At 40.9% G+C, this 108,448-nt stretch overlaps 9 protein-coding genes, 1 non-coding gene and 1 pseudogene across 14 annotated transcripts; 6 read left to right on the top strand and 5 right to left on the bottom strand.

The window, feature by feature from the left end:
- The first annotated feature begins 14,449 nt into the window (after positions 1-14,449).
- On the top strand, positions 14,450-15,592 carry LOC115687969 (peroxidase P7-like). Its single transcript, XM_030613684.2, has 3 exons — positions 14,450-14,662; positions 14,747-14,938; positions 15,044-15,592. Exons 1-3 carry the CDS (start codon positions 14,450-14,452, stop codon positions 15,590-15,592), a joined length of 954 nt encoding a protein of 317 aa, XP_030469544.2.
- A 23,259-nt stretch (positions 15,593-38,851) lies between these two features.
- LOC115692433 (G-type lectin S-receptor-like serine/threonine-protein kinase SD2-5) lies at positions 38,852-41,157 on the bottom strand (annotated as a pseudogene).
- A 2,960-nt stretch (positions 41,158-44,117) lies between these two features.
- LOC115692429 (uncharacterized) lies at positions 44,118-47,677 on the top strand. Its single transcript, XM_030619269.2, has 5 exons — positions 44,118-44,430; positions 44,530-44,768; positions 46,333-46,445; positions 46,988-47,128; positions 47,211-47,677. The coding sequence occupies exons 1-5, from the start codon at positions 44,154-44,156 to the stop codon at positions 47,458-47,460; spliced, it is 1,020 nt and encodes a 339-aa protein (XP_030475129.1). The 5' UTR covers positions 44,118-44,153; the 3' UTR covers positions 47,461-47,677.
- A 509-nt stretch (positions 47,678-48,186) lies between these two features.
- Positions 48,187-50,935, top strand: LOC115692415 (ubiquitin-60S ribosomal protein L40). The gene is made up of 5 exons (XM_030619254.2): positions 48,187-48,374; positions 48,525-48,611; positions 48,701-48,803; positions 50,627-50,693; positions 50,787-50,935. The coding sequence occupies exons 1-5, from the start codon at positions 48,272-48,274 to the stop codon at positions 50,811-50,813; spliced, it is 387 nt and encodes a 128-aa protein (XP_030475114.1). The 5' UTR covers positions 48,187-48,271; the 3' UTR covers positions 50,814-50,935.
- Positions 49,492-49,582, top strand: LOC115692436 (small nucleolar RNA snoR109). The gene has a single exon (XR_004007111.1). It is a non-coding gene; the product is annotated as a small nucleolar RNA snoR109 (small nucleolar RNA).
- Positions 50,936-54,279: 3,344 nt separating the features above from the next.
- LOC115692412 (kinesin-like protein KIN-5C) lies at positions 54,280-62,198 on the bottom strand. Its single transcript, XM_030619251.2, has 23 exons — positions 62,031-62,198; positions 61,725-61,854; positions 60,796-60,954; positions 60,346-60,695; positions 60,120-60,258; positions 59,929-60,026; positions 59,685-59,841; positions 58,964-59,033; positions 58,766-58,842; positions 58,454-58,507; positions 58,289-58,369; positions 58,100-58,211; positions 57,935-58,021; positions 57,666-57,841; positions 57,358-57,519; positions 57,117-57,224; positions 56,833-56,991; positions 56,668-56,751; positions 56,373-56,578; positions 56,193-56,294; positions 55,987-56,096; positions 55,398-55,549; positions 54,280-54,860 (listed from the first exon to the last, which is right to left on the bottom strand). The coding sequence occupies exons 1-23, from the start codon at positions 62,087-62,089 to the stop codon at positions 54,663-54,665; spliced, it is 3,030 nt and encodes a 1,009-aa protein (XP_030475111.2). The 5' UTR covers positions 62,090-62,198; the 3' UTR covers positions 54,280-54,662.
- Positions 62,199-68,613: 6,415 nt separating this feature from the next.
- On the bottom strand, positions 68,614-69,479 carry LOC115692414 (auxin-responsive protein SAUR50-like). The gene has a single exon (XM_030619253.2). The coding sequence runs from the start codon at positions 69,215-69,217 to the stop codon at positions 68,810-68,812; it is 408 nt and encodes a 135-aa protein (XP_030475113.2). The 5' UTR covers positions 69,218-69,479; the 3' UTR covers positions 68,614-68,809.
- Positions 69,480-80,831: 11,352 nt separating this feature from the next.
- LOC115692413 (aspartate--tRNA ligase 2, cytoplasmic-like) lies at positions 80,832-85,549 on the bottom strand. Its single transcript, XM_030619252.2, has 9 exons — positions 84,888-85,549; positions 84,683-84,796; positions 83,899-84,189; positions 83,718-83,828; positions 83,566-83,619; positions 82,239-82,318; positions 82,013-82,128; positions 81,415-81,529; positions 80,832-81,227 (listed from the first exon to the last, which is right to left on the bottom strand). Exons 1-9 carry the CDS (start codon positions 85,494-85,496, stop codon positions 81,101-81,103), a joined length of 1,617 nt encoding a protein of 538 aa, XP_030475112.1. The 5' UTR covers positions 85,497-85,549; the 3' UTR covers positions 80,832-81,100.
- A 1,931-nt stretch (positions 85,550-87,480) lies between these two features.
- LOC115692434 (replication protein A 14 kDa subunit B-like) lies at positions 87,481-90,313 on the top strand. Its single transcript, XM_030619272.2, has 3 exons — positions 87,481-87,601; positions 88,562-88,831; positions 89,887-90,313. The coding sequence occupies exons 2-3, from the start codon at positions 88,576-88,578 to the stop codon at positions 89,949-89,951; spliced, it is 321 nt and encodes a 106-aa protein (XP_030475132.1). The 5' UTR covers positions 87,481-87,601; positions 88,562-88,575; the 3' UTR covers positions 89,952-90,313.
- Positions 87,484-96,934, top strand: LOC115692435 (replication protein A 14 kDa subunit B-like). 5 transcript variants are annotated; one of them, XM_056315456.1, is made up of 3 exons: positions 87,484-87,601; positions 95,208-95,477; positions 96,538-96,934. In XM_056315456.1, exons 2-3 carry the CDS (start codon positions 95,222-95,224, stop codon positions 96,600-96,602), a joined length of 321 nt encoding a protein of 106 aa, XP_056171431.1. In that variant the 5' UTR covers positions 87,484-87,601; positions 95,208-95,221; the 3' UTR covers positions 96,603-96,934. The 5 variants fall into 5 exon arrangements, with proteins under 5 accessions (XP_056171431.1, XP_030475133.1, XP_056171430.1 ...); XM_030619273.2 differs by lacking the exon at positions 87,484-87,601 and adding an exon at positions 94,115-94,250; XM_056315455.1 differs by lacking the exon at positions 87,484-87,601 and adding an exon at positions 94,120-94,250 and having other exon boundaries at positions 95,214-95,477.
- A 3,599-nt stretch (positions 96,935-100,533) lies between these two features.
- Positions 100,534-101,745, bottom strand: LOC130139063 (zinc finger BED domain-containing protein RICESLEEPER 2-like). Its single transcript, XM_056315287.1, has one exon. The coding sequence runs from the start codon at positions 101,743-101,745 to the stop codon at positions 100,534-100,536; it is 1,212 nt and encodes a 403-aa protein (XP_056171262.1).
- Between the last annotated feature and the right edge of the window lie 6,703 nt (positions 101,746-108,448).

Raw genomic sequence — 108,448 nt, 5'->3', positions numbered from 1 at the left:
CAGTTACGGAAATACGCCATGTGAATCTCGTTGGGGGAAATGTTCAAGGGTCTTTGGGATGTCTTTGGAGATAGCCTGGACGTCGAGTGCTCTTTGAGTCTTCGAGGATATTTTACCTGTCAGAGACGATTAGAGCAAATATGCATCCATTCATCAAGGATATAGACAAATTAGGCTATTCCAGAATGCGAATTTCAAAACTTATTGGAGCTGTAGATAACTCAGTTAAAGCTCATGCATGATGATTTTGCCATGTTTGCATCCCCAAATATCCACCGAGGGTAATTATCAATTGAGATAATTTTCACTTGCAATGTGGACTTCTCAAGGTGCTGAACGAGGGACCTTAAGTTAGAAAGGACTTTCCACTCGTTCTCATTGAAAAGGGTTATTTGTCTCAACCATTAATGCGGGAACATCGAAAACACTCAATCTGACCGTTGTCACATTAACAAAGGTCTGAATTTTCTCGCAAGTAGTACGATCTTACCAGTCTAAGAGGTCTTTATCAGGACCGTAATGCAGGCTTGGTCAATGGCTTAATAAATGAGACTGTCCGAGTAAAGGTCATGAAAGAAAATACTCCGTAATCATCTTCGGATTTACAAGTCAAAAATCCTACAAAATGAGATAGAAGTAGTCTTGCTCGCACTTCCTTGAGCGATGTTTATAAACATTTGAAACTCTACGTTAATCTAGGTGCCCTAGTTGGAAGAGACTTCATGAGGGACGTAAAGTAGGCTCGGTTCATAGGTTGAGAAACGAAAGGATCGTTGGGCTCAAAAATGCGTGCATAAGGGGTGAGAGTTGGTGATTATCTTGGCATTGTCACCAGTTCTGCATGGGCCCTTGAAAAGGGGCTGTTCCTATATCTTGTTTTTTTTGTCGTCATTTCTGCTTGAAAAAAATGTTTGTTTGAACTCTCGCTTTTATGAGGTTGTAAATCCATATGTTGTAAATAAATAATGTTTTGAGGGCATGAGGTAGTATTCCAAATCGGCCTGTTGATGATATCCAGCCATGTAAAGGAAAGTGTTCTGAGACCCGGCTTCCTCATGCTTCCTTGTTTCAAACTTTTCAATAAAAAACAAATGTTTTATCATTTTTCAAAAGGACCAAAGAAAGGATTAGGGTAGAAAGACGTGCATGCTCATAGCCCTATCTGTTTTTCTAACTCGCTCACTTCGTGTCTCAGAACATACTCCCCTTTGATTTGTTATTACGAGGGGGCATTTGGAAATGACACGTCAAGTTCTAATGATGATGACAAACTGAGGAGCACATCAGACCTTGGTAGTAATAGCAGACCGACTAATCCGATAAGGGCAATTCAGGCGAAGATCATCCAGCCTTTAAGATGAAATGTGGGACAAATCTCATTACTACTCACGTGAGATATCAATCCCAAAGAGTCAGAGGGAGTGCTAAGCATTCCTTCACTCCATGATGAGCAGACCATCATTTCACAAAAAAGTCAGGGGAAACCAAAAAGAAATTACCCCTTTTGAAAGAAAAAAGGTATGTCTTATTCCTTAACAAATTTTGAAAATGACATACCATTTCTTTTCGTTTACAGGTGACAAATTGAGGAGCACGCTAAACTCCGACGTGCTAGCGAGCTTGATGGAGCACAAATGTTGAGACCTCAACGATGGAATACTAAAAGGATATATCTCGTTTCATGTCTTAGCCCAAATCCATGCAAACAACTAATATGTTTCTTCCTTAATGTGCAGAAAGCGCTTAATTAGGAGAGTAGACTAGGGAGCATGGAATTCTCCCAGTCCATCAAAAGGGAGTATTTTGCTCCTAAAGTTCATCCACTTTAGCATAGAAATAACAAATGGACTTGCATCGATTCCCTCCGCCAGTCTAGAATGACAAAGTCTTGGTGTCCAACAAGTTTTGAATTCGATGGTTAAAAGTGTAGCACCCATTAGTTGAATGTCCTACCTCGCCCATGTGGTATTCACACTTTTTAGACAAATCGTAGTTTGAAAAGCTCTCAGGATTAGGTCGCTTTGGTTCAGTGGAGAGCAGTCCCTTCTTCCGAAGTATTGCCAGCATTCGAGATGGTGGTTCAGGGAGTGGAGTTGTGACATTCCGAATTTCGGCCCATAGTTGGGATTTATAAAACGTGTAATTCGTCAGTGTGCTTATAGTAAAATCTCGCTCGGGAACTGATCACTCTCGGTTATTGTTTTAAAATTGAGATTTCGCTAGAATTGCGCTCGATCGAATTTGGCCGTTATTTAGACCCCGAACTTGACAGTCGATTTTCGGGAGTTTCAGGACGAAATAAATTGGACGGTGTCAATATTATCGTAGCCAGCGTTGAGATTGTCAGGAATAATGGAAAAAGGGGAGTTTTTGACCGGGTGCGAATTTGGACTAGTAGACCTCTCTCGATATAGTTTGATTTAATTAATTCGGCCTTTGTCCCTTTTTATATGCGAGGCTTATTTTGGACCGGTAGATCGCTTTCGATTTTGAATTTGGGTCATCGGATCGCATTTAATATTTGATTGAAGTTAAATTTTTTTATTATTTTCTCTCTCTCTCTCTCTCTCTCTCTCTCTCCCGGTCACCTCCCCGCGCACGTCTATCCCTTCTCCCCTGTGTCGGACCCATCCCTTCTCCTTCTCTCTCTCTTCCTTTTTCTTTTTCTTCTTCCTTCTTTCTTCTTCTTCTTCTTCCTCCTCCTTCGCCGCTCGATCGTTTCGCTCTGCTCGCACCGGCCGACGCCGACCGGAAGCTCGCCCTCCCGGCCCCGTCGCCATCGTTGCTGTCGCCCGACCGAAGCCGTGCCGCCGGCTCGCCGCCCGCGATCGCTCGCTCGTCCGGCCTTGTCCGCTTGTCGCCGCGCCTGTCCCACGCCGCGCACGCGAGCAAGCAGCTGCCGCTGCGTCCGCCGTGGTCCGGCGTTGCCCGCCCGTCCGCGGCTCGTCCTCCGTCGCCCGGCCACCCGAGACGCCGCCGTGCCACCTCCGGCCACCGCGCGACCCCCTCTCCCTCGTTTCTCTCTTCCCGACGCCTTCCCCGCCTCGGCTCCTGGCTTCGCGCCGCCGCGTGCCGTCGTTCCGGCCGCCGCCGCTGGGCCTCCGCCACCTGGGTCTCTCCTTCACCCACCTCCGCCGACCCGCCGCTTCCCCCTTGGCCGCCACCACCTTTCTTCCTCTGCTTTTTCTTCCTCCCCCGACGCCTCCCCGTTTTTGGGCTCTCCCGACGCCGCCTCGACCACGCCGCGCGCCCTGCGTACCGACCGCCGTCGCTGCCCGTCTACACCACCTAGCCCCGGCGGCCCCCGCCTCACCCAGCCCGAGAGTGCCCCGAGCCGTGGCCGAGCCCGCGCCCTTGCTCGTACGGTTCGGCCCGAGGGGGGGAGGGCGTCACTTTGTTCATTTCGAGGTATTGTTCATCCGGGGCCCGTCACATTGTTCATTCCGGGGAGTCTTGTTCATCCGCCCCGTCACACTGTTCATTCCGGGGTACTGCTCATCCGGCCCGTTATCGTTCATTCCGAGCCTTCGTTCATCCGAGGCCCGTTATCTTTGTTCATTCCGAATATTGTTCATCGTGGGCCCTTCTATCGTTCATTCAAGACTGTTCATCCGGCCCGTTTTTGAGCCCGTGCGGGTTTTTCCCGAGCCAAATTGAAGTAAATGACTTCCTAAACCCTACCTAGTACTTTGGGTATTTTATGACTTGTCTTGGGTTTAGAACGGTTAGAGCGTGATTTAATTTAATTATATTATGATATAATTGTGCTAATTGGATTGGATAAAATGATGTGCATGATTTGGGTGATCGTACGTGGCCGACTTGAACGTCGGGTTTGTGGATTGACGTGGTGAGTTGTGAATATGGATGGTTTAATGCAATTGGCGTGAAATTGATTGAATTGAATGGCGTGTGCATGCCTGTCGATTATAAGCCCGGAATGATCGGAGGGCTACGGACTTGGGACGTGTTGACGGCGGTCCGTGTGAAGGCATGAATGGCCGGTGTGCCAAATGGATGCGGGCTTGAGACGTGTTGACGGTGGCCCGTTAGAGGTGTGTTGGACCGGGACGTATTTACGTCGGTCATTGGAAATTGAGCCCGGATTGATCGGAGGGCTACGGACTTGGGACGTGTTGACGGCGGTCCGTGTGAAAGCATGAATGGCCGGTGTGCCAAGTGGGCCTGAGGCGCAGTGGCGCGGGCAGTGAGAATGGACCTGAGGCGCAGTGGCGCGGGTCGTGAGAAAGATGTTCGGCCACGCATGCGAATTGAGTGTGATTGAATTGGCTGGTTGAACGTGTGATTGAATTGGCTGGTTGAAGTAGTTGGATTGATTGAGTGCAAGTGTGGTTGGTGTTTGAGCGATTGTGATGTGTTATTTAATTACTATTATTGCATTATCATGTGACGACTAACGTGCAGAGTTTACATGGGCTTGATGGCAAGGTAAGTATAATGATGCGAATTCTATATGTTATGGGGTAGATTGCATATATGACTTGTCTGGGTACGCATTGGCCTACGTGGGGTATAGGGGGTTGCTTATTGAGACTCGTTCTCACGGTTATTATATAACCATTTCAGATCCGCGACCATGAGTGATTGGAGACGCTGCAAGGGTATCTCGGGGATCAAGGACGGGTCAAGTTGCCCCATATTTTTGTGTGCCCCTCTTTTGTATAGTGAAGTAGGATATCCAAACCACTACTCCGTTTTGATGTTGTGTATTTGGAATTATTGTTTGATGCTATCCCTTCGTCATATTTTATTGTTCGGGTTGTTTTATTTCGCTTCCGCTTGCGTAGTTCGTTTGGGTCGGCGATGCGTCCTGGGACGTCGCGTTCAATACGACCGTGGAAGGGGTGCCGCGAGCCCGTTGGGGTTCGGGGCGTGACAGTTCAGGGAGTGGAGTGAACTGCCTCCTATTGTTTCGCTTTTGTTGGGGGTGCGAAGTTGAAACGGTTATACCGAGTTGCATTGTCCGTGTTGCATGAACTTTGGGCGCATGGTGCTTAATTCCATAGGATTAGGGGACTCGTGAACATTGTTAGATATGACGTCTTTACCCTTCGGGTTGACACTGGAGGGCTCTACTTAAATCATCACCCCTGGTCTTGGATGAAGAAGCGGAGTCATGGTGAGTTGGTCCAAGCAAACTGACAGATGTTCCACTTGTTTTGAGAGTTGTCAAAGAAAGGTGAAAACTTTCTTCATCTCATCCTCTATGTCCGCCACTTGGGTTGTCATATCCTCATCAGCCATTTTTACTTGGCGAATGGGTATAATTCGTATATGTTCAAGAAGTGGCAGCTGGTGAGTATAAGACCTCATAAGGGATCGGTCTATGACTTATTCTAATCCGGTATTTTCATATCTTGTTTAGTCAAATACTTTCCCTTTGTTGCAAAAATAAAAGATGCAAATTTTTTTTCTTTTACATTATTTTTTTTACAACGGCGACCTTGGGGTTCGAACCCTGGTCGCTCCGGATTGCTCATTCCCCGGGTACACCCGGCCGAGGCGCTAGTAGTGTTAATGGGGTGCGTTCTTTTTTATTTATACACAATTTTCTCCATTTTTTTAAGTGACAAGAAATCACATGGGAAAACAATGATTTTAACATGCTTATAAAGATAATGGCATGAATTAGAAGTAAATATTCATAAAAAGTTTTAGCGATTATTTCTTTCGAAACAACCATGGTATTAAATTCACAAATGACCTAGACTAATCATGGACTGATCGGGATATTTGAAAAAGAATAAGTAAATTGCAAAGTAGAGGAATAGAAAACTTACTTTACCGAAAACCATGGCAATCACAGGAACATACACATGGAACATGAGGTTCAATTTCTGTCTAGACGGCTTTAGCAAAGTGAAGCTAAAAGGATGTCTGACCGTTGCAGTCTCGCATTGGTGTTAGGTCCTTCTAACCCTGACTAAGTCGAAAGGAATACCTTATAGTCACGCAAATAGCGGCCAAAGATAGATACTTTACCACATTCAAAAAGAAATTTCGGGAAAAAGAAAGGCAACCTCTACATTGCATTCTCGTGTTCGAGGTCGTATCTTTCTTAACACCATCCTAAAATGTCCTATTGTAGCCCAGGTCCAGCGGTATAGTTGTGTGTGCAATAATATAGTGCTAAATCATTAAAGCATGCACAACAATTCATAAACAAACACTGCTTCAAATGTTCAGAAATAAACATTGATTCCCAAACTCCGGACCTGCAAAACAAGGGGTTAACAAAAACTATGCCCCTTATAACTCTCAACTGCAAAAACATTTAACACCTTAATGTCAAGGTCATACCTAGAATCCTCGCTGCCAAACAAAAATATTTTTGAACAGGATAAAATTTATGACTTAAGTCCACTTTAAGAAAAATATAGTCCCCAGCGGAGTCGCCAGTCTATCGTACTGGCCTCCAGTTTTCTAAAAAGAAAGGGGGTCTCGTCTGGTACGCGCTAAGTTTAGGTCTAGGACTTAACTCGGGCTCTCCCAAGCCTATATCATATCGCGACTTAGGGTTTAGGTTTTTTTAACCCGTAAGTGATTTTTATTTAGGAGTCGTCACTAATCGATTTGAGATTGGTCGATTAGGAATCCAAGTAAGGTGACGGAAGAATCACCCTACTCATACGAACTAGAAATTAAATGAGTTCGGAAATTTGGTTACACTAGTTGAGTGACTAGTGCCCTTTCGGTATCTTTTTACCCTGTTTATTTTAGAAAATATTGGTCAGGCAATTTAGATTGATTTTGGGGCCCATATTCTAACATATGAGGCGATTAAACGATTGCACAATCATTAACGATTGGCAATCAAGATAAATATGCAGCCTAAGTTCTAGACCTAACTAAGGCGATAATATTCAAAACACGACATTTTGACGCAATTATATTCTAATTAAAAACAACATGCATAATAATAACACAGTAGTAGTAAAAATAACATGCAAAATACTACCGTATAGCCCTATAGAATTATCCGATCTAAACGTGATCATTAATCAAACAATTCACATAATTTAGAAAAATATTCAAAAATACTTATTTCTAAACTATTTTCTAATTTTAAAAGAAATAAAAAAATCTAATTTTTTTAATATTTTATATTTTTTTTTAAATATTTTAAATAAATATATTAATATAATATTAAATCGGGTCGGGTTAGCGAACCTAGATCGAGTCATAACCGACTCGAGTCAACGGACCTGACCCATATGCGTTGACCCGGGTTGGGGGGTTAACCCAGGTCATTAACCCGAGTCTGAACCGGATCGAGCCAAGTTGGGGCCCGATTTGGTGGAAAATAACAAAAAGTTGCCTATTCGACTTTGCAGATCGGTCCGACCGACTCTGTAGGTCGGTCCAAACCCGTTCTCACGTGACTCAAGCATACGAGAACGTCGGCCGGCGAGATCCGGCATCTCGCTAGCCGACCTAGGCCAACTCCCGCCTAGTTTTCTCCTCTGGGGCCACTAACAAAACCTTCTTCGGCCACCTAGCCTGCCGTCCGACCACCCCCTGTCAGCCGACAACCAAAACTAAACTCGTCATCATTGAGGCATTTCATTGAATAGCTTACGTGCTTGACTAAAACTAGGGCACTCGGACCTGTTTAGGAGTTCCGGCCGGCTCCAATGGCCAAGACTCGCCTCTGAAGGTGACATTTGGACCATGGAGAGGATTGGTATGGGCCGAGAATCACGCCAAGTGACCGGCGTGAGTCTCCGCCGACCGGTGAACCAGAACAAGGCAAAACAGGGCATAATAAGGGCCGAGAAAGGCTTACCAGTCGAGGACGTTGGCTCGGTGGATCGCCGATAGCTCTAGCTCACTGGGGAGGCTCCTGCGACTATGTTCTTCCACTTGTAAGCTAAAGATTGAAAATTTTTCACCCAATCTCCCTCTTTCTCTCTCGGTTTCTCTCTCTCCTTCTCTGCTTTGTTTTTTTTCTCTCTTGGCCCCCCCTATCCGAGCCTGCCCCTCCTCTTCTCTAGTCTTTTATGGCCAGAGACAAACTGTCTCTACTCCATTAATCGCCATTAACTCCCTGCATCGGCCTACTCTGCATCTTTGACATTTGTGGCCATTTTAGGCCGATGCAGGGGAGATGTTCTGCTCCTTTGTATCTCGCTTCCATCCCAGCAAGGGAGGGGAAGCGGAAAGAGGGAGAAGGGTTGGGCTGTGCCCAGGTGCGGGGAAGAGACAACTGGGCGTGCGTAAGCGAAGGGAGAAGCTGGGCCAACGTTCGTGTGAAGGAGCGAGAGGAGGGGAGAAGGCCCCCACGCGAGCAAGGGGGAAGAGGAAGAGGGGGTTGGGTCAGGTCGGCTCTGGCTCAGCTCAATCTAAATTTTATTATTATTTTTAAAAAAATTAATTAACAATTTTTTTTGAATTTATTAGGAAAATATGCTTCAATATGACCTATTAATGCAAATATGCCTAATATCTATATGTAATGCAATTAGATACTAATTAACTAATTAATTAATTTTTTGGGTTTAGGAATTAAGAAAACTAATCCCTAAAATTTTTATAATTAATTTTGGGCAAAAATTAAAATAGGTGTCAACAAATCCTAAACTCCAAACCCTAAAACCTTCAACCCCAAATCCTAAAACCCTAAACCCAAAATCTCAAACCCTCAATCCTAAAACTCTAAACCCTAAAATCCTAAAGCCCTAAAACCCAACACCCAAAAACCCAAATCCCAAAACCCCAATCCTGAAACCCTAAAACCCTAAGCACTAAACCTCAAGACCTTAAAATCCTAAATTCTAAACTACAATTTCCTCAACCACTACTCAGTATTTGCTTTGTCTATAAGGAGTAATTTTCTTTATGATTGTATTAAGGTCATCCAATCTTATATCATAATATATTCTGATTCTATTTCTAGTCCAGTTTTATTAAAATATGAATTATTAAGCCTCCACTGATATTTTTATAATCAAATAAAAAGATTGGGAATAAAAATTTTTAGGATCGTACCAAACGCATTTCTGTTCTTTTTCTATTCCGGAAATATAAATTTTGTGTAATTACCAAACGCATTCTTCTGCTTAGAAAATCATCTAGGGAATAGAAATAAAAAAACTATTTTTGAATAGAAATTTTGCCCAGAAACATAAATGTTACCATACTCACCTTTAGGGCTTTTCTTATATTTTATCAACGTTTATTGACGTTAGACCAAATCCAGAGTAAGCTATAGCTTGTCAACATCTTACCGGACCAAAGTCTAACTTCCCACCTAACGCATGTTTTGAAAATGAAACGCTGAGACAGTCCTCGAGTGTAATCTGTAATTTTTAGGGAGACAACACCATTATCTGGATAGAACTTGTTTCTCCATTTTTCGGGTTTTTTATTGGCGGATTTTATTGTATACCGTTCGAAGACTTTTATTAGATGGGCTTTGTCAAAAAAGTCCCCTCATGACACTTGTTACGAAGCCATTTGAAGAAAGTTTGCGGTTTTTCAATACATCGATTTTCTCGTGGATGTGTAATCAACCCTGTATAAATCGACACATTCCATCCTAAATATACTTAATAAGTGTAACACCTGAGTCTACATTGTGTAATATTGTCCGCTTTAGGCTCACTAAGCCTCACGGCTTTAAAACGCGTTGTCTGGGGAAGAGGCGCAACCGCATTGCCATCCCTCATCCTAGCCCAATATTGTCCTCTTCGGGCCTCCCACACTGGCACAAATGCATCACCATCCTAGCTACGGGCCTCCCTCAAGGCTTTGTTCTCAGCATAGCTGAAGTTTATATGAAATGCGTTACACAGTATAGGCCACCCAAGCCTTATCAACTAACCCGGAACTTCCTCCTTAGGCGATGTGGGACAAAAGAGGTACCCCACTTCCTTGCGCACGTCCGGGGTAGTGGTGCGGATGTACCGCCATCCCTCCTTCTCGCGCTCCGCTGCTTGGCTTGGGCTGTCACACTCTCCACCCCATATGGGCACAGCGCCCTCGCTGTGGGCCCACATGCGGTCGAGAGTTGGTTCTAATACCACTTGTAATACCCTGGGTCTACACTGTGTAATATTGTTCGCTTTGGACCCACTGTTCCTCATGGTTTTAAAACGCGTTGTCTGGGGAAGAGGCGTAGCCGCATTGCCATCTCTCATCCCAGCCTAATATTGTCCTCTTCGGGCCTCTCGCACTGGCGAGAACGCATCGCCATCCCAGCTACGGGCCTCCCTCAAGGCTTTGTTCTTAGTACAGCGGAAGTTTGTGTAAAACGCGTTACACAGTATAAGCCACCCAAGTCTTATCAACTAGCCCGAACTTCTTCCCTAGGCGATGTGGGACAAGAGAGATACCCCACTTCCTTACGCACATCCGGGGTAGTGGCGCGGACGCACCACCATCCCTCCTCCCCGCGCTCTGCCGCTTGGCTTGGGCCATCACAATAAGTATTCAGAGACACTAGTTGGTAAAACCATTATTAACCAAGAAAGACACAAAACAATAAGCATGTTTTGTGATCTCTCTTTAACCTGACATCCTTGATTTCTTGATATTCTATGCTAATTTAAGGAGTCATGTTTCTGCCTAAGATCTTTTTGATATCTGTCTAGCTATTAGGAATGTGCGAGTGAAAGAATGGTTGAGACTCGCAATGTCAAACAAAATATAGGTGAAATTCGAGCATCGAAAATTGATTTGAGTTAACTCTGACGATAATGGCTTCGTATTATTCTATGTTGTCAGGGCTAATAAATGAGGGGTTATATTTTCCTCCAATCACTCATTTGGTTGATGTGTTACAAGTTGTGAACATCACCCATATACAAAATTAAACTATATAAATAGGAATTATATCCATGGTTTTAGTCTACCACCTCCTATGTAAACATGGGCCTCACGAATGATGAAAGTTTGAAGCGTGCAAACCCGACATATGTTACGGAAGAATGTTCGAGACCTAAAATGTGTTAAAAAGATCGGGATACACAAATAATGGAAAAGCGAAAATGAACACCACCATTTTCCTAAGAGTTTGAGTCATTAGGAAATAAGCCCAAAATGTGTTGCATAAAACATTCTCTATTGTGCGTAAATCAATCGTGTCTTGCACACAAAACAAACACACGAGATGGACGTAACAACATCAGGCAAACACAAAGGGACAAAAACATAGGGAAAGAACGCAAGTAAAAAGATCGCTTAAAAAACGAAGTAAGAGGATTCGAACTCTTTACCTATGAGGTACCATGTCAAAAGAGAGTCAGGTAAGTGCCAATTTATCCAAAAACTTTAGCTTCCGGAGCGCACAACCAGCACTCAACTCTTAGCTTTGTTTGAATAACGTTAATTCCCATATTAAACAGGTGGGTTTTTTTCCCTTGATTACAAGTAGGGGTGTCAATGGGTCGGGTCGGTGCTCCACCCGACTCTAAATACTGAACATGTGTACTTAGCCCAGCCCAGCCCTGCTTGACCCCACCCGACCCGACCCGACCTGTATATAGCCACACGATTGGGTTGGGTTGGATCGGATCGGATCGGGTCATGTCTGTCCTGATCAGGTTTCATATTTCAGGTTTTTATTTTAAATTAAGGTTAAGTCGCACTTCCCGGAGAAGGAACGGGAGATAAAAAAGCACTCTTTCTAAATACTGACATTTGACCAAAAAAAAGAAAAATACTGACAAGTAGTGTTTCGGACATTTAATGTGTGACATATCTTCTTAGTATCCATTAAATGATGCAATTGATCGGAGGTTGTCGCTATGAGAGCTGGCCTTTGTCATTGGCACCGCTGGCCATCACTCCGACAGGACCCTCCGCCCAAGGATAGCCATCGGGGGTCGCCCGTGACTCCGAGTTCTATCCCATGTTTTCTGTTGTGATCGAATCCAATCGAAAAACGTCACTCACTTCTCGTCTTAAAGCAGAATAGTTCTCAAATCCCTATATTCGTATGCTAGTACAAAGAGACCCTAAAGTGAGTATGGTTTGAGAGACAGAACTTGTCTTTTATTCAAATTGAAAGCACAGTCCTCCCCCAGACAACTTAAGGCAGTCAGATCACCTTCAAGCCTCAAATCAATGCACCATCATCATATAAAGATTGTCGACACATACTACGAACAACTATCCCACACCATACCATAGAGTGAGTATGGCTCAACGAATAATAAGGTCAAAACTCATTTCCAAGAACAAGATCAGACTCAAGCTACTACGTCATTGAAAGCAGCTGTGGCCTTTTTATCCCTTTCTGACCTTTTACTGCAATAATTTTTCGTATTGGACTTTCTAAATTGTAATTAAGTTCTTAGTGCACATAGTATATCTCTAAAAGCTATCTACCATGTTGTCATGGTGATTTATCCGACATTTTACCTAGATTTACTCGGTACGAAGTGCATCCCCAAATACTGTAAATGATCGTTCTTGTCCTATCTAAGCTACCAAACACGGCCAAGACGTAACTCTCTTTGAATCCACCACTTTGATGAGTCTAAGACCCTAACAGCTGCCAGTTCATAAAACCTCGAATCTTTGGCAAACGATTACGAAGTTATAATGAAGTTTCGATTTGTGCCTCATAAGGGTATTTCCTTTTCGACATATTCAAAATAAACATCTAGGTAAAAAGAGATGGCTTTTTATATGCATGCTTCGGACAACGCGGTGAACCATATTTTGTTCCTTTGCCATTTATCATCATGACAGACTCAGCAACATATTGCCTATTGACTAATCTCGCCTTTAGTAGTGAAAAAGCCTTACATTCTCTCCGTTTCTCGGGGAAGAACAAGAACAATCTTCAAAGTATACTCTAAAAAGTTCATGTAAACGCGAATAGCAGCGAAATATGAATATGTCTATCATAGCCACACGCACGAAACCATACTTTCCGTTCACGGCAGCCAGCACCGCCCTCCCTTCCTCTTCCTCTAGCCTTCTTTTCTCTCTCTGACCTTTTACTGCGATAACTTTTCATATTGAACTTTCTAAATTTTAATTAAGTTCTTAGTGCACATTGTATACCTCTAAAAGCTAACTACCATGCTGTCACGGTGACTTATCCGACATTTTGCCTAGATTTATTCGGTACGAAGTGCATCCCCAAATACTGTAAATGATAGATATTGTCCTATCTAAGCTACCAAACACGGCCAAGACATAACTTTCTTTTGAATTCATCACTCTGATGAGTCTAAGACCCTCACAGCTGCTAGTTCATAAAACCTCGAATCTTTGGCAGAAGATTACGAAGTTACAAAGAAGTTTCGATTTGTGCCTCATAACGGTATGGCTTTTTTGACATATTCAAAATAAACGTCTAGGTAAAAAGACCTTACCCAAAAAAAACATCTAGGTAAAAAGAGAAGACTTTTTATATGCATGCTTCGGAAAACGCGGTGAACCATATTTTGTTCCTTTGCCATTTATTATCATGACAGACTCAGCAGCATATTGCCTATTGACTATTCTCGCCTTTAGTAGTAAAAAAGCCTTACATTCTCTACGTCTCTCGGGGAAGAACAAGAACAATCTTCAAAGTATACTCTAAAAAAGGTCATGTAAACACGTATAGCAGCGAAATATGAATATGTCTATCATTGCCACATGCACGAAACCATACTTCCCGTTCACGGCAGCCAGCACCGCCCTCCCTTTCTCTTCCTCTAGACTTCTTTTCCCTCTCTGACCTTTTACTGCATAAAAATTTTTCACATTGAACTTTCTAAATTTTAATGAAGTTCTTAGTGCACATAGTATATCTCTAAAAGCTATCTACCATGTTGTCACGGTGACTTATCCGACATTTTACCGAGATTTATTCGGTACCAAGTGCAAAGCTATTGTCCTATCTAAGTTACCAAACACGGCCAAGACATAACTCTCTTTTGAATCCATCACTTTGATGAGTCTAAGACCCTCACAGCTGCTAGTTCATAAAACCTCGAATCTTTGGCAGACGATTACGAAGTTACAAAGAAGTTTCGATTTGTGTCTGATAAGGGTATTGCTTTTTCGACATATTCAAAATAAACATCTAGGTAAAAAGAGATGGCTTTTTATATGCATGCTTCGGAAAACGCGGTGAACCATATTTTGTTCCTTTGCCATTTATCATCATGACAGACTCAGCAGCATATTGGCTATTGACTAATCTCGCTTTTAGTAGTAAAAAAGCCTTACATTCTCTCCGTCTCTCGCTGAAGAACAAGAAAAATCTTCAAAGTATACTCTAAAAAGGTCATGTAAACGCGTATAGCAGCGAAATATCAATATCTCTATCATAGCCACATGCACGAAACCATTCTTTCTGTTTCTCTATATATACAGAACAAACCCACGGCTTGAACTCACGAGTTCAAAGCAAAGTTAGAGAGCTCGCTTTCACAATCAGAATCACAATCACAAGTCCAAATCATATCTCTCTCTCTCCCCTCAAATGGCCTCCAACCGCAACTTCCTCATTGCCGCCATCATTTTCGTATCCCTTCTCGCGTGGCTGGCGAATGCACAGCTTTCGCCGAACTTCTACGCAAGAACATGCCCCAACATTCAAGGCATCGTTCGCAATGCGATGATGCAAGCTGTTGGAAGAGAGTCGAGGATGGGTGCTTCGATACTTCGCATGTTCTTCCATGATTGTTTCGTAAATGTTTGTAACCAAAATTCTTTGCTTTCATTTCTAGCTGCCGGTTCTTCAAACAACATTATGATATATATCGGCTTTCTCATGCAGGGATGCGATGCGTCGGTTCTTCTGGATGACACGGCTATCTTCACTGGAGAAAAGACCGCTCAGCCAAACCAAAATTCTCTGAGGGGATTTGAAGTCATTGACGCTATTAAGTCCCGCGTCGAAGCTGCCTGCAATGCCACTGTTTCTTGTGCGGACATCCTCGCCCTTGCTGCTCGAGACGGGGTCATCTTGGTGAGTGTCTCAGATATCATGATCGTGACTTACTTTTGCTCAAACTCTGTTTCGTGCGTGATTTTGGTTTACCAATTACTTAATAGTCATCCCTTGTCATTACAGTTGGGAGGACCATCATGGACGGTGCCTCTAGGGCGGCGAGACGCGAGGACCGCCAGCCTGAGCGGTGCCAACAGCCAACTCCCATCACCGTCCTCCAGCCTTGCTGACCTCATCTCCTCCTTCGCCGCCCAAGGCCTCAACGCCAGTGACATGACCGCCCTTTCAGGGGGCCACGCCATTGGCCTGGCCCGGTGCAGCACCTTCCGGAGCCGCATCTACAACGACACCAACATTGACGCCAGCTTCGCTACCAACCGGAGGACTGACTGCCCTGCCTCTGGAGGCGACACCAACCTTGCGCCCCTCGACCAGACCACGAACCATTTTGACAACAACTACTACCAGAACCTAGTGGCACAGCGTGGGCTCCTCCATTCAGATCAAGAGCTGTTCAATGGAGGATCCCAGGACGGGCTCGTCAGGACTTACAGCAATAGCTATATGGCTTTCTCGAGTGATTTTGCGGCTGCGATGGTGAAGATGAGTAACATCAGCCCACTCACCGGAACAAATGGAGAGATCAGAAGGAACTGCAGGGTGGTGAACTGATGTTGAATGTCCCCAAACCAAAAATGAAATAAAATTAAGTAAGCTGGATTTTGCTAAGTATTATGAATGTTTAATGCATGTCTATTTCCTCTGTATATTTCTTTCCCTGTTTTCAATAGGACTCGTGTTTGTGAAGGGCTTGGTCAGGAAGTTGACAAGTTGTATTACTACAGTATTATTTAAGAGAGTGAGGATATATGTAACACATATTACGACTTGACCAACATTCTTGCAGATGCACAAATCACAAATCAACACACACTGTGCAGTTTCCTCTTTTTCCTTGTCTAGTCAGTTCATTTGAATTCCAATTAGCATTCAAATGAGAAAACTTAAAGAATATGAAGGGCAGTTTCATCTTTGTGGTCTCAACATGACACTCATTCCACATTAAAACTCCTAGTGACAAGGCCATTGCTTCTCTCGAGCATCTTCTTCGAGCAATCTTGATACCTTTAAAGCTCTGCTCAGCTTGCATTAGAGCATTTTAAATGTTTTATCTACTTTAGGAAAGTCTACAAGACAAGCCACCCAAGTTGTAGTCCAATTTAACACAGGTCAATATCCTGTGAAGAGGTGGAAACTTAGTTTGGTTGATCTATAAGAGCTTGAAGAACAGTCTGAAACTCTTAATACAATGAATGCTTGATAAAGTGAATCGAATTACCCAAATATATACGTAACAACAAACGCAGGCTTACCAATGAAGTACCAAATAGTAAGAGCAACATAAGGTTACGTATATATTCGGTCACTTCCTTCTTCAACTTTATAGCCGGTAAAGCGTCCACGCGGTCCCTCTCCATCCGTGGTGGCTCTCCTGGTCCCTCTTCGGTCACTTCGTCCTTCGACAAGATGCAATCTTCAATCAAAATCGGAAGCAACTAGCCAAATATCGTCTTACTATTGGTTCATTGCTAGATGAACAAGGCTAGAAGATGGTGATCAGAGAACTTGAAAAATGCAGGAGACTCATTTATGGATGCTAATTCGAGTACATGATTTGTGATTTTGGACGGAATATTCAAATTGATAGCATAGCACCACACACAAGACTCACTGTCCCCTGTAGGAATTAATGTCGTGGAAGCTCAAGGAACATAAAACAATTCAGAACATGTAGGACAAATTAATTGTCAAGACTCGAGTGCGAACATGCTTGGCTCCAATCAAGTAACTCCGAGACACAAACCGTTGATGCTAAAAAATGACCTATATGGGCCGCCGTGGACCGATAAAGCCCAAAAAGGAAATGTTGATGTATATCGGCCCAGGGGTGGTTCACAGATAAGAATAATCATAGTTTTGACTCAAAAATCAGGACGACGGATGAAGACAGATGTTCAAAACATTAAACCGCACTGCAGATAACGGTACAATTACCAAGCCATATCCCGAATGCTTTGGAAACACTTTTGAAATTTTTCAAAAAGATAACCGCTGCGACGGTTCTTTGTTTCGTTTGGCTATAAATAGCCGATGAAAGAATGATGTAAGGGATCGGCAACGAATCAATCAAATAAAAAACACAGCTACTCAATTTCGCAAGTTATCTTTTGTATTCCTACTTAATTTTATCTGCACTCGTTGTTTACTTTATTTTTAGTTTTGCTTAGTCATAACCAAACACTTCCTTTCGGAACCGACACAAAACCCGATTTACTCTAAACAACCGAAGGGTCAACTTCGGTGAAAGATATTTTGTCGAAGGACTTCTTCGGCGAAACATCTTTTAGGCATGCTTGGTGGGACCATTGTGTTCCGGTTTGAGGAAGTGCTGATGGCAAGTGTCGCGACCTAAAAAAACCGGGTTTTCCGATCTTAGGCTAATGGATTACTAGATCAATTAAATTAACTAACCTAACTCGAGTTTTCCCAAACTCTACCAATTCGCAACTTAGGTCCAATTATGAGCATGCAAATATTTTCAATGGGAGTCGCCACTAATCATTTAAGGTAGGTTGATTAGAAACCTAAATAAAATAGCGGGAGTACTATTTTATTTCTGCGAACCAGAAATTATGGATTCGGGGACTTGGTTACGCTAGATTCCCTAACGCCCTTTCGGTACCAATTTCAAGAAAAATACTTAATTTGACAATTTTGATAAGTCCTGACTTAGAGTTCAAAGGTGCAGAAATTTTCTTTTTTGATTTTTTTTATTTATTTAAATGAAAGCTAACCTATATGTAATGGCGTGCAAAAAATTGACATGCGATTAATGCAACCTAACATGCAAACTATATGTCATGCGACGACGTGACCTATTTCTAATGACGGGCATATTATTTTTTTGTATTTTTTTTTACTTTAATGAAATTCGGAATTAAAAATGCCAATTATCTAAACACGCAATTTTAAACTAAAGTAATATTTTTGGCATTTTTTTTTATGAAAATTCGAAATTAAAATCCAGTAAAAAAAATATAACCGCTAAATCTTTCGAATTAAGTTTCGATCTGAAGCCTGACAGATCGATCCTAAAATTCGAAATACCCGCTATGGAAATAACTCTATCTAAAGCTTGATAGATAGATTTATTTCCACGTGTGCGGTTGCGGATTAGGAACTTTTCCTAATCGATCACATCTTGAAAAAATTTAGATATCTTAAATATCTTGGATATATTCAAAAGATTTTGAAAATTCTAAATTCTATCCAAATTTGAAAAGTAATAGATATCCAAGATTTCAAAAAAAGGAAATAAAATCCTAATTGGAATAATGCTTATTATCCAAATATGCAAAATTAGATATCAATAAGCACAAATTAGGCAACCAAATATTCGAATCAAATCGGGATATGATAATTACCTGATTTGCAAATTTCTTTCCTAATTTGAATCTGCAGCGGATCGAGATTGCGGATCGGCGGTGCGTCGGGAGTGGCGGCGCGACGTTGGGAACAGTGGCGGCTAGCGACGGTGACACGACGGGAACGGCGGCACGGCGGGCGTCTCCGGGTAGCGGCCAACAGGCGGGGACGGGCGGCTTTCCGGCGGGCCGTGCGTGCAGCTCTCCGGCGGCCGTGCGGGGGCAACTCTTTGGCGGTACGTGGCAATGCGGCGGCGGCGACACGAGCGGGCGGAGCAGGGACATCCAGCGGCGATGGCACCAACGCGGCAGTGGTGTGCGATGAGGCAGCGGCAAGCAGGCGTGCAGCGGCGGTGGCACACGACGGGAGACGGCAGCACGCCGCAGGAGGCAGCGGCGGGCAGCGGTGGCACGCGGCGAGGGCAGCAACGCGCAGCGGGAGAGGACGGAGGCTTCGCAGGCGGGCGGTGGCGCAGCGGGCGTGCATTGGCTGAGGGACGGAGCAGCTCCGGCGTGATGCGGCGGGCGGTGGGGCGGTGCGGCGGTGGTGCGGCGCGGCGGGCGGTCTCCTTCTCTCTCTCTCTCACTTTTCTCAAAATTCTCTCGTATGTCTTTCTAAAAATCCGATCTGAAAAATTATTAGAACCCCCCTCTTGATTATGCGACATAAACATATATTTATAATGTAAACCTAGGTCAATTAGCCGGGCTTACGAGTCCTAATGGGCTTAGGTTTAGGCTTTAATTTAATTTTAAGTGAGCTGAATTAATTTAGGCTTTTCTTTAATTAAGCATAATGGGCTAATTTAAGCTCAAATTAAGACAACCAAGCCCTTTTGTGTATGATTTTCGGCCCATGCTTTCCGAGTGAGCCGAGTCTCGTTCGGTGCCCGAGCTCGATTTACGTGATGAATTTGAAGCTCGCTTACCACCGCCGATCCGATGCGAAATGCAGTTAATCTATATGAACCTAAACTTTATGCTATGCGATTTATAATATTTTTGTTCATGGGTTAAAATTTAATCCCTAATTTTCTATACAATTAACCACTAAATGATGCGCCGAAATTTAGGTGTCAACAGCAAGAATGAGAACTCAGGAGACTCGCAATGTTGTTGTCAAGGATAATCCGTCCCCACAACGAGTTGATGAGAGGTCTTCCCGATTATAGGTGTAAAATGCAAATCCTGCTGTTGATGTTAACGTGAGTGGAGTTCCGATTGACATCTTACGGAGCCTCACCGAAGATCAATGGAGACAGTTATCTCCTGATCCTGTCATGGTGGCTACCAAGAAGCAGATGTTTGAGGAGCAACAGAATGATTTGACCAATCATATGGTCAATCATATTGCCGGAGTCATAAGTGCGATGATTACCAATTTGGTGATGGAACTTGTATCCAAAGTCGGACAACCAAGCCAACTGCTCCAAACTCAAGGTAATCAGTCAGTGTCAGGGTATGTACCTTCAACTCTTCCGCTCAGTTCAATGTTAGAGATAATTTGGGCCAAACGATGCCATCGCAAGCGGTTACGATGCTTCCGAGGCCCAATACTATCAATGACAAGAGTCAGAACGATCGTAATGAAACAGATCGACCCGACCTAAATAGCATGGCTAATGTAACATCCACGATTCTAGCCATGAGAAATGGCTATGGAACTGGTGTGTCGATAATGGGGGAAATCTGCCATGGACCAATCCAAGGAATGGTCATGGATTGATCGACCCGATCGGAAAGGGTAACCTAGGGATCAGCCATGGCCTGATCGAAGGATCGGCCCTAGAAAGATTGAGGAATCGACAGTGAACCAGTCCATTGATCATGCAAGTGACCCAAACTATTCAACCATGGATTCTTCTCGACCATAGGGGTTGGTCGTGGGACAGACATGTACCACCGCGGATCGATGGACAATTAAGGATCGATCCCGCACGGTCTTGTTGGTCATATACTGATCCCGGACGACTATGGATCGATCCATGCTACTGTGAGTCAATCACGAAACGATTGATCCCACACAACTACATGACAATCGAGAGTCGGCCACGGACCAACTATGCTTGGCCATGGACCAGTCATGAACTGGCTGTGGGCCACTTGAGATGGGTTACGGACCGATCGTGGATCGGTCACGGGTTGGTTCGGCAACCTTGCCGAATAGGCCATGTGCCAAGCCTTGAGCCAAGCCTTGTGCCAGGCCATGAATCGGCCATATGCCTAGACTTGAACCCTGTTGTAAGGCCAAAAGCCAACACAGACGCCGGTCATGTACTTGGCTAGCCTGTGGATGTTGTGGATAGGCCGCGAGCCAGGTCAAGCATGGGCCATGTGCCCGGTCAGCTTGGCCCTACGCCCGACCATGGAGCCCACACCATGGGCCACCGACTTAGCCAACCTAAACAAGTTTGGCCATGATCCGCCACATCCGATGGTGACTCGGCTACGAACCTCGCTTTGGTAGGCACGATCGATTGTGGATGGACATGAGAAACTCATACCCAACCAAGTGAGCGCTTCCATTGGCCTAATTCTTATGCCTGTCATATTCTTGAAAATTTGGACAAAAGAGAAAACTCTAGAACATGGACCATTAATTCAAGGGGATAAATCATCATCTTATGTGGCCTAAGGAAGATTTGGTCATGATGGCTCAATATTTGTCTTGGGAAAGAAGTAAGTGACTCATGACCAAGTGTGCCAATTAGAAATGCATACATTAGTGTCATGATTTCCCTAAGAGCTTAGACATGCCACACCATGCCACTTCAAGAAAATCAATTGGACCACTTAGACAAGCAATGATGGAGTTGGAGGCTATAAATAGAAGAACCCCTCTTTCATTTCCACACTTTAGGCTTACATTCTCACCCTTTCCCCCTTGCAAGCCAACCACTCTCTCTCTCTCAACTAAGTTCTTTAGCTCATCCTTAGGTAAGTGAAATTACTAACCCTTAGCTAAGGCGATATGCTGCGTTGTTGAATTTGGACGTGTGCTCACCCGTACTTTGTCGTGTGTATGATGAGGAGTGCTTTTGTATGGTTTGCTCATGTCTTGTATTCGTGAGGATGAACACGCCCCAAGTCACGAACGAGTCTCGCTCGATCATGAGACCGGCATTGAGGAATGACGGTTCGGGCCTCGCCTGGCATTGAATCAACATTGAGGCGTGTTGATTCAAGCCTCGCTCGACTTCGAACCGACGTCAATGCTTGTCGGCTCAAACCACGAGTTATGTGTGTATGATGAGGAGTGTTCTTGTATGATTTGCTCATGTCTTGCATTCAAGTGGATGAACACGCCTCGAGTCACGAACGAGTCTCGCTTGATTATGGGAATCGACGTTGAGGCATGATATTCAGGCCTTGCTTGGCATTGGATCAGCATGGAGGCATGTCGATTCAAGCCTCGCTCGACTTCGGACCAACGTCAATGCATGTCGGCTCAAGCCATGAGCCACGTGTTGCGCTTGGTTCATCAGTTTAGCTGTGATATTATAGGTCATGACACACATACACACCTATATGAGCACACTTTCGGGCATTGTTTGCATTGGGTAAGAAACAAAGCTAAGAATCCAACTTGTGTGAATGCTTGTTGTGTGATCACATAAAGGAAATAGTCATCGCCAATGGATTTTAGTGACGTTGCTCGGTGGATTCCAGATGCCCAGATTGAAGCTGGAAACTCTTGAAAGTATGGAATGCCCCTAAAAGTATAGGATGCCCAGCTTGAAACTGGAAGCCCCAAAAAGTATTGGAAGAACCATGTGAGATGATTAATGAACCTTTGATGCATGTTAATGTGTGTTGTTGTTAAGTTTAATGATAAACTAAACGTAAATCGTGCCTTGACGGTAAGCCGGAATTGATCACATGCATATAGTCAAGGTACAGCAATAGTATTGCTATTGATCTGCAATTGATGCTATGGTGCAAGTGATGTTTGCATGCTGGGTTCGACGACGAGAAGTCCCCCTAACTCAGGATTAGTGATTTTACTTGCTGACTCTTCGACTCACTCCCTTGTCTTTTCAGACTTATAGGTATGGACATCTCACCTCATCTTCCTCATGGTGTACCGACTTTAGAGTTGCAGTTTCGCTAGAGGAGATAGGAATCCCCCAGCCTATGTTTTTGGATAGGAGGATAATGTAAACAAGAAGTGCCCATAGAAAAAGGGGCTTGTAAATGTACTGAGACAATATGGAAGTAGTGTGTTCTGTAAGGTGTTTTCTTGGCTGCTTGTTTGTTGTGTTGTCTAGGAGTTTGTTTGTATATATTTTCCACATGTGCTTGTTAACGAAATAAAAGAAATGAGATGGCGACGAGCCTAGGACGTCGCAACAATAACCCCCAAAGTGAGGAGGTCCCTTACAGCTAATCCTTCAAGTCGCATGCCAGATAAAATCAATGGTAGCGGCATCGGGACGACGATCCTGAACCCCCTGATGTCGGGAATAGACGTTATGGGAGGTGGTACACAGCCACTTAATACCGAGATTGTCAGGCCGTTGGGTGGTAATGTCGCTCTCCCTACAGGGGTAGTGAACCCGATAAACATTAGAACTGTTCCCGTACCCATTCCGGGGAATCAATCATATCGGCCGCAATATCCGAGGGAATTTGGGGCCAGACCTCCTTCTCCGCCAAGGGGGCAGTTGGTCAGATTAATCAAGTGCAAGATCCACTCAGAGATCCATGTATCTTTGAGCAAACTGTTGGTTTGGTGATACAACTAATGGGTTTGGAAGGTGGTGCGCCAAGACCTGTGTATCGTAAACCATACCCAGATAGGTTTGACAATGTTCAATACTCGAGTGTATAAAATACTCGACTTTAGCATGTTTACCGGAGAGGATGATCAATCCATGGTGGAACATGTTAGCAAATTCACTGCACAGTGTGGGAATATAAACAATAATAGGAGAATGAAATTAAGGCTTTTTCCCTTGTCACTATGAATAAATGGCCTTTACATGGCATGCTGGCGTGCTAGCAAATTCTGTCAGAGTTGGGAAGATATGGAGAACAAATTTCATGCCCAATTTTACCGGACAATCCCTAAAGTGACTTTGTTAGATCTGCAACCGTGAAGCAGTACAATAATGAAACCATAGATTAGTATTGCTCGGTTTAAGAAGATGCGGAATAGATGTTTGTTTTGCTTGCTAGATAAAGAAGTCGCTGAAATGGCAAAGAATGGCTTAAAATTTGCTTTGAGAGAACAACTTGCAGGACAGAAGTTTGTGAATTTGTTTGCACTAACTACTGCTGCAACGCAATATGAGGGTCGCCTTCCCCGGCGTCGGGCGAGGGTCGCCCTCGCTTGGGCAAGCGAGAGCAGATCTAGCGAGGGCAAAGGGAAGAGGGAAAAAGAAAAAGAAAAAGAAAAGGAAAAGAAACAAAACAGAAAAAATAAAAAATAAAGCAAAAATGTAAATGACGAAAATGCCCTTTGGCCGGTGAGCTCAGGCCCTATTTTGAGATTGATATTGCCACTCATGGCCCTTATTTGAAATAAGGTTCACTTCAGGCCTTTATTTAAGAAAACAATGACACTTCAAGTCTTTTATTTGAGTCAATGTCCACTTCATGCGCTTATTTGAGAAAATATGGGCACTTCAGGCCCTTTTTTGGAATTTTCCCATCAATAAATGAAGAATTGAAAAATACGAGAAAAATACAAAATAAAAATAGAAATACCAAAGATTCCATACCCAATATTATCAGCTCACACGAGCGGTCTCGAGACTAGTTAAGTATGCTGTATTTATGTACTGGAGGACTATATTCTTTTCTTTTTTAATTTTTGAATTTTGGGTGTTGATTGTTGAATTTGAATTGGGACAGGAAAATTAGAAAAACCCAATTGCTATTTTATGGTTTACAAGCGGTTCCAGCTTGCGGCTATGTTGAGTTTGATTTGGGCTTGGTTCGGTTGTAATTGATAGAAGACAAATTAATATAAATGGGCCATAAACTTTGGTCCAATCACGAAATACATGGAATGTGCGGAGTGCTTGAGGTTTCAAACGGGCCAATTTTTACGATAATCTATAAAATTGCGAAACTGAGTACGGGCAGCGATTTGAATTCGTTCATATGTGTGCTCGATGCGCAACTTCTTTCGACCTCATCGAGAATTTACACTCGCGCAGGTCCTCCGGAGGTGTGAATGTGGAATCCGTTATCATTTGAGTGTCTTGAGCAGGTGATTGCATAAGCACAACCCAGTCTCTGTTCTCGCCAATTGAGTAGACGCCGGAGTAAAAAGCCCAAACATCAAAAGAGTTTGGCTATGGCAAGCTCAATAATGAATTTTGATTGTGTAGATATGTAGCGTTTATGATTGTGAGAACTAAACCTTCTCGAATAACTGAATACGATAGCACATTAACAATGACGCTTTACAGGCTTACCAAATGTATACGTAACAACAAACGCAGGCTTTACCAATTTACGATGTCTTCTAGAAGGCATTCTGTCGTCTGGAATCTATGAGCTGCTGTCAAGTGGGAGCACAACCCAATCAGCAGTCAAAAGCTTACCTATTAATAGCAATGAAATTCCCTCGTCAATTGCTTGAATTAGAAAACCGAGAATCAGCATGTTTGAAAACTGTGGCCCCCTAACCGGAGTTAGTTGTTTTGGTTTAGACAAAAGGCATAAATTTGTCAAAATAAAAGAGACGTGCAACGTCGGATTCGGAGGGAAAAGGCTACAAAAAGAAGAAAATAAAACACGTTGAAAATTCAATACGGACATATTTTGAACACAAGCTATGCAAAAAAATTAACTACACAGGTCAGTTCCCATAGGGTGACAAGCGGTGTGTACAAAACACGGTAACATATTCACCGCCGCATGACTGCTTTGTGGTTATTATCAATACCAGTTTCATGCAGGCGAGTTGCTGCCTGCATTTCAACTAATCTATCAACATTTTTCACAATTCGTGTGCACTCGAGATATTTATGGAATATTTTGTACATGTAAGTGTAAATTCGGGTAATGACGAAATTAGTGTTGGGTGGTTAATATATGTCCCACGATAAATCACCAAAAGGACAACTGACCCAATTGTCATGATTCCATAGTAGTGCTCTCTAACTACACTGGAATCGAGGTACTCACCCGCCTGGTTCTAGGCCTCATATTTGAACATACTTTATCAGATAGCTCCTTTACTGTTCACACGTCTCGTGGTTATTACCTATCAGTTTGTTGATGCTATGTTCATTCAGTGGGAATGATGGTCAGTTACTCCCAATTTTGTGCAGGAAAAAGCTAAAATTAGAATAATGCAGCAAAAAAGATTCTGGTAAACCCGATTCATACTGGAGTGACCTCTGGGGCAAACCAAAGGATTACAAATGCTCTGGTTAGAATCGATTGCGTATTATTTACCAGCCCTATTGGCTAAACTTCTTCCTAAATAAAGTATATCAGCCTATTTAACGCATTGCTTTTTTCTCAATGCTTTAGCTGTATTACTCCCTTTAATTCTGCTGGTTGTGTTGAGTCATTTGGAAAGATCTGTATCAAAACAAAATGGCAAGGGAGGCGTTGAGTTTGTATCTTGTGTCTAGGACGATTGTGAGTTGTATAAAATAAAAAACAAAAGGGAAGAAGCAAAACCGTAGAAGCTTCATTAGGTGGCCCTTCACTAGTTTTGATAACTGCGCGACCGCACTAGTGATACGGATGGTTGGAATTCAGCACGTGATGTCACCATTATGAGATAGATTTTGTTTAACAAGATTAGCAAGGGCCAGGCCGTTCGAAATGGTTGAAGCCTATTAACTATTTCTATCTGTTTTTCTAGCACATCATTGCCTTTCTGAGCTTTTAATTGAGGCATACGAGTAGATGGTGAAAGCTTGCTGCTTCTTAGAAAGCCGATGCTCATATAGTCGTGAGAGGGAGATTCATTGGCTGGGCTCACTCCCATGTTGAGAAAGTCCAATGAATTGCAAGCCCAAGGCTTGAGTACATATAATAATCCATATGGAGAAAGGTTTCTCATTATTATTATGTATATAACGTTTTTTGAGACACAGTAATCAAAGAGAAAGAGAGTAGAAAATCTGGGTTGAAGAAATATCTTATTTTCATCAAGCTGACATCGGAGGTCAATTCGTAATCCGATTGAACTAAAATTTTGTCAGCATGCTTGTGACGTATTCTTTTTGAATCTGATCAGTTTGATTCTCACTGGAAGCTCCCTACATCAGGTTTTTCATTGGTTGAATCGAACGTGCGTTTTTTGTGAGATTTATCATTTGTTTCCTGTGAAGTTCATGTGTATTGCCAAGGACGACGTTCTTGATGTCTTTGCTGCTATGTACCTCTAGTATTTACAAGAGAAGAACTTTGTTCACCCAATTTTGTTGATAGTGAAGGTTTTTGGGTGGACTCCGGTCCCGTGGTTTTTTTATCTCCTCGCACCAATGAGGCTTTCCACGTAAAGAATTCGCCTTGTGTTTGTGGGCGCATGGTATTTATATTCCTTTATTTAGTTGTTTCCTATTATGTTTGCACAAGATGGGAGACTGTTTTGTTCCGCCGCGCTAATTCGATATTGTTCGGATTGTCGTTGTTCTCCCATCAAAGAGGAGGAAACCAATGAGAGAGCAAGGCGAGTGGTTGCTGCTGCTCAAAGATGGAGAGAATATTCGAGGAATCTTCAAGCTACCTAAGGCTACATCTAGCACAGAATGTACTCTGTAAATTTTTCACATAGTTTCTCACTAGGCGAGGGTCGCGACCCTCCTGCGGTTGGCGAGGACTCGCAGCCTTTGCCCATCAGCCGACGAGAGCTCATGGCCCTTGCTTAGATCTAGGCAAGGGCTCACAGCCCTCTCTGGCTATGTGTGACTGTAGCGAGCCCTCGCTAGCCACTGGGCAAGGACTGTGTGTCCTCGCCAATGTGGCGAGGGTTGTGGCCCTCGCCTAGCTCTGAGCGAGCGCCACAAGCCCTCGTCCAATAGCTGGCAAGTGCTCATTACCCTTGCACGTCACCAACAAGGGTCGCAGCCCTCACCCAGCTGTGAGTGAGGGTTGCGAGCCCTCGTCTAGTGGCCGGCAGTCTAGTGGCCGGCAGTGGTTGCAGGGCCTTGTACATGTTTTAGCGCTTAAAACTTATATTTTGCATCACGGGCGTTATGGGAATGTTTCGAAGATGATTGACTCGACAAGCATACTAATATTCCGTTCGTGACAGCACATTCTGTCAATGACTTTAATGAAAGGATCACAGTTAACCAATTTTTGAAGCTCATGACAACACTGAACAGAAAAGAAGTTTAGGGATGACCATGAATAATGAGCGAGTGATTACAAGAGGAAAAGATTAAGAAAAAATTAAGTTCTCTCATTTAAAAAAATCCGCAAGGTAATGAAACAATTTTTTTCTTGATGCCGATACGATAATATAAAATTTTACTTGCACCGTTAAGTTCACCAGTACAATTCAACGAATTTGCTTGGAATCATCGATTTGGAACATTAATTATCGATTTGGGGAGAAAAGAATTTAGTTAAAACTCCCCTAATTCTTTTAAATTTAGGGCTACTCATTTTTTCTCTCTTTTCTTGTGACAGACGGAGTCTCCACGAATCTCCATTCATTAAAATGGGCAGGTCAACAATTTGTTGACCACCCATGAAGTGAGAGTTGCTTTGCTTCCGATGCTACTCTCGCCTTCACCTACCCCCGCTTTCTATTTCCACTTTCAAGCTTTTTTTCCCCTTTACTTTCAGCGATGTCTTTTCTTATTTTTTATGCAATTGCCCGAAAATTAAATTTGTTTAATATAATCATTTCTTCACCTTCACCCATGAAGCCCACATTGGCCGCGGGCGAGGGTCACTATGACATTCGGAATTTTTTGTATCCACTAATAATATTTAAGTCGTGAAGCTTAAGTATTGTTTAGTTTGGAGGTTGGGTTGGCACGTAAAAAATCTCAAATTGATTGTTAATTTTGCGAGGTGCGGAAAATGCGGAGGATGATTTTCCACAACCGTAATCGTCCCGAATTCGATGTGTTATAATTAAATTGATAGATATTGATGTGTATGTTGATGGTGTAGGGTGAGGTTAATTAATTTACCATCATCTTAATTGTCGATAGGGACGGACATTCTTCGAATTATTTGTTTAATGATTTTCAAATTTTAAATTTACTAAATTGAGATTATCCTAGCATCTTGTGTTGTTTACCAATAATTTTAGTGGATTCAAAATATTTTTCGGACACTTTTGTTACTAGAACAGATACTGATTTTCTTGTTCACATCTTAATTATCTAGATATTTGGCGACTTGGCAAAATATCCACGTTGAAATGAGTCATTGGTCTCTCTTTATAACATACTCACCTCTCTTCATTTTCCTATTAAGTATTTTAACTCATATGCTCTTAATTTGAGATATGGAATTTGGCCGCCAATGATGTCATGGGTTACATTATCTATTTTAACCTTTGTTAATTAATACTAATTATGACTCGCTCACTTACTTGGCCGAAAGAGAAGAAGCTTTCTCTTTCAATTATCTCCTTTAACTATCCTTATTAGGCCACATGTTAAGCCACTTGTCTTCTTTAAATTGCACGTTAGACCACTTGAATTCTTAAAAATAAAACACATATTTTTCTTTGATGTGGAAGCATCAAGTTTTATCGATGATGTCGATATGCAAGAATAGTTGTCGATAAACCGGAAAAGTTATCGATTCGGTTGACAAGTTGTCAATTGACTATCCAGGCATCAATACTCAAATTTGTTGTTGATTTCGAGACTCCCTTGACTACCTAATGACCAGAGGGTGTTCTCATCAATTTCTATAGTTGTTTGGTGATCTCCTTTGATGACTATTCGGCTCCCAAGGATGATGAACGAATTTTGAGTGTAATTTTAATTACTTTGCGTCTATTCGAGTGTCATTAGTGGGTCTTAAGTATATTGTAGGTTTCAAGAGTCAAAGTTTAGGTCTCTAGGTGTTTTAATATTTTCTAGTTCCTAGGTCTTTATTGTGTTTTCTAGTTCCCAAGTCATTGATGTTGGTTAGTTCTCGTGTCTTCAATGCTTAGTATATTTCCTATGTAATCCCTCTATATAACGAGGAGAATTCTCAAATGTAAGTCACTGAATTTGAATATTGAGAATATATGAGATTTTCCTCCGTGTTAGCAAATATCTCTGGAGAGTAAATAACTCCTATTCCGGCATCTGTATCCTTGGAGTGGATTCTTCCTTGGTGGTGAGCCAAAGAAGCACTGTATCCTCGGCTAGTAGTATTTTGTAGGCCTTGGCGGTGAGCTTCTCCTATCCCGAAATTCTGTATCCTCGGCTAGTTTTTTTCCATAGGCCTTGGTGGTGAAAGTTGTCAATCCCGATCGTGATCCTTGGTTGGTGGCGTATCCTGTATACCTTGGTTTTGATCGTATTTTATCCTACTTTTAGGACATCACCCATCGACACCCATTCCAAAACACTCTGATTCCATCGACATCACTCAAAGCAACATTCGCCCATCCCGCGCATCGCATAACTCTTTACATCTAAGGCTAAGCCATCATTACTCTTAATATTAGTCGGCACTCTTATATCTTAAATTCATTCTACTTGGCCATATACTAGATGAAACTTTGCCACGCATAACTTCTAATTTGAACGCAACCTTCCTCCTAGACTTTTAACTTCAAGTCATCACTTTTTAACCTTAGTTACTTATTCTTCACTTATAAATAACTCTTGGATAGTATTCTAAGTTCATTTTTACCTTGGTTGAGTCCTACACCTTCAAACTTCAATGGAAATTTTCCTCTACTTCCGATCCTTGATTGAAAAGAAAATATTCCATCTTTCAAGAGTTACAATGTCGGTTGGTGGATTTTATTTTCTTTTTTTCAAGTAGTTTTGTTTAAGGATTGACAGTCGTCAATTTTGTTCTTGCTTGTTTTACTTTGAAGGTGGTTAAAGCTTTTGGTTGATCAAGTTTTGTTCAAGGTAAGTGAAAACTCTAGGCGCTAAGTTAGACTAATATATTTAGTGCTCTCGACTTGGTTGATTGATATTTGTTAATTTTAGTTTTTAATTGAATTTGATGGTAAGCGTAAGCAAGTCTCGGTAGTAGTGTGTTGAGACGTTGTGATGATTTAACACGTAGTGATGAGTTCTTATAGGTTTAAGATGTGTTTAATTGATTTCCTTTAGGTGTGGTAGCATATTGTACTAAAAATGATGAAATTGGGCTTGAAATTATTCTCGTAATTTTAGCACTTACCGGGTATACCCACATACTGCATATATTCACTTGTAGCCACATTCTGCTCATACTCACTTATAGCCACATACACCTTATACTCGTCTTTTATTCACCGGTCACTACTCATATTCACCTTGTACTCACCGTCCACTTCTCATATTGACCTTATACTCACCAACCGCTGGTCATATTCACCCTATATTCACCGGTCGCTGCTTATACTCACCCTATATTCACTTGTCACTTATTACTACCTAAGTATACCCACTTACCGATTATGACCACATGTCGTTTCTTACTCGGTCGCTAGACTAAAGCATTTTATTAATATGCTTCCGTCACCCATACATTAATGGTGACAATGCCTTGTGTTTCGGGATATCCCATGTGTCGGTTGCCTTGGTGATGAGATACCCCGTGTGTCGGGATATCCTGAGAGTGAAGAACATAACACCTATGTATGTGCATATATAAATACATATAGGCACTCATCTTAGTTAATGTACTAATTGGTGGTCACCTTGTTTCATAATATATTGTGTCATTCACTTTTTATGAGTGAAATATTATGGTGCAATGTTGCTATTGGTCTCAATTGGCATATCATGATGAGAAAGATAAAACATATACTCATACATTCATCATACATGCTTGTATAATTTTGAATTCACGTTATCTTGTACCAGGTTGAGTGGTAAGGTGATTTTCTATCTTAGACTTAGAGATTTTATTGATTCGGCTCGCTTGTTATTTTTCAGACATGTTAGATGGATATTCCACTGCCAATGCTTTTTGGAGCTCCCATGCATTACGAGTGTGTTTAGAAAGTGTGTTTATACCTAAATTGGAGATAATATGTATTAAGTATAGTTTCATCGTAAGGGTCGACGTAGGATTTATGGAGTGGATTCCCCATCGATTTGTCGCTTGGTACTTGAACATCGATGGTGAGTTGGTTGCCCATTGAGGGGTTTCGATGGTGACGACGATAAGTCGATGGGTGAAGTTGTCGACCCATAGCACTGATCTTGACTTTTGTACATGCTGGTTTTTTTGGGCGTAAAAGTGGTGTTGGAGATAAGTGACCCCAACATTTCCTAGGACTTTTGTATTTTGTTCAGGAAGTTGTATTAGAGTTGTAAAAAAGTTATGTTTAGTATTGCATGCATGTGTTTGCCCTTGATTGAATCATAAATACCATGATTGAATCGTGATGCATCCAATTCCTTAATCGGTAATCTCACCTTTTCAATCGGCGTCCTTACCAACTTACCTTGATATGTCGATCGGCAACCATTTACTACCATTTATCAATAGCAGATGCATGGTCATCGATATACATACTAATGTTAGCCTTAAGGTCGTCGACAATATTATATATGTTCAATATCACTTATACTTTAATCTTATGTCGAAGACCTGGCCAAATTTTTGTGTAAACAACATGATAGGTAAAGTCAATCAATGTCCATCAAAATGACTTCTTGAAAAGTGCACTCGGATGCTTCAAATTAGTAAAAATGATAAGGGCCATCAAAATCACGTAGCCTTCTCCATAAGAAAACTCTTACATGGGATATTCCCTTATTTGCTACAACTGAGAAATTTACCAGCCATCTACAACGAGTGAGTTCCAATTTTATCAGCAACTGTAAGTTTGACAAACTGATAATTTCCAGAAGAATCACGGCCATCTATAGGTAAATCTTCCAATGATTTTGATTGGTCGAGGCCATGAATCTCAACCGTAGCTATAAACTTCTTAAGGTTTGTTTGTCAATTCAAGTTAAGAAGGAATTGAAGGGAAAAGAAGAGAATATTTTGTTTGTGTTATTTGGATGCAAGTTGAAGTAAAAAGAAATGAATGGAAATTAAATTGGTAAAAGGAACTTACTTTGCATTTCCCTCCATTTCCTCCTATTGTGGGCCTGGAGGGAAATTCTTCTCTTCCAATTTTTTTCACTTCCTTCCTATTTATTTTAAAGACGTGAATGATAAACATTATATTTTCACGTTTTTCTATTTTTTTGTTCCTGGGAATAGATTTGGAACAGAAATCCGTTTAGCAACACAACTTTATTTTTTTATTTCCGAGACAAATTTTTAGCCCAGAAATAGGTTTGGAACAAAAGTAGATTTTTTTTTTACTTTTCTATTTATGGAACAGAAATGGAAATAACAACTTTTCTTATCTCTCGCCCTTGCCGCCCACCGCCTCCCGCCGCCGCCGCCCGCCGAGAATAGAAATTTAAGAATAACTTATCAAACGAATTTCTATTTCGGAAACGGAAATTTTTTGTCATTATCAAATGCTAGTTTCTGCTCAGAAACTCATCCAGGGAATAAAAATAGAAAAATCTATTTCTGGTCAGAGATTGGGCTGGGGAAGAGAATGGTTTTCATTCGCGCCCTAACCAAACAAGTATTAATATGTAATTTATATGTATTATGAGGTCTTTATGTAATTATATTTCAATCTATACCCCAACTGTAATTAATCACTCTAATAAATATATCATGCAACCCTAATTAGAGTTAGGCCACCATAAACACTATGTCGCTACTCTTTCTACCTCTTTCGCTAATCTCTCTGTCTCTTTTGCTATTCTCTTTATCACGAGAAAAGTGTCAAAAAAGTCCTAAATCTTTTGCAATTTGTGCCAATTTAGTCCTAAACCTGTTGCATTGGTGTCAATTTAGTCCTAAACCTTTTTTTGGTGTCAATTCAGTCCTAAACCTTTTGCATTTGTGTCAATTCAGTCCTAAACCTTTTGCATTTATGCCAATTATGTCCTAAACTTTTTTTGGTGCCAATTCAGTCCTAAACCTTTTGTATTTGTGCCAATTCAGTCCTTCCGACTAATAGCTATTCACGTGTCGAAGGACTGAATTGGCATAAATGCAAAAAGTTTAGACTAAATTGACACCAAAAAAAGATTTATGACTAAATTGACACCAAAAAAGGGTTTATGACTCAATTGACACCAATGCAAAAGATTTATGACTGAATTGACACCAAAAAAAGGTTTATGACTAAATTGGCACCAATGCAAAAGGTTTGGGACTTTTTTGACACTTTTCCCTCTTTATCACTCTAAACTTCAACATGGTATTAGAGCATAACAACGCATCAAATTTATTAACTTCTCCACCCCAAACTAATACTTCCTTTGCTATCTCAACAATGTTTGATGCATCTCCAATTTCTTCGTCCTTACTTCCATCTCTTTACCTATCATCTTTTCTTTCTGTTAATCCCAGTTTCCCATCACTTATCAACAATATTGCACCCACTTTCACCTCTTCTTCCCTCTTCTCTGTTGCTCTGATTTCTACTGCTGCTCAAATTACGGCTGTGCAATCAACCTCCCCGTCTCTTGTTCTTCACAACATCACAAGTCTCATTTCTATCAATGTAGAAAATTATCTTTCATGGAAAACTCAGTTTGAGCCTATTCTAATATCCAACAATCTTCTAGGCTTGTGGATGGATCTTTTTCGTGTTTGCAAAAGCTTAACACTGACCAAAATGGCACTGTGGTGGTCAATCCCTTCTATTCCACCTAGGTCGAGACAAATCAATGCGTTCGTATTTTGATCAATTTGACCCTTACAGTCAAGATTTTCCATGAAGTTCATGAAAAAAATTTATTTTCAGACGCCGTCAAGAAATCGAACTAGTCCATGTCTGACTATCTACCGCATCTGAAGTCAATCACGGACTCTCTTAGTGCAATCAATTGCTTCGTCTCCAACAATGACTTGGTGATTCAAGCCTTTAATGGGCTCCTATCTGAGTATGATCCCTTAGTCATCATGGTCACTGTCGCGACCGACCTCCGGCTTTTTAACTAAAAAAGGGAGAGTCTCGCCTGGTACGCGCTAAGTTTAGTTCTGGGACTTAACTTGGGCTCTCCCAAGCCCATACCATATCGCAACTTAGGATTTAGATTTTTAACTTGTAAGTAATTTTTATCTAAGAGTCGCCACTAATTGGTTTGGGATGGATCGATTAGAAATCCAAGTAAGGTGACGGGAGAATCATCCTACTTCTATGAACCAGAGATTAAATGAGTTCGGGGACTTGGTTACACTAGTTGGGTAACTAGTGCCAGTACAAACAGCAACTAACAACGCAAGAAGAAGACAAGCTGACATCAAAGGATCATCAATAGCCTATTCTTTTTAAAATTAACAGAAAACGCCCCCTCGCGTATGAATGCTGAAGTTATCAATCAATGCGCCTTAAACATTCAGAAATCTTCAACCAAAAAAAAAACATTCAGAAATCTAATTCCCAGCTTACAACAGTCCAATCCCTTTGAAGAGACAAATAAAACTGAAGGCGGGAATAATGGGCTTGTCGCCGGCTCAATAAAGGTTATTATAAATATTTTAAGATCTTTGATAGAAAAATAGTTAAAAGGCTACATCTTTACTCAATAACTTTTTTAAAAAAGTATATCGATGTCCTATTTATAGAATATGAGAGAAACGGGCCATGTCGCAATAGTGACCCCCTAATCTCGAGTTTTTATTTTTATAGAACTTGTCGGCGAAAACCAAGTGTCAAAACACTTCTCCAAAGAAATTACAATCACTCACTCTCGATAAAAATGAACTGCTCGTTCAATAATAAGAGTATATATGCATTAGAGAATAAAGCTTTCTTTTAATTTGTAGTCATTCTTGTAATTCATGTCTTCTCTTGCATAAGTTAATCTTCTTATATAGTCCTCAAGATCCATCCTAACAGTAGGAAGATTTCCAAAAGGATCAATTTAGCCATTGAAAATACACTACACAATTATCGGGAGATCTGATCACCCATATAATCAATTCATCATAGCAATAGTGTGGTTTCCACAAATAGAGTTGATTATTTTAGAAATAATCCTTCACATTAATTTGATTGACAACCGGGTTGCTTTCCTTTCAATTGTTGTCAATGTTCTTTGAGACTTGGATCAAAAGTCAACAGAACGTTTGGCTCTTCAATCATAATGCGTAATTATATAATGGGCACGTTCTTCTCATGTGATATAGTGGACCGCTTCTATCGGCAATGCGTGAGTCTATCTAGGCTTACCGCCAATAGTTGGCTTACATACCACTTTCCACTTTATCTTCCTGAGTATGGTCACGACCACATGAGCTATTTACCTTGTCAGGGTACCTCTAAGTGTTGAAATATTTTATTATCACGAAAAGATGTAACTCTTGGTCATGAAAAGAGACGGCTCTTGGTCATGAAAAGATATGACTCTTGGATACGAAGGTGATGGTTCATCATGAAAAAAAGATGATAATGGTGATAATGTACATATTCCCAAAAGATGTGTTGATTAATTATTTATAAATAGCACCAAATCATATATTGTTCAACCCAACTATTCGAAACAACTTTTTCTTAACTCTCTCTTCTTCTCTTTCATACACAACATTGAAAATACATTTAAGGTGAAATTCCGAGAGAGAATTTTGAGTAATTGTTGAACTCGTTTCTCTGCGACTTTAATGTATATCCTAGAGGTATATTTGATCTAAACCCCGCGGCAACAATAGTATGGACAAATAATATTTTAAGGACAGTGATTGACATCATACATCAAAGCATCAAAAAACTATAAACTAGTGCTCTATCTTCACTAGCAATCAAATTTCCCCAACAATCTTAAGATATTACTTTCGTGGAGATGGAGACAATGGTTGCATCAAGTGCTCGCAATCTTGATAGATAAGTATCAACAAAACTTTTGTTTTTGTTTATATGCTTGAGTCATCTACCTTGTGACATGCTAGATTATCTCATGCTGTTATACTACATTGAACTGTATGAATAAAGGTGTAATTTCATTTGTATGGCATACAAGACCTTTTTTTTTTGTCAAAACCGTATACAAGACTTGAATTTGATGAATATATGATATTTTCCTCAAGTGAGCAAATTTCTATTTCAAAAATCATTTATCCTTGGCTGTTGGGTTTCTTTTAGGCGGTGAACTTCTCCTACTTTGAAATCAATTCCTTAACCGGTGGCTTGCCCTTTATGCCTTAGTGGTGAACTTCATCCATCCGAAGTCCTTTATCATTAGCTTTCACTGGCGGTGTTCCTTTGGAGCTTGGTGATAAATTTCATATACCCCTATTTTAATTATTAGCTGGTTGCGTGTCCTTTATGTCATGGTGGTGATTATTATCTATCAAAAAATCCTATTGTCACTCGAAACACACCTCATCATGCATCGGTGGACTAAGCTGTGGATCCATCGACATCTACTAGTGCCAAGTCTCCTTCCGCCAAGAGCTATAGGGTGGCATTGGCTCCGATCGGATTGTCTCGATTAGCGGACCACACCAATACTGGAGTTGAACCATCATCAACAAGAGAACCCTTGTTGCTTTGAACAATAAAAAGGCCGAAATAGTAATCTCCTGGGCAGTCAAAGTGGGCGTGGAAGCCACGAGCGAATGTCGAGCCTAGGCCATTAGGTCGTTGCAAACGAATGGGCATCGAGGCAGAGAGAGCATAAAGGAACCTCACAGAATTATCAGCACTGCAGAAAGGCCTGCGGTTGGATCATCCTAAAATTGAGCATAGACTAAGTTGAAAAAAGGATGGTAGCAGAAGAAAGAAAAGGATAGACTAAAGGCGGCAGAGTGTGAATATGATATCGAATGATCAAACAAAGCAGGACAACAATGAGAACAGAAATGATAAAAATAGGAAACCCAACTTCGAGGTTAAAACTTAAAAGGTGACACTGGCATTATTTGAAGGTCCCTTAAAAAGTCCAACAACTCAGAATTGGTTTTGTTTTTTTTGGTAAGGAACAACTCAGAATTGTTTGGATCAAGATATTCAGAAAATCTTCCGTTTTTTAAACTAGACGTAGATGCACCCAATGTGCGGATAGACGGCACGGAATCTATAAAAATTCAAGAGAGAAACGTAAACATCGAAGTTCAATAATTCGTCTTGATTGTTAATGACAACGAGCAAACATTATTTACATAAGTTAACAAGAAAGAATCCGAAAACAAAAACAAAAAACTGCTAGCATCATCAGAATTCAGGACATATCAATGGCTTATTTTCGTCATCGCACTCCTTCAACCATGAATGCCGAAGACAACAATGCTATAATTCAGACCTCTATCAAAGAACATTCGAAGAGAAGGCAGAGATATATGACATATTGCAGTAGTAGGGAAAAAGAGTCGCCATCCCACGGAGCTTGTCAAAACCATCGCAGTGCAATTAGGCAACCCCCAGTACGGTCAAACCCAAGAACGCAGAATGAACAAAACAATGAGTTTCCTTTTACAAGGTCGTAGCTAACTCTCGTGGAATCTTTCGGAAACTTTGTTATTTGAAACTAGTAATCGTATAGCCTGTGAAATGGTGCTCATCTTATGTTCTCAGTGTGCCTTCTATGCGATTCACAGTCTGTATTTTTTACTTTTGTATCGGCGAATATTGCTGTCTCTCACTTTCCATATTAGCCTTGATCCATTCTCTTTAGTTTATTTTGGTTTTATCACTTGTGTTGAGCTCTTGTTGCTAGCGCTTCACTCTGTCAATGACCTCAGTAATTAGATGACAAGGTTGCGGTTTTACTGGAGGGGAGAAAGGGTAGTGCTACAGCTTCTGACTCCAATAGAATGAGACCAACACCAGAACTGGGAATGTGATTGTAAGAGCCAAATTGAGCTTCACGAACACAGAGATTCAGGCGTTTCTGTCTTGTGTAGTACAATGTTTCAAGTGACACAAATGGCCAACGAAGATCAACAGGTTTTCCATACATGGCAATTTCAGGCAGTGATGATGACTAAATTCGCTACATTCAGTTCCTTCATGCCATGTGACTCCAGCATTTCCTTTGCATAAGGTTCCTCGCCAAGAAAAGAAAATTCACCTCACTTTAAGCTCTTTGACTAAAACACAATTGATTGTCTATGGAGATGCAATTCAATGACTAGAAGTAGAATGTACATCATCGTCTGCATTCACTATCCACAAAAATAAGGAGGAAATGGTTTTTGTACCGTCGAGCACATAAAAATATTACAGTGCAATTCGGCAAACTGACAACAACATGGAATGAACATAAACTTCAAACGACACTGTAAAAGAGAAACAGAAGTAACATTAAATGCAAGATCACCGTGGACCAGATAGAATTGATGGTAACACAGAAATTGTAGCACCAAAATCAACCTTCTCCTTACCAATTCTTACATCAATATTCAAGGTGCGATGTGAAAAATCATAACCTAGATCATCTGGAATTTCCATATCTCCATCCAACACCTTGATGACCATCAACATGGAAGGCCTCTTGGAAAAATCCCCTTGTAAGCACCATGCAGCAATCCTCATCATATTGACCACGTGGGGTTGATGTAGTTGCAAATCCTCACAAGTTTTATCAACCATATCCAAAAGTCGCCCTTCTTCAGCCTTTCTCTTAAAAACATCAAGTATATAACTATCTTCCTCTTTCTTAGAGCTGTCAAATACTTTCCTTCCACAAATTATCTCCAGAACTACCACACCAAAGCTATAGACATCCACTTTCTCAGTAATTGTTGCGCTCAGCCACTCCGGGGCCATATATCCAGGGGTTCCCCTCACTGTAGTCTCCGCTTGGCTTTGGTCCCTATCAAGCAATTTAGACAAGCCAAAATCAGCAACCTTAGCATTAAAGTTTTCATCCAAGAGAATATTTTGGGGTTTAATGTCCATGTGAACTATCTTCCATTTGCATTCTTCGTGGAGATAATTTAGGCCCTTGACTATGTCATAAATTATCTTCCTTCTCTTTTTCCAGTCAAGCACGAACGACCCTTTCGATTTGCGAAAGATCCATTGATCCAGAGAACCATTGGACATGTACTCATAGCCTGCGAAACTTCGTGGCGCAAAGTCCAATGAGTCTCACCAAGTTGACATGATGAATGTTGCCAATAGTCTCAACCTCAGCTAGAAAAGATTTTTTGATTTGGCGTACCCCATCAAGGCGTTTCACTGCAACTTTTGTGCCGTCGATTAGAGTACCTTCAAAAACAGATCCAAAACCTCCTTCACCGAGCTTCTTACTGAAACCCTCAGTGACGGCTATTAAATGATCATAACTGAACCTTGTAGGCAGTCCGGGCAGTTGTTCTGGGTAGTCCTCTTCAACTTCATCGGCTTCTTGCCTCCTAAGAACTAGAATATTTAATACCACATAAAGAATGGTCAAGATAATGAGTGACCCAACGCTGGAACAGAGTATTATTACCTTAAGAGTGTTCGACCTTTTGCTATTTCCAGGAGAAGGTGCTTCATTAGAAATATTATGTACTTTAATGAAAGCAATGGAATGTCTAGGAGTTTGTTCCAAGTATGTAAGGGAAAATACTTGAGATACTAAGTAGCAAGAACCTGAATCATTCCGGAAAAAAGCTGTTGTGCATGAGCAGTTGTTGGCACAGGCCTTTCTGCAACTCTCTTTATCTACTTTTGCTAGATCTGGGGTAAGTTGCGGGTCCGAGTCATAGGTGAAGTAAGAAGTGTCATTAAGCTCCAAAAAGGTTTGAAACTGTGAAGCTTCGCAAGACAACGGAACAGTTTCTGCACACCCAAGTTTAAAATCTCTATCATTCACTGGCTTGAAGTAGCTTTTCCCGTCGCTCGATGTTGGACAACTACACTGCCCATCGAAATTACAAATTCCATATTTACCGCAGAACGTTGGATAACCACAATACCCTTGAACTGGTGTAAAAAGTTCATATATTCCAGTTAAATCCACTCCATCCCATTGAGATGATCTCAAATGTCCATCAGATTCAAACTTCATGTACTGCAAAGATGAATCAAAACCAAGCACAGACCCCTTTCTTGTGGAGTTCATGAACAATGCCAAAGCTCCTTCGATAAATTCAATATAATTGGAGTCATCGCTTGTATTAGGGAAATTTACCTGAACATGGAAATAAACCTGCGGAGGATCAGTCTCTCTGGGCAAATAAACCACTAGGAGTCAGCGAAAGTGAAAGGAAACCTTGTTTGGTCCAATTCATTGGGGAAGTACCTGGGGTCAATTTCTGCCCCACCTTCAATTTCTGCCCAAAGACTAGTGAGTCTGTAGGGTGATCAAAGGATTGCCACACTGTGGCATTGTTCTTATCAAAGAGCACAAGATTGCCGGCGTGTGTCAAGTTCATGCCGGCAACAGACATACCAGTAGTGTTGGTAGACCAAGCCACTGACCCATCAACATCCGTCAATACCAAATCTCCTTCTGCCGTGAGCTCCAACGTGGCGTTCTCACTAACAGGATTGTTTCGATTAGCAGACCACACCCCGATTGGATCTGGTAACTGGTCAATTCCCAAATTCTGGTTACTGTAACCAATAAAAATGCCAAAATAGAAAGCTTTCGGGGTGGGAAAGAAGCGGAAGCCACATGCGAATGCCATGCTAGAGCCATTGTGTTCTCTAAGAAGAATGGCCGATAGGGGAAAAAACGAATCTTGCTGCAGACGATTATTAGCTATCCACGTAGTAGAAAGGCCTGCAGTGGCATTGTAAGCTTGAGCATCGACTAAACTGGAAAAGAATGGCAGGAGAAGGGAAAGGAAAGAGCAAAGGCTCCAGCAGGTGAACATGGGATCGGAATTATCAAAGAAAGCAGAGACAGGAACGAGGAGCAGAATGAAAACAATGAAACTGGAACTCGAGGTTAGAGAAGAGAGTGCAATCGTTTTAAGCTCCATGGACAAGTCCAAGAACTTTGGAATCGCTGGATTAAGATGTTCAGGACAAATCCTCGCGCACGCACTAGATGTAGATGCCCCCAATGTGCCGGTGCGAGGGCGCCGAATATCCAATAATTCGAGAAAGGAAACAAAAGGAAAGACCGGAACTGAAAATGGTTGTTCTTGATTGTCGATTCCAAAGAACAATGCATGATTTTGAGAGCGCAGACAGCAACGTACGACACAAGAAGAAGACAAGCTAACATCAGAGGATCATCACTAGCCTATTCTCTTCACAACTAACAGAAAACGCCCCCTCACTCATGAATGTTGAAGGCATCAATCAATGCTCGTTAAACATTCAGAAATCTAATTATAGCTTACAATAGTCGATTCCATCGAAGAAACAAGTAAAGCTGAATGCAGAGTAATGGGCTCTCGCCAGCTCAATAAAGGTGATTGTAAATATTTTAAGATCTTTAATAGAGAAAATGGTTATAAGGATACATTTTTACTCAAAACTTAATAAAAGAGTACGTTGATGGTTCTATTTATAGAATACGAGACACCCTAATCAAAATCTCCAAATTTCTTTATTTATGAGTTATGACTACCTACTAACTACTGACTAGGGGTGAGCGATTCCAAGTTCCTTACAGGTTATAGGTGGAACCTGTAACCTGTCATCGGGTACAAGTTCCTCATTTTTTGAAACCTAGAACCTACTCATCGGAACCTGGAACCTAGAACCTACCCTGTCATAGGTTTTAGGGTAGGTTCCAGGGTCTAATAGGTTCTTTTTTTATTTATTTCATTTTTAATTAAATAAAAAGAAAATGAACGCAACAATAATCAACAAGTTTGTCATTAACCAAAGAGAATACAAAAGACTAGTTTTCCTGACATTACAGTTTAAATAAATACAATTAAAATGAGAAGTCATTGGGTGAATCAATACTAGGGGTGAGCGATTTCATGTTCCATACAGGTTCCATCTGAAATCTACTAATGAGAATACGTCCCTCATTTTTTGGAACTTGGAACCTACTCTATCAGGTTCCAAGTGGATTATAGGATCTACCCAAGTTCCACATGTATTATTAATTGAATAATTACAGTGAATCATCACCTTTAATGATCACCATTTGTTGTTATGATCCACTGATCATAACTTATATTTAGACACACAAAGAATATGAAATGCTAACAAGTCAAAAAATAAAAGCTCATATTAGTGGTTTTATATTATACAATTATCATCTAATGCCATGAAACATCGCAGAATCACGTGAAGACATAAACAAAAAAAAAAACTCAAAAAAATTTATTTAGGTTTCAGGTTCCAGGTTCTACCTATCTAGAACCTGGAACTTACCCATCGAAATAGGTTCCTCAATTTTTGGAATTTGGAACCTATCCTGCATACCTTGGAACCTGAAATCTACAGGTTCCCACCAGTCAAATTATCAGGTTCCAAGTTCTACTCTAGAACCATGCTCACCCCTACTACTGACTAATATCTATAAATATATTTCAATACTCCTCTCGAGTTGGAGGAGCTAAAAAAAGGACGGGTACAACTTTATTCCAAAGTCCGTGACCAAAGCTAAGACAACATCAAATTGGATTTAAGAAAAGCGCTGAAGAAACACATGATCAGAAAGTTGACACATCTTTCTTCCATAACCTTGATAAAATCATGTGGAAACTAACCTCAATTACAGAAAACTAAACGCACTACCCCATGGCACTCAATTTTGGCAGTTCGAGAAATCCCAGCCCTACTACCAAGACCTCAGCGCTTGGGCTTGAGAACCTCGAGGCCTAGTTCGATGCTCTAGCCATTGTCCTCGGCACTCGGAATATAATTTGATGATTTAGCATGTGTATCCCTTATATCAAACGAATAATGCTTATCACTTTAGGAAAATAAAAGCAAGTTTACCTTACCAGACAATAGAAGATATTTCCTAGTTCGTTTTCAGATTTCACCCAAACACAGAAAAATATTATCGTTTTCCTAGAAAAATGACTTCCTTTTCATGTTAAATAATGATGTTGTCTTTTGGACATTTGTCAATTTGCGAGTAGATGTGAGTAAAGAAATTACATGCCACGCCAACCGCTAACATGGCATTTTAAAACTGCCTAATATTTTCTCGGGTTAATATCACGAAAAACCCCAAACTAATACATTTGTGACAAATTTACTCCAAACTAATTTTTTAACAGCAAAAAACTTCAAATTGGTACACTTGTGACAAATTTACTTTCTATTAGTTTCCATTAAATTTTACTATCAAATTGCTGAATTAGATGACAAGTGCTAGTTGACGGGTGTAACAATTTAGGGTTTCACCCGTCCGTTGTCACGGGTTTACCAATTTAAGGTTTTTCACGATATTAATCCAATTTAACGGAGGTAAATTTGTCATAAATATACCGATTAGAGGTTTTTAGTGGTAAAAATATCAGTTCTTGGTAAATCTATCACGGGTGTACCAATTAGAGGTTTTTGGTAATCAAAAAATTAATTCGGAGTAAGTTTATCACAGATATATCAGTTTAGGATTTTTCATCAATCCTATTTTCTCATCAATTACGCTTGGCGCTTTTCTCACCCTTGTACAAATTTTAATTCAATAAAATCGACAACAAACCGTAAAATCAAGCCTGAAACGTCGGGGCTCCGACACGAAGGGGGGGATCGATCATCCATGGCGACATCTCTCGGAAACAAACGGTCTCTCCGCCTCCTGACTCGGTTCCTCGACTCACCGAGCCCGCACCGTTCCCCGCCGACCAGCTCCTCCTCCCGGTCCCTGCAAACCCTTGCTTACGAAGAGGTACGGCCTCCTCCCGCCGGCGACAATCCCGCCGCCGCCGCCGCCCCGACGGCGCTCGTGCTCCACGGCCTCCTCGGCTCCGGCAGGAACTGGAGATCCTTCTCTCGCTCCTTGGCCTCCGCTCTCTCCGCCGCCTCCCCTCCCTCCGGTACTCTCTCTCCCTCTCTTTCTGCGAACGTTTCGCGGAGGACTGGAGTCTTTCTCTTCTTTTCTCTTTGATTTCCAATGCTCTTTGGGGGTGCTGCAGAGTGGAGGATGGTTCTGGTGGATCTGAGGAACCACGGGAGATCGGCGGAGCTGGGGGGCTTCGGCCCGCCTCACGACATGTCCAGCGCCGCCGGGGATTTGGCCGATCTGGTGAGGTCGCGAGGGTGGGCCTGGCCGGATGCCGTGATCGGCCACTCCATGGGCGGCAAGGTGGCCTTGCAGTTCGCGCAGAGCTGCGCCCGCGGGGACTATGGCGAATCCGCCGCATGTCCGAGGCTGGTAGGCGTGTTTTCCTCGTCATTTCTCTACCTTGGAAGTGATCGATTTTCTGTTCTGATGGCTGCGTCTCGAATTATAGTGATTGTCTGGCTCCGCAGCTCAGTAATTTGCCCTTAGCGAGTGATAATTTACCTGCCCTTAGATTTTCTTGACTAGAGCAAATTGCCAGTCATTTTCTGCAGATAATGCTTATTGCTGTACAATGGGATTCATCGAGGGCAGGAAATCCATTATACTGAAAGCAGTAGAAAAGATTATTTGAGTAACAGCGGTCCAAAAATGCAACTTGACAACTCAATGAATTAAACTCATGCCGAAGTTCATTGTTGTAGAGCACTTGCCATTTCTTGACGGATTAATAGATATACCTTTGACACGAGTTCAGGCTCTGTCGATCCTTTCCAGGTCTTACACATATTTGTCTTTGATGTGTTCAAGCTCTGGTAATATGTTTCTTAAGCTGGAATCCTTGTCTTTCATTTATAAGTGAGCAGAATATAAGATGTCCCTATGCACTTGATGGGGAATGGTAATGGAGGGGTTCTTCCATTAATCCAATAGTTGCTTCCAAGCGCGCCATTCCATGGGTTTTGTCTAGGAATTGCTTACCTCATTGTAAAAGTCAAAGCATGGTTGAGCTCCATACTACAAAATTTCTTGCAATATGGAATGACACTTTTGGAATTCAATTTTGTTTACTTGACGATGTGGATAAAATATGTCTCATCACCCCCAAAAGCATTCGACGTCGGCTTCATGGCCACTAATGAGGTGAATGTTCCCCTGGGTCTTATTCTTTCAGTCATGCTGTTGGGTTTACAGAGTTTGAGAATTTTTTTCTTTGAAACAGTGCCAAGGTGGTACTGCTTGTACGTGTTTCGTTTTCAAAGTAGTTCTAGCAATTGAATATGAGAGAAAGTATATATGATGCTTTACAGGATGTCTGGCATGAAAATATTTGCTTGATAGGCTAGGGTTCAGTTTTCTGATACTCAAGTCAATGGGAGAATTTGTTTGTCTTGAGCACCTGCAAGACTTTAAATCCTAGCACTCCCTCGCGCAAGTTTCCCTGGTATAGTCTTCTTGTTTTCGGTGTCTTTGATGCTCTATTTGATGTTGTAACATCCGCATCATATGTTTTGTGTATAAGGTCTAGCTTACACCCAATGGAAAATGTCAAGAGATATGTTTGATATGCATGGTATATTCGTTTCTGATTAGCTTAAGCTTTTAGGGAAATTGTCTCACATCTGCTAGTGAAATAAAAATGGTGGACAGGCCTATGGCGTTTTTATTTTGTTCCTTTTCTGTTTTCTGGTCTTGCATGATTTGTTATGCTGACCATGCTGTGCTATATTCTGAACATGATGCCCTATTGAGTCCCTTGTAATTCTAGCCATAATGGTATAATTTACTTTTTCCAATTTTGTAACCATGTGATGTCAATGGTACCGGAAATGTTTGTGTGAGTGACCCTAATTGTTATTTGTGCGTCTCTACATTTTATGGTAGCTAATGTGCTGGAAAAGCTCTTTAGTTATTCCTATTTCCTGATGCAGAGCAGCTGTGTGTGCTGGATTCTGTCCCGGGAGAAGTAAAGTCAGAGAATAGTGATGGAGAAGTAGAAAAAGTTTTGAAAACATTGCAGAGTTTACCTTCAACAATCCCATCGAGAAAGTAGTATTATCCTTCTTCCTTTGCTGGCATGTTGTAGTCACAGTTTTCGTGTTTCAACATTTTTTTCTCTCTTTGTTAGTCATCTAAATTGTTAATGCAAATGAAGACATTGTGCAGCAAGAAGAAGTGTTTAGAGAGTTGTTCTTAGGACTTCAATACCCCTTGAAAGGTGTTTTCTAAGTTCACATCATCTTGAGAAGGGACATGTGTATCTCCTTGCTGTCATTTGTGTTGGATATAGTCCAGTAATAGACACGTAAGCAGGGTTTTGCAGAATTTTACCCCAAAAGCTGCTCCATTTGAAGAAGAGACAAATCCGAATGCTTCTCAGTGGAGGACACTAAGTTGATAATCTGTCTGCAATTTGTCTGAGTTGTTCTAGCTTCTATTTGAGTATAATCACAATCATGATGTTCGACCAAAATAAAAAAACAATCATCATGTGGGATTCCCCTTATCACAGTGTGCATCTGAAATTGCAGAGTTAGACACAATATTTAAGGGGGTGCTAAGAACTTTGTCTTTGATGTTCTTGTCTTCAGGTGGCTGGTGAACCACATGCTGGAACTCGGTTTCTCAAAGTCCTTAGCAGAGTGGATAGGCAGCAACCTCAAGAAATCTGGAGATCGTGAAACGTGGGCTTTTAGTCTGGAAGGTGCCGTTCAGATGTTTGATTCGTACAGGTAATTATCTGCCTTCATTTTCATGTAAGTGGGTGAATATGCACTCCTCCCGCGTGATATAAGGTGACTTGTATACCATCAGGGAGACCTCCTATTGGTCTTTGTTGGAGGAACCGCCGAAAGCCACGGAAATAGCAATTGTGCGTGCAGAGAAGAGCGATCGATGGGACCCGGACGTGATACAACGGCTCGAAAGACTTTCTAGTCTAGGAAGGGACCGATCCGAAGGGAAGGTTTCACTTCATGTTCTTCCAAATTCTGGCCACTGGGTTCACGTGGACAATCCGAAGGGGCTTCTCGAGATCGTGGCTCCAAAGTTCACGTCCATCTAGCCTCGCCCTACCGGATTCCGACTCCCCAGGCGCCTGCCGGTGCGGAGCCAGTGGCTTTTCCATTCTTGCCTGTAACTATTGAAATCGGGAAGTCCCGCTTCGATACGAATAAATCTCTGTCCTATCTTGATGTTGTCTCGGCGCGACAGAGCGCCTTATTTATCCTCTTTTCATGTAGCAGACGGAGTTCAGATTGATTGACATTTCTTTCATTCACATAATCGGTCATTTGGATATGGCGAATGCGCACATTTTCATTTAGTCTCAACGGCAGGTCATAATGACATGTAATGGTGATTGCTCTTCATGATGTTGCTGTGCTTTTTCTTTTTCTCCTTTTTCCGCATAATACTGTCCTAAATCCCTAACTGGGTACACTAATGCCACATTTATCTCAAATTAATTTTCATGTCATAGAAAATCCTGACCCGATAAACTTATGATACATTCATCTCAAATTAAATCTCGCCTTCGACACGAAGAGAATGCATGCGCGGCGATCCGAATGAAATCCGACAGTCCAAGGGGGCAAAATGAGAAATCATTTTTCTTAGGGCAAGTTTTTGAGGGCCAAAAGTGGAAAATATGCAAAAGAATGAAGAAATTGCAAAATGGGGTCTGGTCGGCCCATCAAGAAGCCCAAAGAAAGTTGGGGTCAAAGGAGAGGGGACTCGAGAGTCAAAACCCTAGCTCCGGCAGAAGCCCGTATAAAAGCCCTCGAGTTCTCTCTTCAACCTCTCCGTTCCCTCCTCCTCGCACCGCCGAGAAGACGCGCAGAGAGAGAGAGAGAGAGAGAGAAGAGGAAGCGAAGATGCAGATCTTCGTGAAAACCCTAACCGGCAAGACCATCACCCTCGAGGTCGAGAGCAGCGACACCATCGACAACGTCAAGGCCAAGATCCAAGACAAGGAAGGTCCGTCCCCCTCCGCCGCCGGCGGAGCCTCCGTTCTCGTTCGCCTCTGCTCCGGAACTGATCGGCGAACGATCGGTTCGGTTTTCGCGCCGAGATTTCCGTGATTTTGATGCGTTTGCTTTTTTGTTTTGTTCGAATGTCGCTGAGCAGGAATCCCGCCGGACCAGCAGCGGCTGATCTTCGCCGGGAAGCAGCTCGAGGATGGCAGGACTCTGGCCGACTACAACATCCAGAAAGGTGCTCTTGCTTTCCTTCGTGCTCTGTTGTTGTTGTTTGATTGCATCGAGCTGGAGACGTTGATGTTCTCTGCTTGTTGTTTGGCTCAGAGTCCACGCTTCATCTCGTTCTGAGGCTGCGCGGAGGGATCATCGAGCCTTCTCTGATGGCTTTGGCTCGCAAGTACAATCAGGACAAGATGATCTGCCGCAAGTGAGTTCTTTGCTTTTTTTTCGCTATTCTGGTGCCCAATATCATCTGAGGTTGTTCGTACTGGAATTGAATCGTTGAAATGCTAGAAATGTTAGAGTAGACTTGAGCTGATTCATTGGATAAAAATGAGCTTTGAGCATGAGGACGGTACTATACTTAGCGTCTTAGCTGGAACAGTGCTGAATAGGTTATGCTAGTTTCCGATAACAATTATCGATCTTTAGTGGTTTCGCGTCCGGTTTCAATCAGTTCCAGATGATTTTCTCCTGGGGATGTGCATTCTTCTCTTTCTGGTCGACACTTTTTTGTCGGTCCTTGGTGTTTGGTTTATCATTGAGTCGGTTGGCTGTTGTTCTATTTCCTTCTAAATCTTAAAAGGTGGATTATTGTTTGGCCTGTACAATGTTCTCAGACTAGAATTCTTGTTAGTTGTCAGGACATGTTCTCTCAAACTCTGTTCTACTACTGTATCTGCTAGAGCTTTTCCATAGAACTCCTTTTAGACCTTCTTCTGTACCTCGCTCTCTCTCTCAATTATTTTGCCTTATTCTGATGTTTCCATAAATGAAACGGTTTTGTTCCTTTCAAATGCTATTGCTCTGATTCATCTGAGATCTGAGGCTACATGTACCAAGGTTAGGGCGTGTGATCGATTTAATCAGTGCCCTTGATCTTGAATTTGCCAAAGCGGCTGTAGCCAGATCCAACAGCTGAGAAGTTAACTGGCCGGTTGTTGTCCATCTCCATCGACAATTCTGCTTACCGAACTTCTCACATTCCTTTTTCTGGAATTTTTTTCTGCTATTTCCGGTTTACTATAATAAAAATCAGAATTTATTCCACTATAGCATCTGTTAGATCTTTTCCACAGAACTGCTTTTAGAACTTTCTTCCTTCCCTATCCTGCTTTCTGTAGTTTGATGCTCAGATCTTTGTCAAATCTTGGATTTGTTGTGACATTTGGTGCTGCTTTGCTGCTGTCAGTTTCAAATTTTCTGCTGCTTTAAATGGGACTATCAGTTGAACCCTCACTTGCTGTTAAGTGCAATGGAGGGCATCTTAGTTCCCAAAAGCCATTTCCATTTGAACTTTGTCAGCTGGGCTTTGACTATATTCAGTTGATTTTCATTAATGGTACATATGTGGTTTAATCATTAGTGAAGTCTTGTCTTTAATTTCTACTTGTGTTATGAAATAATACATCTATTTTATTATGAAAACACATATTTTAAAAGAGAAACCTGTCTTGGGCTTGTTTCTGAATCCAGAGGACATATAAGAGACGAGCAATATTAAGATGGACAGCTTAGATGGGGATGGGAAATCTCATTCCTGTGGGGTTCATAGTAGTCATATCCATCTGAGGTTTAGGAAGTTTGCTACTGTATGTGGACAGCATTCGGCAATTATATTTGTCATTGAGGGTATACATATTCAGTGATAATCATAAGAACTTGTGTTAAATTTGACCACTTCACTCTGATTTCTGTTGGATAGATACATGTGACGATACTGAAATATCCTATCCTTTCCCTGCTGCCTGTGGTTGCACCTTGCATCTACAATTTTAGGACATTAATGTCGATTCTTGTGAAGCCCACATGATTGTGTGTATGCTCCTTTTATTCAGTTAACTGTGTTAAGTGCCATTCCCATGTGTCCTTAACTATCAATTTGAGGTTAATCACAATCCAATGGATGTCTCAAGGCGATGGCTGCTTTATCCATCTTCTGTGTGTTCTTAAAATGTCTTGCGTTAATTTCTGTACATCTTTACCCTTTTTTGGTAATACTATCATGTAATGCCGTCTGCTGTGCGCCAGATGTTATGCCCGCCTGCATCCGAGAGCTGTGAACTGCCGCAAGAAGAAATGTGGTCACAGCAATCAGGTTAGCTTGTTTCTCTAATCTTGTATTCTTTCTCTCCATTTATTGAACTTGGCGTCTCTACCATGAAAGTAATCAAAACTTTTTGTCTTGCAGCTGAGGCCTAAGAAGAAGATCAAGTAGACTTTAGGTGGTTACTTACTCTTTACTGTTGCAGAGCATCTTGTTTTACATTGAAGTAATGCTTGTGTTGATGACTAGTTGACTACTTTCATTGTTTCAACCGAGAAGAATTCATTTGGGCATGGTTTTGCTTTTTGCCTTTTGGGGCCTTAGCAGATGAGATCGTTTTTACCTTTTTAATGTTTGAAAGTGATTCTCCCTTCACGACCGAAAAAAAGCAAAGAGAGAAAGTGATTCTCCCCTGGTTAAGTCTCCGAGATCAAGAGTGGATACTGCTCTCCTCGGCGAAAAAGAAAAGAAACGAGCCTTATCCACTCGGTTAGCATTTCTCAATAAAAATATCAGAAAGCAGATCTGAATGCCAAAGGTGGATGAAAATCAAGTAGCGGGTTTTAGTCTTCTAAAAATGGCTTTTGAGAAGCACATTGGACCTCTGCCATCACTATAATCCGAATTGATGCATGCAGGTATTTTTATCTAACATCACAAACATCTGCAACACTTGGGACTGTACATGGTTGTTTCCCCTCTGAAGCTGCCCTCCCCAATTTCCTGACTTCCCCCTCGTTGTTGTCCTGTTGTCTCTTACCAGCAAACCTTTTTCCTTCCCCAGAGGATAGACATTTGGCAGAGAGTTTGCATCAATCTGACCCGAGTTACATCAAATTCATTTCCTACTTCCCAAGATTCCATAGGAAAGTCCTCAATCTGCATTCATAGCTAGGAATAGCTACCTTCACTGGATTTGCTCTGGAACCCGTGATGGATCACTCTTATTTCTTAACTGTAAGGTCGAAATCTCTAAGCTTTCACGCGATATGAAAAGGGAGAAAGGATCCCCTTGTTTTGCTGCAATGGTTAAAAGGCTCAGAGTATTTGTCCATCTTGAAATGATGGAAGCATTACAATTACCAATACAATTCAGGATGATGAGATCCATCTGGAATCGAGGAAAACTGAACAGTCCAAGGACCCTTCATCGAAAATCACATCTGAATGTGGCATAAGCTTTTTTCTAACTAAACTTCTCTCGCGAAGAAGGCCTTTCGCTCTGGTTATTCTTTGTGCAATGCAAAAGTACTCTTTGCTAGGATGACCGCATCAGGTTTTCCGGACTAAAACTAGCTGAAGACCTAATCAAACCATCCACAGAATGTTCTGAGTCTCCTTAACAAAATATTTTATGCTAATTTTACTGAAATATTTTATGCCCTTTTTCTAATCAAATCTTTCTAATTCTAGCTACTCTAATCAAGTCCTTTGTACTTACACAAATTGTCTAATCAAATCCTTCTATCACCAAATGTGGCCAAATTAAGCTGACAAGGCCGTTGGACGACACCGGACCGTGACATGCACATTATTTTGCAAGATCGAAACCTAACTACATACTGAAAAACAGAGGGACTATGAGGAGGAGGAAGAGCAACCTTTTTTTATCTTCTTTAATTTTCTGACGGTAGTGTCCACGTCAGCAAAATGTTTGGATACGTCACACTCGGGCATTACCAACGGCCGCATCTGTTGGATTTGGTCAAATGTAGTGCCCGTTGGGACTTGATTAGGCAATCTGCGTAAATAGGAGTTCATTGGAAATATTGAAAGTGCAAAGGGTGAATGCACAAACTTATAGGGCTAACCTGGTCTAAGAATTTCAAGCTCCTGCATTAGGGATGAGAAAGAAGAGGAAATCACTGAGGAGAGTAGGGAGGCAAATGTTAGCAAATATCTCCCTAGCCTATCAAATAGAATTTTCAGCCACATTCCATTGTTTCTCAAAAGACAGTACTCTGGGGTCCTTAAGAGGCTTGCGGTCCCATAAACCATATTCATTTCATAGTCAGACACTTCTTTGAGACAATTAAAATCTAAAACGCAGTTTCAGAGACAGCTGCTCTCTGCTAACTGGGATGTTTTTGGCTCCCAATTGCTGTTAGCTTTCTGTGCCAAGCTGTAGCTATTCATATGTCCAGTGACTGAAAAGTATGGTAGTATTTAGCTGAGTACTATTTCTAAACTGGCGTTCTGCGTTCTATATGCTCCTTCATCTCCGTCTCTTGAAACTGAGGTAGTCTCAAATTCTCTAAGCTTCATGCTCGTATTATGCTCACCATCCATCATGACCAATCGGTCTTGGATTTCAAGTCCCATATAATTTCTTCATGCTGCAAGATAAATTGATATTCTTCTCTAAGTTCCCTCTCAAGATTAATCAGGGAATTCTTCGGGTGAGTCTTCATGGCTCTTCGAATACCCGCCGCCATTCTCACCAAGTCTCATAGGTTAAAAACAGAACAGTCCAGAGGGATGACTTGGTACCACCCGGTTTCAAGTTCAGCAAATTTGGATGGTGATCCATGCGCATTAAGTGGAAAAAGAGTTGCTTCAAGCAAAGCTAAGTCTACGCTTGTGTTGCCGCAAGCTCTATATAACCTTCCTAGAATGACGGCTCTGTCGTCAGAGGCTGGACCAAGTAAATTTTGATTCGATGAAGCTCATATTAATCACAGAGCAATATCTCATATAATCCTTGAAAGGACTAGCTAGCTCTATGAATATCTCTCCCATTCCACCCATTTTTCCCCTGCTATGGATGACTTCAATTTTGTGACTCGTGATTACCGAAGCTCTATCACTAGAATCAGTGAAGGATTTGAGAAAGATTTAGCAAACTTATAGTAAGGATTGTAATGATTGTTGGCATCGATGGTTAATTTCTCTTTGGACTGGTAGTTTGTCTAAACGGTACTTCTGTAACAAACCCTACAAATCTTCTCAAGACATCTTTTCATTCGAATTTGAGGTGTCTACAGAGGTCATGGAGATGGCCAATTGTAATGCGTTCCATCAAAAATACAGTCTTGTCATTATCTGTACTGCAGAAAATGGTTTTGAAACTTTGAATAAGGTTGAAAGTGCATTCCTCTACCGAAGAGGATACAAATGTAGTATCGTTGAGGAGGTCAGAGGAGCAAAACCGCTAACCAAGTCAAAACATATGCCACAAATGACACTCATAGTTTCCACTAGGATGTTTAATTATGTCACAGAAACGTTCAGGTTACATTTGAGATAATTATGTGAGGACCTCTAAGAACATGGTCTTTTGTTACCTATCTGTTTCTTAAGTAACTTAAAGCGAAGCGACTGAACAATCAGTGTCTTGATAACTGGTGTTGTTGGGATGCAACTTAAGCTCAAATGCTCCTTCATGCTCTCCAGATTTCAAGTAGAGCAGAGACAGAAGGAAATGAGGATACATTTATGAAGTCTCGCATCCACTCTTTCACGTGAGAACACAGAAATAACTGAAAACTCGTGGACATATTACAATGATGTTATGTACTTATATACAGGTCAGAGGAAAGTGTTATCTAATGATAAGACAATCTCTCAGGCCCCAAAACAAAATTCACTTACGCATTTCTGGTTTCCAGCATGAAACCATATTCCCGAACTTTCACTGGTGGAGAAATTCAATTGAATGACATTAATTGAGTTGAAGCAATTCACAATGGAGTTTTTATGCGCCTCCAGTTTCACTAGCCAAAAAAATGTTACATTACACAGAAGATTTATACGACTCTAGAGGAGCTTTACATATAAATTGTTTAAGCATAAGCGAGAAGCCTACGCTTAAAACTGCCAGATAACTTCATGAAGAAATAAGTTTCTATATCCTTAATACTGTAATTATTCTTAGCCCTGCTGCATTCACGTTCTGCTCCAGTGACCTATCTCGCATCCTTACAATCCTCAAGTGACAGATATTTAATGTACATCAACAGTACAGATCCTCATGTGGCCACCAACTAACTTCCATAAAAATGAGATGAGAAGACCACACGTTTAGTTGACCTGCGTCAAGGGTGAGCGTGGTATTAGAGATGGCTTCAATTCCTTCCCATCAAATGATTCATATGAATTGTGTTCACGAAACTCCTCAACAAGAGATTCCATTGGCATGGCCCGGAGTGACTCGATAGTTCCTTTTGTTGGAACTTCCGGATCACATCTAATTGGCGTCGTACCACTTGGCTTGTAGTCCTGTATATGAAATGCACAAATTGAATCATTATCCATCATATGCAGTCAGGGTTGGGGAAACTAAGCTCCTTACGAGGTTTGATTGCCAAACCTAGAAATGAATTGTAGTGCAGGCTTATATTGACGATAAAATTTATCAATCAAAATCCAAGAGCATGACCACGATAGACGAGAGCTCTCAGAACATGTACTAGGTCAATACACTCGCATCACTACTTTATTTTCAGAACTAACCTTAATGTGTCATTATTGTATTAAACCTGATTCTTCCAAGTGCAAAAACTCGCTAAACAGATGGCTTTGCCAAGCTTTTCAAATGAGGAAAACTTACTTGCAAAACCATAATGAATAAATAGTCTGGTTACGAAATGCTATACATTACAAATTAGACCGGACATTTAAGAACTTTGCTTCAGGTATAGTAACCAATTTATATACCTTAAGCTAAAGTATTCATATTATCACAGAACTGACAGTCATATCGAGGATAGAGAGTCAATATTCAAATTTAGTAAGTAATTGCGAAAGTAGGGCTACCATATAGCGATGTTGAAAAGTTTCTTCTGCTTTCTCCCTGACACTAGAAGCTTTGCCAGAGTGATCCTCACGGAAACTTTCCAACAATTGCATGTGTGCCTGGACCGTTTGTAGAATACCCGATATAGATTCTCGCTCTTGCACTGACACACCTGTGGAAATCATAACAAAAATGCGTATATAGAACTGTAATAATTGCGGCGATAGTGTGCACTTTCAGATGGACCTTATCAAGTCATCACTCCCCAAACATGCAACTGTGCCACAGCAATCTAAATTTTACATAAAACTTGAGAGTTGAATAGAAGAACAAACAAAGTTCAATCAACTGGAGAGAAATTTCAAGAACAATTCCATTAACTCGTACTTTTTCCTCTAAAAACTGTTAAACTTGTCTTGCATACAAAATGTTTGCAGCAATTACCAGCATCTGGTGATTTCACAATTTTAATTCAGACAAGTAAGAATAATCTAATCACAAATGCAGTTGTAATTTCAAGATTGTTGCCAAATGAGAAATTTAACAAACGGAATAAAAGGGAAGAGTCCGCTGTCCCAGATTACTTATCTATAGCGGACTTATACTCACTGTCAACATGCTTAATGAAATCTTCACTACATTTGACCACATCTTGCTGAGCTGTATCCCTTGCAGCACCAATCTCTACATCATGTTGCTCGTTACTATCAGAAACATCCCTGCCAAGGCAATTTTACAGATGTCTTAGATCGGTTAAAACGGAAACACATAAGAGCTCTTCACAAAACAAGGAGCTAACAAGCCCCTAAACTAACCTTATGAGTGACCTCACGGAGGAAACATGATTATTACCCATCTCAGATATGGCCTCACGAGTGCTACCCCAATGCTTGGAAGCTGATTCTGCAGTGCTTACACTAACCATATTGAAATAAAATCAAAGACCGAATGAGGTACTGATATTAAAACGGTACCATGGATAGCAAGCACATTACCATTGCTGTAAAAGTAACTCCATACGGCAATGTTTGGCAGCAGAATAATCAGCACTATCCTTAGCATCATTTTCTGCTTGAGAAGAAAATTCCTGCCACTTTCTTTTGGCATCTGTACTAATACCCTCCAGCGAAGAAACATGCCCATCCAAAAATGTCTTGTTCTGAGCAGCGGTTTCCCTAAGGCTAACAAGCCTTGTATCCACCTACAATTTTTAACTATCAATCCACCTTGATAGGAAGCACCAGAAGTATAAGCAATTTATTTAGATATAAAGCAATTCATAAGACAAACCATTTCTTTCTGACGACGGAAGTGATTACAAACTAAATTTGTCATATCTGCTAGAAGCTTTTCTTCTTCAGATTTTGACTGTTCCTGCATAATAATGATTGGACAATTCAGTCAATAATTTATTCAATAGTGCCTTATCATTCACAGGCATAGCAGTTCCCTTACTTCATAAGCCTTCTGAAACTCAGCAATACTTTTCATTTGAATTTCCTCAATATGTGCTGCATGGCCCTCAAGGTTCTTAGATTCTTCAATAAGCTTCCCAAGAAATCCGTTAGTGTACTCAGAAATGTCCTTGGTGTGCTCGATGCTGACGCTAAATCTCTGATGAATTAAACACGAAGGGGTAGAATTCAATGGACAACCACAGTTTAACAAGTGGAGGGGAATGCAGTTTCCATTTAATACACCAAAGCAGAAACAGAGCAGACAAATCCAAAGGCGCACACCTGTCGCAGTTCCCTCGTAAAGTGTGCCATTTCTCCCGCATGTGTTGAAAGAGTGCTTTGGAGATCATCAAATAGAGCTTTTGCTTCTAGATCTTTTGATGTCAGAAACTAGTACAAGCAAGGGAAACAGTTTAGTACATTGCATAACATTGAAAGATCCACAAGCTTGATAAAGTACCACTAGAATTATATACAGCATAAAACCAAAATAAGGCATGGGGAGTCAAACTTTGCTGCAAACCTCTTCTGAAGATTGCACATCGGAAGAAGCCAAGGATAAGATGTTGTCCAATCCTGCATTACAGCTAGCCTTGTGTAAACATACAACATTTTGCAGCGCCTCAATATGAGAGATGTACATAGCCCTCGAAGCTGTAACTTTCTTCTTCATATTCAAAACCGCCTATAAAAAGAATTTTTGTAAGAAACAAAATACTTTTAACAAAAAGAAGCTGAGATTCATTACTAGTCTCGCCCCATATATAGAAACAACATTTTTAGGGAGACTTGACTGTGGAACAGATGAAGCAATAAAAAAAAATTTCCTACCCTTTCGTGTGCTTGTTGAAATGACTGGCAGAATTTTTCCACACGATCAAGGTGCTCATTTTGCTGAGAAAGTGATCCATCCACCACAATGCGAAGTGAAGCAACTTGCCTCGCCAATTCAGTCAAGAAGTTGTTTACAACAGATTTGTTATCAGCATTGAGTTTATCTTCCCTATCTACAAGGTACACATCCAGAAGCATCAGGTTAATGCAACACGTACACAGCCTTACAAATTCAAACGACTCTATTCCAGTAAAAGAGTGCTTACCAATTTTAGAAAATAATAGAGCATTATCTTGTAGAGATTTCTCCAAATCAGCTCTCAAAACACAAGCTTGATGAGCCAAAGCATTTTCTGTAAAATCAACAAATCGGTAAGAAAAGAGCTCTTTGAATACAAGACCCACTCGAGAATAGAAGCCTCATAAGATACCTGCTTTTCTCTGTTCTGATATTATGAAATCCCTCTCCTTTATAGAATAGTTGCACTTCTTAAGTTCCTCTTTGGTGTTAGCCAACACTTTACTCGTATGCTCCAGATCTTTCTGCAATATTTGACCAGCTGAATAAGAAAAAAAGCACAAGGATTGAACAGTATCCATAACAATGAAACATCACTAACCTCAGTTGCATCGAGCTTGCTACTCAAGTCAGAACATTGTTGAACTTGACATTCATATTTCTCTTGCAATTCCTCAAATTGCTGTCACAACAGATGGTGAATGAGGATAACATCGCACAAGATGCCAAACCAAACTTTTTTCAAGAAAATACGTTATAAACTAACCTTTTGATGGGTCTCCATATTAACCCCCATTTGTTCGATCTGTTCAGCCATAGCCTGAAACAGACGTCATCAAAGGAGTGAGAAGAATTTTCCATTTAAGATGTGTTAGACCCAGGATTGACAACTATGAGAAGCAGGATAAAAACATCTTCAAAAGTCCAAACCAAGCACAGCTGGTCTTGAAATGAAGATTCCATAGAAAAGGGGATAGACATTTAGCATGCATTGCATCACAGGATATTATATCCTAAAACAAAGAAGGTCTTCTGAAATCCAAGCATGAAAAAGTCAAGATTAGGAAGAAAAAAATACCTTTCTTTCACTCTCCTCCTGATAATACCTCTCCTTAGGAATATAAACACCATTTTTCTCTCGTGCAGCATATACCTCTACAAAATAGAAGCATCTGATCAACAACACTAACTCAACCCACTATATGCTATTGCTGTAATCAACAACTTGCACCCCAAGACAAATGCCAGCAAGAATGGATGTGGATTAGATTCTCACCAGCCTTAAGACGATCGATTTCACCGTAGAGATCCTTAATAAGAGTGGATTTCATCATCTTTTGGTTTACCTACGCAGAGCACAAGTGGTCATCCCCCAGAGCAAGCATGAGTAGCAAGTTATAAATAGAATGAAGATTGACTTTGAATCAAGCATCACAATATGTATAATTGCCTTTTGAAAGTAGGGTTGTTGAAAAGAATGAATTATTCTTATGGTTATTTCAATAGTATTCTTTGTAAAGTTTAAGAATGCCACGCTACATACTATTCAAATTAAATATTCTTCAAGTGCAAGCTAATTGTGCCTATTCACATGCGAACCATCTTCACAATGTTCAACCTCCTCGCAACCACATGAGGGGCTCCTTATTCCACAAATCAAGAACACCAGTGCGATAGGAGCTCATACTTGCTTCAACAAAAAGAATATTGCAGGCTAGAATATCATGTCTTAGACTAAGGGAGACAAACCAGAACCAAAAACAGCTAAAATTGTCAACTTCATCTAATAGAAATAAATGACTGAAGCGGAGAAGAAAATCTAGGTGCAGTTATGTTAACTCATCCAGGAGCTGACCCAACCATAGCAAATAAGGGGAAAAGGGTCAACATGAATCGAAATGCTCCAAGCACTTAAAAGGTAGACTACGAAAAGAACAAAAAAATTGACCAAAGGAAAAAATTTTCTAAACATGAAATACAGGTGACAGTAAACAGACCTCAGGCTTATTTTTAATGTTCTTTGCCCTGTGCGCATAATCTAGGGTACTCAAGGTCTCCTCCAGACAGTGGACTGCAGGTGAAACTGTCGCAATAATACAGGTCTTAGTTCTTCCTCCGAGAGAATCCCGAAGTAACCTAGTGAGTTTGCTATCCCTGAGAAAAGGACATCTCAATCAGCCACATTTGACAGGAACAAGTGTAGCACGTCAGAGTTTATATTATTTCAAAATCACTTTATACCTGTAAGGAATATGACCAAGATGCTCAACAAGAGCATTAATGACTCTTCCCAACGTAAGCAAACTTTTGTTAATTTCTCCAGCTTCTCTCGCACGACCCTGTCAAATGAATGATACACAATATTTAACAGATGAGTCACACAACAAATATTGCACATCAATCAAATCGTGTGCAGATTGTATGGTCATTACCTCCCTAGCACCGGAACGGGATATGTTTTCGGATCCAGCCAGATCAACCAAGTTCAGTTTGCCGCATTTAATAAGCTCTTCTCCTTCTGGTGTTGCTTCTTTGATGTGTATTGTGATGGAAAACAAAGAGTGTGACCGACTACATCAAAACCAAAATCGACGTCTTATTGTAAAATAGAACCAACCCATGACAAAACGTAGTGAAAGAAAAGCATTTTATTTTTACCTTGATTGTTTATTTAACAGTGTTTCAGCAGTACGACGCTTTGAGGACCCCCTTTCAAGTAAAGTAAAGATCTCGGTAGCACTTGTCACAATTTCCTCCTCTATACCTCTAACAAGAACACCCCCTTTTCCATCCTCCATCAAGGGCAGCTGCTTTTTCTGCTTATCTTCCATGGCAACTCTGGAAATTTCCTCGGGTGCTAGAAGATCAGTAATTTCTTCATTGTACAACTCTATAAATGTAACCTTCACACTGTATTCAGCATTTTGGCTCTCCAGAGTATCAAAAATTTGCTTCACTGCTCTAGGTATGACTCCTGCTTCAGGAGGTAATTCTCCATTGGGTCCACTCTGCCACGTTTCACCATAGATACAGATTATAATTTCAATTCTTGCAGAAAGCAGAAAATTCATAATTAAGATGGTAATGGGAAACAAAAAGGCGTAATACCTTCGATCTCTTGCATTCACCTTCCATTGTGTATGTTTTTCCAGTACCTGTTTGGCCATATGCAAAAATGGTACAGTTGAAGCCTTCAAGAACTTCATTTACAATTGGAACTACTGCTTGCTCATAAAGATCTTTCTGCTGTGCAGATGGACCAAAAACCTGCATGCAAGAAGCAAGACGAAGCATGTAACCATCAAATTAAAGACACCACCTACCAATATATCTGTTTCACGGAAGTGGGGAATGAAAAGATACTTGAACTGAAAATTATTAAGTGATCGAGACAAAGATGAACTAAAAGCTGTGTTTTCAGATTATGCAGAAAAACATGAAACTCAAGCAGCATTTCATTAGGACTACAATTCATACGAAGCGAAATCTAATGTATTGTCTGTTAAATGTGATCTTCACAGCAATCAGTTGACAGAGAGCAAACTCATATTTGCTTGTTTTTTAACACCCCATTTCTGAACAAGGGATAATGCCGCTTCTTCTACACGTTTATGTACAACCTAGAAGTGGACATAGCTAATAGTTAGGACTCGTTTAAAAAATTGATAATCATTCACTCCTGAAGAAGACCTACCCGTGCCAGGTACTATTATCTTTTCAACATGTAATTAGATCGGACAATCAGTCAAGTCAAGAAATTACAAACATGTGCAAAATTGAACACCAATCGCTGCGAGAGAAACACCTTGTCAAGCCTCAGAAGAGGGAGTCTACACATAAGAATCCAATAATACTGTATGTAGGCCACAGAGTGCATGAGTCCAGTAGCAAAAGCTTAATAATTTTGGCACTAACAGTACATCCATGAGACCGCCTCTCAGACCGGACCCGACCCGACCCGACCGCCACCCAAACGTAACAACGACATAGCTAATTAAAGGAAACCGGGAATGGAATTAGCTAGATCAAGAACGAACCTTATCGAAGGTGAAAACCCGGTCGATGTGCTTCCCGGCGATGTTCTGCGAGACGGCGACTTCCCTCTGGTAGTCGTTGCAGGTCACCACCTGAGGCGCGTTGTTCCGCAACTCGTCCTCACTGAACGGCCTAAAAACAAACAAGCACAGAGCAACGCAAAGGAACACCAAAAAAAAAAAAAAAAAAAAAAAAAAAAAAAAAACGGGGGGCTCAGCACCAAACGATCGAAACGAAGCAAAATCGGATCCAAAAACGGAGCGCCCCCGACCCAAAAAAATCCCGGATCCTGGGAATCAAAGCGGTACCTGCAGCGGAGGAGGACCTGGACGTTGACGCCCTTCTCCTTCTCGTGGCGGCCGGACATCTTGAAGCGGACACGGGAGGGCGAATCGAAGGAACCTATGATTGCTTCGCTTCGCTTCGATCGTCGTCGTCGTCTTCAACCTCTGGATCTGCACGCACAGAGAGACTCTCTCTCTACTCTACGCTCGCTTTCTCTCTCTAAAAGGCACGCAGGCAGGCAGGCACAGGCAGGCGCGCGCAGATGCACGAAACTCAGAGGGAGGGAGAGAGAGAGAGAGAGGGGGTGTGAAATGCGAGGGGAGGAGCGGGACGGGGCCGGATTTTGAATTTCGAAAGGCGCTCTCTCGGCTTGGGGGGTTTCCATCCAACGGCCCCGTACGAATCGATCGGACGGTGCGCGTCGCGGTTCGATGATCATGTGCATTTTGTGCATACGTGCCCTTCGTTGTTTTCGAGTGCGGCTACCTATTTGTTGCCTTCTTTTGAGGATGTTTTTTTTTGTCCTTTTTTTCCGTTTTTCGCAGGTTTGCAATTATTTTTGAGGTTAGAATGGACTATTTATATGTTTGGTACGACGGAGTGAGATGAAGAAAGCATAGAACAGCACGAAATGGAGAATTTTACGTGCTTTTTTATTAGGTGAATCAAACGAATGGAATGAAATGGATTTTCTTTTTGTTCGCGAGTAAACCAATAATGATCTGGAAATTGACGAGGAATAATAATTCCGATGAATTTGACATAACGTTTATTGCATTCTTTCCACCCAGTTAAGTCTTGTAATACTAGTTTAATTATAGTACTATAGATCTAGTTGTTTTATCATGATCGCTATTAAAAAAGTTGTTGATCATAATAAAATTTCAAACGACAGTAAGAAAGTTTGTTGATTATTTTATATTTGGAGGATGTTATCATATTATATTAATAATACCTTGCTGCAATTATTTTCAGATAAATGAGCATTAACATTCACAACTATAGAACGTAAACAATGCGATAAATTATTATTTTTATCCAGTATCCATAACTGGTATAATCATTTTTTATTTGTATTGGTTAGTTATTATTCATTGCCCATTTAATAGTTATAACTTGGGACAATGCCGCAATGTTCTCTATGCTTCTGGTCGATGTTAAATTTCGACCTCGAACTTTAATTATTAAGTTGGTCCTTACATTTTTCGACCGGAACATAATTCTGTCATTTCGACCATTTGGTCCCGTCTATCCATACAGGTATTTAAGCAAAAAGAGTGTTTTTGTCCCACTTTTTACTTTTCAAAATTACCTCCGTAATAAATAACAGAAAGATCGAGAAGGACATATTTAGGACCCGTTTGGTTCAACTTTACAAATAAGACTTGGGGAAATGCAAATACCTTCAGGTTAAAGCCCCTTATGGAAATGCAAATGGCGTTCGGTAAAAAATCATTTGTGAAGCTACTTTGGGCCAAGTAGTGTTTGGCAATTTTTTTTTTGCAAAGGGCTTTGGAAATTTTCTTTTTTATTAAAAAAAAAAACTTACCCTGCCCTTTGCCGGAGCCGGCAAAGGCCTACGATTGCCGGCGAGCTAGATCTGGCGCCAGTAGCCATCGCCTGAGGCCGGGCGACTCTCGGCGAGGGTCACGCGAATCGCCTAGAGTTGCGCTAGCTAGATGGCCATTGCCTGAGTCGCTCGACTCAGGCACTGGCGCCTGGGTCACGCGACCTCAGGCGACCGTTGCCTAGGTCGTGCGACCTCGCCGGCCCGATCTGGTGTTGACCACCCTCGCGCAAAAGATGAACAGTAATAAGTGGGGCAAAACTGAAATAACCCAGAATAAAGTGAGGGTAGTTTGGGGGCAAAAAAGTTGATAAGCATTTGGCGAATGCTGAAAGCCCATTGGGACGGTTAAGCATTTCTCCAAGAGGCTTTCGAGGCCAAAAGCCCCTTCCCAAAGCTAAACCAAACACCCCTTAACGAATCTCTTATATCTTCCTACTCCATCAATCTCCTTGCACAATTGTTCATTTTCTTTTACTTTAGACATTGATAATAAAAACTATTTATTATAGACATGATCCATCATAATATAATTGAGCTATAATTCAGCATCTAATTGTGCATGCATTAGTAAATGATATTCATAATCAATCACAAAAAGTAACAAAACAGTTTATTTAAATTTGGATAACAAAATTGCTTTTGCTAATTGTAGTTCATATTTATTAATTGTTTCAACCGTAATTTACAATTATTAATTATTTTACTCTTGGAATTAGTCGAAATATCGACGATAAAATTAATTATGGAACTCAATTTAAAAAAAAAATACATAACGAGCTATCAAAATTTATCATGATTAATTTTGCACTATAGAGTGCGAAACATTAGGGTCTGTTTAATAACGTTTCTGTTGCTAGAAACAATTTATGTTCAGAAATAGTTTTTTCTATTTCTATTCCCTAGACGAGTTTCTGAGAAAAAAATGCATTTAGTAACTGTACAAAATTTCTATTGCCGGAGTAGAAAAAGAACAAAAATGCATCTGGTAGGACACTAAAAATTTCTACTCTCAATTTTTTCATTTAATTATAAAATTTTCATTGGAGACTTAACGATTCATATTTGGATAAAACTGGACTAGATATAGAATAAACATATATTATGATATAGAATTGGATGACCTTAACATAATCATAAAGAAAATTACTCTTTATAAACAAAGCAAATACCGGTGGTGGTTGAGGAAATTGCAGTTTAGGAGACTTAATAATTCATGTTTGAATAAAATTGGACTAGAAATAGAATAATAATACATTATGATATAGAATTGGATGACCTCAATACAATCATAAAGAAAATTACTCCTTATAGATAAATCAAATATCGAGTTGTCGTTGAGGAAATTGCAGTTTAGGGTGTAAGATTTTAGGATTTGAGGTTTGGTGTTAAAGTTTTAGGATTTCGGTTTTGAGGTTTAGGGTTTTGGATTTTATGATTTAGGGATTGGGGTTTAGGTTTTAGAGTTTCGAGTTTTGGGGTTCTAGGTTTAGCGTTTCGGGTTTTGGGTTTATGGTTTTAGGGATTTGGATTTTGGGTATTGGGGTTTGGGATTTAGGGTATAGGGTTTACAATTTAGGGCTTGGGGTTTAGGGTTCAGGGTTTTACGGTTTAACGTTTTAGGATTTATGGTTTGGAATTACGATTTTAGGATTTAGGGTTTGGAGTTTTGGGGTTTAGTGTTTCAGGTTTTGGGTTCGGGATTTTAGGGTTTGGGTTTTTGGGTTTAGGATTTGGTGTTTAGAAGGTTTAGGGTTTGGGTTTTGAGGTTTCGGGTTTTATAGTTTAAGGTTTCGGGTTTTTCATTTTAGTACTATGGGTTTTAGGGTTTGGGTATTGAGGTTTAATGTTTTAGGGTTTACGGTTGAGGTTTAGGATTTTGAGGTTTAGGGTTTGAGGGTTAAGGTTTAGGGTTTTTGGATTTTGGGTTTAGTATGAGAATATCTTGTGAAAGAGGGAGAGCTGATCTTGTTTCTCTATTGTTTCTTTTTTTATCCCAAAAATAGAAAAGTAGAATTTTTTATTTATTATTTCTGTTACAAATCTATTCCTATACAACTTTTCTGTTCCGGGGAACAAAAAAATTAACTGATGTTACTAAACGGATTTCTGTTCTTTTTCTGTTTCGGAGAATAAAAAAACAAAAAATAGAGAAATAAAAACGTTACTAAACAGGTCCTTAGCTTCTTGGGTAAGGGACGACACGAACATATGATTTTATCTGAAACTAGAGATGTATTATAAATAGGCCTAATCATGAACTTGACTGTTCGACAGGTGTGCTAGCCTCGTTTGGTCGGGCGAGCTTCACTCTTTTCGTTTGATATAAAAGGAGTTGGCGATCATCTATGAATAATAGAACCTTCGTGTCCTCACCCAAAAGGAAGTGAACCTTTCAATTGGTGCAACTCCGTCCTAAACCTTCACTCAAATGTGCAACCAAGCCTTTCGATTTTAGCAATTAAGTCCTAAGCATTATCTAAAAATTCAAATCAAAGCACTGAATTTATAAATGAAAAAAGCAACTTAAGGATGTCATATGCAAATTTGAGTGTCGCATGGGCAACTTTATAAATTGTTCATCGAAAAAACTTACTACAGTTATTGACAAAGAGTTAGGACTCGATTGAATTAATCAAAATGTTTATGGCCCGATTTTATTCCTTACATGATGAGATTTGAACTTCTGGTACACTTTTTTTCTTTTGCTGCTAGAAAAGTTATGCCTCACTTTCCAAAACAATGCATGGTGGTATCTTTTCGGGAATAGTAGCATTTTCTTTGAGTCGCATTTTTTCCACTTTCACCGTGGCTAAAACACTATATATCTTAGTGTTTTGACAATATTAGCCTCAGTGAGTCCTACCTTTTTAAGCATCTTCTAGTTGTCACTGTAGAAAGTATTTCCCTTTTTTGTTTGGAATGCGGTGTTTCGTTTGTTTTCTTCTCTCTTTTCTCGTGAGTCCCATTTTCCTCCTCGTTCTTTATTTACTCTCTTTGTTTCCTCTTAATCCTGATCAGGGTTCAAGCCATGGTGGTACCTGAATAATCCAAGACCTCTCTCAGCAATTGAATCAACAAACGCTTTCGTTCTCATTCAACTAAAAAAGAACACAAAAACCCTAGAATTAAACTCCACAAAATCAAGCTCAAAATCTTCATCCACATCATCTGTTCTAAGTGCGCTTATTGCAAGCTTAAGTGCTTCAATCGGTATACCGATCAATCTCGATCACCAGCAGCTTCTGGACCTTGCCACTCTCCTCAACCTCCTTCATCTTTGTCACCAGGAACGTGTCCCTCTCCTTATTGCCTCTGTCCTCTCCCTCTCCACCCTCAACCTCTCCATCTTCTTTCTCATTGCGATCAACTCCTCTGCGAGCAATGTGTCCAGCTGCTCCACCTTTGTCGGAGGAGTCACGGTGATGTGGGACAACGGTGGAAAGGGGCAATTCTCCCTATCCAACTTAAAGAGGATTAGGGAGATCTCGATTCCAATCCTCTCAAGTTTTGGCTTCAGTTTTGGCTGGTTGTCGATGAGAAGAGTAGCCAAAGAGTTCCTCGGATAGAGAGGCTTCCGACCGGAGCTTGTCGTCCCCACTTGCCAAAGGTCGGAGCGCTTGCATCTTCACCTCTTAATTATGACCATGAACAACATGATTGCCAACATCATCATCGTCATCGTCATCATCATTGTTAATGTTATTAACCTCCTTAGTTTTGTCGAAAGTGTCTCCCTTCTCATCCCTCCAATCGAAGCTCTGACCATGGTCGTCACTGTTGCCTTGAGAATCGCCAAAAGAAGGGTCTCTGCTACACAGGTGTGGCAAGGAAAGTTTCTCGTCGCCAATCATTATCACCATTATCTTCTCTTCATACACCTTCACAGCCTTGTTGTGCCCTTTTCCATCATTCCCCTTTGCTTTGCCTCGGTTTTCTTCGTCTCTTTGGGGGTTGCTCGAATTGCCAAAGAGTTTTCAGTAGGAACATGCCAGGATCAAGTGAGCAAAGCCTATGAGCCCTAGCATTGCTGCCAAGCAAGTACAACACAGGACAGTGCCACGGCAATTGCTGTGACACCATTGGTGATGTTGAAGCGATAATTGGAAAGAGGGAGGAGAGGGACATATTTGCAAGAGAGAGAATAGAGTGAGTAAACGAAAAGAAGGAAAGTGGGACCCTCGAGAAAAGAGAGAAGAAAACAAACGGATCATCACGTACTTTAAAAAGAAGAATGCTTAAAAAATGTGAGACCTACAAAGGTTAATATTGTCAAAAAGCCGTGTCAGGGAGTGTTTAAGCCATCATATGAGTGGAAAAACATGAGCCTATTTAAAATAAAAAAAGCCCAACTTTTTGCACCTAAAACAAAAATAACAAAACCTTTCATACGTCCCGAAAAAGCCTAACCTTTTTATATATGAATTAATACCACAAAAAATCTTAAACTAGTACATTTATGATAAATTTATCCCGAATTAATTTTTTGACCACTAAAACCCCAAACTTGTACATTTGTGACAAATTTACTCTTCGTTTTATTGGATTAATATTACGAAAAATCACAAACTGGTACACCTGTAACAAATAGAGGGTAAAACCCTAAATTGGTACACCAGTCAACTGTCACGTGTCATCCAACTCAGAAATTTGACAGTAAAATTTAACGAAAACTAAAAATTGTCACCGGTATATCAGTTTTGGATTTTTTAAGGTCAAAACATTAGTTTGGAGTAAATTTGTCAGAGGTGTACTAATTTAGAGTTTTTTGTTCACAGTAAATGATTTGCCCGGTTCCCAATCCTCATTGTTCATCTCTATATTCACATAGCTGGTCCTCCCTTGTGCATCGACATTTGCAATTCAAAATCGAAATGGACTGACACTAAGAACACTAAATAATAAACAAATTACTTGTCAAAGTATGTTTTCTTCTCCTTTTACTTTAAATAAATTTAGTGAATTGGCGGTTGGCTTAAAATAATGAATGACGGTATTAATTGCATCGACAGGGAGGAGACTAATTAGATTAGGCATAATTACCTCACCCAAATCATTAGCCAATTGCCATTGCTTTGCGCAATATAGACCGAGTATCTAATTTGGTCAAGAAACTATAATGTTACAATGCTATGATACAACGCTTTAATGAGCAAACTTAGGAGATAGGAGATGAGCTACAGAAGGTCAACAAAACATCTTCCCTTTTGCTACAATCTATACTAACAAGATCACCTAGACAAACTCCTCCACCAACTCACCAAACTCGAACTTCCCATTGCAGCACTCCACGGCGTTCAGCACCTCCTGGAAAACCGACACGCTGCACGGGACCGTGAGGCCGTTCCTCTGCTCAAACCCAAACTCGTCGCTCGCCTTCTCGAGCAGCATCTTGAATAGCGGGTGAGACAGGAACCCGGTCGGCACGAGGAACCGTTGCCTCCCTTCCCCGACGTAGACTGGGAAGCACCCCAGCGGGGTCGTCGATGATGGGGAGGATGGCGAGCATTCCTCGCCGTAGCGCTCCCTAAGCAAGCCCACCTCCTGGTCGGCTGATCGGGCCCTCTCCTTCGCCATATTTGCCAGCTTCTTCAGAGAAACTATCTTCTTCCCCATGATGTGCGAAACTATCTTCCTCCCCATGATGTGCTTGATCTCTAATGTTCGAGAATTCTTTGGGTATTGGAAGATGAGAAAGATGAAGACGGAGAGAAATTAGAAGCTGGGAAGCTCGGTGCTACATTGGTGACTTCAGTGTATTGCTTGGAGGGGGAACAAATGGTGGGTTGGGGAGGATTTGTAGGGTATGGTCTGGCATGATAAGGGCAATTTTGGTTAAATTAATGATGAGATGAGTTTTGGTTTCGGCCTTTTCTATTTGAAATGGTACGGAACGTATGATTGATTCTTTTGGGGGTGGGGGGTCAGTTTTCTTTGTTTCTATTAGGTTGTCCTAATTCGGATTATTATATAGAATTAGAGAGCAATTGAATAAAAATTGTTACCGTCGACATCATACAATGTAATAGGTGACGATAGTGACGGGGGCGGCAAGAAATCAAAAAACAAGGAGGTTTGTTTATTCCACATTATTGTTTGATGATGCAATGTTGGTAGGCCTCGAAATTCTCTATCGAGCATTTGAATCCGTCCTATCGGTGTAAAGGGTAAATGAAGAGCCGATCGGCGTTAAGAGTATCATGTTTAAGATGTATCATAGCTATTTGATATAAAGAATAGACGATTTGTCGTCAAGTCATATGTCATAAGTATATCGTTGGCACGTTGTTTTAAGGTTAAAACTTTTGGGTGTGGACTTCTCATTGGCACGAGGGGCAATACCAGTGGTCTCGGAGTCCATCCCAATTCGATTTTTATTGGGATAAGTGTATTGAAAGTTCTAAAATTTATCACGAAAGTACAATTGAGTCCTAAAATTTTCAAAAATTACAATCAAATCCCAAAATTTGTCAAATTGGTCCAATCAAGTCATTCTGTTAATTGCACTTTTTGAAAGTGTTAGGACTCGATTTAACTTTGGTGATAAATTTTAGGACTCGATTGCACTTTTATGATAAGTTTTAAAACTTTCGGTGCACTTATCTCATTTTTATTAGTGGTGACTTGGTTCACAATCTTGCTCGCAGAGTGCCATGTGCCACAAAATCTTCAATTGATATTAGGGTTCCGCCCGAACTGAGTTTTGCTCTGCTCATCCTTCGTGTGAACAGCATCGCCATGAGTACCAACGTCGGCCAATTCCATCTCACCATCGTCCTCATCCACTGCCATCCTCACCACCTAGCCACAAAGTAATCCATTGTCATTCGTCTTCGTGTTTCCCAGGTTAAGAGGTCCATAATGCCGTTGAAGCAGCTTATGCACCCTGAACGTCAAGACAAAATGGGCTTAGAACTTGTTCTCGACACAACATAGGGGTGAGCGGTTTTAAGATGGGTAGGTTTGTGGCTTGCAACCTGAAACCTACTTGTCGGGACTGGTTTCTAATTTTTGGGACCTAAAACATACCCTATAAATCTTGGAACCAACCCTGTCAAGGTGGTCTGGCCAATTCCTTTTATTGTTTCGTTTTTTTTCCATGAAAGGACAAACTTTAGTAAATCATCCCTTTTTTTACAACCGATACAAGTAATAATTACGGTAAAATAGTAGAGCAACAAATGACAGAAGCACGATACAAAATAAGCAGATTTATAAAGCAATTGAGAAGCGTCCAACTCATCCCCTAGTCAAGTAAAATGAAGGTTTAAGCAACAACAGAAACTCCCATCAAAGAACTATGAAGAAGTGGGTGAAGCAAGGTAGAGAGTGAGAGAGAGAAACCAAAGGTAGAGGCGGCAACAACAGGAATACATGATGCAAGGTAAAACTAAAAGGAAAAAATTAGGGTTTATTAGTCCGGGTCTCCATTCCAATCCGGTTTCGCACTCATATTCAAGAACCGAACCGGTAATAGCTGGTTACAAATTTTTGGAACTATGAACCAGACCAAAAACAATCGGGTCATATAGAGTTGGTCCGGTCCAATTCCAGGGTCTACCCCGGATCAATACTCACCCCTAATGCCATAAGTTAATTTACGGCTTTTAATCGATACTTTTCTTTTGCATTTACATAAAAATACGAAATTCTCGCTGAAACCGTTACGGTATATCGGTTTAGGAATCAAATTTGCCAAAATAATACAGGCCTACTTCTGTAATTTCTGCCCAAGTTGATTTGGTCGAAAAGATTATCACATCTTTGGGTCTCACCAGAAGAATATTCCTTAACCTAGAGCTGCACCCTCTTCCCCTGTAATCTAATTTTCTAAACTATTTAGTTAAGATTCAACAAAAATGTCTCGGGCCGGACAAAATTCATGAATGGGTTGGTCACGGTGGGTGGGCGCCTACTATTCAATCAATATCTACAGCAATGAAGAAACCTGTTAAATTACAGGAAGGTTGATGATGCATCATTTTAGACTCAGTTTCCAGTTGATGAAGAATTGTCAGCACCCCCAACTCCCCCAAGAGTCCACGACGTGTTAGGAACGAAGAGAAAGAGCATCTCTCTCCATAATAATTCGAGATGGCCGGCACTGTAGAGAGAGAGAGAGAGAGAGAGAGAGAGAGAGAACAGTCGAAGAAGTGGGACGAACGAACACGAAGAAGAAGACAAAGGGAGGTTGGAGAAGAAGACATTAGGTAGCGTGGACGGGAGGGATGCGACCAAAGCGAAACTTGGTCGCCCAAGAAAGGAAAGTATAAATAAAGAGGCGAGGAAGAATTAAGTCTGCCCTTTTCACTTTGTATCGTTTAATCTTCAGATCTACTTGTATTATGTTATATTTGCAGTCCTAATCTACCCGATTAAAATTAGGGGTGTGCAAAACGGACCGTCCAAACCGTAAACCGTCCGGACCGGACCGGACCGAACCAGCCGGTTGGGTCCAGATCCTGGGAGTGTTGGTCCGATTCCCGGTTCCTAAAAGTGGAACCAGTGTTCGGGTGGTCCTGTTCCTGATTCCATGGGGAAACCGAACCGACCGGACCATACCAACTACATATACTTCTTTTTATTTTTTATTTCTTCAAAAAAATTAGTAAAATGTGAACTAAACCCTAAGTGACAAGTTCCATTGGACTGGTCCGATTCCCGGTTCCACCTTGGAACCGAACCGGATCTGGAACCGATTACCCCTAATTAAAATAACTAAAATACCTTCCTTAAAAGAAGGACATTGAAAACCCCGACCCCTAAAGCTATGTTTGATAGTCGAGATAAGATAAAATTTATTTTATCCCGTGTTTGGTTCCTACCCAAGATAAGATAAAATCGAAGATAAAAATATCGGCAAAAGAACACTAGAAGTGTCATAAGTTGTGTATGGAGGTCACTTTGGTGCCATAACTTTTTTTTAGATCACTTTGGTGCCAAATCGGAGAAAAATAGATCACTTTAGTGACTCCGGCCAAAAATTGACCTGGCATTTACATATAAAAAAAAATGGTGACCTGGCATTTATATTTTTTCAAAAATGGTCTGCTTTGTACACATGAAAATTAGGTGGCTTTTTTTAAAAAAAAATTAAATTTAAATTATATTCAAATAAGGAAAAAAAAAAAAAAGGGGAAGCAGCAGCAGGCGAGGGCTTGCCGCCGCCCCACCACCGCCGGCCGGGCGAGGGCTTCCGTTGCCCGACTCAGGCGAGGGTCACCCTCGCCGGTGTCGGGCGACCCTCGCCGGTGTCGGGCGAGGGAAGCCCTCGCCTAGGCGAGCGAGGGTCGCCCACGCCCGACTCAGGCGAGGGCGACCCTCGCCCGACTCAAGCGAGGGTCGCCCACGCCGAATCTGGCGAGGGTCCGGCGAGGGCAACCCTCGCCTGAGTCTGGCAAGGGTCGCCCTCGCTAGATTCGGCGAGGGCGACCCTCGCCTGGGCCCGGCGAGGGCGACCCTCGCCTGGGCCGAGCGAGGGCGACCCTCGCCGGCGTCGGGCGAGGGCTGACCTCAACAGCGTTGGGCGAGGATCGCCCTCGCTCGACGCCGGCGAAGGTCGCCCTCGCCAGATCCGGCGAGGGCAATCTCGCCCGATGCCGACGAGGGTTGCCCCCGCCGGAGAAGAAAAAAAAACAGAAAAAGACGAAAATACCCTTGGGTTAAAGTGTTGTGAGGTAAATGTATCACAATGAATATAATTTGGGATTTTTAGTATCACAAAAAAAAGTTCAGAGTAAACTTGTCACAAATGGCATAGTTTGGGGTTTTTCGTGTAAAAAAAAAAGTTCAGGATAAATTGTCACAAGTGTCATAGTTTGGAATTTTTGGTGGTATTTTCCTTTTTTTGTTTTTTTAATTATTTTAATATAATTTAAATTTTATTTTTCTAAAAAATTACACGTCAGCGGACTAAACGGCGTCGTTTTTTGTTTTTAATGCTGACTGGAACTCTTCGGCGAGCCATGTCAGCGCCACGTCAGATTTCCGGCAAGCAAATCGGAGTTGGCACTAAATTGATCGTTTTTCAAAAAAATTGACATCAAATGATCCAAAAAAAAGTTATGACACCAAAGTGACCTCCGTACACAACTTATGGCACTTCTGGTGTTCTTTTGCAAAAAAATATCCCATAAAAGTTGGGATAAATGTGGATAGGATTTCTTATCTAAATGGCATAAAAGCTATAACTCTCGAATAACAAACTTCTTAAATTAAAACAATTAAAATAATAATTAAATATAAAATAATATTGTATTTTGATATAAAAAATAAAATTCTTTTTTTGGTCTAATAATATAAAAAAAATTCAAAACAACAAAAAAATGAAGGACAAATTTGTTTTTTTATTTCTATTTTTATTTATATATTTGAATTTCTTTCTACTCTATAATATATATTATGCATGTAAATATATTTATATAGTATCTATATTTATTACATGTTTTTGGTATATTAGTATTGTTTATTCTTTAATAAAAATTTTATTAAGGAATGATCGAAGGGAATAAGAAAGAAATAAAAAAGAGAGGAGAATAATTATATAATAAGTAAATAAAAATGAAGTAGAAGAACCTCAATTTTAAATGAACAAATTCAAACTTGAACCAATCTTTCTAATTCACTCCGTCTCCTTCTTCTTCGTATCTCTGATTCATGTTGAAGCTTCACAATTCCTTTGTGATTCCTTCTTCACGTCAAAGCTCCACGAAAACAGTGAGAGAAAGGCAAAGCTCCTTTTTCTTAGTAGCTCTATAGTTCCAGCCAAAAGTCTACAAAAATAGCAAAAGAGTCGAAACTCCTTTTTTTCATAGCTCTATGTTTCATGTTGAAGTTTTACGAAAGTGGCAAGAGAGGCAAAACACTATATTTTGTTTGAATCGCAAGGTGAATAATCATATTTTTCTCTATTTTACTAGACTTGGCATTCGCTAGCTAATCTACCTCGTCGAAGTTGTTGTAGCTAGTTTACATTTCTTGTCATTGTCGAACCCGTGTAAGATGTAGATCGTAAAATAATTATGAATTGATTGATGGGGGTTTTTTCGATTTGTGATTTCTTTAGTAGTGAATCATGAGAAATTATTACCATCTCTGTTAATACATTTTCAGATGCATTTACATCAATATGCCTTTTATACCAAATAATGAATACGATATAGCAAAATCCCTATATTTCATATCATATCATTTTCAGTCTTATCCTGCCTAGAAATCTAGACGATCAAATATAGCCTAAACCCAACTTATTCTAAGCTGGCTACTAACCTCCGACACTCCCAAGCACCACCACATTGCCTCCAACCACAGCCTTTGGCGACATGGTTACCTTTCTTGTGTGTGTCTATGTATATGAGTGCACACGCCCGAGCTCAACAAAGCTCTCGTGTTTGTCACCGCTTCATATCCCGATCATGAAGTGATCAATGACTTCGATGCCATGGAGCAAGCATGGCTTTTTCAAATTTTTTTGGGTGGTGGGGGGTGTGGGGTGCGGTTTGTGAGATTAGATTAGAACATATGAACTCTTGCTTCGATAACACAAAAGATTTTGTGAAATCATTTCCAACGGTTATTAAAGTTTAAACTGTTAGACAGTAACTCAGTTTAATATTTAAATATTCTAACCATTTTGGCGATGAGGGCGAGAAAAAAGGCGGGGTATTTTCGGAAAGAGAAGTGACCATCTTCTAAGTAAATTTATAATGAGACTACAAAGTTGTAGATTTAGAAATAGAAGATGATTTCCAAATTTTCCCTAGGGTTCATTACGTATGGTTGATGTGATAATTTCATTTGATCCAGTAAATACCATCGTTGAATCGAACCTATCTAAGGAATCGTATGACAACTTCTTTTCTTGACCATTCTAGTCTTATTACGCTGTTGTCGTGGACTTGTATGGAGGGCACAAACCTTGCACCGAATCCTAATCATCACGTCGAGGGCTAGAAGACGAAGGAGTTGCTCTCGGGCATCAACGTCAGGCGTGGATAGAAAATTGAGCAGGCTACGTGATCGGCATCGACGTGCAATTGGGTACGAAGGACGTACATCCCCACATACTCGGACACATTATCGCCATCCTACATCTTCAGAGCTCTCTTTTGTTTTCTTTCATGTCTGCTGATATGTATTCGTATGTTTATCAAATGAAAGCACAGAAAGTTCCAGCAAACGTCGCTTTATCGTGTCCTAGACTAGACGATGTGGGGGTGAGATCCTAAGGAAGGATGCTTGCCAATTGCCTCCTTCACGTTCGCCAATCTCCCTTTCCTATATCTATGGCCATGATACCGACATTTCGAGATTCTAGGATTGTGGCCTAACACGCCGATGTCGTACACACCAATTCTCTTGCTCACCAAACTTGTGCTATCCACAATTTGATTGGCATAATCAATGGCACATCTTATGATGACAAAGCTGATATTCCCCTTAATACAGTTTTTTTTTTTTTTATAACCGAGGTGTCCGGGCCAGCTTGCGCGCACCTCGACTATTCCTCGGGGGAGACTAATACAGCAACCCACTACCATGGCCCCCCACTTAAATCACAAGTGCTCAGCTGAGGAATCGAACCTGGGACCAGTGCACCTAATCACTCAATCCCAAATACGCCCTAACCAACTGAGCTACCCATGGGTGAGTCCCTTAATACAGTTGATGCCTCGCAAAGTCACTATATCTCTTCATATAGCCAACATCTATGTTGGCCTTCTTTGGTTGCTAACACTAGTATAATTCGTTCTAATTTACTATACACTTGAAAATAAGTAGGTATTGTGAAATTCTGGAAAATTATCCAAAAAATCATAAATCTATTATAGAACAGTCAATTCAGTCCTAAACTTTTTAATTTAGCAAGTTTGATCCTAAACCTTTTGATGATTTTTCAATATAGTCCTTCTGGCAAATTTTAATCGGAAATTGTTGACATGGCGGTACAGTTAGTACCGACCATCCTACGTGGCATGGCCAATTCTAACGTGAAATTTTTTCAAATTTTCTTCTTTTTTTCAATTTTTTTATATTTTTCCTTATTTCCCTCATCATGCCGCTAAGGCACGACAAGGCCCAAATCCAGATAAGGCGTTGCGGCCCTCGCCCTTGGTATTAGACTAAATAATTTGTCAAGAATTGTCAATAAAAACCTTATCTCCGTCAATCAATTGTTGAGATTTGTTGATGTACCAAGGCAAGCACCGTGTGAGATAAATGATTTATATCCACTTTTACAGGCCTTAATTGAGTCGGAATTGGTTTATCTAAGAGTTATTGTGGTATTGGACTTGAAAATTGCTACTAATTTCGGAGCGAAATTAGGTCTCTTGCCAAATTTGGGCATTAATTCATCCAAAAAATTATGAATCTACTCGAGCAAGAACTCGATCATCTCTATTTCTTTTAGGTAAGTAGTATTCTATGAATATTTAACTTCTTGGGTGTCTCCTTTTCCAATATCGTACTTTTCTTTATGACCAGTCGTGCCTTCTTGTAAGGCACTGTTTATGATCGTAATATTGCACTAAACTTACGTGACATGTTTTATCGAGCGATATTTTCAATCGAAATAAGAGAAACATTTAAACTCTATCATGTCAAAATGAAAATTTGGACTTTGCGAGGATATCATGGAGAAATGATCAAATTCTTCAAGGGATATTGCTATTTATATCTCAATGTACTTTACAATCTTCTTGTTAATATTTTTTAGGGTTAATACCATGAAAAACTCTAAAATATTAAACCTGTAACAAATTTACCCAAAATTAATTTTTTAACAATAAAAAATCTCAAGCTGGTACACATGTGATAATTTTACCTTCCATTAGTTTTCGTTTAATTTCATTGTCGAATTTCTGAGTTGAATGACACGTGGCGGTTCACGGGTTTACCAGTTTGGGGTTTTATAAGTGTACCGGTGTGTAATTTTTCATGATATTAATCCAATTTAACGAATGATAAATTTGTCACAAATGTATCAGTTTAGGATTTTTTGTGGTCAAAAAATTAGTTTTGGGTAAATTTGTCACAGCTGACCAGTTTGGGGTTTTTAGTAGTCAAAAAATTAGGTTGGGATAAATTTGTCACAAGTGTACCAGTTTAGGATTTTCCGTGGTATTAACCCAATTATGTTTTATCCTTTTTATCACTACATTTAACCCTAGAGCTGCACCCTCTTCCCCAGATTTCTAAATTGTACTTAATTTTCTAAACTATTCATTTAAGATGCGACAAAAATGTCTCCGGCTGGACAAAATTTGTGAACGGTTGGTCACGGTGGGTGTGCGCCCATTATGGTCACTCAATATCCGCAGCAATGAAGAAACTTGTGAGATTACAAGAAAGTTGCTGACGCATGATTTGGAATCAGTTTTTCAGTGGTTGAAGAATCGTCAAAACCCCAACTGCCCAAGAGTCCACGACGTGTTAGGAGCGAAGAGACAGAGCATCTCTCTCCATAATCATTCGAGAAGGCCGGCAGTGTAGAGAGAGAGAGAGGGAGAGAGAGAGAGAGAGAGAGAGAGAGAGAGAGAGAGGGAATAGTTGAAGAAGTGGGACGAACGTAAACGAAGAAAAAGGCAGAGCGAGGTTGGGGAAGTAGCTTATCAGTTAGTGTGGACGGAAGGGATACGACCAAAGCTCAACTTCCCCACCCAAGCACGAAAATGTATAAGTAAAAAGTGGAGGAACAATTAACTTGGCACTTTTCACTTTGCATGGTCTATTTTTTTAGATCTTCTAGTATTATGTTATATTTGCGGTCCTAATATACGCAACTACAATGAACAAAGCACCTTCTGCAAAAGATGGACGCTGAAAACCCTAATTCCTCCACCATCTCTATATCTCAAACCTTATCCTAAGCCTGGCTATTGACGTCTGCCGCTCCCACGCACCGCCATATTGCCTCAAACCATTGCCTTTGACGACATGGTTAAATCTATGTGTGTGCCTCAGCGTCTGTGTATGTGAGCGCGCACGTGGGAGCTCAACAAAGCCATGGCTATCACAACTTCACATCACGATCACGAAGCGATCGATGACTTCGATGCCATGGGGTAGGACTTTGTCGTCGATGTTGTGGGAGAGAGAGAGAGAGATTGCTGGTGGTGGTGGGCAATGATAGCGACGACTTGATGTCGTGGTGTCTGACAGGGTTATTTGAGTTAAAGAGTAATTTCGATGACGAGCGTGAGAAAAAGGGGCGGGGTATTTTCGAAAAGAGGAATGATTGTTTTTTAAATAAACCCAGAATCATACCTAGTCGAGAGTATAAAGTTGTAGTTTTAGAATTAGTTAATGACTTTGATATTCTGCCTAGAGTTCATTTCGTATGTTGATGCGATAATTTCATTAGATCAAGTAAATACCATCCTTGAATCGAACCTATCTATGTGACAAACACCATCTTTTCTTGACCAAGTCTAATCTTATTACATTGATGGTATGGACTTGTATGGAGGGCACGGACCCTGCACCGAATCCTAATTATCACGTGGAGGGCTAGAAGACGAAGGAATTGCTCTCGGGCATCAACGTCAGCCGTGGATAGAAAATTGAGCAGGCTAGGGATCAGTATCGACGTGCGAATGGGTACAGAGGACGTACATCCCCACGTCCACGGACACATTATCGCCATCCTACGTCTTCTTGAGAGCTCTCTTTTGTGTTCTTTAATGTTTTGCTGATATGTATTTATCTGTTTAGTCAAATGAAAGCACACAAAGTTCCAGCAAACGTCGCTTTATTGTGTCCTAGACTAGACCATGTGGGGGCGAGAGTCCTAAGAAAGCATGCCCGCCAATTGAATTGCCATGATACCGATATCCCGAGATTCTAGGATCACGGCCTAACACGCCGATATCCCAAACATATCTAAAGTTTTACTTGGCGATAACGGGCGAAGATTCTTTACTTGGCACGATGCTTCCATGATGTATCGACAAATTTCAATTGTCGATTAAAACCTCATTTTCGTCAATCAATAGTTGAGATTTATTGATATAATGAAGAGAGCACCACATGAGATATAGAAATCGACATCCACTTTTATAGGCCCTAATTGAGTCGAGAGTGGGATTATCGAAAGCTATTGTGGAATTAGACTAAAAAATTGCAATTGATTTTAAAGTGGAATCGAGCTCTCACTAGATACAGGCATTAATTCATAAAAAATTTATGAATCTATTGGATTGGGTAGTCGTGTATTAATCACATCCTCTGAGTAAGGCAATATTTTTCATTAGCTAACCGTTATTTTTTTCAAAAGTATAAAGGCGGAGTTCAATATCTAAAACGGAGCCACCACCCAAGGAGACGGACCTATTTAAGTATTATTCCACTAGTTTCTCTCTTTCTACGGCAATTGGCGCGTCTCTTCCTTTGTCCATGTAAGCAGTTAGCAACACTGGAAACGGGATAGCTACGGGTAATTCATCAATTGATTCAACCTTGGTTTCAATGGTTTCTATGTCAAGTGAGTGCTTACCTTCAATTTGTTCTAGAGTCGGTAGGTGGGGCTTCTTCCTTTTTCTTCTCGAGGAAGGTCGACCTTGGTTTTGGTTCAATAGAAAGATATTAATGTTTAAGTCCTCAGGGTTTCATTATCAATCGTTTCAACCTGTGCTTAAATGGTTCCTTAAAACATGCGGCCATAACATTTTCCACAAGTGAGGATATCATGGAGAAATGATCAAATTTTCAACAAATATTGCTATTTATATCTTAATGCACTTTACAATCTTCTTCTTAATTATTTTATTCCTTTTTATCACTAAATTTTTTTACTATTGCACATTCTCAAGGTTTAACTCTTTTCTATTCATAGCATGATTCACTTGTAATCGAGGTTCAAAAAAAAAAAGGGCACGCACTTGCCTTTGACAATATATAACAACCTTACTTGTATAAACTAATGTGGCAGTTGTTAACCGTGACCCATCTAGTTACAAAAATAATTAAATTTCACGCCAAGTTCATGTATTGTTTCATTTTGAACACGATTAGCGGTAAGCATAAATCCGTACGTGCTAATTTTTACGATATTCACTAATGAAAAATCATAGAAGCCAGATGTAAGTTGCAGTGACATGATCTTTGGCTAAACAAATATCGCATGCAAATCTCATCGACAATTCCATCGTATACTTGATTTGTTTAAATCCTACCAATTTATGCCGAAGTCCTAGGAATCGTCCCTCGTCGTCGAGATTTCTAAGTATCGGAAGATTAAAAAAAACCACCAAGAAAGTAGAAATTCAAACATTCTAAAGCCTTGTATTGATGATGACAAAAAGAAAAAGAGAAACATGTATAACGTATAGCCAGACCCGCTCTTGATCATAAACAAATCAAGACTTGCTTTTTAAGACTATTTCCTATTAGCAAGATGGTCGTTAGAAATCCCAGGGCGCTGTAATCTGCGGAGTTCATACGCACCGGATAGTGAAAACTTGAGCCGAGCCCGTTGTATGTACGTCTGAGCATGACCTGATCAGAATAGCATTACTGAATCTGTTCTCACGGGGAGATTCTGAGTGGATCGCGAGGGAAAAGAGAGGTTTTCCTGATATTGTTGAGACCGCAGAAGAGCATAACGACCCGCTCCAATCCCACTCCGAAGCCCCCGTGTGGAGGTGCTCCATACCTGCACAAAATCACCATTGTAATGTCTCGCCATAATGGAGAGGAATAATCACGCGCAGCTTGATCAACTAGCTGACCAAGTACCGCATATGGATCATCAAAACTGTGATAAGCTGACTCAACCATTGCATCAATGACGGCAAAAGAAACCGACTGTTTTTAGGAGAAGGATGATCAAACTGGATTACCTGAAAGAGTCGATATACGTTTCAATGGTCTTCACATCAATTCCATTTGCCTCTGCACGCTTTGTAAGAAGTTCAGGAACATGGACACGCTGAGCTCCTGATATAATCTCCTCGCCTGGGACAAAATGATACAAATCAGAAGTTAGCAATTGAATAAGGGTTGAATGCAAGGATTGTAGGTCAAAAGAGACTCCTATGGGCAACTCTCAGGCATCTAGCACAATCATGTGACGAGACATCAGATTTACTGGGGAAGGGCCACGAGATGCGATTTTATAATAGAGGCCATGCAAAAGAGAAAGGAGAAGCCTGAGAATCCATGGAAGAAGTTCTGAACCATTGGGAGTTATGGAAGATATATCTCTATATATGACTTCATGGTATATAAAGAATCAATGCAACACATGGTTCTCCTGAGAGTTCAAGCCTTCCCATCCAACCAATTCCCTCCCTATGTTTCTTTTCGAACAATTTGAATATGCATTTTAAACAATTTCAAGCCAACCGTAAGGCCAATAATCACATACTCTAAGGCATAACTCCCAAACTATCAATCAAAGAAAATTTGCTGAAGGTATAGACTGGCCGAAAACTTTACCTCTAATAAAAACATCAAATGAATTACTGTAGGCAGGATCATCATAGCATGGCATGGTGTAGAATGGCCTAACAGCCAAAGGATAGCGGTGAAGTATATAGAACTCGGTGCCATACCTAAGGATAAAAGAAAGCTTGGTAAGCTAATCATACCCAAAGGTAATTGCAATAACAATCAGAACCTAACTTAGAACTTCAGGCACATCAAAGAATATTAAACTTATTACTTCTCTAGAACCAGCTGTCCCAATTTTCTCTCTACTTCGGTGTTCAAGTCACCAAAAGGATCAATCTCAATGCCAGCATCCTGTACAAGCATAGTAATGTCAGAGCAGCAAGGGGAAAAAATTTAGCACATAATAGGGCACCTACTTCAAGAGCACTCATCCACAAACCAGCAACTGTTACAAAACTATATAGTAATGTAACCAACATTCAACCTCAAGGATTTTGGACCAAAAGCAATTAGTGTCAGGATGCTACTGACTTTAAGTATTCGATTTGTACGTTGATGCGATCTATGCATGCTATTAGACAATAAAATGACTCCATATACTCGAAGCACTCATTCCCAGGAAGACAAGAAATCAAACTCCAAACAACAATAAATAAAAAGTAACCAACCCTCTGTTGACCAGATAAATCTCAATCTGAGAGCGCTTCTTTAGATTTAGTTAATGATAAGAGCTTCCTGCTGAATGGACATGAGTTTCCCTACACAATCTACAGTAAAATTCACTAATTGGTTGACCAGGTTGCTGCTTACTGGTATATGACCTACAACGAGAGGGACTGGGTCCAGATTGGCACACTTTACTCCAGAGCTTTTGTGCGTGAGTGTGCTTGGGGGGATGACCTTGCCATTGAATCCCAATGCCATCAACTATGTAGCCAGTGAAGCATTGCAAGGGAACCACCAAGGAAGGTGGCAGGGTTGCTGGTTTCCAGAAAGTAGAGTCATAGAGGGCAAAATTGGATTTATGAAGGCCACATATGGGTAAAGCGGGAAAACTGAAAAATCCATTAATTCCCTTCAATTTGCATTCCGAAAATATTAAAATACCAACGCATTTCAGGCCCTGCATTGAGAATTTTGGAGTAAAAGAACTTCATATTTCTCTTGCACTCCAAATAGACTCTCCAAATAGGTATTGAGTCCCTAGATGCTGGAGAGATGCCTATGATTGTGGCTATGGACCTACACATCAAGGAACGTGCTCTAAGTAGTTGATGATACCTAAACTACCCAAATCTACTTGACCTAGTCAACAATCAGCCCCAGCCCCCAATGTACACGTGCATGGCATATCGTTGTAAATATCACTTTCTTGTGGTTACTCTTCCAACAGAACAAGTCATCAGGTAAGAGGAGTGCTACCACAAACAATCGGTTTCATTTAGAAGCAACAAACAAAAAATCAGTAAGAGAACTCGTGCTCCTACTTTTACAGCCATGATATAGAAGTGCCAGTGAATCGATATGTTGCCACTCTATCTGTTCTTTTTTATTTTTAATATGGGCGGTTATATAGCTGCCGAAATTTTTTTCCTCACCTTGAGCATTTGAACACCTTCTTGAAAGTTAAGCCGCAAGGTCTTTCTCAAGTACTGCAAGCAATTAAAAGTTACTGTCATGAGTTGCACTATTTTTGTAATCATTACATAATGTTCAGAGGATTGCTAAAAAAAAAAGACCATATTATAACCTTCAAAGGTTCAAAGGGGTATTGTCTTCCAATAGCTTCAAGTTCTTTCTTGCAACTTGCATTCAACGAGTCAAACATTGTAACGAACAACTTGTCCACAATGTCCATTACCTGCACATAAAAGTCTAGTTCATTGAACTGAACTAAAGCATGAGATAATTGAAAAAGTATCCAATCCTACCTCACAATAGTGCTTCTTAATCTCCATTTCAACATCAAGGCCAGTAAATTCACACAAATGCCTATGTGTGAAGGAGTCTTCTGCCCTGAAAACAGGGCCAATCTCAAAAACACGCCCAAAGTCACCACAAATGGCCATTTGCTTATGAAGCTGAGGTGACTGCGCCAGGCATGCGGGGCGCCCTTTATAGTCCAGTTTAAAAACAGCAGAACCTCCTTCACTGGATCCAGCTATCAGTTTCGGCGTATGGATTTCAATAAAGTCTTCAGATAACAAGAACTGGCTAAAAATCTGCCCAATGCGGAATCATATAAATTCAGATGATAGACTCAAAACAAACATAAATTGCAAACTAGGAGGAACATTGGCCGCTTAACGCATAAGTGCCAGCGCATCAGCATTTTAAGAAATTGGACTATCAGTCATATGGAGATTGGAGACTACAAAAACAACCCGTTCACACAAAAACAAAGGAAAAAGACTTCCGGTGTCTCTTTCACCCCTCCACCATGTTTTGAAACATTTACTCCTCAATGACTGGAGGAAACTATTTCCTAATTCTACCTTTTGCATCTAAACATCTTGCAGTTATGTACTACACGTACTGAAAAGAAAGCAAGTCTAAATAATGCCACCTCATTCCTTCTATGGATTAGTTGTTGATTTAGGCACGGTTTGTGGAAGAGGGGACAAAACAAATGCAATGAATTTTGTGGAAGAGGGGACAGAACAAATGCAATGAATTTGTTCAATTTCGTCAGGAATGGGGTATGGGGAAGCTCACATTGCTAACTTGACTCTGGATTCGAAAGATCCCTTGATTAGCAGGCGTGCGTATGTCGAGGACCCTGAAATTCAACCTCGTGTCCTGATTGACACGAACGAGCTGCTCTCCGGCCTGCAGATTTCGCAAAACACAAGAACATAAACAGGAGACTCTAGCCTTCACTAAAGTCCAGATATGAAACGATCATCAGCGAGATGGATACCTGAAGAGCCTTCTCGATTTCGGCTTCGCTGCGAGCGGCGTCCTCGAGGTTGATGGGGAGAGTGGGCAAGGCCTTGTTGACGCAGTAGATCCTGCTGACCTGAATCTCCACCTGCTGGGAAGCCCCCTTGATGGGGGACGACGGCACGGTGAGGGAGCCGTGGACGTCGACGATGGACTCGCGGTTCAGGGAGGCGACGAACTTCACCATCTGCCTGCTGACCAGTCCCTCCTTCTCCGTCACCACGCACTGCACCGTGAATCCCTTCTCCCGCACCACCACGAAGGCCATCTTCTTCCCCACCGCCCTTATCGTCTGGGCCCTCCCCCTCACCACCACGGTCCTCCCTTCCATCTCCCCCGCCAGCGCCCCGACCTGCGTGTACGGCTCCTGCACCTCCTCCTTCGACTGCAGCTCCGGCAGCGGCACCTCCCCGTACTTGTCCGCCAGGGGATCCGCCTCCTCCGGCGCCGGCGCCGCCGCCGCGACGGCGGACGAGGCCTCCTGGCGGCGGCGGAGCTTCTCCAGCTTGGCCTCCCCCTTCTTGGCGGCGGCCTTCTTGCTGGCCTTGGGCTGCTCCAGCGGCGGGGCCTCCGCTTCCGACGACATGGCGAAGAAGCGCGGCAGCGAAACTACGAGCGAGAGAGAGAAGAGGGTGAACAAAAGCCAAAAAAAAACCTAAATGGCCTTCGACCCACGCTGAGCAGTGCGCAGCGGTTTTCCCTTCTCTCCCGATGGCCGGCGAGGCAAAACCGTAATTTTCCTGAAGATAGAATTCACGACGAAGAATAGTCTTAAACCTCGTGTGCTTTGACTCCCGAAACGTGGCAAACGCGGCAACCCGATCTTAAATATAATTTTTCAGAATTTGTGCGATGAAGTTTTTAGTCTCGGCATCGACGGTACGAAATTTGGGCCGATGTCACGAAAAACTCTAAATTGATACAGTTATTATGAATTTGTCTTAAATTAATTTTTTAATCATTAAATATCACAAATTGATACACCCGTAACGAATTCGAGAAAATGAAAACACTTTGGGCTCTTATTTGACACAAACTCCGTTTCAGGGCCTTATTTGAGAAAATGAGAGCATTTTGGACCCTTATTTGAAATTTTCCCGAAAATAAAACATTTTTTTTTAATGTTGTGACGTTATTTGAAAGGTTTTGACACCGAAATCAATATCGTACAATAATTCTATATTAATATTATCCTGTTCCTATTCATAATGTACTTAGCAAGGGTAAGCAATCGGGTCGGTTCACGAGGCGTCGGTCCCGTTCGCGCTTCCAAAAATCAGAAATCGGTCTTGATCGTTTCGGTTCCCAATTCTATACCAAGAATTGGTTGATTCTACCTGGGTTCCTAAAACTTGGAACCAAATCGGTTCAAACCGGTTTACCCTGATCTCTTATGAACTTTTTTGTAACTTCTTTTAATAAAATAGAAAGTATCTGTTGAAGTTGTACACATTTGACACATTATTCTTAAGTAAAAAGAATTGCATCCGTGTTTGACACAAAGCCTAAAAGGATTCTTAATGGATTATGAATTACATGCTTAAAGAAAAACAAAACATGCCATCAATTCCATTAGCCCGTTAAAAAATGATAGGTCTGTATAGTTCATGGGGGGAAATCGGCCCACTCGGAACCGATTACTCTTAAAACTGCGTATTGTCGTCTGGATTTCTAGTCGGGATAGGATTTGATAGGATAGGATTTGAAATTCAAGGGATTTGCTGTATTTTATCTACTGTTTGGTGAATCACGGAAATAAAGCCGGATATTTTCACATCTTACCATGTTCATTACATCATATTAATGTAAACGAATCTAATAATTGCATAAGCGGAGATTATAAAAATTTCTCTCACGACACTCTTACCTATTTCATTTTTATTTGCTTATTTTTATTATTATTTTTGCCTCTCTTTTTTTAATTATTTTGTTTTTTATTTATTTTTTCCCCTTCCATCATTCTCTAATAAATTTTTATTAAATAGCAAGCTATACTAATATACCTAAAAAATATATAAAATATAAATACATTAGTATTGATTTATATATGAAATTTATATGACAAGATATAAATAAATTTTGAATATATAAATAAAAATAAGAATAAATAAAAAACGAAATTATTGTTATTTTGAATTTTTTATATTAAAATTCATATACTATTTATATTCAAATATTATTTTAATTTTATTAATTTAACAAGTTTTTTATTCGACAAAATGAACTTTTATATTATGAATATTAGAAATCCTATCCACCTTTATCTCACCTCCCTCGTGAGATAATTTTATCCGGGCTATATCCCTCCTATATCCGATTTTATCTTATCTTGGGCAGACACCAAGCACGGGATAGGATAAAATTTATCCTATCCCGAATTTTATCCCGACCACCAAACGTAGCCTAAGCCCTAATAAGATCAATAGTTTTAAGGGGGGCGTATTTTGATTCGTGAAACCGTGCATCGCACGTGACTTTAGCTGGGCTCGGAACTAATAAAAGGCGGAAGGGCCCACACCTGTGTTCTGCGCGGGAATGAAATCGACACCCTCCCCTCCCTTCTCTCTCTACCCCTGTCTCTCTCTCTCTCTACAATTTGATTTCACCGCCATTGAAGGAGTCGCGCTCTTCCTCGTCTCGGAGTCGCTTCAACACTTGACGCCGCCGCCGCCGCCGCCGCTCGTTCTTCAGGTAAAAACCCTGATTCCCAACAATCGTTTGTCGTCAGGTTTCGTCGAGTGACTCAACCCTGCATGCATTAGTTCGAACCCTTTCCCCCAATTCGATTCAGCTCTTACGAACCGGCTTTTGCCCTCGCCTCCTTTTGGCTCCTCTATTGATGCGGGGTGGTTCCCCGTGTGTTGTGCACTTTGCTGCGGGGATGTGGAAAGGACTTGATTTTTGGAACTGGGTTTTCGATCTGTTGCTCTTCTCGTCCGGTTCTCGGGGTTTCCGCATGCGAAATCGGAAGAAGAAATGAGATGCGCGCTTGGGCTAGCTTGTGGCCGTCCTCCTATGGCTTTGCGTGTCATGTTTCAGTGTGCTCGATGTGGGCCGGTAAGATCGAGGTTTTTCCTGGCGCAATCTGTGGTTTCCGCCTTAACTAGGTCGTCGAAGCTTAGGGTCCGAGTCTTTATTCTCAATTCTGGAGGCTCATGGGGTTGGTCCGGTTTGTCGTTGGTTTTAAAGAAACGATCACAGTTTGTGCTGATAGAATGTGTCGACCCCCATGCTTATTTATGTAGTCTTCTCTATGGGCTGTAAGCTCTTAGCTTGTTAGAGAGCCGACTGTCGTTTGCTCCGCATATTAGATAACCTTCCATCAGTTATATTACGGGTTAATCGCTATTGGAATTTCAAATTTGTTTTCTCTCTCACTGCTGGTTTTGATCTCGAAAAAAATTACGAGCCGGAGCAGCTGAAGTGACGGTCTGTTGAGCGATCTTGTAGCAGTACCAAAGTGAGGAAATATGAAGTAGGACTTACTTTTGGGGTTCCGGGACGGCTTTCTTCTTATGTTTTCCTACTTTGCGTAATTAAACCCTGGCGTGCACATCAGTAGGCTCATCATAATCATGCATTCTACAGTGGTAGATGTAATAGTAGGTGAAGCTCTCTTGAGAGGCTTCTAAATGAGGTTCCCGTGTTCAGTTGCAGAGCTAGTCATGGATACGTCAAATCCGGCGGTTTTTGTGAATGCTGAGTTGCTTGGTAGGTATGTTGGACGGAAGGTCCGGGCAGTAATTCAGGTTATTCGAAATGATGGCACGGCGGTAATTGGAAAATCTACTGATGAGAAGCAGATGATCGTAAAGGGCTTGCCGCCCTCTCAACTCACAACTTTTGTTGAGGTTATTGGAATTGCTGATGGTCAAAATTCCATCACTGCTGATAAGTGGACCAACTTTGGCGATAATTTCGGTATGCTTTTTTCTTCGTTTTTTTCTTTGCACTAATTTGTTGTCTCTGTTTGATCAATTAGTCCCTTTTGCATTAAGAAGGAAGGTCAATGCTTTAGTGAAGTGAAGTTAAAATTTTAGTAATAGTGGAGAGCTAGTAGTCGTGGTCTCTCTTCATATCAACTTTATCTGAAATTCCGAAGGTTACTTGGGTAAAAATTGGGTAAAAGAATCCATATAACCAGTTCCTCTCCAGACAAATGTCCTAGTCATTATGACATTGACCAACCTTTCGAAGCCTTGTAGCATAACCATCCTTACAATTGCAAATGAGCTCTCCATAGCATGTAAACACTAAGGTCTGCTTTGTTGTGAAATGGGATATGTATGTTGTTGAGTCGAAACCTTTGAATAGTTAGGTGAAAATGAATGCACTTGAGCTCCTCTACTTTTTCAGTTGTTAAGAACAAGAAATGTGGCCCTCATTTAGTTTCACTTAGCAGAAAGCTGATTGTTCCTTGCCAAGAAAATAAAAAAACAACCCAAACATAGGATTTTTTACAGTTTTACTATCCTGTTGCATTAGCAATGCCGGTTTTGGCAACCTTTTTTCATTGATAGTGGAAACGATCCCTTTATTCTCTTCTGTAAAAGGTGTTTGAGTAGGTCTTGATCTATATTTAGGTTTTTTCTTTGTCCGACTCTGCTGGTTGATTTATGTTTAGCTGTGGGATCATTACAAATGTTTGCGAGTTAGATAGGTGTCCATTTAGAATGAAAGTGTTCCATTCAAATCTGTTTTGGGTAACATTAGGTTGCATATTGATTGAAATGAAAATCGGTCAGTTGATACTTAGTTGTTGGGGCATCTCTAAATTTCTGGAGCACCCTTATTGCTTCCCAGTGACTAGTAAGCTGAACACTTAACTGGCTGAGGATTTGTACATGTAAATTCTGCTCACCAGTCACTGATGTCCATGCCAAAACATATAAATCATTTATGCTGCATTGTACGTCTCTGTAGACTTTTGATGCGAGTTTCATTATTTTTTTATCAACTTTCCTATTCTTTGCCAGACACTTTTACTTACAACAAACTTTGTCAACTTGCAAATGGCGAATACCAACACCTTTTTCTTTGAGGTGCTATGAGATCCCTGCAGGTGAAGCTCAAAGGTTTCTGCTGTATCACACATGCTAGGAGCGATGAAAGCTTGAATGATGTGAGTCTGCTGTATTTGTTATGATCTCTTTATTGTAGAAAGCTTTAGGTAGTTCTAAGTCATGCGGTATGATGCCCGCCCAGTCGATTGCAAACATATTTTACCTTCCCTTGATGCCAGGGTTTAATTTCTATCAGAGATTACCTATGTTTTGAATTCATCAGAAATGCAGTTGACATGTTCCTGAGCCTATCTTTGATGCTCAGAGGTGAGAGTACTTTTGTTAGGTTGTTGAAGATGGATAAGGTAGGTAAGAAGTAAAATTCCCTTGGATTTGCATTTTTGCCCACCTATATCTGTGGATAACCCTATTAATTGGCTGCATTAATAGCTGACGATTTACGCAGTAGCTATCTTGTTATTTGGGATCATTGGTATTTGGTTGCGCCTAATTGCTATTTGGTAATCTGTCATTTTGGACTTCTACAATAATGCCCGTTTAAACTTTTCAAAAGCAGAAAAGTACTTTCAAAACATTATCTGACTTTTAAAAATTACGAAAAAGTTATATGTGAATTTACGTGTCAATAGCATATTTACGTTGTAAAAGAGAAAAAAATTAGTAAAAATCAATCCAGAACAGGCTTTTCTGCTTTGAGGCTTAATTTTGTGTGGGCGCGTCATGCAAGCTTCTTCCTTGGGCCTACTTTCCCTGTCTAGGCCTGGCCCATCCTCTAAAGCCCACAGTTAGGCCCATTGCCAATCCCTGATCTTTTCAAGCAAACTATTCCTCGAATTATGCAAATGCGATTGTAGAAATGTCCATGTGATTGTGTTGAACCAGACTCTGTAGCAACTTTTCCTAATAACACATCGTTAAAGGAATTCGAAATGTGGAGAAAATTGTTTGATGCCTATAGGTAGATACTTAATTAATGGAGGTCATTAATCAATGTTAAAAATCTCATATCATCTTGGGTATTAGCGAATTGCAAACTTACACTTTAGTATGCAAAGAAACTCATTCGAGTTACTGATTCACGTACATAGCTCTTGAAAAGTTACTAATCGATGTGGTTATCTTATTTCATGTTCTTACTATTATATTGAAGCTTTTATACTTGCAGTATTAGCATTATCCCAGTTACAGGAGGCATATTGGACATCGCATACATCTTCGATTTCACATCCTCTATAGCTGTACTGCGATGCTGGTGAAAAACTTTGATACAATCCCAGATTAGCATGATACATATTAAAGTCATATCAGTTCGGATAAACTACAACAAAAAGTGAATAATTTCGTATTGGCAACTAGCAAATAGCGGGAAAAGTGTTAGAAAAGTCTTAAATAGCCTTCGACCCATGCTAAGCAGTGTGCAACATTTTTCCTTCCCTCCTGTTGGGCAAAATCGTAATTTTGTGGGAGGAAGAATTCAGGGCAAGAATAGTCTTAAACCTCATGCGCTGAGTCCTGAAACGTGTCAAACACGGCAACCCGATCTTAAATATATTTTTCATAGTCTTTTTTTTTGGTTGAATATCTTTCTGAGTTTGTGCAATCAACTTTTAGACTGTGAATGATAACCATTTCATTTTTTTTTTTCTGTTCCTGGAAACAGGTTTGGAACAGAAATCCGTTTGGTAACGCAATTCATTTTTCTATTTCTGGAACAAATTTTGATTTCAGAAATAGGTTTGGAATATAAATAAAAAGTAAAAATTTTCTACTTTTCTATTTCTGGAACAAAAATGAGAAATAAAAATTATTCTCATTGCTCGCCCTCGCTATTAGTCAGTCGCCCACCCGCCGCCCATCGTTGCCCACCTGCCGTTTGCCACCTCCCACCGTCCGTAGACTGCCTCCCGCCACTGGCCACCGCCTCTCACCGCCGCCCTCCTCTCACCATTGCCCACCTCCCGCTGTTGCCCTCCTCTAGCCACGGCCCGCCTCCCCTCGCTGCCTACTTGCCGTTCATTGCCTTCGGCCGTCGTCCCCCATCGCCCACCGCCGTGGGCCACCAGTCGCCTCCTGCCTCCGCCCTCCTCTCGCCACCGCCCACCTGCCGTTCGCCACCTCCGACCGTCGTCCCCCGCCGTCCACCGCCGTGGGCCACCAATCGCCTCCACGCTGCCGCCCACCTGCCATTCGCCTCCTCCGGCCGTCATCCCCCACCGCCGACTGCTGTGGGCCACCAGTCACCTCTTGCCACCACCCTCCTCCAGCCGCCGCCGCCCACCTGCCGTTCGCCGACTTCAGTCGTCATCCCCAGCCGCCTACCGCCGTCGGCCGTCACCTGCCTCCCGTCGTTACTCGATGCCGGCCGCCTCTTGCTGCCATCCTTCGCATTGGCCGCGCCGCTGTTTGCCATTGCCTCCCGCTGGCCGCCTGCCTGCCGTCCGCCACCCACTAGCCATCCACTCGCTAGTCGCCCAAGAGAGAAATTTTATGCCATTATCAAACAGAATTTTGTTTCGGGAACATAAATTTTGTGTCGTTATCAAACGCGTAATTTTACTCGGAAACTCATTCATGGAATAGAAATAAAAAAAATCTATTTCTGGCCATAAATTGATTTTTGAAACATAATGGTTGTTATTCACACCCTTAGTCTCGCCATCGATGTTACGAAATTTTGTCACTCGTTATGGCATGACTTGTAACAAAAAAAAAAAAATCCCGTTGTCGATGTATTATTATTCAGGGCGATAATAGGTTGGGAAAACTCTAACAAAAGTTTTGAACTAATTGTACTAGTGCCACCTTTTGCTCTGTGCCAATTCAGTCATCCAAGTTAATTTTGGGCGGATATTATTGACTTGAATGTCAGATGGCCTATGTGACAATGTCAGCGCTGACGTTGACAATTTTTAATAATATTTTTATTTATTATATTTTCTATTTTTTCCCTTTTTCTATTTTTTTTTTTCCTTTTTTCCTTTTATCGGTGACCGACCACAAGCGATGGTCTGGAGCTGGCCTTGCCTAGGCGAGAGTCACCATTGCTGCCCAAATGCGAGGCTCGGCCAGGCAATGGCGAGCCCTGGCAAAGGCTCCACTTGCCAGATCTGGTAAGGCCGGCCCTTGCCCAAGCCAGGGCAACCTCAAAAAGTGTCGCTTGGAGAGGTTTGCCTCGCCAAATTTGGAACCGAATCGGTTCAAACCGGGTTACTCTTATCTCTTAGTACCTTTTTATTAATTCTTTTGTTAATATAGAAATTATTTGTTGAAATTGTACATGTTCAACATCTTATTCACAAGTAGAAAGAATTGTATTCATATTCAGCACAAGCATGCTATATATATATAAGGGATAAGTTTACTAGAAATCATAAAATTTGTCATAAAAGTGCAATTGAGTTTTAAAACTTTCAAAAAATGAAATCAAGTCCTAAAACTTATCAAATTAGTGCAATCGAGTTATAAAATTAACACCGTCAATTTGTCTAACGGAAAATGTTGATGGGGCATTTTTAAATTAAATTCTTTCTTCCACGTGGCATTTTTACTATTTTTTTATTTAATATTTAAATTAAATTAAAAAACTAAAAAAGCTAAAAGTTTATTTAAAAAACAACAATGAAAAAGAAAAAGAAAAAGAAAAAAAAGGGGAGGCCTCGTTGGTGAGGTGCTGCCCATTGCCAGCCTCAGGTAAGAGCCAAAGAGGCATCGCTTGGGGTTGGCGAGGCTCGCCGGGCCCTAGCAAGGGCCGGAGAGGGATCATCCAGATCTGAGCATGCCTTGCGAGCCTCAGGTAAGCCAGATTTAGGCAACCCTCGTCGTGGGGCCAGCAACCTCCAGCAATGGGCGGTGGCAGTAGCGCCCTGCCGGCGAGGCCTCCCCCTTTTTTTTTCATTGTTGTTTTTTTAAATAAAGTATTCGTACTTTTTAGTTTTTTAATTTAATTTAAATAAGATTTGAAGAAAAAAAAATACCACATGGTATAGATAAATTAATTTAAAAAATTCATGTCAGCATTTTTCGTTAGATAAATTGACGTTGTTAACTTTAGGATTTGATTGTATCAATTTGACAAATTGTAAAATTCGAATAAACTTTGGACTTAATTGTACTTTTGCAATAAATTTTAGGACCAAGTTCATTTATTCTAATATATATATAACTCTCGTGTTCTGCGCGGGAACGAAACCGAGACTCTCCCTCCATTCTCTCTCTCTCTCTCTCTCGAATTTATTTTGGCCGCCATTTAAGGAGTCGCGCTCTTCGTCCTTCTGGAGTCGCTTCAAGACTTCACACCGCCGCCGCTCGATCTTCAGGTAAAAACCCCCATTGCCGACCATCGTTTGTGATTACGTTTCAACTGAGTAGTTCAAATCTGCAAGCATTCGTCGAACCCTTTCCCCAATTCGATTCAACTCTCATGAATCGGCGTTGCCCTCTTCTCTTTTCGCTCCTCAGTTGACGTGGGTGGTTCCCATGTGCTACGCACTGGCTGCGGGGATGTGAAAGGGCTTGATTTTTGAACTGGGTTTTCGATCCTGTTGTCGTTCTTGGCTTCTCTCTCGGCTTTAATTCGGGGTTTCTGCATGCGAAATCGGAAGAAGAAATGAGATGCGCTTGGCTAGCTTGTGGCCGTCCTATGGATTCGTGTGTCGTGTTCGGTGTGCTCGATGTGGGTCGGTAAGATTGAGGTTTCTCCTGGCGCAATCTGTGGTTTCTGCCTTAGCTAGGTCGTCGAAGCTTAGGGTCCGAGTCTTTATTCTCGATTCTGGGGGCTCATGGGGTTGGTCCAATTTGTCCTTGGTTTAAAAGAAGCACATCAGTTTGTGGTGATAATATATGTTGACCCCCATGCTTATTTCTGTAATCTTTCTCTATGGGCTGTAAGCTCTTAGCTTGTTAGAGAGCCGACTGTTGTTTGCTCCGCATATTAGATAAACTTCCATCAGTTACATTACGGCTTAGTCGCAATTGGAATTTCAAATTTGTTCTCTCTCTCATTGCTGGTCTTGATCTCGAAAAAAGTAGCGAGCCGGAGCAGCTGAAGTGACGGTATGTTGAGCGATCTTGTAGCAGTACCAAAGTGAGAAATTTGAAGTAGGACTACTTTTGGGGTTCCAGGACGGCTTTCCTCTTATGTTTTACTGCTTTACGTAATTAAACCCTGGCATGGACATCAGTAGGTTCATCTTGATTGTGCATTCTACAATACTCGATATAATAGCAGGTGAAGCTCTCTTGAGAGGCATCTAAATAAGGTTCCCATGTTCGAGTTGCAGAGCTAGCCATGGATACGTCAAATCCGGCAGTTTTTGTGAATGCCGAGTTGCTTGGTAGGTATGTTGGACGGAAGGTCCGGGCAGTAATTCAGGTTATTCGAAATGATGGCACGGCGGTAATTGGAAAATCTACTGATGAGAAGCAGATGATTGTAAAGGGCTTGCCGCCCTCTCAACTCACGACTTTTGTTGAGGTTATTGGGATTGCTGATGGTCAAAATTCCATCTCTGCTGATAAGTGGACCAACTTTGGTGATAATTTCGGTATGCTTTTCAGCTCTGGAAAATTTCTTAGTTTTTTCCTTTGCACTAATTTGTTGTCTCTGTTTGATCAATTAGTCCCTTTTGCATTAAGAAGGAAGGTCAATGCTCTAGTGAAGTGAAGTTAAAATTTTAGTAATTATGGAGAGCTAGTAGTCGTGGTCTTTCTTCATATCAACTTTATCTGAAATTCTGAATGTTATCTTGGGTAAAAAATGGATAAAAGAATCCACATAACCAATTCCTCTCCAGAAAAAATGTCCCTGTCATCATGACCAACCTTATGAAGCCTTGTCTGCTTACAATTGCAAATGAGCTCTCCATAGCATCTAAACGCCAAGTTCTGCTTTGTTGTGGGATGGTATATGTATGTCGTCGAGTCCAAAACTTTGAATAGTTAGGTGAAAATGAATGCACTTGAGCTCCTCCATTTTTTTCAGTTTTAAGAGCAAGAAATGTGGCCCTCCTTTAGTTTCACTTAGCAGAAAGCCGATTGTTGCTAAGAAAATAAAGCAACAACCCAGATATAGGATTTTTTATAGTTTCACTATCCTGTTGCATAAGCAATGCCGGATTTGGCAGCCTTTGCTCACTGAGAGTGGAAACAATGCCCTGTGCTTGCTCTCTTCTGTAAAAGGTGCTCGAGTAGGTCTTGATCTATATTTAGGTATTTTGTTGTCTGACTCTGCTGGTTGATTTATGTTTAGCTGTGGGATCATTATGAATGTTAGTGAGTTAGGTAGGTGTCCATTTAGAATGAAAATGTTCCGTTCAAATCTGTTTTTGGGTAACATTAGGTTGCATATTGATTGAAACGAAAATCGCTCAGTTGAGGCTTAGGGCATCTCTAAATTTCTGGAGCACCCTTATTGCTTCCCAGTGACTAGTAAGCTGAACACTTAACTGGCTGAGGACTTGTGCGTGCAAATTCTGCTCACCTGCTCACCAGTCACTGATGTCCATGCCAAAGCATATCAATCATTTATGCTGCATTGCATCTCTTTGTAGACTTTTGATGCGAGTTTCATTATTTGTTTTGAACGACTTTTATATTCTTTGCCAGACACTTTTACTTACAACAAACTTTGTCAACTTGCAAATGGTGAATACCAACACCTATTTCTTTGAGGTGCTGTGAGATCCCTGCAGGTGAAGCTCAAAGGTTTCTGCTGTATCACGCATGCTAGGAGCGATAAAAGCATGAATGATGAGCCTGCTTTATTTGTTGTGACCTCTTTAGTGTAGAAAGCTTTAGGTACTGTTAAGTCATGTGTTATGATGCCCGCCCAGTCTATTGCAAACAGATTTGATCTTCCCTTGATGGCAGGGTTTAATTTCTAATAGAGATACCTATGTTTTGAACATGTTCTTGAGCCTCTTTGATGCTCAGAGGTGGGATAACTTTTGTTAGGTTGTTGAAAATGGATAAGGTAGGTAGGAAGTAACATTCCCTTGGATTTGCAATTTTGCCCACCTATATCTGTGGATAACCCTATTACTTGGCTGCATTACTGGTCGATGATTACCTGGTAGCGTTCTTGTTATTTGGGATCATTGGTACTTGGTTGTGCCTAATTGCTATTTGGTTATGTGTAATCTTTGTCATTTTGGACTTCTACAACCATGCAAGTTTAAACTTTTCAAAAGCAAAAAAGTACTTTCAAAATAATGACTTATAAAAATTACGAAAAAAGTTATATGTGAATTTACGTGTCAATAGCATATACGATGGAAAAGATAACAAAATTAGTAAAAATCAATCCAGAACTGACTTTTCTGCTTTGAGGCTTAAGTTTTTGTTGGTTTGTCATGCTAGCTTCTTCCTTGGGCCTACTTTTACTGTCTAGGCCTGGTCCGTCCTTAGGCCCATTGCCAATCCCTGATCTTTTCAAGCAAAAACTAGTCCTCGTATTATGGAGATGCGATTGTAGAAATGTCCATGTGATTGTGTTGAACCGACTCTGTAGCAACTTTTCCTAATAACACATCGTTAAAGGAATTCGAAATGTGGAGAAAATTAAAAATCTCATGTCATTTCAGGTATTTGCGAGTTGTGCGAATTTGAAAAAATATTAAAATATGAAAAGGAAAAAAAATAAAAATAAAAAACTTGAAAAATATTAAAATATTATTAAAAATTGCTCGCGTCAATACTAATTATTCTTTGTAAGCCGGTTGGTATCCACGTCAGCAATATCTGGTTAAAATTAGTCGGAATAACTGAATTAACATTGGGTCAAAAGATTTTTTTATTAAATTGGCATCATTAAAAGGTTTATGACTAAATTAGCACAAATATAATAAGTTTAGAATTAACACTTTTTCCCGTAAATAGCTATCATGTAAAGTGCATTGTATTGTAAATTGTGAGTATAAACTAAAAAAGACGAAGGTGACATTAATTAGTCGAAATACTAGTTTAAGGGTCACTAGCGATCAAACCCATGTACGATGTTGTCTTAGATTGATCATGTCATGGCCTCAACCGAAAAAAAAGTTCATCTAATCCGAGGATTACAACTGTATTAGGCGTGGAAATTCCATAATGTCGACATTGATTAGGTTTCAGCAAGAAAGAGACATTTGATTAGGTAAGTCTTTTGGACGATATCGTCCTAGTTGCCGTATCTTTTCTTCAACGGTCCAAACCCATCAAAAAGGCAAAAGCTACATTTGAGGAAAAAATCTTTTGATCTTGGAACCTTTACATATACTCACAAGTTCCACCGCTCGTTGAGAGTTAGAATAAGTAAAATTCCGTCGCTCATGAACTGCCACTTACATGAAGAAGAAAGATGCTTTTTAAGTAAACGCCAGTTTCCGATTTCTACTGTCAAAATAGGCTGCGTTTTTTTTTTTCCCGTCTTGATGAAACTTACAACATTGTTCTAGCTTCTGCAAGAAATTAGAATTATCAAAGTAGTCGTTCGTTCTAGTAGGAGAGAATGAAAGAGTAATCGTGAAGGGGGTCGGATGGCAAACTAAGCTGATTGGACGTCTAGGTTCACGTGTGAAGGTACAGGTAACTTACGCAAACCGATGAAATCGTATCGTAAAGCATTTCGAAAAGTGATATTATGTTTTCTTCAAATGAACATATCCTTTTTCTTAATGATCTTCTAGGACCCTTTTGAACTTAGAAAGATTACCAATATTCCAAATAAGGAACCCAATCAATCCTAAACTTATTTTATGGATGTCAATTAAGTTTTAACTTTTCCATTTTATCAATTTAGTCCTAAAGTTTTGTGCGAAATTGCATTATAATCCTTCCGGTCAATTCTCGCCGACTGCCCTCGTTAGCGATTTCCGACGAAAATTAACTAGAAAGGACTACATTTGAATTTTAGGCAAGGGTTTATGACTAAATTGGCAAAACCGAAAAGTTTGGGACTGAATTGATATCTTCACAATAAATTTTGAATTATTCGGATAATTTCCGCCACCAAAATATTCACTGAAGATGACAAGACCGACTACTTATCCTTCACACTCGTGAACTTCCACATATATGGAGAAGAGTAATGCTTTTAAGTAAACGCCGTTTTCCAATTTCTGCTGTCAAAATAGGCTGCGTTTTTCCATTTCGATGAAACTTCCAACAGTTTTCTAGCTTCTGCAAGATTTTGGAATTATTAAAGTGGTAGTTCGTTCTATTAGGAGAACATGAAAGAGTAATCACGAAGGGAGTCTTATAAAGGAAAAATCGGCCGATCGGACGCCTAGGTGCATACGTGAAGGTACCGTTCATTTGCGAAAACAAATGAAACGGTGGTCCGGGGTTTGGTTTGGTTATGTTTGGGTAGGGATTGGCGTCCCCCCGCAACGCTCTGTTGGTGCCACAATATTAGATAATTCGTGGATTGCAATTGCCAAAGTAATTTTCTAACACTAGGTGTGATTTTTTCATTTCTCTGGAAATGTATTCTCGGAAGTTCCTTCGTCGTTTTATGCAACGGCCTGACTCCGTGTGTTGTCTGTGTTTTATTGTCTTAAAAATATGCAAACGATGTCGAGTATAATCACGAGTACTAATTGTGATGCGCATACAACTGCAATTAACTCAATAATAACATTTTATCTGATGATGTATGCTTAGGTTTGAAATTGACGGAGCCATGTTATTATTTGGCCGACTTTAATAGGGTATTTTTACACCCGTCAACGGGTGGGTCGGGTCAGGTTTGGGTCGGGTCGAATATGGGTCGACCCATATTCGACCCATTTAACCCATTTTCATACAATGCAAATATAGTGACCCATACCCGACCTGACCCATATTACTAGAACACATTAATATTTTAGGAAAACTCATACCCATCCATTTAATTCACTTTAACCTCTTCACATGTATATGTTATTAGAATAAAAACTCCACATCAAATTAAATAATAAAAACTCCATCCTTAAGATGGACAACGGATTGTGAACTAGAAAATGAAGTAGTTGATGTCAATATGGTAAGTCCAAAGAAAAATCTATCAAAAGAGAATGGGAGCACTTTAACATCCATTACAGAAGCACTCCTGCCAGGACCAAGGTTTCTTGAATTAAACTTGTGCCTCTCATCATGTGAACACGACCGATAACCAACTTCCTGTACATGGGGGAACTAGAGAAATAGAAGACTCCCATGAGTCTGTTGTGCGGCACAAACATATAGGCATAGAAGATGATCAAATCAGTGATCTTGGCGAAGCATCTACAGATTTAGCATCTGGTTGAGCTCGGAGCTACGTGGTATCAGCTTGTTTCCCCTGCTTTTTGACCTGATCATCAACGCATACTACATTCACATCCACCCAGGTTTTGAACACAACCCCCTACGAACACTCCAACCAAAAACTTAGCCAAAAACACGTCCACGAAAGCTCGATTCAGAGGCCTCGGTGCGACAAACAAATTATCATGGTGAGTGAAACTTTCGAACCTGAGATGAGAAACAAGAAGGAGGAAACCAAGAGAATGAGATAAAAGAAAGTATATACACACATCTTCTAGCCAATCAATTGCATTAAATCATGTGAGTAAACCAAGAGAATGAGATAAAAGAAAGTACCTAATGCAAATAGTCTTGAAAGTCGACAATGAGAGACTCGTCATCGAAATCTTCCTCAAGTGGAATTCCAAATAACCAATCTCTGGTGCACAGCTCGGCCTCTACATTTTCAGGCGAAAGGGAACTACGATATTTATTTAGAATGCGTCCTCCAATGCTAAAGGCCGACTCTGAGGCAACAGTAGTGATAGGAATGCTCAATATATCACGGGCCATGAGAGATAACTCGGGATACCGATGTGAATGAGCTTTCCAATAATCAAGGACATTAAGATCCGGGTATTTTTTTCTATCAAGCCTATTCTCCTCCAAATACAAATCCAATTGTGACTTAGTAGATTGCGAGCCAAAGTGTTCACTCTCGAATGCATCATACTCATCAAGATTGTCCCCAATGTTATCAACGATGTCCTCAACTAAAATGTTACCTCGACTAGTTGAAGATGTAAAGCGATCATCTCTCGACGTAGAGGTCACATATTCATCAAAAAGCATATGGAACCTTTCTCGAATGCTCCGTACATATTCCACATGATCATCCATGTCCAACTTCGAATAGCAAAATTCTAACAAGTGTAACTTATAGCGAGGATCTAATATTGCAGCAAAAGATAAGACAACACTATAACACTTCCAATATTTTTCAAACTTCTTTAGCATTGCTATAGCCATAGATCTAATAGCTACATCCTCACTACTCTTCGGCTTTATCAAACGAAACTGGATCTGCCATACTCCATAGAAATACAAATTCGCCGTGGGATATCTAACTCCAGAGAAGAGAGTGGAAATATCATAAAAATGTTGTAGCAAGAATGCAATTTTCTTGGCTCTAACCCAATCCTCAGGTGATGGACATGTGAGAAAGTTACAATCAATTAACTTCAAATGGGAAAATGCATGTTCGAAGACCAAAGCACCTTCAAGCATTAGATACGTAGAGTTCCATCTGGTAGCCACATCTTGACATACCTTTTTACCCGTCTCCAAGCATGATTGTGATATACATTCAGCAAATTTTACTCTTCTCCCTTGTGTAGATCTCACATATTTGACAGAATCTCTAATATTTTGTAATGCTCCATCAATCACCTTTAGACCTTCTTGTACAATGAGATTCAAAATATGCGCCCCACAACGCACATGAAAAAACTGCCCATCACATAACAAAGAGGATCTCATAGAAGGCGTATTTTTCCAAATATCAACCATACTGTCATTATATGATGCATTATCTAACGTAATACTGAAAATCTTCCTTTCAATGCCCTAATCTCTCAACAAAGTAAAAAAAATTTCCAGTAGAATGGCGCCACTATATGGAGGTGGCACATAGGAGAAGCACAACACCTTTGCATGTAATTCCCAATTCTCATCAATGTAATGGGCAGTGACAGTCATATAATGATCCGTTGTGATAGAAGTCCACAGATCAGAAGTCAAACATATTCTGCTCGAAAGTGACACTAAATTTGATTTCAAATTTCTCTTCTCTTTCTCATAAACTTTTACCACATCATTTCTTGCTGTATTTTTTGATATGTGCTTCACATTGGGGTTGAGGTAACTAAGCAACTCTCTAGTAGCCTCATGCTCTACAAAAGAGTAGGTGTAATTGTGTTTGATTATCGCTCTTGCGAGCTTACCTCTAAACACAGCTTGATCAAATCGTTCCGTGGAATCATCAACATTGGCCTCTCGATTGGGACAAGTACTTAAATGACGCAACAAATTTTTTGTCCCATGGCTAGCCATGTAAGTTAGTTCGCACCACTTACACTTGGCCTTTTCCTAGCCATCCTCATCTATGAACTTTTCAAATTCAGACCATACCACAGAAGTGCATCTTTTTGATCGTTTAGAGCAAATAGAGTTATTTTCCTCATCCTCATGAACTAAGGATGCAACTCTACGTCTCTTGGATCGTTCTGTAGTTGAATATTCTTCTTGTTCCTCGTTAGATCTCGACATGTCAACTAATTGGACAAAACCTGAATACAAGAAAAAGAACATTATTCTCATCAGGTCATCACCCTCAACAAACCAAAAACAAAAAACGAGAAAAAGAATGAAGGGGAAAATGGACACCAAAACAACATCCATACGAAAGTATTTCCAAAAAGACGTAGAGTTGAGCCTAAAGGGCATCTGTTGCATAAAACCTTTATCTTTGTAAATGAAAACATGTCAATAAATAACAAAAGCAAGACAACATGCCAAAAGGTATTCACCATCATTGGCTAAGTTGTCCTCTTCGTTCTACCGACATCTGTTAAAAGGTTTGCACTGCCAATTCTACTCTAATCATAGTCCTGATCGCTGCTTTTCTTCCAAAAGTGTGACCTCTGTAGTTTCTGAGCAATTTAAAAATTTGCAATTGTAGTTCGAAATCCACACATTATGTGTAGGAGAATGGGTCAGAAAGGAAGGACCTCTCTATTGCTATGTGACATACAAACATAAAGAATGAAGAGATTTGGAAGAAGAGCATGCATCAGAGAGTTCGTTCAGCTTCCTTTTGTGACAAAATGCACACTACTTCCACAGATCAATTTGCAACTATACGTACACAACCGAGCAGCCTCGCACAGCCAGTAAGCACATAAGAAAAATTGCTTCAAATTGAAAATCCAAGCCAGTACAACAATTCTGAGTATCCCTTGTGTCGTAATGCACTGGATAGGATGAAACATAGTATGTAGACAAGAAGATACACCAAATAAGCATAGCATCTAATCACACATGAAGTCATAGGCAGATGGGTCAATCAATTGAGCTTCCCCAGAATCGGCTTAAGTCGCGCAACATGTGTATAGCTCATACCATGTCAACGAAAAACCCACAAGATGCGAGACTCAAGATGCAGCCATGAACCACCCTCTATTCTATCACAATCAACCCTCTCAGCTATTTTAGGACACTATCATAGAACTTATGGTGGCAGGGCGACGAGCAGACACAAACACAAAAACCCCCAAGAAAAACCATGAAAATCCGAACGAATACATTACCTTCGTGAGCATGCCGAAACCCTAGCACTTGAAGTAAGTTCTTCCTCCCTGTGGTGAAGAGGAGGGAAACGGAGACGAAGCGAAGTGTGACGAGCGGTGAAGGGCGGCGAGCGACGAGCGGCGAAGCGCGGCTAGCGACGAGCGGCGAAGCACGGCGAGCGACGAGCGGCCAAGGCGATGAACGACGAGCGGCAAAGTGCGGCGAGTGGCGGCGAAGCGCGGCAAGCGGCCAAGGCGGCGAGCGACGAGCGGCGAAGGAAGCGCGGCGAGCGGCCAACAAGAAGCGTAGGTTGGGAGCGAAGCGTCGTTCGTGGATGGGTGCTTGAGCAGGTAACGTGGGTCGTGGGTTTAGAAAATATGGGTTAAAATATGGGTCAGCTGGTGACCCATATTTTAACCCATTTTTTGGGCATTATATATTCTCTAACCCATTTGAGCCCATTTTTGAGATAAGTGAGTTACCCAAATAGATATGGGCTTCCTAAAACTGAGTTATAAAATGGGTACATGACCCATTTTGCCGGCCCTACTAGCAACCCATTGCATAAAGCCAACCCATAGGTAGAAATACCGCGGCAATTGGTCCGGCCGGATCTAAAAGCTAGAGAGCTGAGGGCACCCCCAATTATGAACTGACGCCTCATGCATGTCCTGAATTTTCAAAACTTTTTGCAAAAGGTATAATTACTTTCTCTAAGAATGAGTTTGTTTTGGTGAAATTATTTTCTGGGAAAGTGTTTTCCGGATTTTTATCCGTTTGGTTGTCCGAAAATGATTTAGTCAATCGAAAACACTTTCCAGTCAAGGAAGTCATTCATGTATAAATTTAGGAAAGTGAATTTCCTACTTTAAGAGATGAAAACACTTTCTGAAATTGATTATCTTAAATTTGTTAATATTTTATTTTTCTCTTCTTTTTTCTTTTTTTTCTTTTTCCTTCTTCCTCCCTTTGCCGGTCGCCAGCCCTGGCGGCGGCCAGCCGGCGACCGGCCACAAGCGCGGGCCTGCTTGTTACTGGCCTCAGGCGAGGCCGAGCTCGCCAGCCTCAGCGCAGCAAGCTTGAGTCTCACTGGGATCTGGCAAGCTCGATCTCGCCGACGTTGTGCGAGGCCCGACCTCGTTGCCCCCACCTCGCCTGGACCTCGCCGCCTCCACCTCGCCTCGACCTCACCCGAGGCCGGCAGGCTCCATGCTCGGCAGATCCAAGCGAGCTAGGGCTCAACCGAGGTCGGCGAGCTCGGGCTCGGTCGAGGCCGGTGGGCTCGCAACTTGCCTGAGGCCAGCGAGCTCAAGCTCGCCTAGGGTCGTTGTCGGGGTGTCGCCGGCCGGTTGCGGCGGAGGAAGGAGGAGAAAGAAAAGGAAAGAGAAGAAAAAAGAAAAAGAAAAGAAAAAAATAATTAAAAATTCGAATTTTTTAAAATAAAAATAATTTAAAAAAATTGATTTTTTTTTTTTGCCTGAGATAAAGTCATGAGATTGAAATCATTTTTCAATAAAATCCAAACGTCAGAAAACAATTTCGATCACATATTACCAAACGAAGGAAAACTAACCGTTTTCCTGAAAAATGCTTTCCGAAAAATCATTTTCCTTTATCATTAAGTTTTCGGCGAAACAAACACACCCTAAAAGTACTTTCAACCTTTTAAAATCAATTTCATATGGTCGAAAGGACGAAAATTGCTAGTAGGGTCGGCAAAATGGGTCATGTACCCATTTTATAACTCAGTTTTAGGAAGCCCATATCTATTTGGGTAACTCACTTATCTCAAAAATGGGCTCAAATGGGTTAGAGAATATATAATGCCCAAAAAACGGGTTAAAATATGGGTTACCAGCTGACCCATATTTTAACCCATATTTTCTAAACCCACGACCTACGTTACCTGCTCAAGCACCCATCCACGAACGACGCTTCGCTCCCAACCTACGCTTCTTGTTGGCCGCTCGCCGCGCTTCCTTCGCCGCTCGTCGCTCGCCGCCTTGGCCGCTTGCCGCGCTTCGCCGCCACTCGCCGCACTTTGCCGCTCGTCGTTCGTCGCCCTGGCCGCGCTTCGCCGCCACTCGCCGCACTTTGCCGCTCGTCGTTCGTCGCCTTGGCCGCTCGTCGCTCGTCGTTCGTCGCCGCTCGTCGCTCGCCGCGCTTTGCCGCTTGTCGCTCGCCGCCCTTCACCGCTCGTCACGCTTCGCTTCGTCTCCGTTTCCCTCCTCTTCACCACAGGGAGGAAGAACTTACTTCAAGTGCTAGGGTTTCGGCATGCTCACGAAGGTAATGTATTCGTTCGGATTTTCATGGTTTTTCTTGGGGGTTTTTGTGTTTGTGTCTGCTCGTCGCCCTGCCACCATAAGTTCTATGATAGTGTCCTAAAATAGTCGAGAGGGTTGATTGTGATAGAATAGAGGGTGTTCCATGGCTGCATCTTGAGTACTGCATCTTGTGGGTTTTTCGTTGACATGGTATGAGCTATACACATGTTGCGCGACTTAAGCCAGATTCAGGGGAAGCTCAATTGATTGACCCATCTGCCTATGACTTCATGTGTGATTAGATGCTATGCTTATTTGGTGTATCTTCTTGTCTACATACTATGTTTCATCCTATCCAGTGCATTACGACACAAGGGATACTCAGAATTGTTGTACTGGCTTGGATTTTCAATTTGAAGCAATTTTTCTTATGTGCTTACTAGCTGTGCGAGGCTGCTCGGTTGTGTACGTATAGTTGCAAATTGATCTGTGGAAGTAGTGTGCATTTTGTCACAAAAGGAAGCTGAACGAACTCTCTGATGCATGCTCTTCTTCCAAATCTCTTCATTCTTTATGTTTGTATGTCACATAGCAATAGAGAGGTCCTTCCTTTCTGACCCATTCTCCTACACATAATGTGTGGATTTCGAACTACAATTGCAAATTTTTAAATTGCTCAGAAACTACAGAGGTCACACTTTTGGAAGAAAAGCGCGATCGGACTATGATTAGAGTAGAATTGGCAAGGCAAACCTTTTAATGATGTCGGTAGAACGAAGAGGACAACTTAGCCAATGATGGTGAATACCTTTTGGCATGTTGTCTTGCTTTTGTTATTTATTGACATGTTTTCATTTACAAAGATAAAGGTTTTATGCAACGGATGCCCTTTAGGCTCAACTCTACGTCTTTTTGGAAATACTTTCGTATGGATGTTGTTTTGGTGTCCATTTTCCCCTTCATTCTTTTTCTCATCTTTTGTTTTTGGTTTGTTGAGGGTGATGACCTGATGAGAATAATGTTCTTTTTCTTGTATTCAGGTTTTGTCCAATTAGTTGACATGTCGAGATCTAACGAGGAACAAGAAGAATATTCAACTACAGAACGATCCAAGAGACGTAGAGTTGCATCCTTAGTTCATGAGGATGAGGAAAATAACTCTATTTGCTCTAAACGATCAAAAAGATGCACTTCTGTGGTATGGTCTGAATTTGAAAAGTTCATAGATGAGGATGGCAAGGAAAAGGCCAAGTGTAAGTGGTGCGAACTAACTTACATGGCTAGCCATGGGACAAAAAATTTGTTGCGTCATTTAAGTACTTGTCCCAATCGAGAGGCCAATGTTGATGATTCCACGGAACGATTTGATCAAGCTGTGTTTAGAGGTAAGCTCGCAAGAGCGATAATCAAACACAATTACACCTACTCTTTTGTAGAGCATGAGGCTACTAGAGAGTTGCTTAGTTACCTCAACCCCAATGTGAAGCACATATCAAGAAATACAGCAAGAAATGATGTGGTAAAAGTTTATGAGAAAGAGAAGAGAAATTTGAAATCAAATTTAGTGTCACTTTCGAGCAGAATATGTTTGACTTCTGATCTGTGGACTTCTATCACAACGGATCATTATATGACTGTCACTGCCCATTACATTGATGAGAATTGGGAATTACATGCAAAGGTGTTGTGCTTCTCCTATGTGCCACCTCCATATAGTGGCGCCATTCTACTGGAAATTTTTTTTACTTTGTTGAGAGATTGGGGCATTGAAAGGAAGATTTTCAGTATTACGTTAGATAATGGATCATATAATGACAGTATGGTTGATATTTGGAAAAATACGCCTTCTATGAGATCCTCTTTGTTATGTGATGGGCAGTTTTTTCATGTGCGTTGTGGGGCGCATATTTTGAATCTCATTGTACAAGAAGGTCTAAAGGTGATTGATGGAGCATTACAAAATATTAGAGATTCTGTCAAATATGTGAGATCTACACAAGGGAGAAGAGTAAAATTTGCTGAATGTATATCACAATCATGCTTGGAGACGGGTAAAAAGGTATGTCAAGATGTGGCTACCAGATGGAACTCTACGTATCTAATGCTTGAAGGTGCTTTGGTCTTCGAACATGCATTTTCCCATTTGAAGTTAATTGATTGTAACTTTCTCACATGTCCATCACCTGAGGATTGGGTTAGAGCCAAGAAAATTGCATTCTTGCTACAACATTTTTATGATATTTCCACTCTCTTCTCTGGAGTTAGATATCCCACGGCGAATTTGTATTTCTATGGAGTATGGCAGATCCAGTTTCGTTTGATAAAGCCGAAGAGTAGTGAGGATGTAGCTATTAGATCTATGGCTATAGCAATGCTAAAGAAGTTTGAAAAATATTGGAAGTGTTATAGTGTTGTCTTATCTTTTGCTGCAATATTAGATCCTCGCTATAAGTTACACTTGTTAGAATTTTGCTATTCGAAGTTGGACATGGATGATCATGTGGAATATGTACGGAGCATTCGAGAAAGGTTCCATATGCTTTTTGATGAATATGTGACCTCGACGTTGAGAGATGATCGCTTTACATCTTCAACTAGTCGAGGTAACATTTTAGTTGAGGACATCGTTGATAACATTGGGGACAATCTTGATGAGT

The sequence above is a fragment of the Syzygium oleosum genome, unplaced genomic scaffold (genome assembly GCF_021117445.2).
Source record: "Syzygium oleosum isolate NSW1041296 unplaced genomic scaffold, Sole_v2.1 Sole_v2.10, whole genome shotgun sequence".
NCBI lineage: Eukaryota > Viridiplantae > Streptophyta > Magnoliopsida > Myrtales > Myrtaceae > Syzygium > Syzygium oleosum.
The sequence above is the reverse complement of the archived record's forward strand: the minus strand, read 5'-3'. Positions and strand labels throughout refer to the sequence as shown.

What these genes read in the sequence shown, in the direction of transcription:
- LOC115692429 (XM_030619269.2), top strand. Translation starts at nt 44,154, where the DNA reads ATGGCGACATCTCTCGGAAACAAACGGTCTCTCCGCCTCCTGACTCGG. An exon ending in CCGCCGCATGTCCGAGGCTG is followed by an intron (nt 44,769 to 46,332) that starts GTAGGCGTGTTT and finishes GATGCAGAGCAG; the next exon opens with CTGTGTGTGCTGGATTCTGT. An exon ending in TCAACAATCCCATCGAGAAA is followed by an intron (nt 46,446 to 46,987) that starts GTAGTATTATCC and finishes TCTTGTCTTCAG; the next exon opens with GTGGCTGGTGAACCACATGC.
- LOC115692412 (XM_030619251.2), bottom strand. Translation starts at nt 62,089, where the DNA reads ATGTCCGGCCGCCACGAGAAGGAGAAGGGCGTCAACGTCCAGGTCCTC. An exon ending in CAGGTCCTCCTCCGCTGCAG is followed by an intron (nt 61,855 to 62,030) that starts GTACCGCTTTGA and finishes GTTTGTTTTTAG; the next exon opens with GCCGTTCAGTGAGGACGAGT. An exon ending in CTTGGTCATATTCCTTACAG is followed by an intron (nt 59,842 to 59,928) that starts GTATAAAGTGAT and finishes TCCTTTTCTCAG; the next exon opens with GGATAGCAAACTCACTAGGT.
- LOC115692413 (XM_030619252.2), bottom strand. Translation starts at nt 85,496, where the DNA reads ATGTCGTCGGAAGCGGAGGCCCCGCCGCTGGAGCAGCCCAAGGCCAGC. An exon ending in ACCCCTTTGAACCTTTGAAG is followed by an intron (nt 83,620 to 83,717) that starts GTTATAATATGG and finishes AATTGCTTGCAG; the next exon opens with TACTTGAGAAAGACCTTGCG. An exon ending in GGACAGCTGGTTCTAGAGAA is followed by an intron (nt 82,129 to 82,238) that starts GTAATAAGTTTA and finishes TTTTATCCTTAG; the next exon opens with GTATGGCACCGAGTTCTATA.
- LOC115692435 (XM_056315453.1), top strand. An exon ending in CAACTTTGGTGATAATTTCG is followed by an intron (nt 95,478 to 96,537) that starts GTATGCTTTTCA and finishes ATTCTTTGCCAG; the next exon opens with ACACTTTTACTTACAACAAA.
- LOC115692414 (XM_030619253.2), bottom strand. Translation starts at nt 69,217, where the DNA reads ATGGGGAGGAAGATAGTTTCGCACATCATGGGGAAGAAGATAGTTTCT.
- LOC130139063 (XM_056315287.1), bottom strand. Translation starts at nt 101,745, where the DNA reads ATGGTTGATATTTGGAAAAATACGCCTTCTATGAGATCCTCTTTGTTA.
- LOC115692415 (XM_030619254.2), top strand. Translation starts at nt 48,272, where the DNA reads ATGCAGATCTTCGTGAAAACCCTAACCGGCAAGACCATCACCCTCGAG. An exon ending in CAAGATCCAAGACAAGGAAG is followed by an intron (nt 48,375 to 48,524) that starts GTCCGTCCCCCT and finishes GTCGCTGAGCAG; the next exon opens with GAATCCCGCCGGACCAGCAG. An exon ending in CGACTACAACATCCAGAAAG is followed by an intron (nt 48,612 to 48,700) that starts GTGCTCTTGCTT and finishes TGTTTGGCTCAG; the next exon opens with AGTCCACGCTTCATCTCGTT.
- LOC115687969 (XM_030613684.2), top strand. Translation starts at nt 14,450, where the DNA reads ATGGCCTCCAACCGCAACTTCCTCATTGCCGCCATCATTTTCGTATCC. An exon ending in TCCATGATTGTTTCGTAAAT is followed by an intron (nt 14,663 to 14,746) that starts GTTTGTAACCAA and finishes TTTCTCATGCAG; the next exon opens with GGATGCGATGCGTCGGTTCT. An exon ending in CTCGAGACGGGGTCATCTTG is followed by an intron (nt 14,939 to 15,043) that starts GTGAGTGTCTCA and finishes TTGTCATTACAG; the next exon opens with TTGGGAGGACCATCATGGAC.
- LOC115692434 (XM_030619272.2), top strand. Translation starts at nt 88,576, where the DNA reads ATGGATACGTCAAATCCGGCGGTTTTTGTGAATGCTGAGTTGCTTGGT. An exon ending in CAACTTTGGCGATAATTTCG is followed by an intron (nt 88,832 to 89,886) that starts GTATGCTTTTTT and finishes ATTCTTTGCCAG; the next exon opens with ACACTTTTACTTACAACAAA.